The sequence below is a fragment of the Acanthopagrus latus genome, chromosome 3, assembly GCF_904848185.1.
Source record: "Acanthopagrus latus isolate v.2019 chromosome 3, fAcaLat1.1, whole genome shotgun sequence".
NCBI classification, from domain to species: Eukaryota; Metazoa; Chordata; class Actinopteri; order Spariformes; family Sparidae; genus Acanthopagrus; species Acanthopagrus latus.
In genome coordinates, this window is record NC_051041.1 from 11,886,148 (window position 1) to 12,015,358 (window position 129,211).

The following is a 129,211-nucleotide window of genomic DNA, read 5'->3' on the forward strand; positions in this document are numbered from 1 at the left end:
TTTAAGATTCAAGCTCTTTGGTTCATAAAACATTAATAAATGGGCAGTGGATCAACACAGGAAAATTATTTGCCTTAAATTCCAACAATTGGTGTTTTAGCCACTCTACTGTACATGATGGGGATGTCTAGCGGGCTGTTGTACACTAGAGGGAGCCATTTCCAGCTCTATTTCTCCACTGAGTCAAACCAAAGCAGGGAAAGTGTCACAGCTAAAGAGGCCTTCACTGTGCCGTTTGTGCTCAATAAAGACACAGGACGCGCGTTTATTCCAGATATGTCAAGGTTTCATTTTTCTTTTTCAAAGAGGTGCATTTGTACAGTTGTCAAATACATACACCGACAAGGTTTCTCCATTGCTATAGAGGAAAGGGGTGGTGAGACACAGGGACTTGGTGAGTACAATATAGTACAAACAAGTTGGCTGGGAGCTGCTGCGGCCCCCCCTGCAGGCCAGGACTGTCCGTGCAGGTCTGTGCTGATGTCCGCTTCTCTGCCACCGTCGCACGGGCCAAAAAGTTTCATTATCAGTACTTGGTGTCACAGGTTAGCAGAGAAAACATCTAGACCGACTGGTTGCTAGCCTCAGGGCTGAGTGTTCAGAAGAAGAGGGGTGGGGGGGAATCAAATGAGCCACAGCTGACAGATAAGCTCCACCCGTCCGTGGCAGTGGGCAGGGGTCAGAGGTCACGAAGCGTACAGCCTGTCCCCCGCTGAAGTGTTTGCCGCCTTGCACAGAGAGGCAGAGCAAAGACGTTCGGTACACTGAAGAGTAATCCAAGCCATCTCCAGCATAATACACAGAATATCATAATAATAATTCATAGTTAATTGTCAAATAATGACATTTGTTAATCATCTCAAATTATATGTAATACATTTACATATCTTAGAACCCATATGAAACAGCCCACTATGTAAATTGATTGGGGTGACACTAAACTGTTTAGTGGGCCACTACAAGTATTTTTATTTTTTTTTCTTCTTTCTGCCTGAGTTGGTTATCCAGCGCTATGGACATTGACGACGTCATACAAAAAAAAAAAAGAAAAGAAAATGAAAAAAAAAGGAATCCTGATCGAATTCTGTTCACTTTTAAAACACGACAAAGTGCCAAAAACACATCCTTTTTTTTTTTGCAAAATGAAAGTACAAACATCAAGAAACAAAGAGCACACATGCCTTATTTTTTCTGATCGAAAAGTCAAAGCTCACACACCAACATTCATTTTATTTGTAAAATTGTGCAAGCCAATTTAAAAAAAAAAAAAGAAAAAAGACGACATTAGCAGTGTTCCTCCAGTGAGGAAGCTTGTCATAATAAACTCAACAATGACACATTCTCTACATAGTTTGAAGTCCCCTGACATTATATTGAGTGCTACAAGGAGACCAAAAACACAGAAAAAAAAAAAAAAAAAAAAGCTCCTGCACCAAAAAAGGTAATGCAAAATAAAAGCGAAAGGTTTGTACGCACCGTTTTCACACCGCGCCACCACACGGAGCTGCGCCTCGAAAAAAGACTCCTCGCTAACGCTGAATTGGAACTCAAAAAGCTGTGAACGAAACAGGACCTAACAGACGGCACGGCCCGGCTGGTGTGTGGCGGAAAAGATTCCAAACAAACCCATCAAAAGAAGGGATGCATTCCATGAGAGAGAGAAAGAAAAAAAAAAGGTTTTTCCTAGTAGAAAGGAACCAAGGAACCACCTAACACCTCGGCCCGTTGGACCCAAGAACGCGCCGGGCGCCAAGCGAGATGGAGCACAGACAGATAAACACAAGGTTACGGCAAGGTGATGTGCAAAAACTTAAACTGAACCATCTCTCTCTTTTTCATCCTTATTCACCCCCCACCCCCTTTTTTTTTCATCATTCTCATTCTCTCTGTCTGTTTTGAATGAATGTTACCCCCTAGGGAAGGAATCGGTCTGAGACAGAGGGGTTAGACCGAGCCCGTCCTAGGATTAGAAAGTGCTGAAACATTATCAAGTCTTTTACATCTACTTACATGTGCATCTCTGTTGGTTGGTTGTTTTTTTTTTTCCTTTTCTTGTTTTTTTTTTTTTGCTTTTATTTTTTCTTACAAAAAAAGTGGTCCCCACTAGCGATGAGGTTTATTTCTTTTCTTCTGTGGGTCTCACCTTGAACCGTGGAGGGTCAGGGTATACGATCTCACAGACAATTAGAGGAGATTACACTCCGTTACACACACACGCACTTGCCTCACACACTCGAAACACACGACATATGTTTCAAGCACACACACACACACTAGGGAGACATGACGCAGTCTCTCGCACACATTCGAATTGAGGAAGGCTGCAACGACAAAAGGGGAAAGAGACGAACTCTTCGTTGATTTTGTTTCACTCCACAAACATCCTGACTCTGAAGATGTGACACACACACACACACACACCATCGGACAGTAAAATACACAAGCCATTAACAAGGATGAGACACTGGAGTAGGACTATGCTACATTACACTTGGCACAGCGAAGATGTGGGGGGGGCAAAATGTAAGTATTGCACATTGTGGGACATTTAAGGGGATAAAAAGGGGTCGACTTGGGATCATCAGAACAAAATCAAAAACTACACCAAAAGGATGTTACCATGATGTGCCGTTCCCTCTCCTGCATTCACAACGCGTCTACAATTCAGATTGCTTTGTTTCATATAGTCTATAATCGAGCATGCATTTTCCACTTATAGTATAAACACAATGACCTGTATACATCATGAAAAGGAGACCGAATATCAAAAAGTGATGTCTAGAGGATGGGGTGGGGCTGGGGGGGGTCAGGCGGCCCAGGCCAGGCCACACTGAAAGGTAGCTAACGGTTGTCGAGGGTTAATCGATTGCTTCGCCTCAGGAAGAGGTGCTTGTGAGGCTGGCTGGCTATGATTGGGTACCTGAAACGAAGTTAACGAGGTCACTACGGGAGTCGTGGCAACGAGACAGACCCGGACAGACACACCTGCAGCGCGACAACAGAGCTCTGGCCGGCTGGGACAGCGGAGGTTTCGGGGGTTATGTTCAGTTACTGCATATACGAGACGCTTCCCTGAAAAAACTAGCAACTGGCGTTGCGACTGCAATTTCTGTTTAATATGTACTCTATGACAAGGGGAACTGGAGCATAAGCATCTTTAAAAAACATTTTCCAGTGAGTCTTTTTTTTTTTTTTTTCTCCGTGGGAAGAAAGGAGGAGTTGTTTTGGTTGCGGTGCTAGAGGAATATTATTCAATGTTTTATTGCAGAGAGCTTGAGTGGAATGACTCTGTGCGTGTGTTCCACTCACACACGAGCAGAGTGCCTGAATATTGTCAAACTATTGCTTTCTAAGTTTAACCGAGGCGACAAAAGTGTCACCTGGCTTTGGCTATAAATGTTTGTTGTTTTTTTTTGTTTTTTTTTGACATTAACCTGACGACCAGATGTTGTCGTTCTAATTTTTTTCATCCGTTGGGAAAGGGGGTTGGGGGGGAAAAAAAAGTAGACATTTACAAAACACACAGCCGCGAAACACACGGATTGCAAAACATGCGTGCCCACACACACACACACACACACACACACACACACACAGACCACTATTCCTACTACTGACATTGATGATGTTTCAATAGGAAAAGGAAGAAATGAAAATAAACGACTGTGGCGGCCTTGATCTCAGGAACCCTGTTTTATTATAAAAAAATAAAGCATTTTCAAATCTCATGTTGGGTCTAGTCATCCGCTCGCCATCACTGTCCCATCTGCCCAACTCTCCATCCATTCCTCACGCACGTGAGCACACATCCATCCCACCATCACCCTGGTAAACCCTCACCACCTGAAACAGCGTCCCGTGAAAATATGACTGAACCACTCCTTCTTCTTCTAGAGGCAACTGACGATGCTGCTGACCGAAAACACACTCCTGCCATATAACCCAGCACCTGAATACAGAGGCGGAGTAGAAAGCTCAACAGATATGCCTGCGTGACGCCACCTCCTCTCCACCCTCTCGACAGCACGACCGTGCCGGTAACCTGCGAGATGCTCATCTCACTGCTGTCCGTGCTCACACTGTGAAAACGTCTTCGCTGAGTGGCACCGGAAACATAATGAATCCCAGACCATGTGTGTCCACCGTCACCGATAAGATTTAAAGGTCCCACCCCGCAAGAAGTTTGAATTTCATGTCTTTTCGTATCATAAAGTGGGTCGAGGCGAATGATTGAACCTTCAGGGCCTCTGTAAGGTTGTGATGTCACAACTATACAGATACTGTATAAAATCTATACAGATTGTTCATGCCTACACCAACTAAATAAGTAAACTCTCCTTGTTTTCATGCCTAAATAAACTGAATAAACAAATTGACTGTTTTTCCTGCGTGTATATCTGGTGGAACCTGCCACCTTTTTTTGTAGGTTCAATCAGTGTTCTGAGGACTTATAGGAGATGTTATGAGATAAACAAATCCTTCTGACTCATTGCAAATCCTAAAATTCTGAATTTGAATTTCCCCTACAAAGCTTCACAGTGCCCCTTTAAAGCGAATTTTTATGTTTTTGAACATTAAAGCCTTTTAAAAAAAAAAAAAAAAAAAAAAAAAATTCTAACAGACACCCAAAACAAAAAGTGTGAACCTGAGAATGAGCGCGACATGGAACCTTTTAAAAACTGCCGATTTTCAATTACCCTTTCCTCGTATGTAAAAACTGAGAAATATCAGTGTATTTCAGTTCTATTTCTGGATCTTTTTTTTTTTTATATGCAGTGTCATCCAATAATCATCAGGTGGTACACACGACATTACACCTAAAAAAAAAAAAAACAAGCTGAGAAAAAAACAAGAACAGAGCTTTCATATGCAAGTAAAGAGCCTGTGAGAAGCTTTGCATACAGAGCTCTAATCATCGGGACAACCAAGCAAGCACATCTGTTGAGGTATCTGCTACATCTTAGCTGAACCCTAGTCCCTACACCCCCAGTTTCAAGGGCAGTAAAAGTGGACCAAATAAAGTCTCAATCATCTTCTTCATACAACTACAACCGGTATATCTTTAATTAAAGTCAGTAAATTCAGTAGGCAGGCACATGTTAAAATTCTGTTTTACAGCTGTGGTTATGTTCGTAAAAAAAAAAAAGAAAAAAGAAAAACTCAAATGTGATTTGACCTTAACTGCGCTGATGTAAAAACTTTTTTCCTCTAGTGCCTGTTGAGGAACAACAACCCTGGTCTCCTCCAGTGTGTCACGTGGTCTGGGGCTCGTGTCAGGACAGGGCCGTTAAATATTACGTCTCCACCTTTTTTTCCTCCCTCCTCCCGATGTGCAAATTGCAAGATTAACTCTTAAGTAGAAACACTGGACATTTAGCACTGTCTATATATCAAATGAGTACATCCTTTTCCTATACACAGTATACATACAATCATACACAGACTCACACGCGTACACAAACACGCCGCCAGAGCACTTGCCGTGCAACTGTACTGCTCTCAGTGTGCATTCACTTACTGAAAATGTCAGTCAACTAGTGTCTTTCCAGGAGGGACAATACGCACCAAAATCATTCATCTGCTCATCGACAAATACAGTACATATTACAGGTCATTGAGTTTCAGGGAAGGTCTGTACTGTTTTGTGTTTGTGTAAGCGTGTGTGTGTGTGTGTGTGTTTGTGTTTGTGTTTGTGTGTGTGTATGGACAGGACACAGACCGGCATCATGCACACTCTAGCACACGCACACTTACATTACAAATATATGACACCCTTCAAAACATTGTTGGGATATTTCAAAGCCTTTTTTTTCTTCCTTGTTACTTCTCATGCCAGATCTCAAAACTTTCAAAACACATTCCAATACTTTTCCCCTAACTTGTTGCATGGTTCGCTGGCTATACAAGTGCACATGCTTAAAACCCATTACATTTTCTAATTCCTTTTGTCGCCGTTATTTGTCCATTTATTTATTTTTTAATCTCTAACCATCTACTGACTGGAATTTCTCTCCACAACAACCATCCCTTTCTTTGTGATCCCATGGCACATCCCCTACCACGACCCCCCTTTCACTTTCCCAAAAGCTTCACCTCTTCCAAAGTGCTGCTGCTACTTTCCACCCTCGTCTAAATTTAAAAAGTCTAAAAAGAAACATACAGTACGGCTTAAAAACAGAGACAACAATTCTTTTTTTTTTTTCTTTGTTGGCTGTATGGTGAGTGTGACAGGTGTGTTAAGTGCTTTGAAACATCCTGACCCTCTCAGAACTGACATGCAAGACTCTCTCGGTTCCTCTCACACAGCCTCTCTCTGTAAAAAAATATAAAGAAATTCATTGAAAAACGATTGTATTCATTGTATGAAGTCTTCCTCTTAACATTTCGTTTTAAAGTGAAGTTTGCCAACCCAGTGTGTTTGCACTTGTATGTGTTAGGTTAGGGTATCTCACATTTATACATTAACATTGACCCACCGAGGTTTCGATCTAGGACTAAATTACCCCTGATTAAGGTTTTTGACAATCATTGAAAACAACTATCCAATGAGATAGAAGACGTGGGGTTCAAAAACAGAAAAAAAAGAAAGAAAAAAAGAAAATTTAAATGCTGAAGATGAAAGTAAAGACTCCACGGTCATCAAACTGAACAGAGTACGTTTTGTTCCCTCTCTATATTGTGTGGCCCACTGGCACTGCCAGTGACGTATATGAAGATGGACGATGCTGCTCTCCTTCATCCCACTGTAAGAAAAAAAAAGAAGACATCTGAAACCAGGGGACTGTGCAGTACTGACTGGCCGGTAGAGCCGTCACCACCTTTTTATGCCATGAATTGGCGAATTAAAAAGGAAACATTGGAGCCTTTGTTGTCACTCACTTGGCGTGATAAACATTTATCTGACACATACTTTGAGTTTTTAGTTTGGCCCTTGTCCATTCAGTTAACATGGAGAGGTCGCCTGTATTGCAGCTGGCCACCAGGGGGCGCTCATGATATTTTAGCAACACCTTTGGTGAGCTATCAGCAGCTGTTTTCTAGGTTGCAAGTCTTACAAACTTTGGAAATCTTACAAATGATCATTACACTGCTTCATGATTGATCAGCAACAGAAAAGGTGACAATCTGGAGAGACGTCAGGCCATATTTCAAGGTAAAACAACACATTCTTTCGCCTGTTAGTTAACGATAGCATTCAACCATTTCCTGGCTATTGTATTGTTATTAAAACAGTGTAGTTCGCGAGGAGGTTGCTTAATAATGCTAACCTTAGCTAACAGAAGCTAACATCAATGAGTTATCAAATGTTTTTGTAACTTGTAATATGGCCCCATGTTCCTCCAGATCCACAGTCTATTGTCATGTCAGCTGCTGAATAATCAGGAGGCAATAAATGATTACAACTGGTCAGATTCCTGACAAAAATGGCAGCATCCCATCTGAGCTTCCCACCCTGAGTGTGACATCAGAGGAAAATGGCTGCAGTGTGAATATGGTCTATGTCGTCCATCTTTATAGACAGTCAACTGGCACCACTTAATGACATCACTGGTCGGGCCTGGCACACCCTGACGACACTATGAATAGCACATAGCACGTTTTAAAATAAAGAGGTTTTCCAACTCCAATTCTGATTCCACTGATGAAACATTTCAGGATTTAGCCACAAACCCTCCATGCTCAGGATCAGCTGATGTTCTACCGCACCTGTGGCTCATTGTGGGAAAACCAGTGGCTCAGCAAGAGTTGGTGAGAAAAAAGCGTTTTCATCTAGACAGCCTCTCTTTCAGAGCACAGGGGGGCAGAGTCACTGTCAAGAAGCTAACTGCAAGCTAATTCGATTTAAAATTTACATAATGCGCACTGCCAGCCAAGTGGAGCCATCAAGCACTGCTACCGTGGGCCACACAGCCACCAGTTAACATTTAGCACACTCCACAAATCCCTCACCATAAGTCATCTTGTGAAAAACCACCAAAACGGCACCGATTGCTTGTGTGATATCAAATCCATCGATAAAAAAAAAAAAAAAAAAAAAAAAAGTGTTATAAACTACATGGACTTAATGTAAGATGAAACCATGTAGGGTAAGTTTACCTCTACAGTACAGTATTCAAGATAGAAAAATAAAAACAGAAACAAAACTTTAAAATCAAGACAAATGAAACATTAATGTGGGCATTCGTGTTTTTTTTTTTTGTAGAATCCTTTTATGTTTTTTGCTTCCAGATCCCAATGGTTATTTAACAATCCTGCTAGCCTTCACTTGCCAATATTCGACCTTCCCTCAATACTGACTTTCACCTCATGAGGGATGAAGGAGGGTTTGGGCAGGGTCAAGGGCGGCTCCTCCTCTGATTTTTCTACTTTCCGACCTTCGGGGGCAGACCATCTCCTCTTTCTACCCCCAGATGGCTTACTGGAGCCGGCTTCGGCGCTGTTGACCACCTGACCTTTAGAAACTCTTTCCCCAAACATGAGATCTCCATTTTCCACATTGTTGCCCCTTCCACTCCCGTTCCCACTTCCACCCTCCCCTCGCTGGCCGATGCCGTTTTCCCGCTCGCCGTGCCTGGAGCCTCCTCCACTGCAGCTTTGGGGAGCATCAGAGACAGCTCTGTGGGGTTTGAGGTGGCCGGAGGCTGGGACAGACGCAGGGGTGGCAAGCTCCAGGGGCTGAGTCTTCTTAAGAGAGCCATTCCGCAGGTTCTTGAGGGTGAGTGAAATACAAACATCACCCACAGAAAGCTTGGTGCAAGGCAGCTCCAGGAGCTGGGTGGTCCGGTCAGGGCAGCATGAAGACCAGCCTTGGCCAAAGACGAAGAAGGGGTACTCAACCAACACCTCCACACTCACCTGAAGGAGAGGGAATGATAGGAAAGACATATCAGCACAAAGACACATCTGTACTCTAACGAACCTAAACAGATTAAAAAATAACCCTCAAAAACTTCAGCTTATCTGCGTCGTCAGGACTGTGGTTAGATCACATTTGGTTGAAGGTCACAACTTGAAAACGTAAGAAGTAGGACGTACAGCTATTTGTGTTAAAAGTAGGGAGCAAAAGTAAAAATCAGAAAAATAAATACTCGAGTACTTTAACAAAGTATTTCCAAAGTGAGTATAGTTAATTACTTCCCATCTCTGCACTGAAGCCCATTCTTCCACAGAATAACACGCAGACGTCTCTCATGTCATATACTCAGAACTGTTCCAACTTATGAAGCGTGTGTTCATGTTCATGCACAAGCACAGAGAGATGGCTGCGTCAAAAGCGACAAGGATGTTATTTTTTTTTTTTTTGTCTAAATTTAGCCGAATGAAAAGACATTTTGTAACATCCTTAAAATCAGCGTGACAATTATGTAATAACTCTGATGGGGTTGTTAGAGGCACAGCTGGATATTTGTGGCATAGCTTTTTTGGAGAGGAAATACAATTCCCCCTTGGAAGAAATGCCTTAGTGACAAAAAGGGGCAATAACCTACAAATTCAGCCTTGTGATCCATTACAGAAAATCAGTGAAGATCCAGGTATAAATTCTTCTGCCTGAATTGCGTATTCAATTCTGCACTGTAACCTGCATTATCATTTGTATGTATGACAGAATAAAGAGATGCCTAGGTGAATGTTATGAGATATGACTGGCTGGAAAGAAACAAACCTGAAGAGAGAGAAGATGAAGTGAGGGAATAACTGAAATATTGCTGAGAGAATGAGAAGGTGGGAGTGGAGGAAGTTACTGACATGGAGATGAAAAGGCGAGATTACAAAGGGAGGGTGGGTTGAACAAGAGGAGGAGTGAGGAAGTGAGTGTGAAAGAGAACAATGTCAAGAACGATGCGAAGTGTAAGATGTATCAAACACCCTCTCAAAGCAAACGTCAGGCAATATTTTCCCTCCAGTATTATATAATTTTTGACTTCTCCGAGTAAGTCCTCCGAGTGTGGACTCAAAGCTGCTACCACCTCTCAGGATGGGAAAAAAAAAAAAGTAAGAAGAGCCACTGATGGAGTACAAGTGAGAAAGATAAGTCTTTGAAAGATTGTCAGCTTTTGTGGGGTACAGTATCAAAGAGCAGCCGGGGGCGGGAGAGATGGTTAGAGATGCGCTGTGTGGGTGGACGAGTCACAGCGTGGACAGATGAAATAGATTAACTGGCTTTAACGCGCACCCTCAAAGACAGTGAGAAGGCTGCGTGTGTGCATGTGTGAGTGAGCGCAAGCGTGTTTGAAGGAGTTCGGCGGAACCAGAGGCAGAAAATAGAAGGATAAATTGTAGCACGGTATTAGATGCTCGGAGATTACAGAGAGATCGAAGTTTGAAGAGGGAGGGTTCAATGTCAGAGTACAAAACATTATCTGGGGGCTTGTAACCTGAGTCTTATTCTAAATCGGCACATCAGGTATTTTACAGGAAATCAACAAACACTTCAAAGTATATCATATGGCAGTAGAAACGTGGTACCGTATCAGTGCGCTAATGTTCCTGGCTTGAAAGAAAACCTGATGAGTCGACTTCCAACAGTCGAATCTTTGAACTTTCAATACCAGAACACGCCAACGTGACATACAGATGATCATGACAACCATCCAAGTACATTGAACTAAATCACAGAGGGAATAGCAGAGTCCTGTGAGATTCATAATTATAGAGTCATTAATAAGGGAGCAGCTCAACACTTGCCATTCAACATTAATAACACCAGCTATAGTGTGTGCATGAAAGCCTTCTTAGGGAACTCGCTTGGCATTGCATTGTTCTTACGGTTTTAGGATGGAGTTTTAAAAGACTGAAAACATACAGTAAAAACAAGTTGAAAAAACTTGATAGAGGAGTTAAACAATTAACCATTAATGAAAGATTGTTGTCACTTAAACTTTTGCTGTCCAGCTAATCTTTTTAATTGGCAAAATTTATAATAGGTCCTGATATAAGCTACCAAGACAAAAATGTATTATCTTTGCAAAATCAAACTAAGAAAAGGCATTCAAAAAATAGTTTGACTTTCTTATACTCTACTGTCAGTTATAATAGAAACAATTAATAGCAACCCCATGTCTGTGCATTAACAATAGATGTTGCACTGGCAATCAATTTGCTCAGCATGAAGCCTGCTAGCGAGAGGAAACGACAACTTGCATGTATAAGTTTAACAATTAACATGTATCTCTAATCTGTGAAAGAAAACATAACAGGTTCTTCAGGAAGTCGATGCACACCTGTTATACCACATTTTGTACTTTTAATGTTGTTCTGCCTTCTTGTTAATATATGTCTAACTGTTCAGCTGAATTTAGAGTAACGATGTGCCCCCTTTTATAATGTTTTATTGATAACTAATGTAGCTGCGGGGAAGGTGATTAGTACTGTGACTCAGCATTTTCTGTTTCTTTTACCTTAAATTGTGTCTGTGCTAGGTTCAGTTTCCTGTCTGCCATTTGTACTGTTGATGCAGTAAAAAGTAATTCTAGAAAGTTACCCTTGTGTTTACTGAAGGACTTGACATTGTTAGCTAACGGCTACTCATTGCAATGTCAGTACGAACACTTCGATTTGGGTAAGGATCGAACAAACATGATTAAATCCTTTTTAAAGCAAGCTAGTAGACATGTTTTCCAACTTTGAACAGAGCCAGGCGCCGCTGTTCATGCTAAACTAAGCTGTTTGCCGATTAGGTACACTGTTAATGCACAGACACGAGTGTGATACCACTCTACGTTGTCCTTGTCTCTCACCTGTGCACGATGTTCACCAACAGAAAACTGAACCACAGCGAAGTTCGGTGAGGTGTGGCTCCCTTCAATGCGCTCCACTGTGGACGAGTCGATCTTCAGCTCGCTGCTGATCTCAGCACTCTGGATGAAGTCCTCTGTCTTCAGGTCCTCCACGCGTTTCAGCTCCCCATCAGCCAGCTGGATGATGGAGCCCTTGATGAAATATGGGGGGAGTGATGGGGGCGCCACAGTGCTGGATTGAGGAGAAGGAGCGGAAGGAGCGACCAGCCCCGGTGGAGCAGGAACAATGGGCAGATGAAGCTGGGCTTGGACCACTGCACCTGAAGTGGCCTGGTGATACGAGCCAGTGGAGGTTTCCAGAGTCTCTCCTTTGGGGGCAGTGGCAGCGATGTATGTGTGTGGGAGTGTGGTAGGAAACGTTGTTGCATGGGTGGATGAAGTTATGTTGGAGGTTACAGGTTCCAATGTCGTTACTCCACCTCCACTTACAGGGATAATGACCGGTTGGGCGCCAGGAATGAGTAAGTGTTGCTGTAAGCTGGTGTGGTAGCTGATTGGCGTATGCTGGCTCCCATTGCCCCCCGCGATGTAACCAATGATAGGCGGCTGTGGGTAGATACTGGTGGAGGGAAGCCCCATTGACAGCGACTCTGTAGCGTTGTGGGTGGTCTGGATAACGGTCTGGGGTGACAGTGTGCTGACAGCAGCTTTCAGGCTGTTGACACTTAAAGGGGGTGGAAAATTGAAAGAGGAGGTGGTGTTGGAGCAGGAGGATGTGCGATTGACAGGCTTGCCCAGGATGATGCCACCCTTCTCCAGGTGTGTGGGGGCAGACGTTGTCAGCTTCTCAGGGCTGGCTCTAGGTGGAACCATCTGGTGGTCTCCATGACTGTTGGGCATAAGCATGACAGAGGTTCTCAGCCCTGAGGGATCATGAGTAGAGTACTCTGATGGCATAACCAGCTGGCGGGCCTCGTAGGAGGACAAAGAAGAAGTGATGTCTCGTGATTTGCCCCCATGCTTAGAGAGGTTGGACTCCGGGGACACCCCAAACCGCCGGCCCCTTTCCAGCTCTCCATTGTGGAGCTCTCTGGGTCTGGAGTTGACTTCCTCTTTCCTGGTGTGTCCGTCCGAATACTGCACCACAACCTGGGACATCCCATGTCCCAAAGCGTGGTGGTGGTGCAGCGAATGGGGAGGAAGGTGAGTGCCTCCTTGGTGATGAGGTGACGGCACAGTCCGTGGGGAGGTTGACATTTGAACATGGTGTGGAGCGAGATCTGTTGGGGGTGGAGGCATGGAGGTACGCTCTATGGACGCTCTCTGCTGGTCATGTTTGGAGGCATGTGAAGGAGCACAGACTGTCTCTGTGTGTGAGGGTCTCTGTGCGGCCAAAGAGGAGGAGGAGAGGGGTGGAGGTGGAGGAGGGGGTGGAAGCAGTTGAGGGGAGATGTAGCCTGTGTATGGGGCAGTGTAGGGTGAGGCTATAAACTGCAGGTTGGGTGGCAGTTGGGTGTAATGGACAGTTCCTCCAACTGTGGACTGTGACAGGGGGGACGTATACACTGTGGGAAGAGATGAGACTAGCCTCAGTGAGGAGGAGGAGGAGGAGGAGGATGAAGGGTCTGATGTGGAGAAGATGGATTTGTACTGGGGCCCATCAGACTGACTGGAGCTACGATGGCCGCCCACGCCACTCTCATTCCCACCGGCCACACTGGCGAGCCAGGCCATGTTCTCTGTGCGCTGGCTGTCAGAGGCCGGTGGCATGATGGGTGTGCGGTTTTCTGATGGTAACGTGCATGAGGGGATCTCCCTCTTCTTTGGGGGCAGACATTCATTACTGCGTTCCTGGTTGGACTTCATGCTGACTTCGCCTCACGTCCCTCAACTGTACTTGCGTTACTTTAACTGGACTTCAATAGCTCTACCTTTCCTTTTGTTCACTCTCTCTCTCTGACTTTCTATCTCACTTTCTTTTCTCTTTTTCTCACTTTTGATGAGCTGTCCCTTGTCTATCTTTAATTAGCTACAAATTAACTTTCCCAATCTTTTCACTTTCTGTCCAGTTCACCCAAGGCCGCTGAATCAGGTCTTTGTCTTGATTGCAATGCAAATCCAGGCCCTAACAAGCAGGTGAGGAAGGATTTAAGATGGAGATGAAGATATGGAGGGGTGGTTAGAGGGGAGGGGGTAGGGCGATCTGTTTGGTCCAGGGGTCTTTAGCGCCTGAAGGGTGAGCTCAGTGTGGTGGGGGAGAATGTCACGACGTCACACCTGCTGCTGCCGCCGAGGACGACGGGGGGCCGAGTGCGTCGCACTTCATGTGGAATCATTTCCCTGCAAAAGCAAGCCTGCTGACACCCAGCACAATCCTGCGGAAGAGAGAGATAGGCAGACTGTTAGGAGAAGGTGTAAATCTCACACAGATGATTAGATAAATACTCACAAATTTAAGGCCATTTATATTTCCCAGCACTGCACGAGTGCATCAGCTATTTGTTTTTCAATTAAAAAATTAAATAACCTGACACATCAAGTTACCCAGTGCACCTCATCATACAGCAAGTATGACTGGTCTGGGTTACAGTGCCACAAAGGCACTCTCAAGCACAACAAAATAATAGAAAAAATACTTGCTGATCATTGGTTATCATAAAGTGTTTTTTCTATTGTTTTATTCAAAGGGGCACCATTTAACAATTTGTAGTAATATATATGTATTAATCTCTTTTTTATTGCCCATATCAGAGTGGATTACAATGTGATATGAAACATTAGACCCTCCTAATCTTTCTCCCATACAAGCCTGTGGATATTTTGCTGAAGTTGTTTAATGCTTCTGGACTGTGCATTTCTTTGTAAAGGACTTGGGTCAGATTTCCTTCAACAGTCCAAAGGATGTGCCTTGTCTGAGTGCCTCTCTCTGCTCCCCAGCAGTAGCTAACAGAGAGCGACAGTGGCTAACATTTTAATTAATCACAATATACCAACTAGAAGTAGCCTAGATCAGGTTTTGTAACCTGTTTTGGTACTAGGACTGTGTGATATGGACAAAAACATGGAAACCACAAGACACGTAAATGAAAAATGAGGCATTTGGGCGCCAAAGATGTACCAAGATATTCAGGAGCACAATCAAAGACAGGAAACTATGGAGCTATACATTCATTGCCAGCAAGGTCGGCAAACAGACCATGAGCCAGCAAACTGCAGACACTCTGCAACAAAATACTGAGGAGAGCAAATATGTGTACAAGACCTGTGTTTAAAGGGAATTCAAGCTGTTTGAAAGATGATTAGAGGCCATGAGCTGATGAAATGGTGCCCTCCAGCAACAGACTCAGGAGGTGAACTTATAATCTGCAGTATCTCCTTGTAGGTGGGCTGATTAACCAGCCGTTATGTAAAAATGTGCATTACATTTCGTTATGAATTAATTCATGGATAAAAAAAGTTATTAAATATGCCATACATACTCAAAGATGAAATGAAATAATAATGAAATTCCATACAGGAATTTCTATTTTGCATGAGTTACTGGTGACTGAGCTGTCAGTAGAAGTAATATAAAAAACAAAAACTTGACGAATGATCAAATTCAAAGTCTTGGGTCTCCAGAGCGTATATTAAAATTAGTTGTTGTTGTGCCACCATGCAGCTATTTGATGTGATTTTTGGTGCCTCAACAGTGGGTAAGCAAAATAATTGAAGCGGAATATCAATAATCCAAATAGTTCCTGTGGGTTTCCAGAAGCTTGCACCACCACTAATAATAGTAGAAGAAGTTTCCAGCACCTGATGTACTTGGACTTCTGATAACAAGCCTGTACTGTATTCAATAAAGTATGTGTGAGTGCGCACCACATGTGTGTGTGCCATCTGTTAGCAAGGACCCCCTGCTGCAAAAGATAGAAAGCTTGGTGTGAATCTCATAAATAATGTACAAGCATGTCAGGCACATGTACCCACCCATCCACCCCCCCACCCCCACCACACACACACACACACACACACACACACACACACACACACACAGGCACAGACCATCTTGCTTACTCAAACACTGACACCTGGGCATATTCAATTATGCTGACACATGTTCTTTTCCTGACACACAGCACAACTTCACCCACAAACACACACTCTCTTTTCCAAACCAGTGTGCAAAGGCAGCACACACACACACACACACACACACACACACACACACACACACACACACACACACACACCAGCTCAAGTGTACGTGCAACTTCAAGACTTAAAGACATTTGCACATTTGAGAGAGGGCAGAGTATCAGTTGACCAATGCACCACAAACAAAAAATGTGCAGCTAGCAAAGCTGTTGTTACAGCAACAACTGGCCAACTGCAATACAAAGTGTGTCACTGAGTGTGTTCTATGCAAGAACTACCGCAATAAGACCAAATGAACCGAAAGGAAAAATGGGAATATTTAGCATAAATTACAGCAAAATGAATACATGAATAAGCCGAGTCAACTAAAAAGCCAACCACGAAAATATAGGCTGTTCACATTTGGTATTACCATCCGTCCAGAGTGATAAGATCATAAGTTGACAGCTATAAGCCTGTCAATCCACGACACAATCTGTCAATGGCATTAAATTTGTCTTGAAAATAAACACATCGCTGGAACAAACGGATGCAACATCTTTTACACAACGAAAGAAGTATCTGCAGTATCTGAACACGGAGGCCAATAATGTGTTGAAGACAGCCTTTCACAATTTTTATAATGTTTTTCCAAATGCAACAAGTCTCAAAATTGAGCGTTTTTTTTGAAGGGAGTCTAGGGACTTTACCAACGGACAACAAAAAAAGCAGGCTATTAGATACTGTTCACTGTATTTGTGAAATTTGACATGTTTACCATCATCAAAATGTGCAAATGGTGAAAACACTTCAGACATGAAACGGACAGGCTCGTACAGCGATGCCTCAAGATACTGACATTTATATGGGAGAAGAAACAACTAAATGTATTACATTTAATGCTGAATTTACAAGAAGGCTTGCATAATCTGAAAAATCATCTAAGTTTAGTTTTGCAAAGTCTGTTAAGTTCCTCCTCGTACAACAACTCTTAAAATCGTGCAATTTGAAAAGGAGTCTCAGGATGTTGTGGTTAGTTGTTCAACGGTTGGCTGAAACAATCATTGTTGCTAAGATGGGCAGGTTAACAAAGCTCAAGTACAGAAATGAGACAGGGAGTAGTACCTTATGCCTGCTTTTGCTTGTTGTTTCTTGGAGGATGTAAGTTGAGTATAGGCAGTCCTTCAGTGTGGCCCAAAGTGGCCACATGCAGGACCGATCACCTATGTGTCTTGGGAGTGCGATCAGATCACTCAGGACGCATGTTGGCACCAATGTGAACAGGGCCTTCGAACATCTGAAAGGTATTCAGTCACCTATAACATGTGAAGTCCCAGACTATAGTTTCTATTCTGAACTTAATATAGAAGGCATACCTAAACATCATCCAGATGTACAATGTTGGACTGAACAATGTGGAAATTCACCTTCATCCAGGTTTATTTCATGATATTTTTTATCTGTTAAAGAAGAAGAAATGGAACTGTGCTTGATGTGGCCTCCACCTTCGCTCTCTCTAGCCGGCAAGTCATCTTCAAACTTGACATAATGAAAACCTCTTGCGTGACATCATTGCACTAGATTGAAGCACTTATTATTGGACATTTGGAAATACAGGGAGTCTGTAGACTTGGCGCAGAATGGAACACTTTGGTTTGGTAACATCATTGAATGTAAAACTGCAATTGTTGCTGACTGAACTCATGCTAGACTTCATAACACTGCCTCTTTTGGAGACGACTCCGACCCTCTGATCTCTGTAGATGCAAAGCCACAAAAGATTTAATCCTTCAACCAGAATGATGGGGTCAACCTCCGAAGGCTCATTCAATAATTCCTGCAGAGAGACACTAAGTGCACCCACAGTGTGTTAGTGTGTGTGTGTTCTGTAGGACGAGGGACATCTTGCATCTCACGCACATTCCCGTGATTTAAGAAGTGTCGCAGTGCTACTATACACAACTGCAGAGACAGGCGTAGGAGTAAACACACATGCAAATTCACATGCACATATAGTACAAGAGTCCCCCGTGCGCGCTCACACACAAATACACACACACACAGTGTGTTATGGTAGTGAGCGCACGCGCACACATTCTCAAGCGCGCACCATCTGTTCAATCAAGCAGGAATGACTCAGAGGTGTGCTGAGAGGTACTGTTGATCGGTGAGGTTTTAGCACTGAGATGCAATCTTCTCCGCCTCTCCCTCCTCTACCTCCACTCCACTCCTCTCCTCTCCTGCCTCAGCCGGCCCACTTCTCCTTCTTCATAACTTTGTTCTCAATTATCATTCTTCCATCTAATGGTTTTATGTTCCTAATCGTCTGTCTACTAATGTCTCTGCCTCTTGTCTCACATTAATCTCCTCCGTGTCTCTCTACTGTACCACATCTCAATAGCTGTACTGTCTGCGCCGTGGCATATAACAGTATGGACGGATATTCAACAAGCCCTCGCTCAAACGAAAAACTTCGAGATAAGAGGAGCATTATGTGTCTGAGAGCTCTCAGATTAGAGACATTTCATATCAGCTGTCACATCAAACACTGACAGTGTACATTCTGCGGCAGATCTCTTCATGCTGCCATCCATGAGGGCTTTTATCTTCAGAGCGTCACTTGTATAACTCTGGCTTGTGAAAAAGGTTTCTGAGAGCACCAGGAGGAATACTCTCCCGGTACACATACTATATGCAATTGTGCAATGGGATGCAATGTACCACTGTGACAGACAGAATGCGTAGGAAGCGTGGTAAGGCAAGCAACATATCATATCATATCATATATACTGTAGCCTATGGTGTAGTGTCACCTTCATGATCAAAGTGATGAGTAGAAACGTAGAGTTGGTGGGAGATCAAGAGGTTCCCAGAGACACACTGCTGCCTCTATAATTATCTCACTAATCGTATTACTATAATATTTCTATAGTCATTGTGCTGTTGTCATTGTGTCAATGTGCTGCTGAAAATACACACAAGAACAAAGTCATCCTTGTAACACAATATCTCAGAGGAAACAGTTGTAGCTTTTATAACCATCACCAAATAAAAATGAACAAATCACCTACTGACAACTGCTAGAATAAAAGTGTTTTGTCATCTTGCTTGGCTGGTGATCTATAAGACGGGGACCTCAAATGATACAATATATAGGAACTTGAGCCTTAGAGCAACATTATATTGGCAGTTTGTGCGATTTGGCGCCCTCCACAGTTTCTCAGTGCAACACCACTCTCGTACATGTCTGTGACAGTCTGTCAGACGTAATGTAGGTGCCAACAAACAACAAAACCCACCAATGTTACATGCTTAAGTAGGCAAGTATACAACACTGTGATCCTATGCCTTACAGTAAGTAAGTGATAAAGACAGAGTCACCATTCACCCTTTCACCACACCAAATCCTGAAGGAAATATCTGACTTTTTTTTTTTTTTGTGGCTCATTTTTCTGCCAGCTGTTTGGTGCTGGGCAGTCAGCTACAGTGGGATTTTAGAACAGCTGTGTGCTGTGAATGGAGGCAACACTGATAAGGAAAAAAGTGAAAGAGGCAAACATTCTCCGATAATTACCTCCATCAAGGAGGATATGTTGGTTCGTTTGGTTGGCCGGTTTGTCATCAGGATTTCACATAAACTATTGAATGGATTTGCAAAGAACTCGCATGGAGGATGGGTCCTGGCACTGAAGAGAACCCTTTTACTTTTGGTGCAGATCCAAATCGATCATTTTCTTTAACGTTGCAGTGTTGAACGTTTTTTTGTCATTTCTCAGGGAATAAAGCATAAATCTTGACGAGATAAATCCGGTGTACTTAGGTGGCTGGCATCTATGACTCAGTGCGATTTGATGCAGACCCAAATAAAACTCTGGATCTAGCAGATTTAAATATGTTTTATTTGATATTGGATTAGGCCTGAACGAATTAAAGGCTGTTGGGCCTGAGTTATGCATCCCACTGAGTACTGAGTCTACTGAGTTTACTGAGTCATTAGAGCAGATTTAACACAAATAAAGGGGAGATACATACATACAATTATTGAGTTTGGCTTGGGTCCCTTTTCTTCTACTTTGAGCTGAAGTGTCAGAGAGTAAAAAAGAAAGAAAGAAGTGAAAAAGACTCAATCTCACTCTAAACCCCTCCGCTGAGACTCCACTACATTCCCTCCTTATTAACCCCTTCCGGCACACAGGCTGGGAAACTTCAGTATTTCGAAGAATAGAACAGCAGCAGCAACAATTAGCGCAGAGGAGAATTGACAAAGGGACTTGAGGGAGGGATACAGAGGGGCCGGACAGTGAGGAAGAAGGGAGAATGGAGGTTTGAGAGTGAGGAGAAAGTCACATGGGAGAGAGAGAAAGAGAGGCGAGCTCAACTGACCTACATTGCAAAAAGAGAGAGAGCATTGCTTCACTGAAACTGACACTCAAACACACATTCACTAAAAAGCTGTCACCTGAATCGTGCTGAGTTTGCAGCGTGTACGTGCCTCTGTGTGTGTGTGTGTGTGTGTGTGTGTGTGTGAATGTGTGTGTGTGTGTGAGCGAGTGAGTGAATGTGAGTGGATATCAGATGACCTGTAACCCAAGCCGTCTGTCCTCCATGTGTTTTAGTCTCACACACACACACCCACACACACATTCACAAACACAATGATCCGCCTCACCAAGTCTGTGTGTGTGTGTGTGTGTGAGTCAGTAACCTGAATCATTCACTCACGCACTATACTATTGTCCTTCTACGGTCAAAACAGAGAGTGTGTGTGTGGGCTATGTCACCCTTTTATTCCTTTCACACACGCCCACACACAGGTACATATAGTAGACTTATTTTTCTTTCTTTCGCACGATAAATGCGAAATACTCACAGTGATGTTTAAAACCCTGCAGGGAGATTTAACTGATCTTTCATGTATCAATTATGTATATAAAAAAACAACATGTTACAGTAATACACATCAAAACCACATACACTCTAATTGCTTCGTTTAAATTATATGTCAATCTATAATTTATAAATCCTTTTAGTTTACTCAAGCGGCAGTGGAGTGCTTTGTGGTCATAGGTGCAAGTGCTACAATAGTATGGCTAACAATATTGTCGTTATGGTTGTTTCCAACAGTTGTCAGATAAAAATGTCAAAATGTCAGATATCAGTTCCTTTTCAAATTCATGAACATTTTTTTGTATCTGCCCCAAGGACCTTCATAAGACATATTCTTAGCACAGTGGTCTGTTGCTGTCTGTCTAAGTTCATTAAGAGCAACAAAAAACTGTAAAAATTGCTACATTGCTAGTGTGTGTTTGCATGCTTGGCCCATAAAGAACACGAGGAAGCTACATGGACACTTGACACACGTTCAACCCGGCAGCAGAAAAGATCTCTGCAATCGCCAAAGTTTAAAGGTGGACCAGTTCAGTATCCGCCCAAAGTATCTGGCCAGAGTTTCTGCCGAACGTCATGATGTCCCTTTGACCTTTGACCTTTTGGATATAAAATGTTGTCACCTATTAAGTGTTTGTGTGAGTTATGGCCAAAACTCTTTTTTTTTTTCCCCGAGAGTCACAGCTACCTTGACCTTTGACCACCAAAATCTAATCAGTCCATCCAAGATGAGGTGTGCGCCAAATTTAAAGAAATTCCCTCGAGGCGTTTCTTGAGATATCGCGCTCACGAGAACGGTAAGGACAGCCTGAAAACATAATGCCTCTGGCCGCGGCTGTCACTGTCGCTGGGGGGCATAGAAATGGATGTGTGTGGGCTACATATGTCTGTTGTATTTGAGTGTGTCTGTGTGAGTGTGTGTGTGTGTGTGAGTGTGTGTGTGTGTGTGTGTGTGTGTGTGTGTGTGTGTGTGTGTGGGACTGTGTGTGCGTGATTGCCCAGTCATAATCATAATCATGATCAAAGGGATAAGTCCAACGTGATGTGTTATCTCACTGCTAAATATAGTCCAGCTGGAAAGTACAGTGTTGCTGCAGGCTTGTACTTCTCTGTCTCTCTCCACTTCTCTATTTCTTCCTCTACGTCCCCTCTGTAGCTCTCCGCCTATGTGCTTCTTCATTAGTGTGGGTGTGTGTTTGCATATGTGCGCACACGCGCGTGCACGTCACGGGGCCCTTCGCCAGACTGGGAACTCTGACAAGGCTGCCACTCTCCACTAGTGATTACACACAAACAACAACAAACACACACACACACACAGGAGTATGGTCAGATAGTGAGGGAGTAATGGAGGACAGATGGAGACAGAGAGTTGGAGAAGCAAGGGGAAGGGAAGAGGGAGGGAGGGAGGGAGGGAGGGCAAAGGAAGGAAAAGAGAAGCAAGAGCTAAGAGTTACACAAACAAAGAGAGACGGCGATGGAGAGACACAAACGACTGTGAGAAAAAAAGAGAGAGTCTCTTTCAGAAAACAAACACTTAAGCAGCGTTGCATGACTTGCACTTTCTCACCCCTCGACAACCCTGAGGTTGGGGCGGGCGGAGGGGGAAGAGGGGTGGGGGGGTAGACACACAGACACACAGTCAGGGAGAGCCTGAGAAAGAAAGGAGCCAATGGGAAGCAAGGAATGAGAGAAATGTGTGAGGAGAGGAGAGAGCGAAGAGGCAGAGAGGGGGATACACTTCAGGAGGAACGGGAGAAACAAGTGACGACGATTGTACAGGAAAAACTAGGGCAGACGCAGTACGCACTAACAAACGACATACTGTGATACAACAAGAAAAGCGTTCGGGACACACACACACACGCACACACACACACACACGCCGACTCCCTCTCTCTCTCATCTCCGCACACACACTTCATTCAGGACGAGCGCAAAACTGCGTGAAGTGTACTTACCAGGGTAGCAGGAGTAGCCCACTTCTGCAGCATGCTCCCTCTCCCCCTCTCATTCCTCTCCTCCCTTAACTTCTCCTCCTCTCTCTCTCTTCTGCCGTGTCCCTTGTACGGCACCCTGAGTCTCTCTCTCTCTCTCTTTCTCTCTCTCTCCCTCTCTCTCTGTCTCTCTCCCTCTCTCCCTCTCTCTCTGTCTCTCTCCCTCTCTCTGTCTGTCTCTTTCTCTCCTCCTCGGGCTGAAAATCCCGAACAGATTCAGGGTACTTGTGCTACAAACTGCTCCCTGCCTTTCTCACTCCCCCCCCCCACCACACACACACACACACACACACACACACACACACACACACACAAACACACACAGCCAAAAGTCCTCTCCTAAATCTTGACAGCGAGGCAGGAAGCTCCCTCACTACCGCTGATGCACAGCACTCAGGTGATCTCACACACACACACACAATACACACACACAACCACACACGAAATTGGTAGCACACACTTGCACACGCCCACAGGGAGGGAGTCCCGCATGCAGAGCTCCAACGTGTATTATGCAAGGGGCTGAACGCGAGCCAGAGCTCTCACACTGTCTGCCCTACACACACACACGCACACACACACACACACAGGGCCCCTCCCACGGTTCGCTCGGCCAACTTCATCAGGTATTCATTCAAAAAACACACACACGCCAGCTGGCTGCACGCCCAGAGACCGCTTACAAGCAGCGAAAGAGAACGAGAGAGAGGAGAGGGAGGGAGAGGGTGGGAGGTTGTTTCAGTGAGAAGGGCAGAGAGGGGGAGTGTGGGAGAGATAAAGAGGGAGGGAGGGAGTGAGTGAGGAGTAGAGATTAGAGCGAGAGAGAGAGAGAGTACATGAAAGGGTGACACATGGGCAACTCCAGTACACACACAGATATGCATGTGTTTCGAGGGCTGGGACGACAACTAATCTGTCGCTTTTTATCTCAATTTATCGATCAATCGGGATCTATAAGACGTCAGCCACAGTTTCCCTGAGGCACAAGGCGACGTTACTCAACTTGTTTGTTTTATCTTACCGACAGTCTCAAAGAAAAGATGGTCAATTCAAAAATGTTACAAAACATCAGAAAAAGGCAGCAAATCCTCACACTTGAGAAGCCGGAAACACAGAGTGTCTGGCATCTTTTTTTGGTAAATGTAACACAAATCATGTCAGGATTACATGGATCATTGTTACACATGTCCATACATAAAGTCAGACATACCCCAATTCCTATAAATACACTAACTGTATATGATATGCAAACAAAAGCAACATCAGAACCACAACCTACTGTATGCTCCCCCCCTTTTTTGGAGATATAGTACTGTACAGTAGGTGTCACGCTCAGGCTGCATGTCCCATTTTCCACCACTAGATGTCACAACTGATCCCCTCACTGACAGTGTACAGCAGTCTATTTCCGTTAGTTAGCTGACCTAGTTAAAAGACCATTTGAAAGTAAATATAGATGAAATGTGCTCCTCAATGCTAAGAGATGTAGCACGCACAGGGAAGAAGTGAGCACTCGCTCGTGAGATGTTAACACACACACGCACATACACACACACACGCGCGCGCGCATGTGCGGTCTTGTAATGATTCCCACAGGACTCAAACGTTCTAAACATGCACCAAAACGCACATCCTGTTTGTGTTAGTCGGCCTTCCTGTCAGCACGATATCAGCCCTGGCTGTTCAACATTGGATATTCATGGAGAGTTTAACTATTGCGAGGCAGGAGGCCTTTTGCAAAAGTTTGCTTTCGATGTGGTGAAGAGGACGAAAAGAACATACAGAAGGAGCCCGGAGAGGCTCGGCCGGGTAAGAGGATTAAAAAGTGGTAATCTGAGAGTTCTTTTCTGCACATTTTTTAAATTTTATTTTGGGAGGCATTTTTGGTGATAAGCACCCTGCAGCTCTGGCATTTTTGAATGTGTAAATCAGGTAGTGTACAGTGTACGATGCTGATGATGATTCCCATCTCAAACACCATGTTGGTGTCCTTTTCTGCGCACTTATTTCCGAAACTGTTCTGATGTTGCTTGTTATTGTTGTTGTTGAAGATATAGTTCCTGATTTGTCATAGCGCTGTGCCCCAAAAAATCACAACATTTCCTTCCTGTTTGGAAATGCAACCACCTACTTTTGGAAATTATAACATTACCCAAGCGTGTCTCTTCTCACCAGTTTGTCTTGTACATATTGCAAACAAACCTTTGCTTCACTCTTCAACGCAGAGTTAGAAAAGAAAGTGATCTGATTCAAAAGAAAACTTTATTGCAGTCAGCGGAGACTGAGAGAAAAACCAGACGAGACTCAGCTGTTTCACAGTTGCTTCTGTTTTGTCTGGTGACCTCAACGGCGCAGAGAGAAAAACCTCACCTGTTGCCTTGGCAGCTAATTGGAGCCCCTCAGAATTTAATCATAATTCATTTGTGTGGGTTTGTTTACAATCTGCCGCCGAGTGAAAGCAGTGTGAGAGCGAGAAAAAGAAAAAAAAAAAAAGGAAGAAAGTGGGCGTAAAGAACAAGCACAAAGAGTCGAGAAAAGAGGAAAATCAATCGTGAGAGACTGCACATATTTTTTGAATGGTTATTTTAGTTTTTGTCTCCACGAATGTCTTTGTTCGCCTGGCCCGTCTCTGTTTCTCTCGATCGTTTTCTGAAAACACACAAACTTCCACCTTCCAACAACAAACCCATACCTTCGACCCGCATAAATATCACATTTTCTCCGCTGTATAACCACTTCAACCCAGGACCCTGTTTTGGTTGGAGGGTAACAGAAATAGAAACTATGAAAATATCTCAAATGTCACCACTTGATCATAACTTGCCAATATCAAGTGTCACTCCTACTGCAAAATCCTTATTTTATTGTTCCAATGCTTAATAATCTCTGCATAAACTTGTCACCTCCTCATAATTTACACCTCTACTCTATGACTGATGGAATTTATGTGAAATAGACGAAAGCACAGAGTCTCTTAGTTACTTAATACAGCTGGAGAAGAACATGGACATGCTTGTTTTTTTTCCCTTATATGTATACTGTTGTATGTAAAAACATATTGAGTATCTGTATGAGATAAACACCAGCCACTGAAAACAAATCCTCACCTTACCTTAGTGCAGAAAATCATTATTATTATGCTTATAATTTAGCGATGGCCCACTAAGCAGATGCAGACGTAAATACAATGCCACAGCACTTAGTCAACAGCTCGTGTCATGTGTAAATAATCAAAGTGCCATCTGAACGGCCACCATCATAGATGTACTCTAGCCCTAATCTTTTGGGATAATTTTGTTTATCATCGCCTCCACCTGGTTTCCTTCTGGGGTCTGTGTTGCTCCCTGCTTATTATATATTTTCACATTTTCGCTTGTGCCTCTTACTCATCAGGAGGCGAGAGAAAGGGTGAGAAGTGGTGAGTACTAAGAGAACTCCACACGATGCTCCCTTTAGGACAGCGGTACGGGCTGCAGAGCAATTGCGACTGCAATTTTAACTGCAATGACTATTTGTAGATGGCCACAGATGGCAGTGCCATGGACAGGCTGTTTGAGGAGCAGAACAAAAATGAATGAATGAATGAATGGATGAAAGAAAATTGATGAATAGGGTTAGTTCACGCCAAAGGAGTGAATTATTCTATAGGCCTATTCTTTCCTGAGAATTTACAGTACAATTAAGAGCATTTAACAGAAAAATGCCCTTGTACTTCACTCCTAATGTTGTTATGCTCTTTCTTTGAAAGTCATCAGAATGCTGGAAACAAAGTCTTAGAAAGTAATTTTTTTTCTCACGCTGGTTTCTGAATCCTCCCTATTTTTGAGGTCTTGACCCAATGCTTATATCGAATTTGAACTCCTTTATCATTCAATACACTTGACTGATATCATCATGTCTATTTGAATTTGCCAGGATCGATTAAGTGAAATTCATTAACTCATTAACTAACTCATGGTACATATCCACAGGAGTGTTTTTAGACAGGAGGGCTCAAACACACACACTTGCTGCCTGCACCTGATCAAATGCCACTCGTGGGCTGTCGGCTTTGGGATTTTCAAATCAGACCTACATGGCGGCCCATCTGGAAACTTTCTCTTATAGTACAAAAAATAAAATAGTTGAAATAAAATGCTTTTTTGGCAAAAATAAGCCACTGACTCGGGCACCACCTGTCGATGGCTTGACCTGCTCAGTCGACTGTGATGTAGTTGTACCTTTTTTCATGTTAAGGGATTTTCTTTTTTCCAATATGACACGTTTATCTTCACTCGAGATCGAGGGTCTAAGGACAGAGGATGTTGTTCACGTTGCAGATTGTGAAGCCCACGGAGGTAATATGATTGTGATTTTTTTGGCTACACAAAAACAACTGAGATGATTTTACTTTACCGTGAATGGGAAGCGTAGAAATGTCGGCTCCTGTGAAGACGTACAATTAGTCAATAGTACAATATTCCTCATCAAACACGGCTCTACTCTCCTCTCCTTTCATTTCTTCTGTCTTCTGGCGGAGTGGAGAACACTCGCAGCCAGCGCCAGTCACTAAGGAAACTGATGAAAGGCTTCTATATATACACACACACACACTTATATACATATCACAGACTTTTCTTCCCTCTCACCCACACATACAGCAGACTCTCTCACTCGCCCCCGCAAACTTCACACACACTGTGGTTATGACAACAGTAACCCTCCACCCCCCTCACCTCCACCACCAGCCAGCTCCACCTCCACCCCTTCCCCTACACTCTCTTTACCCATCCGTCCCATCTTTCTTCTCTGACGGCGAAAGTCTCGGCTCTCTTGTTTATCTGTGTCCTTCCATCTGTCTCTGTGTGTGAGTGTGACTTTGTGTGTGTGTGTGTGTGTGTGTGTGTGTGTGTGTGTGTGTGTGTGTGTGCATGCGGGAGATTGTGAGACAGCAGGTGCAGAGCCATCTAATGGTCACACACCGAACACACCCATGCAAACGATCACTGCGAGGCTGGCTTTCACGAAAGGCACGCCCTTATCCCAACATCTTAATCACATCATACCCATGTTCTGCTCTTAATCTATTATTCGTAACCTTTTGTAATCATTACGTAATCGTGTAAACAGTGCCCTCTGAACCGCAAGGCATTCACACACACACAAACACAAACACACACACACACACACACATTCTCTCCACAAATATCTTCCACTTCCCGTCCGTATCCTTCATCTTTTCTCACAAACCCTCTGCCAGAGTTGTGTTAACTTGCTGGCAGTGTAGTGCACTACTTCAGCCCAAGCCACATCCCATTCACAAACCTAACTAATCCACACACACTATTAGATCCCTGCTAGTCACACACACAAAGAAGTATGCATGTGTGTGTGAGTGCAGGATTAGGGAGGGACTGGAATGGATGGGCAAATCACTGCTAAGCTCCTCTATTGCTGTATAATCCTACTGAGTACACACACACACACACACACACACACACACACACACACACACACACACACACTCACATGCAGACGCACAAATGCGTAAATATAAAACATGCCTTCAGACGTGCACATGTGCAAACACCAGCCGATGCTGTCTCGCTCTTTCAATTTCACACAAGTCCAAGAATGCACACACCCACACACACACACGCACACAAACAAAAGCAGTCATCACAGACATTCAGACGCACAAATATGCAGGCAAATGTCCAACACACTCATTCAAGGGCAAACACAGACATAAACACCCCAAATATTATTTCAAAGACAATATATAATCCTGTTCGGAGAATGTGTGCTGCTGCTGCAGCACAAAAGGGAGTAAGAGAGAAATGTGGGAGGGGAAGCAGCCGCTGAGAGAAAAGAGAAAAGTAAAAAAGGCAGAAAAGAGGATTGAGAGAAAAAGGGGGACAGATGAACGTAATTCAAACCCCATTCATCGTTACACCATCCGCTCATTCATTCATCCCACACAACTATCACCGCTTTGTCCGGTGCTCCAGCATGAGAGCTTGACAAAATGAAAAGAAATTGGAAAAGTGGCATATGGAGATGTTGCAAGTCGGTTTTCATTAGTAACGATGATAGATCAATTAGCATTTATGGGCGCGGAAAATAGGCCACTACCCTAATGTGGCTTTTTGATTGGTTATTTCAAGTGAATGTAAAAAAAAACTACAACAATGCTCTCCTCCAAACAGGAAGTTTAGTATCTTAAAGAGATTTCATATTTTGCACAGGCAAACTTAAGTTTTAGGCTCTAGCATTTTTAAGCAATGGTTCTAGTAGCTTCCTGAGCTAAATCAAGCTAAATCGACACAGATTTGGGTCTTGCAAACTACTATTCTGAAAAAAGTTGTGCGGTGCACCTTTAAACCAGAACCAATGACAATATGTTTGATTTTTGTGTGAATATAGCTTCATTTTATTATTCAAACGGAATATTTTGTCTGAGGTAAAGTTAGGTATCTTTGCTTTCAACTTTTAACAGCTATATTTCTTGTTCTTGTCGGGATTTTTTTTATAGTTTTACATCTCATACCTTTAATGAGCAAAGTATGACCCCCACTGTAAAATGATGTCCATAAAGAAGCTTTAGAATGCAATTCGCCCGTACACTAGCTTGTCAGATACTGATAGAACAAGCTATTCTTTTAAATGGATTTTTCATCCATTTCTTGCTGATTTAAAACAAAAATTCTTTAATGTCTGTCACACCTCATCTCCGTGCTCCCGTGATCTTTTAACTTGAGTGGGCCATGGTGAGAAATACAAGCAGCCAATCGGACTGTAAGCGCGATCATTTCTGTGGCTGAGGACGGACAGACAAGTGTGGGATGTGCGACTCTCAGGGGCGGCAGGGAGCACGGCGCTAAACAGGCCTGTGCACGCCTGTGGAGACAAATATATAACGCACACAACTGTGGATGAATTCTGCTGCATTTACCTGCACATTAGAATGGAAGAAAAAGAACAAACACTGTTTTTTTTTTTTCCCCCCACTTGATGGATCCTGCACGTGGCCACATCTAGGACATGGAACCCTACTTTGGTGTGCGCTGAAGGTGAACTGCCCTGGCTGTAATGGACATAGGCAGGCAGACTGGCACTAATTGGCATGAACGGCCACGGCGGTGGGCATTGTGTGCGTGAAGGAGGGGTGTGTGACTGCTCGGCGTGTGTCCTTGTCGGTGAATAATGTGTTCCACCTTTTCAGAGGACAAAAATGTCACACAGGCAGCAGCACTGGTTGAGCAGCACGCAGACACTCACAGATCATCAAAGGCCTCCACTGCTCTACACAAACACACATCGCAACCCCCCCCCCCGAGACTCGACAGGACACAAGCGCACACACACTCTGCACACACCGCAAGCTATACAGAACTCAGCCGTCATCCAAACAAACAAATTCCACAGCCACACGCCCACACGCATAACACACACTCCACAGGTGTCTGCATGCTGCCCCAGCAGTGTCTTCTCCAGAGGACAGGAGCTGCATGCTGTACACGACAATAAGCTTTGAATAAAAAAAACACACACAAACTCATGCATGTCCATTCACTCTAGACAATATTAAAATATATAATCATGTTGATTGCTGCCTGACTCCCAGAGGGGAAAATGGCTCTGGTCAATTGGGCAATTTCTACAGAATGAAGCCTGCGCTGTCTAAGCTCTGTTAGCAAAGGGACGATGTTTACAACACAAAATAAACAAGGGAATAAATCATTTTACATCTGCACACATGCTTAATTATTCTTTTCTTTCGTCTATAGGCCTTTTCACACTGCAGTGCAGAGACTTGCCATCTCCATTAATTTCAGTGAGGGACGGGTGGCAGAAGAGAAGTGATTTTGAGGTTTCGTGGCAGTAGGACTAAGAAAGCAGTAGCCTATTATCGCTAGCCTATTCATTTGGTGTTTGGTTGATTGATATTCACGTTTTTTACTTTTTACTCCCCACTATCAGTTTCTGTACCCCCGCCCCCCCCAAAAAAAGAAAGAAGCCTTTGAAGAAGACTTTCATACACATGTTTCTCAAATTGTGTCTTAATTACACAGTTCTGTAACAAAATGTATGATTTTCATTCAATATAGACTTCCCAGTGTCTCCTAAATTAACTAATCTGCTTGCATTTGGAGGCCACGGTTAAAATATTCACATGCACACTCTGAGTGTCCGTGATGGAGTCAAGGGAGAGCAGCTTCACTGATTCGGAGGGAGACTTTTGCAGGGAGACAGACTGACTAACAGCACAGGCGTCTCAACGCTGGTCCGACTACTCTTTCACTTCGTTTCAACATCATTATTTTCTGCCCTTTTTTATGCACACACACACACACACACACACACACACACACACACACACACACACACACACACACACACACACACACACACACACATGCGCACACACACACACACAAATATACACACAAACACAGATGAAAGGAAATTCCATCTCAGTGACATTTTCTGGGTGGGCCTGTTTCGAACTAAGGAAAGACCAGTGAGTGTGTGTGTGTGTGTGTGTGTGTGTGTGTGTGTGTGTGTGTGTGTGTGTGTGCGTGCGTATGTGTGTTCCGTTACCCCCCCCCCCCCCCCCCAAAAAAAAAAAAAAACGAACACTTTTTGAGCTCAAAACTCTTTCGACATGCATGCAGCTGTCTCATGGACAGAAAATAACATGTTTTAGAAGATGTGGCAATCTCAGTCGCACAAACACACACACACAGGGCTGTCTTGGTTGTATGCATTCTTACAAAACACAAAACCCTTTGACCCTGACACAATTTCAACACCCAATTTTAGCCTGGAAGACCATGCGCATGATGATATTTTGACAGCGGTTATGTAAGGATTTGCGGTGGATGGGAGACAGAGAGAGGGGAACTGTGCGAGGAACAAAGTAGGGAAGGAGGGGCAGATGAAAAGAGCAGAGTAGGAGACAGGGAGAGAGAGAGAGGGGGAGAGCAGGATAAATTAACAAGAAAATGATGGAGGAGCAGGATAAAGATGGAGAGAGACAGTGATGTCACCTTCTAGTGGCACTGCAGTGAGAGGGACAAAGAAAAAGAGAGGGAGAGCAAAACGAGTGAGACATGGAGAAAGAGACGCACAAGATCTATTAGCTGATAGAAGTCATGCAGACAACCTCCCACTCCTTAGGCAATTGATTTGAGGATATTGTGGTACTGTACGTGTGTGTCTGTGTGTGTGTGTGTGTGTGTGTGTGTGTGTGTGTGTGTGTGTGTGTGTGTGTGTGTGTGTGCGTGTGTGTGTGTGTGCGAGAGAGAGAGTGAGTGACAACTAAACTCTGGCTTTGGGCCTGGAGGCATAATGTAGTACTACCAGAACTCCCTCTTTTGAGACTGCACTTAGTCTTACTCCTGTCAGGATGTGTGTGTGTGTGTGTGTGTGTGTGTGTGTGTGTGTGTGTGTGTGTGTGTGTGTGTGTGTGTGTGTGTGTGTGTGTGTGAGAGAGAGAGAAGAGAGAGTAAGCACGCGTGTGTATGTGTGCTGCTGTGTGTATGCAGGCCTGATTGTGCATATGTGAGTTTGTGTGAAAGAGACAGATCAGCAGAGAGAGAGAATGAAACGCTAAAGAAGCATGTAAACGTGAGCTTTAGTCCCTCTAGTGTGTGTTCTTGCAAATGCTGTATTGTGAGAACATTTAGAAAAGTGAGGACATTTTGGCTGGTCGCTGCATTATGGACTGGGTCATTATTAGGTTAAAGGTGCAATAGTTAAGAATCTTAGCAAAAAAAAAATTGAAAAAGAATAATTTATCAGCAAAATGTGACAAAATAACCATTTTGATGTTATGATGTCTGTGTATTGCCCTGTAAAAATATCTACTGAAGTTAGCATGCTAACAAGCTATCACGGTTTCATCCCGGCCCAAAGTTCCTGTGCTAGAAGGGTAAATGCCAACATACACCCGGCGATCCGAGCTCCTAATCCTGACAGCTCGCTGCGCGGCTAACTGATATGCTATGTGATATACTGCCCCCTATTTGTTTTGACTATGAATTTGACAAGAGTCCTGTTCTCATGTATTGCAGCTCCAAGGATAGAGAAAGGGGCAAGATAATGCATTATGTCTGTTAAGGTAGCAGGCACAAGTGGCAGGAAAGTGGAGATGCACAACCCTCAGCTACGGTCATGACTGTAGGTAGTGAACCAAAGAACGAGGTCACGGACACAAGTGGCCAAAATGAGCTTCCTCCGTGGGTTGGCAGGGCTCAGCCTTAAAGATAAAGCGAGAAGCTCCGACATCCAGACATGCTCAGAGAAGAGCTGCTGCTCTAAATGAGGCAGTTGAGGAAGTTCGAGCATCTCATTTGGATGCCTCCTGGGTGCCTCCCTTTGGAGGTTTTCTGGGCACGAACAACTGGGAGGAGATCCTGGAGCAGACCCTGAAGTCACTGTAGGGATTATATGTCTCATCTGGCCTGGGAATGCCTCAGGATCCCCCCCCAGGAGGAGCTGGAAAGCATTGCTGAGAAGAGGGACGTCTGGAATACCCTGCTAAGCTTGCTGCCATCGTGACCCAACCCCAGATAAGGGAAAGAAGATGGATGGATAGGTCCCAAATAAGGGTCATCTATAGAAGGTTTAGAATTTGTGTGTGTGTGTCTTCTAACATAAGTCAGAGTGGGTTCTGCTCACACAAAGCAAACCATTAAATCTGAGGGTACAATCTTGATATCCGGTTATTTTAAGGGTTAGCTTTAGCATGCAGCGGTTATGGTTAAGCCCTCCAAAGTGACAGAAACAAGTTTGTGTATTTGCCTCTGTGTGTGAGTGTTTCAAGAGGACAGCATAAAGGAATGCCTCGGTTCAAGACTTGCCAAGAGCACTTTTCCCATACGCCAGAGAGCCAAGACTTCCCCAACCAGCCAAGAATAGCACCGTCTCTCTCTCTCTCTCTCTCTCTCTCTCTCTCTCTTTCAATCTATCTATCTATCACCCCCCCACACCCACACAAGCGCTCACACTTTTTACTCTTTGGATTAAATAAGAAAGAGTGTGATAGTGTGAAGAAGGGAAGTACAGCTTCACACACTTCAATCGGCAAGAGAAACAGAAGGAGGTACATTTTCTGAATCATTATACTTGGATTCCAAACCCCGGAAGACACTGAAAGACAGGAGTCTGAGTATCAGATATGAGCTCTGGCGACATGTTTTTGATCGAAATGTCACGCTCATAAAACTTCAGAGTTGAACTGAAATGAACTCGGAGGCAGACAGAAGGAGCGAAAGAGAGAAAGCGAGCGACAGAGGAAGGCACGGAGAAAGAAAGAGAGACGGGGGGAGTGCAGCATTCAACAACATACAGACAGAGATTCCAGCAGAGTAACTGCAGCTTTCTCTAAACTGTCTGCTCCCTGTGGGGTAAATGAGAGTGCTCTCTGCCTGTGAATGTGTGTGTGTGTGCGTGTGTGTCTGTGTCTGTGTGTGTGTGTACACTTAAACAAGCAAGTCTGTTTAAGACGAGGACCAGAGTGCACTGCCTGCTCCCACTGGCACCAAATGTTGAGGCAACAGAACAACAGGCAGCAACATTGTTTCTACTCCAAAAGCACAGAAATACTGTACGAGAAAAACAAAACCATCATTCACAAGAGTGAGGAAGTCAGGAAGTTTTTCTTAAAAAAAAAAAAAAATGACTGAAATATGAATGACTTATCTCTGCATCTTTAATGACTTCAAACCAGCAAAGGATGCACATATATTGTCAAGAAAAACTAATCATCTTGCAGCTCGCTCAGAAAACTCACTCACTGTTAGTGCCTGCGCTGTGCAATAATGAAATGTTTTTAATTAGTTTGTGAGGCATATTATTAGCTCATATCTGGACAGATCAGTGCTGCCTCGAGACTTAACCTGCCAATTAGCATCCTGACACTCTTGTAAATTCAAACATTTGTTTTCTCCTCTTGGTAGAGGTAAGGTGGGTGTTTGTTATTGCATTTCAATGTCTACTGTTAAATGCTCTCAACAGCAATAAACAGACATGCAAGTGGAAAATAACCTCGACTGTGGGAGAGAGCTTGCAGAACTTTGTTTAAATGTTTGTTCTTGTGAGATGAGAGACGTTCCATCAACCAGGAGGTCTGAGTTCAAGTCCTTGACCTCAAGCTGAAATGTCTGCGAGCCAGATAATCGCCAGCAGCTCCAAAGGTGCAATTCTGCAGCTGACCCTGTGGTCTTACTTCCCCGCAGAAGGGGAGAAAGTGAAAAGAGAATTTTTCCTCTGGGGATTGATATTACCACAAGAAAAGACCACATTCATGCTGCGAATAATCCCAAAGAAAAACTTAAGGAGTTGTAGCTCACGGTTTGCTGGTAATATGAAGAGTTGTGCATTTTTTTTTATGTAGAGATTCATCAATGAACAATTAGATACCCAAACACACACACACACACACACACACACACACACACACACACACACGTAATAAGCATAAACAAAGCAATAGAATACAATACTCCCCCTTCCTTGGGCCTCGCAGGAACATTATTTATAGGGTGTTTGTTCGCGCTCTCAGCACTGCCAATAAGGCCTCCTTTCTCGCAGGAAGACCCCTCACTAACTTGTTCCTGAAGGTGTTATGCAAGAAAATATATGGCAGCTCCAACAGAGAGCTCAAATGCAGGCTCATAAACAAACACACTGTCACTAGGCAGACTTACCCTTAACCTAAAAATGCCTCTCCTCCAAACACAACAAAGGCATGAAACTGACTTTTTATGCCTTTGACTGTTGTTTAACCTGAATACAGAGGAGTCGTCTCTCACATTAGTTCAGTGCATTCATTATATTGCATTTCAGAGGAGGAGGGTTATGAGCGCAAGTCACAAATTTGAAGCAAGTCATACAGTCATGACGTGCCGCGGCTCCAGGCCACAGAGAGGAGAACCCCGGTTCTTTCCCTGCGAGCTGCCACGTCACTCGCATTAAAAATCAAACGCACTTTACTTAACGTGCATCTGTGCTGCGACCACGGCTGACAGGTCTATCAGCAGAACAAGGCTCTTGGCTATGTAGAAAACACAGGGCAGAGAAGTCCTTGATGCCAGAACCAATTACATCAACTCAAACATGACAGCCAGAGTAGCAGCTTTTCAGGCCGGATACAGTGAACCCCGATCAGAAGATACGGACCCCCCCTCTTGATCAACAAGACTAGCTTACGCATCAAAAGACAGCTGCGTTAATTCAAGTGTGATGATGCGTACATGGCACATGTAAACAGCAGGGGCAACCTCACCTCATTCAACACAGCTCCTCCGGACCCCCCTGGTTTGTCAGCAGGTGGTACAGCCCATGGAGAGGATTCCAGACTATCCCAGAATGCAGTGTGTCGACTCAGGCACTCAGCACTCCCTGGTGGATGGAAACAAGTTGAAAACTAAAGTATGGAAAGGACTTTGACACATAATCATCAATATGGGATTTTAACATCTTGCCTCAGGGAAGTTGGGGCTACAGTAGCTCTGACTACATGGACAATATTTCTTTTTCTTCTCTATCAATCTGACTGCAATAATTCTTATTAGAGATTCCACCTGAACCATTTATATGCACAGCACACAGAGAAATGGGAAAATTTAATGTATTCATGGGTGACAATATTTGCATGTCCAGATTCGTTCTTCTTATCAAACACTTGTTTGATTAACTTGTTTTGAGCCTTCTGACCATTGAGGCGTTCAGCAATCTTTAAATCTTTTACAATCGCCAACAAAAATGTCGTATCAGCCACAGACTAGTACTGTTTTATTACTGTCCTTTTTATTTATCCACAATATCTTTACTTTAACTCAAGTGTGTTATATTTACTCAAACAGTTTGTGTTCTTTTTACAATACTAGTCTTTCACATGCCAACATTCTCACAGGAAACCAAAATATGAGTGATTTTTAATGGTGATGAGAATGATGCTGGTGCATCTTAGTGACCTTATGAGAAAAAAAGAGTAGACCTTACTGCATAAATAAATGCACAAATTTTGAAAAAATGTATCCAAAAACTATAACTGCACATGAACACAGACAAATGGGTCTCAGTCTGGGTACACACTGCTTTGAAATATTAAGTCGAAAGACATAAATACCCAACATTCCCGCCCCTTGTTCCTGTTGAATGTTTCTTTCCAGCCCTTTAAACTTTTCTCTCTGTAGCTTTCATTTGCTACCGGATACAAAGTGCTTCGTTATTTTAAAAATCTGACATACAAATGCAGGTCATTATTATAAACAAGGTCCTGTCATATTCATAGGGGGGAGAAAAAAAAAATCTTTTAAAAGACACGAAATGGGCGACGAGCTGACTTAAGCCGACACCCACACACACCGGCGTGAGAGACAGACTGGCTGATTGTCGACAGCGTGCACACACTCTGTGGGACTAATTAGGCAGGTTGTGGTGGAATGATGGGGATGTTACGGGGATGCGAGAGACATGTTCCCTGCTGTTAGTCAGCTGCAGTGTGTGTGCGTGTGTGTGTGTGTGTGCGTGCGCGCGCGCAAAGGTGTGTGGGATGTCAAACATCCTACTGACCCACTTCTTACATGTCTAAATATGAGGAAAGAGGTGGGTTTATGTGAGCGTGTGTGTCGCTGTCTAGATTTGGGAACATGTTTTATTGCAGCTCGAGGAAGAAAAGAAAGGGAAGTTACATTATGTTGCTGGTGGCTGTTTGTGTGTTACATTATTAATAGTAAAATATATCACTCCATGCAGCGTTTCTGTTCTGCTCGGTGACTCTAATCTGCGGGGAATTGAGAGCTACGGTGGAAATGAGACACGATAATGGTTCAGCGAGGCTGATGCGTAACGAGAGAAAGGATCTGAGGAATGTCTGGTATGGCAGACATGGGAATATCAATAGGCTTTCAGAGTGCGCCATAGTATAGTAAGTCTGTATGGAGACTGGCTGCATGCAGATGCACTAAAGATGTTTGTAAGGCAGAAACAGAGGAAGAAAATATAGTCGTGTACTGAGGCCATGGGTTAGCAGACACCAACTGGCAAACAAATCCATCATATGGCATGAAAAAAAGGCAACAGAGGAAGAGGGATGGAGGTAACAGAAGACAGAAGAGACGGCAACAAGGACTGAGAAATAGCAAAAGTTGAAAAAAAAAAGAGAAAAAGTAGAAGCGATCCAGAGGCGGCAGGAAGGAAGACAGATGGAGAGAATAGAAAGGGATGGCGAGGTAAAGCAGACAGAGAGAAAAAAAAAAGAGAGAGAGGCGATAGGAAGGCAGAGAGGGAGAGGGACAAAGAGAGAAAACAGATGGCGGTGAAGAAGAGGGAGATAGAAACTCGCTGGGAGGACAACACTGGCACAGCCAGCGAGGCACAGCGGGGAGGATGGAAAGCTGAAAAATGTCAGCGGAAAAAGGGAGGAGGAGGATGGTGTGAGAGGGGAGGACAGAGCAGGGCGGAGAGAGAGAGAGAGGCTCTGAGTCCAAAACTCTAACAACTTTTAGGGAAAATACGAGGACACCTGTCTTTGGAGATGTCAAGTTGGAACATGACACCTGTTAGGAAAATACAGAACATGCCCGGGTTGAATATGTAGGAAAAGTCCCGGCACTTCTTCTGTGGAGCAGTTTGATTTCATTATGAACGCAATCCACAGTAAACATGAACTTCTCAGTGCTGATATAGTAAATGCAATATAAATGCTTTTGAGCGTGATTAAGGCCTTCTCCGTGCATCAGACACATACCAGCTCCCAGTGCACACTCTCTGGACACACACACACACACGACTAAGGACACTTTGTCTCCGTCCATCACGGCCACTCCAGAAATCAGGCAGGCTAAATTAGTCAGGAATGCTTCTGTGTAAACCACATTAAGTGATCAGCTGATTGAATTGCGCAGCCCAGCGGAGCAGCCCGGAACTGACATGAACTGTGTGTGTGTGCGCTGTATGTGTAAGTAATTAAGCAAGTAAGTAAATAAGTGAGCAATTAAATAAGGTCTGACTATACACGGACAACCATTCTGCCCTCCGCATCGTTCCATTTATTCCTGATAATGGATACCTCAAACAAGCCCGTACAACGCACTGGGGCCAAACAAATCAGACGATCATAATTTGATACACTCAGTCCGATAACATTTGCAAAGTCTGGAAGAGCTGGATTATTCAAATCATTTCTCATCCACATTCAAGTTAGCTGGGAGCTAACCCGGAAATTCAGGCCCCACAATGTGGAAGACTCAGATAATCTTATAACTGGGAAGTCAAACTTTTTTAGCTTCATGCACCAAAGGAATAAACTCTAAATATGGTCAACTGTCAAATATAGAAATTAAGATTAAGAATTCATTCATTCATTCTCATTTTACTAACAGCCTGAACAAACGTTACCCTCCAAAAAGGTCCTTGACAGAAAAATTGTTTGTTCCTAAATAGGACAAACCCTTTGGCTCAGCTGTAAGCCGGACAGCTAACATTAAGCTGGCAAGTGTGTATCATTGCGTACGGTTGCCAAGCTGTTTGTACAATTTGACGATATGTTTAACAAGAAAACTAGCTAGCTGGCCACCACCACTGTCCCTGAATTAACATCAAGATTACACAGACAAATGACAGTCCATGCGTGGTGTCGGCCAGAGCCTGAAACAGCGAGATAAACAGTGAATAGGATGTGGAATGATTGCTTATGTGATACGAATCATTAGTAAGGTCAGAGGAATAGGGTGAGAGCGAGGCAGTGACAGATGCTATGGTTACTCACTGTAGACATTGGCTGACACTATGTAGCCAGAGAGTTTCCCTGGAACTACCAAGTCAATTATCAGGAATTAGAGGAAACCCCCGTCACCAAATCAGAATCGAGTTTTCACAGCTTAATTCACCCTCCAAACCAACAAGTGAGAGCACGTTTGATGCTACAGCACACGTGAATGTGTTGCCAAGTCTGCCTCACTGAGTGAACCTGAACCTGAAAAAGGGAGAGAAAAAAAAAAAAAAAGGTACAGTCTTTTGTGTCCACGTCCTTAAACAAATGCGCACGGTGATTTAGATGGAAAGGCGACAACACTCAACATGTCTGACAAGCGGTCTTTGTGCGAGTGTTTTTTCTGTACTTGACTGCACGCTGGCGTGATTACACCGTGATTTCGTCCGTCCACCCGCTCACTCTCCATCACCGTTTCAGTTCGGAGTGCTTGCATTCTTCCCATTCTCTCATTCGGCCAAGAGTAGTAAAAAAAAGAAAAAAAAAAGAAAAAGAAAATTGTCCACCCGCAAAACCTTTGCCGACTGTACATGTTATGCCAAGCAGTGCACTCTTTAAAAAAAAAAAAAACTGGCTGTATGCTTTGGAACCACAAGTACAGGGTTTAAAGGCTAACATAAGCAAAATATTCCCCCAACAAAGCCTCCGAAGGTTGCATTAAATACAGAGCTCCAACTCTGAGTGTAAGGTTAGTGTTGACAGATGACGGAAACATGACAATGAATGAATGCCTGTCTCATCGAAACGCGTGACACGTGTACGGAGAGATGTGTGGGAACATTTCACGAACCTGCTCCTGTAGTACACACCTCATCATTTACCATAAATATGACAATCACACTCGCAGGAACACACACATGCGTAGACAAAATACTTTTGGAGCTGACGTAGTGTCTGACAGCTGTTTGGTTGGTTGAGGCAGAAGAATGCTTTGTGTGCACAGATGTGTGTTAGTGTTAGTGTTAGTGTGTGTGTGTGTGTGTGTGTGTGTGTGTGTGTGTGTGTGTGTGTGTGTGTGTGTGTGTGTGTGTGTGGACCGGATGACTGTCCAGCACTGTAATGTAAGGGAAATGCCTTCCTCAACCACAGGCCCATTTTCCTAGACTCCAACATATCTGCCATACCACAAGCTGAGGAGTCAGCCCTGTGGAGGTTCAAGGTGCTCAAAGCTTGGGAGGAATGTTATCTCGGGTGCGCACATGTCTCGGAAAAGACCAGTGTCCCTCTCTTATCGCCATCTTTTATCTGCCGTTCCACGCTCTCTTGATGTGCCGTTTGGAAGTGTGTACGTGGCAGCTGTGCTAGGTTCGGTGCCATAACAGAAATTCCTGCAAACTGACCTGAAACTATTTTTAATAGCCAGTTTTATAAGGGAGGTGGTTGGAATGGAAGGAAAAAAGACGGAGAGATCACAAGCCAGGAAGCGAAACACAAATCATTCGGCAAAGACAAACATAAAAGAAAGGTCAGCGTTTCCAGGTTTACAAAACCCTCTCGCTCTCCCTTTCTCATTCCACCTCCCAGCTCTTCCAAATCGAATGCCATTTATAGCCTGCTCCGCGAACCCTCACGCGGGTGACAATCGGCCAAAATTGCGATCAGTCCGCACCGCAGCAAAGAATGTTGCTACCACGGTACAAGCTAGCTGAGAGTGATCAACAACCCAGTGGTGCACTTCATATATATTAGTAGTAGTACTGAATATTACTGAATGGGTATAGATTTTTTTTTTACTTCTCATCCAACCTCTTCACATCAAAAAACACATACGCTGACATCGATATATCTGTAACAGGCCAACATCGGTCAATAGGCCAACATCGGTCAATAGTAGTAACTTGGATGTGGATAAAGAAATGATGAACCATTAAATCCAATGAGGGAGAAGGAAATGTTTTTCTGCCGTCAAAACAAAAGTAAGGAGAAGCTAGCCCCACGCTGCTCTTCAGTGAGAACCACGTATCCACAAAGCTGGCGAGTACCTAGCTTGGAAGGATTAAATGTTCAAAATAAAGCTCGATAAAAGATTTAAACATACATTACATTAGATCATCTGAAAATGCACCAAGCTGACAAACAGAGCTGTTTTATCTTAAGATGTTACGATGACCTCAGGCCCATTCGGCTCATGTTCAGTGTTTCACGTCTGCAGCACGGCAAGTGATTGCCTCATCCTGCGCTAACTTAATTGATCGTGAGACATAATCCAGCTCGGTTTGGGTGACAGTCAGTGATCGATCACGTCCCATGTTTGTTTGTTTTACTGTGATTCAATTGTGACGCATCTCAACCTTTCAGAGTTTTTACTAGTTCAGTAGAGTCAATCTGCTCAAGAAGTTGGCTGTAGCACCTTCTTCGCCCATTATCAATAAAAAGTAAATAATTGGCCTGGACCCTAATGTCTGATCAACTCAAGGAAGCAGCTGCTGCCTTAAAAGGCTCTATGACACATTTTCTGTTTTCACTTGATCCACTCATTCAGAGACTCCGTCAACACCCTTCATGACAATGTTTAATCATAAGAAAGCAGGCAGGTTGTAGTGTCCCGTCTGAGGTTACACAACTCCACTTGTGGGTGGAGAGCACACACGCACGTATGCCTGCGCACACACAAAGGACACACATTCATTTGTCCCAAATAAAGACAATGGGGTAAGACAAATCCAAGGCTGCGTGTGTGTGTTTGTGTGTGTGTGTGTACGCTTGTGCGTTAAGAGGGCATGCTGAGAGAATAGGAAGCGTGTTTTCTGTGCCAACCCTCTCCTTGGCAGTCAAACAAGGACACACGCACACACACGCAAACACACACACACACACACACACACACACACAGTGCTGAGCGTTTTTAATTGGCCACTGATTTGCCAGTTAGTGTTCTTGCCACTCTCTTCACCTCACTGTGCTGGCCCCCTGCCCTACAGCCTGGCAGAGACACAGCTGGACGCGGAGAATGTGAGTGTGTGGTAGTGTGTGTGTGTGTGTGTGTGTGTGTGTGTGTGTGTGTGTGTGTGAGTGAGAGACATCCTGAAGCAATTTGTTTCACAAGAGTGAGTGTGTCTCTGCATGTGTGTAGGTGTCATTTCAAACAAATACGCTTCGTGTTTTGCTTATGTTCGTGTGTGTGTAATTGAAAGAGGTTCGGTTTCACGGTAGACTCCTCAAACACTCTCGGGCTCTATGAAGTCACACATTGGAAAGATCTCAAGGGCCGTGACCTGGTCTTATGCGGCTGATACTGACTTTTTTCCTCTCGTCAGTGATTTTACACCAAGGCCGAAACATTACCTCAATGATTGTGCTGCAGAGCATCTTGATTTGAACAACAATAATAACAATAGTTCAGTCACAGTTGAAAAACGTGTTCGGGACTTCATGAGGGGCATATAGTCTGTGCAACAGGCTGTGTGTATGTGTCATCACGAGATTGCATCCTCTCCTACTTTATTTTGCAAGGCAATGACAATCAGCACTCTGCACACAGACACACACACACATACACACACACACACACACACACACTCAGACAAGCACAGACACACAGCTTTGAGCAACCCAAGGTCAAAACAAAGAGGATGAGATAAGAGCTTGTGCATGCATGTATATGTGTGTGTGTGTGTGTGTGTGTGTGTGTGTGTGTGTGTGTGTGTGTGTGTGTGTGTGTGTGTGTGGTGACATCATTACTAGAGCAGAGCACTCGATAGCTGATTGATGGAGAGAGGGGTTGTTATGGTCGACTGCCGTGAGCTCATTGCCCAGCAACCAGACAATTGGTCCTTGCCACTGTGTGTGTGTGTGTGTGTGTTTTATCTCAGTCACAGCTCACAGGACGTACGGGTCAGCCTGCCTGTCTCACACACACACACACACACACACACACACACACGCGCACACACACACACACTCTCTCTCATGCATACACACGTGTCAAAGTACTGTACTGCATACTGTATACATGTCCCATACTGTGCCGCTTTACTGATTATCAAAGAGCAGATTGCTTTTCATGTACTCAAGCACATGCACACACTCACAAACACGCACACACACACACACACACACACACACACACACACACACACACACACTAGTAACTACAAACTCTTGTTCTCATCTTGACTGCTAAGCAGCAGGCACTGCTGTGTAATTGCTGCTTCTATTTCTGCAACAAAGTTGACTAGTATACATTTGGCATTAGAACAGTGATTATCTACAGTGTATGATTATCACACAATGTGTGTGTTGTGTGAAGTACTGAAAGGAGAGACTCATTCATCATATTTCTTGAGGCATTTCTGGCTGAAGATTTCTCGGATTTTCCTCTCATCTCCGTCTCAAATTCAAATTTGCTTCATTTGCATGAATGCGAATGAACCAGTGATGCAAAAGCAATGAGGGTAATAATGTTAAGTGACAATTAAAGATAACAGTGATAGGTCAAATGGAAAATATCCAGTGACCATGCATACCCAGCTCATGGAAATGCACATGCAGTACTGTACAAATATACTACTATACATACAATAAAAGCATCCACAATACATTCTGAGATACAAGCTGTGTGCTGGATACAGTTGTTTCTGTTTTCTCTTGGAACCGATGGTGGGCAGAAGTATAAATACATGTTTCTCTTTCTCTACATGACTCTTTGTTCCTGTGTTGTCTGCAGCTATGGTTTCCTGGCAGCCAGTTCCTATAGCCAGTGTGTCATAAAATCATAAAACGGTTTATTGTGGGTGTTGATTTCTTTGGGGTTTTGGACTGTGGGTGATGAAAGGGGGCTTCAGCTGGATGTTAGGGAGCCAGCTGCTGGAGCAAAAAAACCTTTTATTGGCAGGAGTTTGGATCACTTTGGACCAAGTTGATTCAGAGTTTCACAGCTTAGTAAGTAACAAATGTGTAACTATAAGCATAATATGCCTAGCTTCTCAAAGGAAGAATCTAATTATACATACAGCTAGTTTTATCAACTGAAGAAGGCCTTGGCTTTCACCTTACGCATATTACCCTGCTACTTGTCTTGTCTTATTGCTAAGTTTGCATTTATGATTACATCCTTTTCCTTCAAGAATTTTCTAATTAAATCCCTTAATTTAATGAATAAGAAAACATGTACTAAATACTAAACATCTCAATGTGCTTACAGTTGTCAATTATTTACCAATGCTTTTGTTATTTTCTTTTAAGTAGCTCTGCCGTTGTTTTCACCTGAATTCTCTGTACATATTTCATGTTCTCGATGAAGAGGAGGAAGGAATCACAGCTCTCTTTTCGACTTGGAGTACAACTGCTTCTTCCGCCGTGTCATGTTTCTCTGAGGAGTATTAACACTGGGGTGGAGAGCGAAGAAAATACTCCAGTGCATCCTCTTTCTCATTTCAGTAGTACAGAAACTTTGACTGATGTGTAAGGACAGTCTGTTTTCGACCTCACACACACACACACACACACACACACACACGCCATATCGGTTTACCAATCACACACATGCACACTCGACACGCTTCTCAGGTGACCCCCCTCATTGAGAAGCAAACTGAGGAGCCACAGTACTAGCGTCGCGTCATGGTTCCGCCTGCTCTGATGTCACCCGAGCGTCCGAAACTCACCAGGCTCCTCAGCAGTAATGAGCAATGAATGAGCGAGAGCACAACTGTGATATTTTCGAGCGCTTTGACTAAAAACAAAACAAAGAAAAGCATCAGGGAAATTTCCCATTGTATCCCAACTGCAAACATCTGTTCTATAAAATCTATAATTATTTCCTCACGCGTGTCATCCGGCTTCATGCAAGCGGAAGAGTCACGTACATTATTTGAGTCCCTGGAGGATGGATTTGGAGCCAGATTTATAATGCGAGATATATGAACTGGGAAGCACTCCCGCATAGCTGGAGGCCCGCTCATACCAAAGCTCTACTGTATTAGAAATACTGTAAACACGCGCTCGATCTGGTGGGCTTTCCAAACCGATTTACCACATAAACTCTCCGTCTTTACTTGTGTCTTTGAAGAACGGCTAAAACAAGAGGGCTGCTCCGATGGTGGCGACAAGGATTTGCTGGTTAGATGCATGTGGCTGAAATAAAAGCTGCGATGGTGAGCTTCTGCTGTGAAAATGATAGATGTCTAAAGCGGTGTGCCTCAGGAAGTCACTGTAAAGCTCAATGAATAAAACATTTCAAAGCCAAGGTTAGGGGGATTTTTTTTTTTATTCCCAATGAGATCACACATTACAAGATGAAAAATTGAGTAGGTAATAGTACGAAATCTCCTGCTGATTGTGGCCTAATTTATAAATGGGGCAGCGGTGCAGCCTCATGGTTAGACTGACCGTCTCACGAGGGAAGGTCACAGGTTAATGCGTCCTTCAGCGAAAGAGCACTGCCCCATTAAGACGAATCACTGTCTCTTTCTTTGCCTTCTACATAAACGCATCGGAAGAAATGTAGATGAGGGTTACCGTTTGTGTGCTGGGTCACGTTTTATCAATGAGTATCTAATAATGTGGAAGGTAACCCACCTCGCCTGCATAAAGCGAGCAGTTAAACCCAGACTCAAAACAAGCTTCACGGCCGCACAGCGAAAACAAGACTGCTCTTTGAACCCGAGACAGATCAAAAAAAAAAAAAAAAAAGGGAGACAGAAATAAGAAAAAAAAAATGCAGAGGCAGATGAGGGGTGGGGTGATAACACAGAGAATGAATAAAAGACAGAGACGAAACACAAAAGACGAAACCGCGTTGAGGCTGAGTATAATAAAAAGAAAAAGGAACTTGTCTGCGTGTGTGTGGCGCGCTCTCTTTCATTCTGAAATGTTCAAAGACTAAAGCAACACTCCTGAGACACTGCTACCAACACTGGTGGGACACACACACATGCACGCACGCGCGTACACACACACCCACATAAGTTCATCCTGCTGGGAGACAATCTCTGTGCAACCCTCCTCTGAACCAAAGTAATGATACGCTAGAAACTCAGACAGACAGATGAAGGGAGAGAAAGAGGCTGAGTAAGAGAGGGAAAAAAACCCAGATGACGAAGAAGGAGAGAGGAAGAAATTAGAGAGAGTGTACTAAAGATGTGTGTTTGGGAGACCAGCTACAGGGACAAATCTAGTTTACACTACTCTTATGTACGTGCATTCAGCAAAAATCAAAGCAGATAAAAGCAGAAAAACAAAAACTCTTATGTCTCTAATTTACCTACCATATCATCAAGATAATAATGAAAGCTGAACTGTAGAACTACGTATTCCCACCAGGAGTTGTTTTCGACCAAAATAGAGCTAAGAGAGATTGAATATTGGCCTTAGCATATCAGGCGCATACATTTATTTTTTGGTGTCTCCAAAACAGCCCAGTCTGCCCTGATTGGTCACTTCTCACAGGCCTGAGCAGGCACCGTGTTTCTGCACCACTTCTGCAGATGTTGTTACAGTTGGGACTTTACAATGACACAAAGTCTTGACTGTCTACAGGCATAGTTTCTAAATACTGGCTCTGTAATTTTCCTGCATTTTATAAAACACCTAATCTGCTATACAGAAACCTTTTAAGCAGCTGTCAGTGATTTTTATTCAAATTATGTCATCTTGCCTTCCTCATCTGCCATCACTTTTATTATCAAAATACTTGCTGTTAGTCTGTTGATGAAACAATACAGAAATAAAAGCAATGCAATAAAGAAACCCGCCTTCTACAGACAGCTGACACACGCTGCTGTTTTCTCTCCACCTCTGCCCTCAGGGAGAACTCACAACCTCACACAACATCACTGTATATCCCCTCACAGCTTATAGGATGAGTCTTCCTCGACGGCGTGAAAATGTGTGCCGTACGCGGCTTTATCGCCAATCTGCACGGCTGATAAAGTCGGACTCATCATTTGCCGTGGTTGTTACTGGGGCGGCTTGGTCTGGGGAAATAATATTCTTGCACGCCTTGTTAACTCCGTTTCTCTTCGGTTCTTTCACCCGCCCTCATTTTCTATTGTGTCTCCCGTCTTTCTCTCCGCAAACCTCCTAATTCTCTCGTCTCCCTCGCCCGCCTTTTTTCATTGTTGCCTTTCAATTTGTTGTCTTTCACGTCGTCTCTTACCGTGGGCTGTCGGCTGTGCATGCATCTCGTCTCTTCCTCATTTGACCTTCCTGCTGCTGCTCTCTCTCTTTCGCCCCGCCACGCGACACACATGCGAGTTGAACAGCGATGTGGCCCTTCGAGTCAGCTTTACTCATGTGTGGCCTATTGCAGACTGTACACACTCATCAGAGGAGCACTCGGAGGATGTTTTACACACAGCTCAATTCCACGCTCAATTGGTTAACTGACAGAGCGCTTTTGCTGAAAACCAGCAAGTTGTGACAGTGCTCTAAGTTACAGCACAAACACAAGAACTCCTTCAGCTTACTGTATTCTAGTATCTGTGCGAACCAGAAAGTACAAACAGCACTGAAAGAAACCTGTCTGCTGAAGTCTATGTAACTTTTTCAGTGAAAAGTGGGTGAAATTCAAAAGGAAAAAAAAAAAGAGGAGATGAAGCCCGAGAGAAAGAAATGCAGGGACGGATGTGATCACAAGCCAGCATAGAAAAGTTTGTTTTGTAACTTACTGTAACTCCACAGAAGTGAGCACCTGACTGTCGTCGCACTTTGCAGTCAGTGTTGAATACAGAATACAGAATGCGCAGGCACGTTATTGGGCGTCATATTCCTTTAAGAGTGTGGGTTCTTTTCAGCAGTCACACACTGAGCCACATCTATTAATAACCCTGCTGTTTTTGAGGACTCTGCTACATTTACATGGGGCTGTGCACACACACAAATACACATTCATGAATAGATGTCCACATATGCATTGCCCATATTTGCATACGGGTACACATTAACTGTGTGATGCTAAAAATGCTTTTCCTGCTTTATGTGGTTGTGAGCGTGGTTTGACATCACTCTGACAGTAAATGTATGGTGTCTCTCGACATTACAGGGCTGTTCAGCCGCGTGGTGTTTGCTCAGAGCTGTGTGAGCACGTCTGTGTTCAAGTTGAGTGACAGCTAAGAGTGATATGGTTTTTAGATGACGTTTAGGTACATACTTGCGTTAGCTGGAATGAATCTGCATCACTTACGTAAACTCGCTTTACATAAGTAACGTGGCTGAAAAGTATGACCTGTTCCTGAACCTAACCGAGTCATTTTGGTGCCTCAACGCAACTGCGATCGTTTCACAACGGTAACAAAAGACCATTTATGTCATGTTTGTCCAGAAGTCTTATCGGACAAGTTGTCACGTGGAGACATTTCCACGCAAAGTTGCCGCTTAAGGGGTCAGCAGAGCGTCGTCATTTGAAGTTGACAAGCAGCTGTATTTGACAAGTTGAGACCGAGTCATTAATCGAATGAATCATGGCTCCATTACATTTAATATCCCTTATCGAATTGTGCTAGTGAGAAAGCATGTACAATAGGAATACACTTGCCATGGTCGCAACAGTACAGGTGTTACTAATAACATTAACGATGGCTCAGATCGTACATCCAAGTGAGTCATGGCACCGTGAGAGTGAGCCAACGTGCACAGTGCCAGCACCCCGAAACTAAAGCAGCTAAATGGAATTCAGCCATCATTCAATTTTATGAATTTCACCAGAGATTTTCCTCCTCTTGCAGGTCAAAATGCCTCCATTTTTTTTAAAAGAGTGCATGTTCAATGTGTACTTCTATGTGTTCAGGAGTGTGATACTGCTACGATTTAATCACGGGGTTAACAAGTCTTTACCACTTGTCATGTAGAGCGAGAGACAGCACGCACTTCATCAGCTTATACAGCGGCTGAGAATTAATTCGCCCATCCACACAGATGTACTGTTTCCTAGTTCTTTTCCTCCCATCACGAATCAAAATGTCTGGTGTGAAAAAGACTTATTTGTGTCTACATGCGCCATCCTTGGCATATGTACACGTCAAAACCGTCTGAAGCCACGTTCATAGCGCGTGACTTCAATTACAAAAAAATGACCTTGCGAGACCTCTCAGCAAAGATGCTCGCGGGATGTTAATCCCTTGTTTATCAAATGATAGCGCGTGGTTGTTTTGAAGGTCTGGGAAGTGCTTTGAAAGAATTAAGTAATATGCGTAATGCGTTTGTGTGCGTGTGTGTCTGTGTGTATGAGAGAGAGGATGACATCATTACTACCACTGGGCGCTGGCCGGTGGAAGGTCATTATGGCTTGCTGCCATGAGCTCTTAGTTTGTGGACGTGTGTGAGCGTGAACACCACTCTCTCTGTCCCTCTGTGTGTGTGTGTGTGTGTGTGTGTGTGTGTGTGTGTGTGTGTGTGCGTGTGTATATGAAAGGATATTATATGGAGTTCATAAACACAATTTACAACCGCAGTCCCTCTCTCTCTCGGCCCCTATAAAATTGTTTCTTCTTCTATCCGTCCTTTCTTCTCTGTCATTCTCACTCTCCATCCATCCCCCCTTTCTATTTTACTTTACGCAGCAACTGGCATATGGCGATGTCCACAGTATCACATCGCGATGGAGGATTACATTGCTGTTGGGTTGTTCATTAGCACTGCTAATGAGTCACTGCCGTTTCCTCTCCGTGGCTCTGATGGCTACCTACAACTGGCGCACCCAGCCAAGACAGTCACCAGTGAAGACAGCCGGAGCAACTCTCACATTCCTGACTGGCAGCGACGAGGAGACGTATAGTAATGTTAGCGCATCGCATCGACAACTTTCTTTCCAGCTCCCGCCTTACCGCAGCCTCTGAGGAAACGCTACTTTTTCGTGCTCTCTGGTGAGGGGCCCTTTAAATCAGGATGACACTATGGAACAGAGCTCAGCCCAGTGCTAATTCCATCCCTTTCTTGCTTACTTGCAACCTACATGACATTCATCCCTCTGAAAGTTGATATCAACCTCTCAGATTAGTAATAATTTACCAAGTAAACCAAATGTGATTAGAGTCAGATACAGAGAGAATCACAGTCACCATCTCATCTCTTCATCGTTCACTCCCTCCATGGAACTCCCGCTGCGCTCAAATCTAAATTTTTCCTCTCTCTCATCTCACTTTCAGCATAAATATCTCCCTCCACCCTCCTCCTCTCCCTCCATTCACTCCCCTTCAATGTCATGCTTGTCTTTCTTCCCACTTTTTCATCCCTCCCTTCCCTCCCTCCCCTCCCTCCCATCTGCTCACTGTCCTTCACCTCCCTGCGTCTGCTCCGCGCACCTTCCATCCGCCCAGGCTTCCTTCACTGCCTGTTGTTCAGTAGTTGGGTGAGGTAATACCCAGTTACACTCGTAAAGTCTCCCCGTACACACATAGACGCTCTGCTCGAGGCATAAAACAGTGCGACCATAAAGCCTGACACTGCTGTCATTCAGACTTATAGCACCAGGGAGAAACACACCCAGAGAAACAGCGGAGGGTGTGGGGGGGTGGTGGTGGTGGTGTGGAGGCTACAGCACACAGAGGGGAGCCACTACAACAATTTACTGCAGTAAATCCAATGAAGAGAAAACTCAGTGTTTGACTGGAGGGACTTTCCTATATGCTCCATTCACTCTTAGTATAACAACCTCACCGTGTGTGTGTGTGTGTGTGTGTGTGGGTGGGTGTGTGAGTCTGTGTGAGTAGGGGAATCCGCAGTTTGCTCCGCTCAGTTTCTCATTACATCATCACATGGCGCTCTGGGCTCACTCTCTCTCACACACACACACACACACACACACAAAAAGACACACACTGTAGACACACACACACACTGATATACACACAGGCAAAAATACAGACAGAGATAAAAAAAAAAATGAATTAAAAAAAAGGGTGTTAACTATATCTGCATGTGCGTTAAGTGTCAGCGTGGATATACTGTAATGAAGTCATATGATTGCAGGGGCACGCTCGTTGACTCTCAAAGAGCTTTTATGATTCCTTTTCAATATGACAGCGTACAAAGAGAGAGAGATGAGGAGCAGCTGAAAGGAGACGAGAGGAGAGAAGGATGGAGATTGATAAGAGAGGTAAGGCAAATTGAGCTCGTAAAAGAGAGCGACAGAGAGGATGAGAAAATACAGCCAAAGTACTCCATCACCAAGTAACATAGAGGAAAGAAAGAAAGAAAGAAAGAAAGAAAGAAAGAAAGAAAGAAAGAAAGAAAGAAAGAAAGAAAGAAAGAGCAACACATAGTGACTCAAAGACACAAGAGACACAGACAAACAGAGAGTAAACAAAGCGAAGCTGAGATAAAACAGCCTGTGAACCCGAGTCAAAGACAGAAAAGCAGACAAAAGCGACACAAAGTCAACTCACACCATGTTCCTTCCATTTCTTTGTCTGCTGATGTCATACAAACTGACAAAAACATACAACACTATAGGACTGACAGGGTTGAACACTTGGGTAAAAGTAAAGACATCGTTTTGAAATACTGGTGTGGTAAAAGTCAAAGTCAAAGTCTTAAAGTATCTGGTGTACTTGAAGTGACTCTTTCCCTTTTCTTTAAGTGTTAAATTGCTCTATATTTCAACAGTATACAGTTATACAGCGTTTGGTCAGGGAGGATGTCTCTCCTCCTCCTGCTCATGCAATAAATAATAATAAAAAAATGTTCTGGTATCCCTGCTCACTCAATCCAATCAGGACAGGGAACTGCATAAAGAGGCGGTCCTGTAGGGGAACTGCCAGAGAGCGGGATCCTCCAATTCGCTTACGGATGCGGGAATGACACAACAGGGAAAGCTACCGAATCGAGCGCTCCTGGTGCTGGCTTTATAAGAGCTAAAATTCCAAGTGAAGAAAAACACTTGAAGAAAAGACTGCCCAAGATTGCCAACTGCAAAAACAGACAGGAAGTTAATTAGCTAAGCCAACTGGTTAGTATTTTTCTGCCAATAAATGTAGATATGTATTAAAAGTACAAATAGTCAAAAGTCAAATTATACATATATTAACATAACATGAATGCCAAAAAATAGATTGCAAGTATCTTGTAACTTAGGTTATAAGAATGTAATGGAGTAAAAAGTGCAACATGTAGTCATTTAAAGACTATAGTAGCAGAAAATGGAAATACTCTGGTTAAGTACAAGAACGTTTTCTTGCTTGAGTCAATTTTCCAAGCTACACATCGTCACCGAGAACCATAAAAATTCAATGAATCTGTGGTGATTCCATTATTTTCATGGCTTCTATCATTTAAAGTAATTTTGCGTCAAACGCCACTTTAAACGCCCCAGTGATGCCGATAAATATCAGTGAGATGTCTCTTAATATATTTCAACATAAAAATCAATAAATCTGTCCAGCTAGAGTTCCACACAGCACTGAGTGAGTGAATATGGGTCTGACTGACTGCACAGCTGCTTGAATGGCTGACAGCCTGGTTACCTGAACAGCTGTGTGACTCACTGCACAGCTGCAAGCCTGGCAAGCAGACAAACTGATTATCCGTCTCACTGGCTGGCTGCCTGGTTACTCAGCAGCTGTCTTCCTGACTGATGGGGCTGGCTGACTGGCTGGATGTTTGCTGGGTGAATATGGCAAAAGGACTAGCCCACTGACTACATGCCTGCGTGACCGATGTCGCTGGCTAACACAGAGGGTGCCGTCTAAAGTGAATCTAATAACACACATGTTACGTTACGTTACGTGTTTACCGCCTGTATCTAGCGAGTGAATGACTGGATATGTGTGTGTTGCTTCTCCGTGCACTGGGAGGGGGCCTGTTGCTCTCTGCTGTTATACAATACATATTGTATAACAACTGGCAGTGTGTGGGCGGCTCCCGCCATCTGGAGAGAAGCAACCCCTGCTGTGCCTGAAACTACACACTGCCTGCGTGTGTCTCTGCGCACTTGTGTGCGCGCGTGTGGTTGTGTTTTTTTGTCTACCCTGCAGCTACAAATAGACAACACGTCATCTACAGTAGTTCGGTTCCCGGGTTCATGCACAGAATGAATTAAAGGAAGGTAACCGAGTGCATGTTTTTCTGTGCTCATCCCGACACATACTACTAAAATACAAGTGTATTATTGTAAACATAATAGGGGTTGAGGGGTTCTTCATCACACTAAACGTGGTAATGTGCTCTTGGGGTTTGACGGCTGACAACGGAGAGTGAAGACTTCATTGTGTGGCTTAGCGGGAGCCAAAGTCTTGCCGGTGCTGCTTCACTCCTCGTTCCGGGTTTCCACAGCGATGGGCTCAGCCAAACAAACAACGTCTTGGCGGCTCCCCGTCCACAAATAAACAAAGATGCACTCGGAGGAAGACATGCAACGCGCACGCACACTCACACTTGCACATGCGCGCACACACAGAGTAAATAAGGTGCTGAGAAAATCCACTCCATCAACTCCAAGTCAGTGCTCAACAGCGAACTGTTGCTATGGAGAGGAAAAGCACGGCTTTCCAGGCTATTTTAAGGAAAACCGGTGTTACTTTTTTCCTTTTTTTTTTTTTCACTGCATATATCAGAGTCAAACCAACTGTGATAGGAAGCATTGTCACTACACCGTATGGCAATATGTGAAGTGCTTTTTTTTTTTAATTACCAGACTTCGGTAGGTGTCCTTCTGCTGCTGATCTGTCACTAATTAGTCCCACAAAAAAAATGAAGTTATGTCACTGCAAACAAAGACTGCAAAATGTCCAAATGAGAGTATGTACTACATTATGAATAGCATGCATGAGCAGTTACCGCCTTCATTTAAGTACCAAAGCTTTAATTGATAAGTAATAATATCGCATGCACCGTGCTACCTCAGTATTAGCTCTGTATGTGCGTGTACACAAACGTGTGAATGTTCCTGTGTGTTGTTGCTTCAAGGTAGATGTGTAAGATCCACGCAGCAAGCGAGGTGTTACATTGCCTCTGTTTTTAGCAGATGACTTCACACCTCCAGAGGAAGTCACTGGCGCTCACATCCTGCCTGCTGGATTAGTGAATCCCAGCTTTTCTTTTGCGAGCATCACCTCACTGACTGCTGATAATCAGATCCTGAGTGCAAAAACTTTATTTCACACTGTTGTGTCTGTGTGTGTTCCTGTTGTTCATATGTGCATATGACTGAGATATACTGTGTGTTTCTCCATGATGATTTTTTTTTTTTTATCTCTTCAGTTTTAAACACTGACTAAAACATTGCACAAGGGTTACACTGCTACAAGTTTACACTTAATACACATAATATATTTCAATGAACCCCAAGGTTCAGGTGTTCCTCCAGCTTGTCAGGTAGGAACCACCCATGGTGCTGAAAAGCAGCAAAACTGTGAAATATCTGGACTTAAATAATGAGTCAAAACATCTGCTCTCGTGAGTGGTCTACAAAGAGGAAATGTGTCATCTCGCTACATTTTTTTTTTAACGCCCTCATCTGCTAAAGCGCAAAAACACACATATGAATCACACACCCAAATGCAATGAGCACAGAGAAAAGACAATTCTTAAAACTCCTTAGCTGAAACAACTTATATGGGCACGACACAAGTTAGCTGATACAAGTTAAATGTAGTCGTCTACTTCAGTTGGTCTGTAGGACTCACTAGTATATCTGCAATATGTGCGTAAAAGAAAAAACAGAAAGGGCCAATAACTGTTTTTGTGAAACAGGCCAGAGTGTGACAGTGGTTACTTGACTGATGGCAGCTGAACACATGTTCAGAGTAATGACCATGGAAAATAAACTCTGGGTAACACCCAGACCCGAGCGGAGTACACAGGAAGACCACCACGGTCGTTACGTCATATTTCATCATCACTACTTACCCTTTCTCTTGAGCCCCAAACAGGAAATAGTTCTGGCACAAATCCCTGGGGCCAGTCAGTGTAATGAGGCCTGTACTGTACGTGTACACATGTGTGTGCACACAAAGTGGGTGCGCGCACAAGGCTTGCATGCGTTTCGATCTGCCTCTTGTTTAAGACTTCTGTGCAGACACACACATGGACATACACACACAGGTCTGTAGGGGTTGTGGGAAAGATTCTTTGGCTGCCATTCTAGGAGGGAAGGGAGCAAAAGAGCAAGAGAAGAAAACAAGAGAGAGCAAGAAATAGAGAGCAGACAGGCTGTAAAATATCCATATGTGCACTTTAGCTGAAAATATACCTTTTTTTTTTTTTTTTTTTGTCATAACCGTAGAAAGGGGCAGGCCGAGAATCTGGCTGCTCTGGATTAGATTTGACCAGAGAAGAATTTTACTGTAGAGCCCGAGCCAATGGAAAAATACCAGGGAGGGGCCTCATAAATAACTGGACCAATGACAGCTCATATCAATATTGAAGAGCAGAGAGGACAGAGGAAGCAGTGGCAGAAGAGGGAATGGATGAGAAAAAGGTTGATGGTCTTGACTTTGGTTCATTTTAAAGACACAAATCTTAATTTAATGTCCCGTATATGATTAAGTGTCAATAATATTGATAAATGCAGAGCAGAAATTTTCAGAAGCTGAAGTTTGAAATTACTTACAGTTAAAGATATTGAGCATCTTGCCTAGATGATGAAGAAAAACTGGAATCTTGTGCATCTTTTTATTTCTTATTTTTTGCGTTTTTACTTGAGTTAAGATAAATATTGATGTTAAATGACGATCAAAACTTCTGATTCATTTTGAATCAACAAATTCTGTATGTCTACCTTGACCTACAAAAACAAAAGAAACTAGCTTCATTAGTTTAAGTGATTGGGATATTTACCATGGAGTGAAATTTGGCGTGCTGGACAATACTTGAGTCAGAGGGAGTTAAGAATCTGAGGAAGTCAGAGATAAGGGTCGTCCACACCAACAACGATCGCAATAACGACAACTTTAACGATAATGACGTCAGTATGCCCGCTGATGAAGGATAATGTTCTGTAAACAGTGGCACCAGCTGTGTCTGCAGCTGAGGGAAATAAATACTCATGACCTGTTACTGCAGAATTTTATGACATTCTTCAAAGACAAGAGTTAGGAAAATCCAACATTCTCCTACAAGGTTTATCCTCTTTTGAAGACAAATTCTATTCAGACTTTTGTACGAGTCAACAGCAATTATCCTGGCATTCGTCAAAGAGGACATCAGTGAATTTGGCCTCATGTGTTATCTTAGCTTTTATTAAGTTGCATAAACAACTGAGACTGAGTAATTAGAGGAGACCATCTGAAGCATTCATAAAAGAGGTCGGCTCCAGTTAAAAAGCAATCTAATGAGTAGTCCTGCATTATTTTGTACAAAAATGTCCAAAAAATCAAGGTAATTGATTAATTTTGAAAACCACAGTGATCAGTCTTTAGCCCATTCACCAAGATATGATCTCACCCACAGTCTGAGACCCTTATTTTTAAGGACGCCTGGGGACATTGCCAGATGTTTCTGCAGCATCAAATCAAGGTGTTTATTAAGGAGACCTGCAGACCATTCAAGTTGTTTTTGTGGCAACCAAAAGTGGATATTTGCAATGAAAGGAAGTCAAACTGTCTCTATCCTTGATCATGGCGACCAAAACAGGTATTTTTATCCAAATCGTGATTTAATATTTTTTTTATCCTAACCAAGTATTTTTTGTCCATAAATGTGACACTCTGACAAGAAAGAAATAGAAATTTAACTTCAGCTTACATTTATACTGAAGACTGGGTTGTGTTATTTTTAAATGATGCATTTAAGTTATTGTTTTCGTTATCATTCTTGGTGGGGCAGCTCTATGGTCGGTGATCAAATGATAAATGTTGAGATGTAGCCAGGACTTGCTATCAAATCTGATTTCCATGAACTCACCATTTGTACCGAGGCCCCTACACTCATCTAATCTAAGGAGTAAAGTTAAAAAAAAAAAAAATCATCAAAAAATTATCCATACATCATCTGACAGTGAACCTTCCTTTGTATCCATCCAGGCTGTCATCCCTTTCTTTTTCTTTAAAGCTCGAACATCAGCACAAAAGACACGACTGCTGCTATTTGACAGGCTCAACATCGCATGGGTTCCCCATGGAGCACATTGGTTATTAGTGCACCATTCATCAACTCCTGTCACAATAACAGGATAGAGACCTGTCTCACTGCCAACACTGAACCACAATATACCCACATGAATATCCATTTGAACTGGCACTGACTACTGATACATGACACGAAATCTACACTTTTTTTTTTTTTTTTTTTTAAATTGGCAGGTTTAAAAATCTTTTCTTGTCTAAAAGTGTGGATTGTAGCCTGTAATAGATTTAGACTCAGACTTAGTTGAAGTGTTAACATGTCATTAATTTGTAAACTGCTTTTTCCAAGGTCAACAGTGACATTCACTCTCAACTTTTAAGCCAACACGGACAAGAAGTGCTCCCGAACAGCTGTCCAGTGGACCTTGTGGTGAGATTATTTTGTCACCGGCTGATTTCAAAGTCAGGAAAGAACTTTCAATCTCTTAAAATGCTTAATTGACCTACAAGGACCTTTTAACTGGTCACCAAACAGTTGATGCCGCTAAACGACTGACATAGGCAAACAAGACCATCAAAGAGCAGATTAGCTTTATGTAGTCTATATCTGCTCTAGTTATTTTGAATGCCTATCAGGTTGGATTTTGAAAGTTAAAACTATGTTATGGCAGAGTGCTGAGGATGAATTGAGGAGTCTCACAGTCTGCTCTGTAGTCTGGTAATAAGGGAGTGGATAACACTTTATTATAAATCAGGAGAGTAGACGAGTCTCCAGTTTTAACATCTCCGAACGTTAAAACCTTCTTATGTCTTTCTTGCTAGAGCGCTCATTATCCAGGTCATAATCTTTACAATACAAGGCAGAGGTGCTCATTCCGCTTTAGTCCACAGGGGCCGCCAGAATCAACAAAATTAAAGTTCCATATGGCAGCTTTAAGCAAATGGACTTTTATTTTTAGAATCAGAATCAGAATCAGAAAAAGCTTTATTGCCAAGTACGATGTTACACATACGAGGAATTTGTTGTGGTGATATTGGTGCATGCATCAAATAACTATTAAGTGAAAATATAACAAATTAACAATACAAACTATCTAAAGAACAGAAAACACAACAAATCAACAACATCTTCTTTTTCTTCTGGAAAAACAAAAGAAAGAAAGAAAACAAAAACAGGAAATGCATCTTAGAGGAGTGGCGTAAAAGCTGCAAGATAAGATATCAAGCGTGCTGAAGGTGCACTTTTCTGTTTGAATGATGATGATAGCAGACATTGTTTTGCAGTGATGGAGCAGGCATTCCGCCTCAAGTTTATCTTTAAATCTCAACTCTCCTTCCGTCTCTCTGTATTTGCTGTTGCAGAGCAGGGTGGAGCCTTATGAAAAATAAAAAAAATAAAAACACTAGTGAGGGAGTTGGGACGACGCGCGGCAGTAAATAACGACTGTCTCAATGCACAGGAGACTTCAGACGCAGTAATAGCAGCCTGTGATATGGGCCAAATCTGTCTCCAAGGACAACACTGGATTAACCAACATCACTCAAATCACACTAATGTACACACACACCGGGAATACTGGTTCACAAATAAAGCTGACCCTCCTTCGCACCCATCCAACAGAGGAGACTAAAAGAGGAAAAAAGAAGGACGGAAGGGCCGAGGGAAGATAACAGTGTGCGAGAGAGAAAAATGAGATCTGAGGAGGGAGAGAAGGGAGAAAGAGATGGAGAGGGAGCAGAGAAAGAGGACAGGCGCTTCAATAATTCACAAACTCCTGCTTCATTTAGAATAGAATCAGCGCCCAAACTGGACCCGCGTGTCCTCCACTCATCGTCCACAGCGGTCGGCTCGCTCATAAACCCTGCGCCTTTTTTCTGTGCATGGAGCTCGTGAAAAGGATGAGGGCAGCTCTGCCAGCGAGCAGACATGGATTTCTATTAAAAGGAGCAATGTAGATTCATTAGCAGGGCTGGTGCAGTGGAGGAGAGAAGAAAGGGCCGAGGAACAGGCCGCATTACTCTTTTTCAAGTTTAGTAGTATGTTAAGCACCTGGGTGTTTCAGACCGCACAAAAACACAGACATCAGCCAAAACACTACAACCGACAGTCTAAAAATACTTCCACAAAGCTGGCAACGACATGGCTTCTGTGTGCGTGTGTGTGTGTGTGTCAATAATTCTGCACGTAGAAACAGACAGATGGATCGGATGGAGGTGGTATGTGTCATTGTACGTGTGTTTGTTGCTGCAGCTACGAATCTGGTTTGCATGTTTGTTTATCCTCGTGCGACGGGGCTGATTTGCAAGCACCGTCCCATGCTTGGCACTTTCCAGGAATCATACAGCATCACTCCAAAAAAAAAAAAGTGACAAAGACCCGCCCCCACCCCGCCGTTCGTTCCCTGAAACCCATTACTCGAAAAACATCAAGCAGCTGAGGATAACGAGCAGACGAATCTTACTGTTTTGTGGGTGAAGATTTCATCATGCCGTATAAATAAAAAAACTTCAAAAAATAAAAAGACAGACCAGATGGAAAGACAAAAGAGAAAGGGCAAGAACACTGAAGACATACAAGAAGGTGTGTGTGCGGGTGTGTGCGGGTGTGTGCGCGCGTGCTTTTGTGTGTAGTTACAACACACGTTTGTATTTGTAATGATTTACATGAGTGGCCTGTGTGCGTGTGAATGCTGCTGTCATTCACGGTGACCTGCAGCAGCAGGCATCCCTTATGTAATCTTTGCTGTCAAACGCATTCACACACACCTCCGCGAACGCACACGCGCGCGCACACACACACACACACACACACACACACACACACACACACACCTGCCAGCGCCTTCGCTCAGCTCAGAGGTTATTCTCGAGTCGTGGTGAGAAAACCTTGCGTGCTATCTCAGCACAATCAAGACCGGAGCGCCCATCCCTCCTGCAGCTGGTAAATAACTAACTAGTGTAATTAATGGTTCAAGTCTGAGGTTGTGCTGCTGCCTCAGTTATTTTAGGGATGACAGCCCATCAAAACCCGTTTAAACTCTCTCAGAGTAATGAACAGTACACACACAGACTCATCATCAGGGTGATTTTTCAAGCAAAGGACCCCTCTTTACATTTACGGCAGTCGAGATCAGTTAGTTCGTCACGACCTCTCCTTCTTTTACACATATTTACAAACGTGACATGATGGCAGTTCTTTCCTCCCTGTGTGTGTGTGTGTGTGTGTGTTTATGTAACCTCCCACGCAACAGTCAACACGGCCTACAGTTATGTACAGTGGCAGGCTCACGGCATTGTGCTGCTGGGTGATGTGTGCAGCACGTTCCTCATCTGAGGCTATCACAATACCGTATGAAGTCCCATCAGAGTGTGGCAGCCACAGCGCTGAATTACTGCTTGAGAGGGGCCGTGCTGTACAAATGGATTCATGAAAGAGCCGGGGATTTTCAGTCCAACAAAGGCGTTTTATTTAGAGGAGAAATTATGCCCATATGCGAAGGACGATGAGGAGAGTAATTAAATTAATGTGCGGGTGCTGCATGTGGAGTTTCCTCTGAGGTCATATCATTGATTCGAGCAAATAAACCACAACAGAGAGAGCTGAAGTGATCAGTCTATTAATAGAGCAAGTCGATGAGAGTTCAATTGACATATCGGTCGGCCGATACTATCAACCAATAGTTGCTTATCGAAGATCTATTGTATCGATCCATATCGAAATACTGATGTGAGCCACAATGGGGACTTTTTACTTTCTAGAGAATATAATAAAAACAATGATGGCTGGGGTCATTTGTAACTATGGAACTCCCCGGTGAAGTTTACAGTTTTGTTGCACTGAAGTTATTTTGGACAATACATTTCATTGTTAAGAATAGCTGTCAATATGTTAATATTTTCTCCCCACCTTTTTCACCCTACTGTCGGCATCAAATTTGATTTGTAACCATTTTGGTGGATTTGACTTTGAGTCACTTATCAAGACAACAAACCCAAGCATTTGCTGGTTTCAGCTTCTGTATGGTGATTTTCTTTGGCCATTATGTTATAAATACTATATTACATAGTTGACGTGTATGCCCAAGGACTGTGCCTTATGTATTTACAATGTGTTTTTGTATTGTGTTTGATTATTTAAGCTCAAGCAGCTTATTTGGTCACTTTACCCTTCATGCTTTCTTTCTACATGTTGTACAATGCTCACGTGAAGCCCTTTGTGACTTTTGTGTGTGAAAATAAACTTAAAGGTGTCCCCGGGCTAAAAGCAAACACCTGAACTGTACTGTATTGTAAGTCCCTTAATTGACTGAATTCCTGCACAAAGTGTTGCTCAGATTATGAAAACTAATAAATAACAAGGGTTCCTACATGTTCAAGGAGCATTTTACCTCACAAAAAGGCAAAACAACAACAATATATATGATCATTTTGATTGATTTTTACTTTTTTCAGAACCTTTTTTGCTATAAACATCATTGGACAGCCCTGCACATTACAAATACATTTTATTTATCAATACAATTGATGGATTGTTAGTTGGACAAAACAAGTATTTCTAAGAAGCCACTTTGAGCTCCAACTGTGATCAGTTCTGACATTTAAAAAAAGGATGTAGTGATTATTTGGGGACAGTTAAACAATAATAAAATAAAGAATTAGTTTTTTCTTTTCAGCAGACTGCCAAGCAGTGCTTTCAGATGGAAAGCAACACTTTTACTGCAGGTATTCACAGGTTTTTTGTTTTTTTTTAGGGGTGTACAAAAATACACTGCGACTTTGAAAAATCTCTTGTGTATCCATGTTGAATAATGCCTGCTCACCGTCACCCTGGACTGCTCCATTAAAATCCCCCAACCGAAGCTTATCTGCCATTGTTATACTGTTCACGAAACCACAGGCCTTTACATTAGCCCCGAGTTCACTCCGGTCCCCCATGTGAAGGAAAACTAGTTTAGCTCAATGGGCTATTAGCCCACACCTCTCCGCGCATAAAAGGATTGAGTAAAGGAGCATAAGTGGATAGAATATAGGCATACAGGTAAGTGGCCATCCATCAACGCAGCCATACAGCCAGAGCCGACAATTTGTGTGATGGCAGGCAGGCCTCATACATACAGTACAGTACAACACTAAACAGTAAGAGAATAATGGTGTGATTTTTTTTGGGACAACAAACCAGAATACCACAGCAAAATGTTTGTTTTACCACCGACTAACACATCATGAGAGAAGTTATGCTGATGTGTTTGTGTCGACAGTAAATAACTGCAAAACAGATTGTGTAAGTCAACACTAGCCAGCATAAACCAAATATTAACAGGAAGTTCAACTGTCTCCCAGGCTCCTGTCAGGCCGACCCATCTAGTTTTCTCAAGGTAATTATCACAGAGGGTGGGAGGCTGTGATTGGAGCTAACAGCTCAGGTATCATATCATTAAATCAGGAGTATGAGCAAATCTGCCAATTAGCAACACCACTTAGTGTCTGCTCAGCCACTCCGACCACTCGATGAAAAGGAAATTGACATTAATAGCTTTCAAATCAATGGCTGCTAACTACAGGGCATACAGGTTTTTAAGAGTGAAATTCAAACAATTTAAAGGTACTTGAAGCCATTATCGTCACGTCAAAATTGTTTTAAATGCAATCGTGAAATAAAAAGTTTACAGAATCAATTTGTAGCCACAGCAAATGTATTGTCAGTTTAGAAGTTGTTGTATTAACTTTATACGCTTTGATGGTGATAATTTAATGCTTACTTATTTCAGCACCAGGAGACGACCAACAAAGGTGACGGTGGTGTCTTATAATTTCAAATATCAAATGAGCTTTACATTAATAATTGTGTAGATGATGCACCAAGCCCGTTCCTCAACATAATGGTCATGATCTAGTTTGTGAGAACCCTGTCACTGCAAGAGACGAGAGGCAGGAGCGTGGCAAAGTAAACGGCGGGGAGTTAGAGAGAGCCACGCAGAGAGAAGCAGAAGGGAACTGACAGAAATAAGGACACACAGTGAGATGAGAGGGGGAAAAAATGAAGGGAAAGTTGACAAAAAGAGAACAAGATAACAGAAGAAGAAGGCCACGTACACAGAGTCACACGCAGGGAGACGGAAAAGCAAACGCTGTGTGGGAGAGAGTGGGTGGTCAGAAAGACGGCACTTTATCATAGAGCCTAGTTGTAAAAGCAATAAGCCCTCTATAGGTCTCAGCATAAGGACTTCCCAGGCACCACGAAGGCCATCCCCATTCATCTTACTAAAAGCTGAAGTTGCTGAACCGTGCTCGACGCCTCCGGGGGGGAGGTCTTGTCATCGTAAACTCCTGAGTATTTCAGAACATCGAGGCTAAAAATCCATAAATAAATCCCAGAAAACCCTTTTATTTGTTGCAGGTGAAGGAGCCATCAGCTTTTTTGTGTCATTATTTTAAATCAGAAAATAAACAAAACTACAAGACTCTGAGCTTGACTGAAACAGCTCCTTAATCTTAAGCAGAACTTCTTTATTGTATGTAACTGGTTGTTTTTGTTTCTGCACTGGTAAAGTCAAGTCAGTTAACCGTATTTACACTGTGCAACAATCGCACAGGAATGCAATTGAATCCTTTTCTCATTAACCTAATGTAAATATACATCATATAAAGTTTTATCTTTTTCTAGTTAATTCTTTATTTTTTGCTTTTAAGACCACTCCAGTACAAGATATACACAAGTTCTTCTAACTTGACACAGTTCAATCAACTCATCAAAGAAATATGATCATGCGTCAAGTTTTTCACTCAATTATGTTTGACTGGGAAAGTGTATTTCTTTCACTGCAAAACCACCTCGAATTGTCTTCTCGTGAATGTAAAGGAAAAGATTTGAGCATTAATAGAGCATGAATCATTAATCAGAAAACTATAAAGTTAAAAAAAAAAAAAGAATCACTATTTCAAACAACAAAATCATCAAGTGGAATATACTCTCTGTGTATTCCAACCAACAGTTGGGCTAATGTGTCATTTTCTGCTACTTAATTTGACCAATTTCTCAGCTGAATTAACTTGAACAACAATCTTATTCATTTTTTTAAAGCCATGCAAATCATAACTAAGTAAAAGCTTAAAGGACTTCACTCTAAAAAAGTAAAACAATTCTCCGGGGCATTTCATATCACCAACTCAGCTGATCAGTTAATGTTTCACAGACGCTCCATGACTACCAGCCTTAAAAGCAGCCTCATAAACAAATGAGTAGTTCCATGATTGTACAGTTGACATTTGTACCGGTAACCTAAACAGGTAACTTGACTAATGGGAGAACCTGTAAATTATCTAATGTGCCAGACTTCTCCGTCCTGTCTCCAGGTAATTATCGTCTGATGTGATCACTCCTGCCAGTCGCCACCCACCAGTCCCTCTTCTGTACCTCCTTATACTTCCTCGATTGTCTCGCTCCCTCTCGGTGCACTTATACTGGAGGTGTGATTGCATTAAGCTGCCGAGGGCGAGGGGCATTCCCGTGGCCATGCTAATGCACAGAACAGAATGTACAGCGGGAGTGAGTGTGAAGGAGAGCAGGAGAAAGGGCTGGAGTGGGGGGGGGGCATCCATTACTATAATCAATTTTACCTCACTTGCAAAAGGTGGCTGCAATGAAAGGAAAACGGCGGAGAAGAAAAGAGAGAGATGAGCGGTGGAAAAAGCCTCTCATGGCTGTTAGTAAATCTGAAGCGCAACTTCATTTTTCAACCCTTTATTGCTTTCTCACATGAGCACCCAGAGCACCCACACAATAACCAAACACATTCCGGTGGTATATTATTATCCCCGTAGTGCGTTTGTAATATCCTTAAAGTATCCTGAGACGCGCATGTTGAATGACAGCAATTAACAAGACCAGTCAAAGCTCTGCAACGATAACCACTTTTTAACTTTGCTCGCTGCACGGACCGTAAATCAGAAGGGATGCAAAGCAACCGGCTAAATTCTCACCATAAATACAGCGAGACCTAAACAAAGGCAATATGTTGCTCCATCCAAATAATGAGGGATATCTTTCAAAGCGGGGGCGGAGGACAGGGAATACCCTGAAGGAATAACATCTAATGCAATCAGATCGCTCTGGCCAATTAGTCGGCACTAGCCTAGCCAGAGATGATGTCAGTCATCATTACTCATTGCTTAATGCTATAAAGCAGAAGGGAATCAAGAGCAAACAAAGAAAAGAGCAACAAAAGTGGGTCGGAGTTAGGAAGGATGCTGGATTAATCACGCCAAAAGGCAGACAAGCGCTCTCTTCTGTGAATAATGGCACCCACACGGAGTGGAATTACGCACGAATACACACACTTCTTACCGCAAGTTCTTGAAACGCACACTTTAACCCCCTTAAATACAAATTTAAGAGTAAATGCTGTGATATACTAAGTCAACAAGACACAATACAGACCACAAATAAGCAGACACAGGCATCCACCGTCATTCCCACACACACACACACACACACACACACACACACACACACACACACACACACACACACACGTGCTCGCTCGCAGACCCACACAATGTTCCAGCACATGTATGGCTCATTAGCAATGACCCGCGGCAACATGTTTTTCCATGCTGATGGCTGAATTCCAGTCGATACCCCACAGCTCCGCATGGCATTTCACATTTCACTTACACATGCACTTCAGCATGTTGCGGTTTGTCAACGACTGAAGGCTGTGTCTCTAACGCGCCCACGCACTGTACAGTACACACACACACACACACACACACACACACACACACACACACACAGATGCAGATACTTATAAAAGAAGGTAAATGCATGTTCTCGCGGGGAGTCACTCATGGTGATGTTTATCAGGACAGAGTAATGGAACACAGGGGTTGAAGCTGAGCACACATAAGCATGCTGATTAGCTCCTATGGGGGAAGCCACTGCAACCCCTGTACGGTTATTAAGCCTGACTTCAACATCTCTCCTCTGTAAACAGGCGGCAGCTTTATAGAACATAAAGGAGCCGCTGCAGAAGTTTACTGTAACAGAGTTATTCTACTTCAATTGCTTTTGATTTTGTGGCTCTCAGAACACAAAGAGAAGATTGTTTTACCCCCTGAAACTCCTTTTTTTATAAATTGTGTCAACTGTGCAACAAAAAAAAAAGAAGAAGCTGTTTTTATCAATACTACAACGTAACTGCTTTGTCAGGTGGTATTAGGAAGAGAGACAAATGATGTTTTGTGGAGCGTTACGGCCCTGCAAAAAGGTTTATGCTACAGTTTCTCATTTCTGAGTCTACAGCGTGTATGAAGTCGCTTGACATGGAAACTGGATCATGAGAGATTTCAAATATGATTATTTGACTTAGTTAGATAAATCCAGTTAAAATGAATATAAGATAATAAGTGAAAATGAACTATGCTAGTTTTTAACCTAAAAAAAATCCAGTGTTTTTAACATAGTTGGCTCCTTTTTGCTCGTTGTGAGGTACAAGGTTAGGTGTCAGGTTATTAATTCATATATTAGATACACATTTTTTTTTTTAAACAAACATATCAGTGTTTCCCACACATATACTTTACAACCACCAGCTGTTATGACAATGGAATTGCAAAATCAAAAATGCCTGTGTGTTTTTGGGCCGACTTCATCAAAAGCAAATAATGTTGCTGGTAAAAAGAATGGGAGGCAAGTGTGCCACTGTGTGTGCATTAAGGTGGACGATTAAAGCAAAACGATGTAAGGTAGGCAAAGTGATTCTGAAGAAAGATAGCTGTGCCAAAAGTTCACAGCCGCTCAATGAGAGACACTGCATCTAATTTGTAATAAGTAATATCAGGTTGTAACCGTCCATGTGGAGTGACCTTGATTAGGCATTAACCCTGATAACAAGTCTACTAATCTAATATTTTAGGGGATTTTGTTTGAGGGGATGTACTGAGGGGATGTACTGAAGTCTGGAACAAAATCCCTTGTAATGTAATTTAATGCTGAAACCTCGAACAGCTATCAACGTGTTGTTTAAACGCCCTGAGCAAAGGTTTTTGTCGTAGGGCTGAAACCAAATGACAGCCAGATCACCACGGTCAAAGGCTAAATCAGTGCCTGACCCTGGGACAGTGACATGTGACCGTGTGACAGCCTGGCTTGCCAATTCCAACGCAAGATGCCAATAAAGTCAAGACATCAAAAGCAAATGTCGAGTGCCAAACATATCAAATCGACCACGGGTTTGGCTAACCACCTGAAAGCCATAAGTAACAGCTGAGCCATCTTGCGCTTGAAATGTCTTTATGGCTGACATACTATGGCTTTTGGTCCTGTCCCCACCGCCCGCCACCGAAGCTTTGAAGATTCTCACTGAAGCTTCAGAGCCCTAAAAGTGGTATTCTGGACAGCCCCTCATATAATTTTCATATTCCAACTTAACAGCTCATTAACACACTGAAGATTCCCAAAGAACCACTACATTATCATCTGGGGAGTGTGTAAATGCAGGGATTGTCACGCTTGTGAGTCAGCAACTCAGGCAAAATCCACATGGACTTAGACTTTCAAGAAAATATCCTTACAGATGTCTCAACAAAGGAGTCATGATATGGTTTTTGTGATCCTTTTCATGCTGAAAGGCCTTGGCTGAAACATTAAAATGAAGTGGGTTCAAACACACTCCATTGTGTTCTTTTCTTCCCTCTTGCTAAGAGTTTCTAGTACTGGCACAATAGGCAGTCTGAGGTCAGCTCTTCCAATTGAGAAAGCCTCTCTTTTTTCATTCATTCCATTACTCTTCATTCGTCCGCCTCCTCTCCTCTCTACCTCCCTCTTCTCACCGTAGTTACTTCAGGATGAAACATGGCGAACTGATTGACACCGGGGAGGGTAATTAACTACTCTGCTTATTGTGCAGAGACGACCATAGTACAGTACATGCGACATGACAGGTAGAGGGGGTGAAGACAGCAACAGAGGAGACAAAGCAGGAAGGAGACGGAGGAGGAAACAAAGAGATTCGAAATGAACGTGACTCGTCTGCGGCCGGCACCGTATTAGAAGGGAACGCTTTCATTTTAAGATGCAAATTCTGTCGGTTCATTCCAATAATCCACCCTCCCTCCCTCTTATTAGCTGTCTCTTCTCTCCCTTGTATTCTTTTCTCTCCATCTCCACCTATCCTTGTGTATCTTAGTACTACCCCTCCTCACCCTCCCTTTCTCCCTCTCCTCTCTGTCTCTCTCCCTGCTTCGTTCTGGGGCAGCTGCTGTAGCAGTTGGCAGTCTCAGGTGTGCGACTGACTGTGTGTGTGTGTGTGTGTGTGTGTGTGTGTGTGTGTGTGTGTGTGTGTGTGTGTGTGTGTCTATGTCTGTGTGTCTGTGTGCTCTCCAAACCCAATTCAATCCTACTATGAGAGCGGGGGCCCAGATCAAATAAAGCAGAGCACAGCTATTACAAGAAAACAGAGAAGGGGAAATCCATGCTCACACACAGAGAGCCAGAAGGGGGGACCTCTCCATTTACTTGGGTTGTTTAACCCTCTGAAGGATGCAGTTTGCACTACCTGTAACAGGCGCCTTACCACAGGAAGCTTATGCTAAGTCTTAATTACATTTTCTTTATGCCTGGCATGTAAAATTGTATTAATGCTGACATTTAGCAGGCTAAAATGAACAAGTTATTAGGGACCACATCAACTCTTTTTGCTTGCTCCAGTCTAATGTCAGACAGCAGGAACGGGTTCAGTTTACTTTTTATCGACCACTTGGACTGACTCCTGCCGGCATAGCTGGACATCTTATGGCTGCTCTGGAGCTTTATTATCGAGACCATTGCAGGGTTAATTGGTAATTTGACATCTTCAAGATTACTGTGAGCCGTCGCTGCGGGCTGCATTGAGTCAAACCATGGGAGTGTGGGTGGGAGTTTCAAATGAAAAAGAAAAATCAATCTCTAGAAACATAAAGTTAATACGATGCTGTCAGATTGGCCCTGCAAGACAAGTTTACTCTCTCTATCTCTCAGTGTATAAAATATCACGGCCTGGCAGTGTAATAATGAAATCAAAGCCAAGCATTTATTTTTTTCAGGGTTTTTTATCAACGTGCCCCAGGTGTTATCTCAATTTAAAGTTAAAGCCAACCGATACTGTAAGAGGCTGAATGAGTGGATCAAAGCGATGCTTCCAGTGGAGAGACAGCAGAAAGAGAGTTAATCTTGTTCCTGATTTCTGTGGATTCTGTACAGAGCCACAACCAGTGGAGCCTGAACAGCAGTATTGACAACATTTTATGTCGTATTTTATGGGTCTGTAATTCAATTTTAATAATTTCAAGGAAGTTTCCTGGAAAGAAGCATGTAATTTGGTACTAATTGTGTGGGGAAATCCCACATGAGTATTTATTCCTTATTCAATTATAGTTGTAAGCTTTCCTGTAGACAAGTTTCACATGATTGCATGTTTCGCTGACCTACCGGGCAGCGACTAAAAGACTCACAGGACTTACGCACGCAATTTATTGGAATATGATTAGCAACAAATGATGTTGTTTTTTGCGTGAAACTTTCTGGGAAAATACAAAAAAAAAAAAAAAAAAAAATGACCGAGAATTGGCGGACCTGTAAAGCAAAGTGGTTCCATTCTTTTAAGCTGAATTCTGGCGGCGTCCTGCATGGAAATTCTCAGTCACACGAGAAAGAGGTGTCGCAGAAGTCTGCGAAAATACATGGACACACGGGGGATGCAGTTTTTAATGTGTCCGTATGTTCTGCGTTGTACCACAAATTGACTCTGAGGAGGAATTTAAAAACATTTTTTAAATTTTCTGTCTAAGTCTCCTGTTTGTCTTTGGATATCACTCTAATGTACAAGCCTCATGTGATCAAATGTACCCAGTCCCTATTCTCTGCTTTTTTCTGCAACACTGACGCAGTTCAGAAATGTAGTGTTTCATTCAGTCAAAGAAACGTGGTGCAGGGCCCGAAATATAGCTGTGAAAATCCAAACTGAGTGACCATGTACGCAAAAGTTGTAGACTGTATTTCGTAACGGCCTCAAGATATGCGGTGATGCTGTGTTGGACAATCGCAACAATTAAAAATCGTGATATTCTTTCGATTGAGCAGGAAACAACAGCTCCAGTTTGAGGAGAATGACAATTACAATAATGACATCTGACACTAAGACCCTAAAACTAATAATCAGTATCATATCATCAATCACTGTCTACATTGTTTCTTCTAGCAAGAATAATTAATACAACAGATTTTTAGCACAAAAGAGCCAACCAGAAGCCACATCCACCATCATAATAACTCACATACATACATTTGATACAATTGATGACTTACAATGTTAGCTGTCAGCAGCATATGTTAATGGAACTCTCTGTAAGCCATGCAGGATACAACATAAGGCACATGTCAAACATCTGAACACACATGTCAAGTCTTAAGTGTTTGGATTCTGACTCCACGTCCTCAACAGGCGCCCCTCCCCTATATAGAAGACTGACAGTCTGTATATGGCTCCCCCATTAACAGCCATTTTTTCTGACATGTGTTGATCACCACGACTTGCCGCCCAGCGTCATTGTTTGAGCTTCGAGACTGTCAGCCCTCCATCTGCTCATTTCTGAGGCTTTCTGCTCGGAGAAAGGCGACTGTCAACAGTGAATTTACAAAAGAGAGAGGAAGCAGGGAGCGAAAATGTGTAATTTCCATTCAGCGAGACTGACGGGTGAAGAAAGGAGGAGAGTGGAGAGAGGGAGGGGAAGACGCAGCAGGGAAAGGTTGAAACCAAGCGAGAAAGAAACAGAACTTAAAAGACCACTTTATATTCAGCGTTTTTGTTTAATTATGTACTTTCTTTACATCTCTTTCATTTGCATCTTACCTTTCTTTTAATTTTTTTCCCCTCCGCTCTCAGAAGTTCTTACTTGTCTCACACCTCTCCTCGCTGCTCCTCTCTGAATTGGTACAAAGCTAAATTAATAAACTAATTAGTCTGCACTTCGCAACATATTTGTATACTTATGAAACAAAGTCCCCAAGCACACTGAAGTACCTCACAGCAAAATATAATGATGCTGTTGTTGAGTCAAGTGTAACTGTATATGGCTGAAGGGTAATAAACAAAACAAAAAAAACTGTTGAGTCAAAAGTCAGCGGGTACCCTGCAACTGGGGTGAGGCTCAGAAGACTCTTTTGATTTTTTTCAAACTCATAAAACTCTTTGTAGTTTCACAAAGAAAAATGCTGCAAACAAATCTGTACGTTGGCTCCGTTTGCTTATAATCTTTTCCTCACTTTCTCTCTCGGAAATACATCCTTCTTAATAACAAAGCCCCGTCTGAGACACTCCGGGTACAGCAGGAGGAAGATGAGACGGGATTGGTCACAGCAGCGTCTTAGGACAGAGGAGAGGACAGGAGGAGAGGAGAGAGAGGAGTCAGAGACCAAAGGCAGGGATTGGCTTCCTCACTGTTCTCACTGTAAGCCCTTCTATTCATTCTGCCCTCCCTCATAGGAGAGAATGGGGCTTCGGCACACAGCTGGCGAGACGGAGATAAAGGACTGACGGAGGAGCTTCAATAGATCCAGCGGGCGGAGTGCAGAGAGGAGAGGAGGAAAGAACTGAGATTTTTGGAGACATCAGCGGGAGGGTCAACGTGAAGAATCGAAAGACAGGAGGGCGGAATGGCAAAAAACTCAATAGGCACAAAGAGTTAAACGCCATGCAGGTGCAATATCTGATGCAGGCGTACACTGTCCAAATAAAGTTTCAAGTGAGGAAACCGATGACATCAAAACTACCATGTAAAGTAGACTAATCAAGGAGAGGAAAAAGTAGAGTCTTTTTTCAGTAAGAAGGAAGTCTTTTTCACAACCAAAGACAAACAATCTTTGCCTCTTCATTCTGGTCAATTTTGTGTTCACATTATCTTTACAGCAATGATATGTAAGCATGAGTGTCATCCTGCATCATCACTGTCACATGGGATAGGGTGGGGACATTTCATTCAGGTGACTGAGAGCAGGTCACGCAGCATTTTGCTACATCTCAAGTATTTATCTCATCTGGGCTCACATGAGAGTGCTTATGGCTGAAGTTCACTCTAAGTCATAATTGCAACTTGGGCTGGTGTGTAGTGAGTCTAGAAAACATTCTAAAATAAAGAGGCATACTGTACTGTAATGTTGTGCATAAAATGTTTTAACGACTTGTCACTTTCTGATTGATCGGGAGAAATCCCAGCAGGCGGATGGTTATGTATAGCTGTTGCCATGGTTACCGAATGAGCTTTGCATGAACACAGTCTCCTGTGCTGGCTGATGAGATCAATTTCTTAGTGAAGCCGATCAGCGGATGGATTTGATCATGGTTCAGACTCACGTGCCTTCAAACTCCGAACCCCACATCAGCGCAGTTCGCCTGACTTGTGTCCTACCTGAGAAGAGGAGGCGGAGCTACTTGGGCGGAGTAAGGTGGAGCCTGCTGCTCAGTTGAGAGGCGGTGACCGTCTGGAGCCGCGGTTCCTGGTGTGAAGTGTGGATGGGAGGGAAGCGTTCCGGGTGTCTGCGCCGTCTGTCCACGTCTGTCTGTCTGCAGGTGCTGTCACCATTCCCTATAGGGGGCATGCAGGAAGACGGAGAGAAGGTTAATGCCGTTTCACTCTTATTCTACGCGGCAGCAGGAAATTACATTTCTCCTGATATGATCGTCGCTTGTTCTAGCTCAATTATCGCTGCATAATAACCAAATCACCTGCTATGCAATTACAATCATCAGCTTAACCTTCAGCCGTTTTCCACAAAACGATTTGCCTTCAGCTTGAATGGCATTTGTGCAGAAGAGGAGCAGCAGACGCGCACCGGCTGCTGACTAGTTGCATCAAGAATTATTGATCTTTTTTTTAGTTAGCAGCACTGACTTTGATTTAAAGTAAAAAAAAAAAAAAAAAAGCTAAAATATCATAGAAACATTAAAGCAACATTAAAGCGGTGTTGATAAAAGCATGCAAATGTCACAAAGGCAACCTGTTGACATAACGACATTCATGCATGCGACCCTCCCACTCAAGATACATCCATGCTAGTTCCTTCATCAGATCCTAATTTGCACAATCCATGATCATGCAAACCATGTTCATCTGTTAAAGTGTGTGCTTGAGAATCAACACTGGCTATCACCCTGCTATTCCCTCTGTCTCCGTCTCCTCTCTCTCTCTCTCTCTCTCTCTCTCTCTCTCTCTCTGGAGTATTCAGAACAAACACACATGCTATTTATACACCGACGCCCCATCGGCATGGCAACCACGCTTTGTTTACCCGCATGAGACACTGGTTTGAGGCGTGTGTCCTCCCTTCCTTTTTTGTTGAAATTAAAACATAGTTATTTGGAGGCATTTAGGTCTCTTTCATGAGCTCGGCTCGCTCCTCAGCCGACAATCTTTCACTTTGTCCGAATGCCTCCGGTAAACCGAGAGCTATTATGATGAAATGGAAACCGGGGATGAAACGAGCGGTTCTGTGAGACCAGAATTTACTTTGTTTGTTGGTTTTCTTGTTGTTTGGGTCACAGGCCGACAGAGCTGCTGTTGAAATGTTAAAATAATTTCACGCTACAAATGGCTATGTGAATAAATACACACCGATTGAATGCAGTTTCATGAAGCTCTCTCACGCAAACTCATGCCTAACACCGTAATAAACATAACTGCGCGTCCTGCAGCATTACTGAGAGTATCACACTTTACATAAGTGATACTTTCTTTGTTTATTTCTTTCTATCCTCATTAGCTTTCACAGCCTGGTCACTAATCTCCCCAGGGTCCTTGAGAAAAGCATTTATTTAGAGCACTAAATGCTGTTCTGAGGTCCCATAGGTGGAAGACTTACAGATCCAGCTCTGCCAAAACTTCTGTCAGCAACTACAGGGCAGAGCACTTTATCTCAAATTACCACAGTGGCACTGCACAAAAGCCTATAGAGAAGTAGACTGTGGTGTCATGTACCAGCCAGGTGTGAATCCAACTTTATTAAAGTGTTGCAGAGTGTCCCCTAAAATGCGTTAATCCCCCCCCCCCAGGGAAAGTAAATGTGGTAAAAGTGCCTCATTTGATGCACACGCACAGAGAGAAATGCTCAGCGCACCCATCCGGCTCACTCGTCTCATTTACAGTAACCCCGGAGGCTGTAACCATGGCGACAAAGACATGTCCCAAGGTCACGGGGCGGAGCATGAACCCTGAAACAAGGCATCGCCTCTGCAACACATAACCAGGTCGGTTGATCGTGTGACAAACAGGCCCCTCGGGAGAGAAACTGATACTTGTTCGTACTGAGTTGACACAAACTCAACAAACATACAAACACAGAAGCATGCAGGCATGTGAAACCTGTAGAACACCTCGTGCAGGCATACACAGTTTACAGTCACGTACACGCACTTGCAATACTTGTACAAGACACCAACAATGGGTCCACAGTGACAAAATGGAAATTAAAGTTTTAGCGACAGATAACATGTCTGACTTGAGTTTATGCCCAGTAAGCTGAGTCTTGTTGTCTGATGCACATCATCTTCTTTAACTAAATATTCTAAAATTTTGATTTAAATCAGAAAGTACCTGAAGAATAAATGAGTGAACCTTGCAAACATGACCAGATATTCAATGCAACAATCAACAGTTCTCGTACTTGGTACAGTACTTGGTGCTACAGACGGTACCAAAACAATACTGGCTCTGTTTACACTGTGGCTTTAAGACCTTTAACTGTAGTGACTGTATATCTGTATTATCGCTGGAGATTATCATCTTAATTCACAAATTAAACACAGCTCTTTACCATCAGCGCCGTGAAACTGTAACCGGCCCATTAACTACTTTACTTCTTTCTTGGTAGAGTCATTCAGGAAGTCATTACCTGCATTAAAAAAAAAATTACAACCACCAAGAAAATCATCTCTCTCTCTTTCCGCAATGTATTTCAGTTGTATCAATGTGTAAAACTGTCCTCCCCATGAATCAATATCTATCTTTGATTGATTTCAGAGTTGGAATCAGCACAGGGGCAGAGCTTTCACCTGAATTCACCTTGTTAATGGAACAGCGTGGTCCAAATATGGTGCTCTCTCTCTCTCTCTCTCTCTCTCTCTCTCTCTCATCTCTCTCTCTCACACACACACACACACACACACACAAATGTTTTTTTTTCCCTCCAACTCAGCAGGCTAGGATTCAGTTCCCTGTCTGTCGCAAAACACACTCAGTAATACTGGCAGCCCTGTCTGTGTGTGTGTATGTGTGTGTGCGTGCATATGTGTGTGTGTGCGTGTGCGTGTGTGTGTGTGTGTGTGTGTGTGTGTGTGTGTGTGTGCGCGCGCGCATCTCCATGTGCACCAATGAAACCATGCCCTCCCCCTTTCACTCTGCTTTTCTATTGGTCCCCTGCCTGCTGTCCCTCTGCCACACACAGGGCTGGACACGCCGTGCACACACCCACACACGCATCACTCGCGCACTCTCAGAGACACAGCAAGCACAGCTGTCAACGAAGAGCACAGAGCCATAGGTGGGGTGTGCGTGAGTGCGTGCATGCGCATGTGTGTGTATGTGTGTGTGTGCGTATGGGGAGCAGTGCAGTATCTCTTGCAGGATTACACCCTGACCTAGCTTGTCTGGCTAATGCTTCTGTTACCATCGACAACATCTACACCTCTAAGAAACAAGAAACTCGACTCCACGGCTGCCAAGAGCACGTTCTAGTATGATTTTTCTTTTCTTCATTTGGATTTAGAGTTCAACCTATACATCTCTGTCTCAAATTTCATGTCACATCAGCTTCACACATTATTTGTTGTTGGTACTTCTACTTGTGTGTTAAATTAATATAAAATCATACCTAGCAGATGAGGAGGGCCAATCCATGCTCCCTCAAGGGCTTGCTTGGCTCCATAAGCATGTCCCTCTTTATGCCGCCTTTGTTCTTTATTTGTAACTTTGTATGCGGATGAAAAGGAAAAAGAAAAAAGAAGAATAAACCCTCGCATAAAAGGAAAGGACCAAATGCACCAGAAGGCAACTGTCCTCGGACGGGAATTCCACTGAAGCTGACTTTTACTTGGCTACTCTGCAAAAGATAGACTGCAACAAACAAGCTGTTTTTCTGGTTTAAAATGCGTCATAAGTGTTGGCATCCAAGGACCGAGGAAAGTGCAGCATTGCAAAGTTCTTGGACTGCACCGCAGGCTCTGGGTTCACTGGCTGAACACACAACAACACAAGCAACGAACTGGCCAATAATAGGTGGTTAAGTTGAACACATCCCAATCGGCACCAGCCCACGGAGGTATAATTATTACCCAAATTATCGGGGATGTTTTGCACAGATCATTGGAGCAACTCTTTTAAAAATAACTACTGGGTTTGTAGGAAAAGGCTCAGTTCATTGAGACTCTTCATGGAGCACCAGGTAAACTAGTCATACTGCATTAGATTACGTGGGAACATTTCACACAAGCGAGTCAGACATAAACACATATGTCACATCCATAAACAACGCAGACATTGTGAAATGCAGAAAAAAAAAAACATCTACTCAACTAGCTTAGCTTGCAAGGCTCACTCAGTGTTATGACATATAAACTGCTTGCAATGATTCTCAACTATTCCTGTTTTACCAACTTCATCTGTTTCTTCAGTTTTGTCGCGGAGACATTCAAACATAAACCAGGCATCACTATTATCTAGATTAAATGGCCAACACCGGCAATGCTGCTTGTGAGATATTGTACCAGTGCAGCTTAATGACATTACATTTAGAAAAAAAAAAAAAAAAAAAAGCAGTGAGAGGGGAAGAGAGGGAGAAAGAGAGGGCCGGCACACGCAGACACAAAGGGAAAAATGAACTGCCTCACGGTTGTGCAACTCACTGCCTCGCTAACCCTCAGCGCTATCACTGAGGGGTCAAAGTTCAGCACTCTTAAAAGCTGCTCAAATGTGCTTCTGTGTACCTGATGATCATGCTTTTTCCTGCTGATAAACACACACACACACACACACACACACACACACGTCTCCTCTACCATTCATAAGTAGGGTTATGTAGCACAGATACTGCCGCAGCTAAAATAGACAACAGGCACTCTGACACTTTGTGTACAATTAAGATAAGGCAGGCTAATGTACAGAGATAAATAAAGATAAAAACACAGTATTGAGACGAGACGAAAAACGTAGCACAGGTTCAGACTGAAAGCGCACGCTCAGTCTTTGACTCCCATCTGTTAACAGGTGGGAATGTTAATTGACCATCTCCTGATGTCATTAAACTTTTTTTTTATGGTATAATAACAGCTGTCTAATGCCACTCTGTGACTGCATTAGTTCACACAGGAATTTACAAAGTCATGTCGATGACAAACTATCAAGGTTGAGTTGGTCCTGTCGCAAAAGGCTTTGAGAGTGATAGTAAATCAAATCTAACATCATCTTTTCTCATTGCTGCTTCTTCTTCTCTCTCTCCCAGTCTCCCTTTCCTCTCTCCCCAAGGTCTCACATCTCTACTCTCCTCTTTTCATTTCCTCATCCGTCCTCTCTAACACGAGTACTCTCCCGGGCAACGCATCACAGCATAACAACATCACCGTGACACGTGACGGAGACGTGAGCGAGGGGGGAATAAAACAAAGAGCAGAGCTCACACACACACACACGTTCCACACGGTAGATAAGAAAAGTTTGTGGAGCTTGTGGAGGAGGTGGACGATGAAAAAAATGAATGTGTGAATGCATGTACAGCACTTTAACCTGAGCGTGTGTTTGAGGAGCCAACATGTGTCAGTGAGACCGTTGGAGGTCTCGAACACTGAACGTCAGCACAAGCTGCCACCTGAGGGAATTACTCAGCATTCCTCAGTCGAGCCGCGTTAGCACAGAGGGCCTGGAGACGCAGGAGTCGCGGGGAGCCCGGCTTTGATCGGCCCCCTAAGATCCCAGCGCTGGGATAAGGGGAGTATGCTGGGAGGGGGGCCTGCAGGGAACAAACGCACGCACACACACACACACACACACACACACACACACACACACACACACAAACACACACACAGACTCACACAAACACGCACACAATCACATCTTCAAGGGTGAAAACATGCACACACGCAAACTTCTTTTTCCAAACATTCAAAAGACATATATGCTGCCCACGCATGCATAGTAATGATGTACTGTTTTTGATCCTTTCTCAAGTCTTCTTCCTCCCTCCCTCTCACACACACACACACACACACACAATCTAAAAGCATTAGTAAGAAGAGCTCTCAATGTCAACAGTACGCAAAGTCAACAAACTCTCCTTCACTTCAAAACCCACACTTTCAGGCCAACCAACATAAACATGGTGAGCGGCAAACCAAAACGACGGGAAGTAAACAGTCCAATTAAAAAACAAGCATTGAAATGTTTCAAAAAATGTAGTGTACAAAATGAGTAAACAGTGTTGATGCAACCAGCTTGCTCTCCAGCAGTAATCTGACAGTAAAGCAGACAGCAGGTTCTGTATAATGGCGGGATTATAGAAATGCTACCGCCGCCTCACAGCGAGGTGAGCTGCCGCCGTACGATCCTGTTTCGCGAGGACTCATTCGACTCCTTGACACAAACTCTGAGTCTCACTCGCCCCCACAATTTTCGTTCCTGCCAGGGCGTGCTGAATGACGTGTCAAATCTGCACTCGTTTTCATGTCGGCCGTGCTTTTCACTGCGGCAAGGGAGCCGTTTCTTTTTGATGGCTTGAATGCTTATAGAAATCAAAGTTCACCGATCGAGGACAGAGAATGTTCCGCAATCACGGTGGAAAACTTTGATGCGGCAACTCCCAGAAAAGTGAAACCAATGTAAAAACCAAAGGGGTGCCACGTAAAAATATAGCAATCAGCACCACAAATTACATTTATGCAATCATATTCGGTACACTACTAGCCTTATATGAATCTGTATCAATCATGTATCTGTAATGCACCAAATACCTTAACACCCCTCTCTGGACATAGATGCGAGTTGACTTTAAGAGGATAGTAGTTATTATGGGGCTCACAGCATGACCTTAGGAAGTCACCAACATACGTCATGAAGCACCACGGCTGTGGCAGGTTCCTGCTGGCAGCACAGGTGCTCACATGCACACACTAAACACACACGCTGATATACAGACACTTGGCCAGAGCACTGCAGGTCTCCCCCTCCCAACCCCACTGATGTACATAACCACACATATAAAGATGCACACACACACACACACACACACACACACACAGTGCAGGTGCTCACACTGCCCCACCAGCTGTCCCTTGAGATCCTGCTACAAGGTCTGATGACCAAGACAGAGAGGACGAAGGAACAGAGTCTCTACAAGAAAAAGGACTGAGCAGACGCCAACACTGACAGGTGTGTGTGTGTGTGTGTGTGTGTGTGTGTGTGTGTGTGTGTGTGTGTGTGTGTGTGTGTGTGTGCGTGTGTGTGTGTGTGTGTGTCAGGCTCACTTCCAACATGCTGCACTGCCCTCAACCCAAATAAAGTCCAGTTATCTTTGTTTAACCTTGACTGCTGGTGCTGTGTGTGCATTTATGTGCATGTGTGTACAGTATGTGTGTGTGTGTGTGTGTGTGTGTGTGTGTGTGTGTGTGTGTGTGTGTGTGTGTGTGTGTGTGTGTGTACTGTGCCCTTAGTGGCCTTTGACAAAGTATAAAGTTGCTCATTTAAATCAGCAAAATCATCAAAACGAGTCGAGGGAGACTTACACCTGAAACTCAATAACGTAACAGTAATGTTACACCTCAGGTCAGCGTAGTTGGTTCTTTTGACTTCATGTTACGTCACTGTTTGTTATCTCTCAGGCCTGAGACTGACAATCAGTTATATAGCCGAGGTCACAGGGTCAGAGCAGCTAACACAGCGGCGCCACGCCCGGCTGTTAGCATTCCATGGTGAGATACACTGTCAATACTTGACAGGTTGGAGATGTACAGCGCTGCTGTCCTGGCTTCAGAGGCCAGGCTCAAACATGTCTAGTGTGACCTTCTCTCTCCTGCAGTTAAACACAAAAAAGAACCATGAGAATCTGCAAATTACCCCAGGAAGACTGTAAAAGGTAACAAATAGTCACTGGTGGAAGACATATAACAAGGAGTGTTATGTTATGTTATGTTATGTTATGTTATGTTATGTTATGTACCTTTTTTTTACTTGCATGTAAAAATCTTGCATTCAATACTTAGTTAGTAGTAAATAAAAGCTCCAGTTTCAGCAGAAGCTCTAAAACTAATGTTACTGATTTTTCAGAATGGACCATTTCAAATGAAGTTATGTTAGATTACTGGATTGTGCTTTTTGATGCATAAATGCTAGCATCACTTTAATACTGCAGCTGACAGAGGTTGATCCAAAACCTCATTCTGACCAAATCAGGCATTGTGGTGAAAATGCCAGTCCTCTGACTCATTTGATTGAGGGCAGAGTGTCTGGTCTGTAGTAGTGCAGACCACAGAAGGTGGTGGGGAAAAAAAAAAAAAAGGCAGCTTGGTTCTTGGCAAAAAAGTTAAAAACAGAATCAATTCGAGCTGGCAGACAGACTGGAAGACTGTCAGCATGACTAGCAATGACAGCAGCATAAATTACCAAAAAACACAATGCTGTGTTATGTTAAGTTTCATGTGTAGTCACTCAATTTGGCCTTGAGCAACAGTTTAAATCACACTGTAATTGGAGGCTTGGCATCGTGGTTAATTAATGAAAGCAAATGTGTTTTTTTTCCTATTTGTCAAATATTGCTATCGGACCACCATGCTAATCCTACTATAGCGAAGGTATGACCCTTAGATCAGAAGCAGAGTGGGACACGTCAGTAAAGCTCGCTACGGTACGTCACACAAACAAGCCCGTGGAAGAACACTCCGATGGTGCTGCACAACCCTGCAGCCAGTTCTGTCTGAATGTTTACCTGGATTCTGAATGAGGCCTAATGTTGTGGATAATACTGCTGGGTAATCTAAAGCTAACAGAAAGCCCACTATACCCAACAGGTGGTATTAAATCAATTTATTGCAGAAAAGAAATACCGAAATCTGCAAATGACTAGGAACTAAAGTTGTCAAAATAATAAATAATCAAATCATAAATAAATAATTTTGTTTCCAAAATGTAATGGCACAGATACACATATATATAAAAAAGCATGGATGCTCCAAAGTAAAATACAAAGTGCAGCAATTGAGTAACACATCTAATTGTTAAAAAAAAAAACAATTTAAACTAGGTTGAAAAAAACTGGTCCATAGTAATTTCTTTTTCACTTAAAATGAGGACAGATGCTTTGTTTATAATGTAAACAAAGGAAGAAATAGTACAAGCGAGACCCCCCTGAGACAGACCACACAGCATTTTCTATACTTCCAAGCGTAAACGTTAAAATCCTGCTCTATTTCCTAAAGAAGATCGCTACCTTCAAGTGACAGTGGTTACCACTGAGACACGGCATCACGCTTAATGATGCTATCAATTCAAAATATGTCGTTACACATCCATACATCACTAAATAAAAATACTACTGCTCCACACTAAGGGGGGGGGGGGGGGGGGGGGGTATGCTGAAGCTTGCCGCAAAGCTACACTGTATATTGTGTTCTTTTTCAAGTACATTAGCGCAGCATGCTTGAGGCAGCATGTTAGACTGGGTGTTAGTCACAGGGATGGGCACCGCGGGACTACAAACCGCTACAAGGTCATACTGAGATCGCGGTGTTGGACGGTCCGACAAATAAAAATGTGCACTCACACAAACACAGACACGCACAATGTCAAATAAAGACTGTAGGTAGCTGTTGATTTTTCCACAACATTTACATTTCAAACTGTAAATATCATATGAAGCAGGATGTTGAATTTCAGACTTTTCTCATCCACACTATCTGAAAGCAGTTAGTGTGGCTGTATTTATGTATCAGGCATGAGATTTTGTTCATATCCTGAAAATTCCCATAATTCAATGTGATATATAACAAGTATTATATTTAGCCGTTATATTTTTTGCCTCAACATGTCAGAAAATAAATGTAAAGTTCACAGAGCTCGAACTGAGGAATCACTGCCAACAGAGCTTGTTGACTCTCAAAAGTTCAAATGAGGACATCAATTCTGCCTTTCTGTGAAAAAGAAAATGCACATGCATTATGAATGACACACACACGCACACACACACACACACGCACGCACACATACACACACACACCAAGCACACATGCACGCAGGGTCTCCAGTCAAGGAGTTTTAAGTGCAGTCTCTTCTGACACATACTGTACCAAGACCCTCACTCACACTCACGGATTAACATGACTACAGTACACACACACAGGCACACACATACACACACACACACAGACGCACACAGGAGTGCCCCGAGTGTCTATACATGATTAAAAGACTGAAAGTGGGGCAAGTGCACAATTTTGGCTCTAGTGAAATTACTGCAGTTCCTTTCAGCCACACACACACACATACACACCCACACACCCAAACACACACATTGAACTCGCTCTATGTCCAGAAAACGTGCACAGCTACACGTGCACAGCTACACGCACACCGCGTTGGTGTGATAATCGAGCGATTCTCCCGATGAAGCAGCAGCCGAGAGGGAGCGTAAGAGCCGAGGATAACACTTTTTAAATATCAGTCCCTCGCTTCCATTCATCAGCCTGCTGAGTTAATGTTTTCCTGCTGTTCTGAACTTGACAGGACGGTGCATTAGCATTCTGTAACACCCTAAACATTAGATATTACACTCCTCGCCGTGGGCTGACTGGGGGTCCGCAAACCCTCTTCATGTTGCAAAAAGATGTGAATAGGATCTATAAAATCTGCGTGAATTGCATTTGTTGCAGCTTTTAATGTAAAGCAATTAGCTGTGAATGGAATATAGTATTAGATATTTTCAAAAGTAGCTTACACAAAGCTTCTCAGCTCAGCGCAAATGAAAGGATCAATTTAAAGGATTAAAAAAATATCCCAGGGAATTGAAAGGCCTCATTAGAGTCAAAACAGTGCTCATGATGCTCGCCTTGCTGTTGGTGCACAACGCTGCATCACTACGAGGATGAGCGCTGCGTCACGCAACACGAAATGAGAGAAACTGATCAGCTTCAAATCAATCAATAATCTAACTGACATACTCTGGAACACTACACTTTAATTAACTTCAGGCTTTTTTCTCCCTACTAAAAAAAAAAAAACAAACAAACTTGGACCTCGGATCTCTCTTAAAAGACAGTCAGAGATGAACATATTGCAGCCAGGTCCTGCTCACGCTGAGTCACACGCAAATGTTGAGAATCAGGCTGGAAATCTTCCATGACTCACAGCACTTTGGTCTGCAGGACATGGCTGAAATTACTGTTCGGTTAAATGGGTCTACAGAGGAGGTGTTGCATGATTTTGCCCAAATGCTTCATTTCATATAAACCATACGATGAAAACACAAACTAGGGAAGAAAACGTGTTCACCGTAGTTGTCAATTTACCCAAAAACGAAGGCTTTTAGTGACCCACCATCTTAGCGCTGTAAAAAGAGCAACAATGGTGCACGTTACAAATCTTTCACTGCGTGCGCGGCTGAAGGTAATTCTCAGAGCAAACTAGACGGTCTGAGCTGAAACCACATCTGGTCAAAACCTTTCTTTTCACGTCTCATGGGGCTTACAAACAGAGAGACCGTATAAATGAGCACAGGACACAAGCTTACTACTTTTACGAGGCATTATGAAACTGTGCCTCAGTTTTAAAAGATTAGAAGTAAACAACAACAATATAAACCCTCCAAATCTCCCCTCCAAAGCTCAACCAAGAGGGGCCTGAGTAGTAATGCTATTGGTGGACTATAATCATGTGTTGCGCTTGGCAAACACACTTAGGACGGAGAAAAACCCTTGCAAAAAGTTCAAATGGAAGCCTGCAAATCCCGCAGCTTCTTAGCAGCCTTGTGCAAGGTCTCCGAGAATCCAATCCCTGGGTGTTTGCGGGAGAGAGGGGACTTGAGTTTCCCTGTTGTGATTTGGGGACTGAAAGAAATCTTTTGCAATGTGAATCTTTGAACTCATGGTTGGTCATGTTGATCGATCATTCAGCTGAAAAAAGGGGTGCGCCTGTTTCAACATCGCCACCGAATCAACAGAAAAAAAAAAAAGAAAAAAAAAAAAGAGGTGATCACTTCCAAGAGAAGCTTTTATGAAACACAGATAGCCTGTAGGTCATGGTGATAAAGCTCAGACTTGTTGCAAGTCAGCAGACAGGAAGTGAAACGCAGTCACACTTGCATACATGCACGCACATTTTAACATGCTTGTGAATGACTACATTGACTACAACTCATGCACTGGCGTACCTAGCGAGCGAAGCAAACTCTGACACTGCATTTTGTCATGTCTCTAGTGCATTTAGCCCTAATGAAATGCACGGATGCAGATGAAATGCAGCAATCTTTCCGAAGAAGGCGACTGACGCAGAGAGTATTTTGCAAGCCTTTTTCCTGAGGTATCCATGACATCTGTGAACAACCAAATATAAACACAGGGAGTCAGCACTAACAACCGAGCTGCCGGCTAGACAGCAGCAAGTGGCTCATACCAGTGAGCAGCAAAACTCAAATGTAAAGAACAACCTCCAAAAACAAACGCCTGCCTTGTGCTCATGTGCAGTGGCAATATGAAGTATCAACAGCACAGTCACCGTTATAAAATGCGAGCAGTTAAAATTTCTGCGAGACCCTGATACTTTAAAAATGGTCATTGTCATAGGCCTTTGTACCATAATTACATTTGCGCAATACGTGTCAGATTCACATCTCGTGTTCATGAAATTACTGTCATGTAGAGGGGACGGTGTGGCACCGAGCAAGAAGGCTGTCAACGCAGTGACCGCATTTTGAGACTGCATTTCAACATTTGCAAGTGTGAAACCACTGGATATCTTAAAGGAAACCTCAGACAATTTCCATCTGCGTTCATGGTGACAAAAACAAGGGTCTTGAACACGCAACCTCTCAACATCTCCAACTGCGTTTGTGGCAACAAAGCGGGTATTTTAAGACGAATGATCATTCAAATCCCAGCCATGTGGTTTTTGCACCTAAACCTAACCAGACCATGAGCACAGCAACTGTCACAATATAAAACAGAAAAGAGCTGTAAGGTCTGAAACACACAACGGTTTCTAGCATGTCAACAAGGCTGTCATGTCTTGCTATATAAAGCGGAAAGGCGTTAGGCGAGGATCATGGGAAGGATCTGTATCCTGGCAGCATAGCTGTTGAAAATCTCATAACATACCAAATGATCAGCAGCAGTAAGTTCAAACCAGTCTGCAATTTCTTCAGCGGTTAATCCACTAGGAGGGTATTAGCAGATGCTAGCTGATGTTCAGTGTCACAGTGAATCACTGTATCCCTCACATGAGTTCAGGGTCACTCGAGCTCTGAGGAAAAGGCCACAGAGTTCAGGTCAGTTTGACCAAACTGAAAAAAAAAAAATAAAAAAAATCCAGCAGTGTGAGTCTGTAAATTTCTGCATCTGTGTGTGTGTGTGTGTGAGATAGAGAGAGCATGTTGCTGCCGGGTTTTCATCAAAAGCCCAGAAAATCTGGCTTACCCTTTTCTACATAGAGACCTTGGGTTGTCTGATGTCCAAGAACAGATAGGTTGAAGCAAGTTGCCTGAATGTTTTACCATCATCGTTCAATGAATGTGACAGCGCTGTATGTCAGCGGCAAATCAGGTCTCACTATAATGTAGAGTGTTAGATAATATCTCTAGAGGAATGAATATTTGAGCCAAAGTACGGACAAAACAGGCAGAACAACTAATTCATTTTACCTTACCTGGAATTTATGAAGGTGAATGGAAAACAGAGAAAATATGTTGGATATTAAACAAGGCAATCTACTGAATGGGATCTAAGTGCATCAACACCAGTGGTATTGAACCATCAATCAGGTCCAACCAAGAGCTGAACTCAAAAATATTGAAGCGAGTTAAAAATATGTCAACTTGAGGTTTTCTTTACCCAGCCGAGGACAGTTGATGTGGCAGACAGGTATACTGAATACCTTTTGAAACACTTGCAGATAATAGTAAATTCCAGACTTTTATCTGATCTGGACTGTTGGCAACCGCCACAATTGTTTAGTCTCTGGCAGAAAGTAGCACATTAACAGTCTTTCACCTTCAAATCGGATAATTCAAAAGAAGTCTTCCCACCAGTGACCCAATCGAGTTGGGATCCATGTTTTTAACACTTATAAAACCCAAGTAGCACACAGGAGACCTGGCCGTGATCAGACTCATCTCCTCAATGTGCTTTTGTTGTTACAGTTTGAAAGGGCCAAATAATCAAAGATCTCTTTAGTATTCCAGATGCAACAACTGTGCAAAGCTGGTTCAAAACAAGTCCAACTCATTTCTGATTACTACATTTTGAGGCCTTTTGAATCACAACAATCACATAATCAGCGGTTGGGTGCCGTGATTCGGCATCTAAATGATGTAGTTTGCCTCGAAAAAACATACCTGAAAAAGTCCACATGTGCTACATAAGCGATGGCAGTTTTGACAGGTGCATTTTGTCCAGGTTCGATGTCCTGAAACAACATGAATTTTAAATGTTCTTACTCATTAATGACCCTCACCCCTGACCTACATTCACACACTTTTTCCCCTCACCACACGACAGCCCTCTTGCTTTGAGTAAGTGTAAATGGTGTCCATGAAGTGCCTCCTAAAAGGGTTATGCTACCTCTGTACTCTCACCCACCGCACACACACACACACACACACACACACACACACACACACACACACACACCTCTACCCTCACCCTTTCAGCAGCAGCCTACAGTGTCCTGTGAGGTTGCAAATGCACTCAGCTATCCATCTCAGGCAGCCACGCTAGAGGTAGTGTGGGGGCAAAATCGCTAGCAGAGCTAATGGCACGTTATGTAGGATTAAACCAAGCTGACTGGGCGCTCGCCTCAAAAACAAAAGCACTGGGCTGAAAGAGGAAGGGGGGGGCGAAAGCATCTCCTCACTCAAAAAGATTGTCTGTTGTTGGGTTTTGAGGCTAATTGGCAGTGAGAGGCTTGATAGGAGGTTAGTGGTTAAAGCTTCACATCTGACAAGCAGGCGTAGTAGGAGCCCATTCAGAATGTGCCTTGATGGAGGATGTCTTAAAGTGCTGTGGGAAATATTGTGCCAACATTTTCAGAACGCATTACCAATCACACAGTGTAGCAAAGGCGGTGCGGAAACTCACAATTTTCTTTTTATCTGTGTCGCACTCCTGTGACATTTATGGGGCAAGCTACAGTATCAGAGGAACACAGCGAAGAGCACAGAAGCAACAACTGGCAATATAAAGTCACTTTATTTGTATGGCCCTGAATCATTACTGTGGTCTTACAGCACATCACTACAACCACAATAGTAAATGGACAATTCACCCCAAAATCAAAAATACACAGATTTTTCCTTGTACTTGTAGCATTAACAATCAATCTATATTGTTTTAGTGTGAGGAGCTGAGACTTGGAGTCGCATAGTTTGTTCTTTTGTCCTGTTAATGGCAAAGATGACTTGTAGCCTCATTCAAATCCCTTGGCTTGCCATTTTCTACCACCTCAACTCCAAAGCTGGCATTCATCTTAGAAACAGAGACCGCCATATCTTTTTGTTCAAACGCTGTGTGCCTCCCAGATATAGATGCGTGTTGACCCTGAAGCCAGCAAATGCCATAACATCTGTTATCAACATTCGATATCATGAAAAACACTGCATTTCACACATATTTAATAATGTCTAATATTGACCCAAGCCTAGTTCAAACGTGCAAATGCTGGAACTAAGGTCTCTGGATCATCTAAAGAAATCGGGTCCTGATACCTAGAAAGACATTGGCATTTTAAGCACCACAGAGCCGTCTAGTTCCATTATATCTAAGAGAAGGCAGTTATCTTTATTGCCAATATCTCTAAAATGCAGCAACTCACACCAAAGCAATCTACGGGGATAAATGGCACTAAAGCGAAGAGAAAATAAGAAAAAAATATGTCTCCTAACAAATGGAAACAACATCTGACAACCGACAACCTTCCACCAAGGATAACATCTGAATTAAAACCTCATGCTGAAGAAGACGTCTTTAGACACTTTTAAAAGGGATCTACCTACTCTGGTGGTTTGGATGAATAAGGGATCCACATCAAAAGTAGCAGAGTTACTTACACATGTTTTTATCACAAATGTAATGTTTTTGACATTGCTGGCGGCAACAGCCATTGCAGGCCTGTGCGTTTTCACAAATTACACCTCCGATTTCTCCTGAGGTGAGCCATACGTATGAAAGACACCTATGTGTTCTATGACGATGATGAATCCAAAACCACCTGATATTCAAAACTGTGGCTGGCTGAACTCTGAAGTTTTAAAGTTCCCGTAAGCGCTATTAAGGTTATGGAATGTACAAATTATTTTTGGTCTGATGAGGATGCCTTGTGATTTCCCATTAGGTCAACTTTCTTCTCCTACCGCAGGTATTTTCCCTGGGCAAACCCCTCCAAAGGATGTGTACCCTAGCACAGGCACAGCTGCATCAGGTTTCTGTGTTGTATGTCCAGACAAATACGTGCCACGAATGTCTTTACATTATGCAAGTCACGTTTGAGATTGATGTGAAACGTGCAATTCTGCATGGAGTGTGGAGTGTATGCATGAGTGTGTACTATTGTGGCTCATGCAATCGGGGTATGACACATTTTTCAGCCAAGTCACCTCTCCCACTGTGGCCGTTGATAGTAGATGACAGTGTCAGGAAAGCCAGACCACAGTGAAACCTCACATTAACCTCATGTATCTGTGTTGTAGCTTGTCGCCTGACTCTCACACACTTGGTGTTCCAGTGGAAAAAACACTAATCTGATCAGACCAGGGCTGTTGAAAAGAATTTCTGGAGTTAAATTATCATTCAAATGTGTATTTTTTGTTCATTGGTAGGTTAAGGGCCAATGTCCACACTGTTTTTCGTAGAGCCAATGGCATTTTTCGATTATTTCCAATGGGCAGCCAGCACAGAGAAAAAAAGGGCTGCTCCCGACGTCTTCTTTCAGAGCACTTCTAGTTGAAAATCTCTCAACTTTTCAAAAAAGTCATTGGTCGCAGCACCAGTTAAGTATTCAAGATTTGAATAGAGGGGTGCGCGGGGATTGATCAGATGGTAGAGTGTGCACCTGTCCTCGCTGAAGCTGCCCAGGGTTCAAATCTGACCTGTGGCTCAAGACTGCATTCCTCCACCACTCTCCCATCCCCACTTCATGTCACACTTCAAGTAATAACATTATCATAATATCATAAATTTATCAGGAATGGTATTCGAATGGGAATACAGAGGAAGACTGACAGCACTAGATCACACACACTAAAATACCGAACACTTTACAGCAATCTTATGCAACCAGTGAAATGTGTGAAATAGCATTCCACCTTTTCACCTTTTGTTAAAGTGTAACAGCTGGAAGATATTGGATTTCTCTTTAAGTTATCGGTGCAGTACTATGCACAAAACCACAAAAATGAATACCATTAACTATGTACAGACATATTTGTCTTGCACTGTGCCTTTGTCACTACACTCAGAGCAGGAGTAATGTCACCATCTTAGAATGCGTCTGTGTAATTTATAGCACCAATTAAGTTGCCTCTCCTCAGCCGACAATGTGCGCGATACTGTTACTTTCAGGGGACGCTTTAGTGCTTCGTCAAGCAGTAGTAGCAGGCCACTTGAGAAACTTAGCAAAGATAAAAAAAAAACTATCACAGATTCATGAAAGACAAACTGAAAAAGGGGACACTCTCTAAAGAGGTGCTGATCCTGTAATTGGTGATGGACTCCAGGGTCTTGTGGGCAGGCAGGGAACATCTTGGCTCACTCGGTCTTATCTCTGTCATCAGTGTTTAAGCACACCTCCCTGACCGTCATAGCCAAATGTCCCTGTTCCAATGTCATGAGCTTACCACACAGCTAAAGGAAGGCCCAGAAATAATAGCCAGTCAGTCAGTCAGGCAGCCAGCAAGTCAGTCAGCCAGACGGGTATCCAGAAAGCTTGTCAGCCTGCAGCCAAGCATCCAGTCAAATGTCCGGCCAGATGAGGCTGATCCGCGGCCATCCAAGCCTTCCAGCCATCCAGTAAAATAGATGGACTGGCCAAGCCGCAACTACCAGTCACGCAGCCAGCCAGATAGACAGACGAACAGAAGAAATCCAGCAACTTGCTCTGTTCAAACCACACCACAGCTCCGCTGGAGAGGAAATAGTTTCAGCCTTACAGACACCGTTTTAAATATTGCCTGTGGTTTGGTTGCACAGGCTTGTCTCAACCTGTCCTCCGGTGCCCACCCATGTGTGCCCCTGAACATATGGTGACCCAAGTCCAATGTTTTTCATCCAGAGGGGGGACGGTGACAACAACTGGCTGTGGACAGACTGGAATTCAGGACTTCGCTGCACATGCCACATCGTGAACCATCAATGAAATGAGATGTTTGGGGATGCATTGTGCTTGACATCAGCAATCTCTAGGAGTAAACGGTAGTAATGGAAAGCGAGCTTGTGCCAAGAACAACACTGGTGAAGGGTGGGTTTTGGTATTCCAGGGATTGTTTCTATCACTGGCCATTTTCCTGTTATTGAATTCCTCTCTCTAAATGCATATCCTCCTGGCTCAGAGTTAAGTCATTGTTGATACCCACAAACACACACACCCACCTTGCAGATGAGGGTCTAGAGGCTTCACTCCCAACCAATGAGGTAGAGGTACCACAAAAGGCAAGCACATGAGGTCATTTTTTAACTTAAATGTACGTGTTCTTCAGGCACATGAATGATCCTCCTCAGCCCCAGGCAAATATTTTGATCTAGGGCTGGGCGATAGCGACTGAGCTGGCGTATGATGATCCCAGTCGATGTGGCAAAGTTTCCCATCGTCGCTCGGACACAATGGTCTCAATCACCGATGATTGGCCACTTTTATCGGGATTGTCTCACTTTTGGAGCCAGCCTAAAGTAGCCATTCGAGAAACTGTAGTTCTTGGTTCTTCTGCATTAGCTTCAATTCTCAGGTCTGGTCTCAGCTAGTCAACAAAACTGTCTCTCGTCACCACTGACACACATCTCCATAACATTTAAAAAGAGTTGTCATCTCTGCATCACATATACGTAAAATAGCCCTGTCCAGCCTCAGAGGGGCGAAACTAATTTAGCTGAGAAAGCGAAGGTAAGGAGACTCAAACAACAACGGCATGAATAAAAGAAACAAACCAATAGCAGTCCACAGAAAAGAAACACAGCTGCCAACAATGCAAGCGAGTGTCTTGGATTCACCTAACTGAGCAGGTGATGATGCCTTTTCATAATCACAAGGTCATGATGGCGTGAAGAATTTAGAGGGCAGAAGTTGAAGACTTCAGCCATAAGTGAAGGAACAAACTGCAAGAAAACTTTGTAGCCTGTCTGGCAGGACAGAGTAAGTTTCAAAGTAAGTTTTGAATATGTAAAAGTTATCCTAATGTTTACAAAGACAATACCCGTGAGTGTGATGCTTATGTTCGAGTAATACAAATAATTTCATTTGGGCTTCGATATATGAAGATGACCCCGATTCCAAGCATTCTTCTTTCATCTCTCCTCTTCATCACTATCTATCTGGCTTTGTCCCAGGTTGTCAGCTTATCCCTGTCCCAGGCCTGGAGCTCTATGGGGAAGAGAAGCGTCTGCAGGAGCTGTCTGACTGCCAGTCAGTGTCAGCTCCCCACTGTAATCCTCTCCTGCCTCAGATAAGGATAAGGCAGAGATGACTGGGCCAGCAGGAAGAAGAGAAGAGAAGAGAAGAGAAGAGAAGAGAAGAGAAGAGAAGAGAAGAGAAGAGAAGAGAAGAGAAGAGAAGAGAAGAGAAGAGAAGACGTGGGCAACTAACTGTTTTTGAAGAAGGGAGACGAGTAGAAAAAAAACATTTTAGAGAAGGGAGTTGGAGAATAATCATTAAAGAAACAAAAAAGGCGTAGTTGAAAGAGCTTAGAGACGTTGCGCCGTGATGCACTCTATAATACTATCAAACGTAGAGAAATAACTCCAGCCACATTTGGACATCCTATAAAGAATGAGCCGTTATCAGTCTCCCTCATTTAACTTGGCCCTCAAAAGGCCAAAGCTTAAAACCATTTCCACTCACCCCGGCTTTGCTTGGAGTATGATCAAATATGAATCAAGGCAGAGACATCAAAGGGGCAGCGTACTGAATCAACCATTGCATGATGACTTACATGAGGCATCATATTTCATGTACAGCTCAGGCACAGCAACTGTCTTTCGAGGGAGAGTTTACGAAACAGTTTGGGCGATTTTAGCCAATTTTAGTTGCAGGGACCCACACTGCTGCGCGTTTGTAGCTTGTATTTTTGCCTACAGGAGATACTACTACTTTCAGACATTATACAGTCCGGAGTTCAGTCCAGTTTAGCCTTTTTACAGCAACTTGCCTGGCATATAGACAACTGTATATCATGTCAGCAACACTGACAGCCATTACAGAGCCAAAGCCAACACACGGCCGAACTAAGTCCCAAAGCCAGCTTCCCTTTTTCACATGGTTATTGAGCCGTGCAGTGGCTTATCGACCCGACAGCGTAACACAAGTTTGTAGGATGGCTTCAGTCCTCTCTGCCTCTGTGTGTGTGTGTCTCTCTCTCTCTCATTCAAACACTGGGATTACCTCAGCCATTCAGAAGATTGGTATTGATTAGATTGCCGCCTCAAAACAAAAACGGCACGCACAGAAACAGGGTCACAAAGACTGCAGAATTACACACGCACTTTGACACATAAAGCGTACTTTGACAAAGAGTACTGTAAAGCACCCTTTGAAGTGCTCTGAATGTTACAATGTATACTTTTGATCCCATCATCATCTAGAAATGACTAAAGGGACTTCGAGTGCTCTCATTGACCTCTTTATAACCACTGACATGTTTTCACTCTTTATAGCCTCCACGAATTGCAGATTTAAGTGCTTGCCGCGGCACCTCAATTGAATTGCTTTTCGCTGCTCATACAGACGGCAGTCTAAGAAACACAAGACCGTGCACTAAGCAATAAAGCCACACACGATCACAAACGGTGGAATGTTCTTTCACACAAAATACAAAAAACTCTCATTGATCCCCTTCTAAAAGCAGTATTCTGTGTGTGAGAGTGTGTCCTTTCTCTGGTGTGCAATGCACGTGCACTCGTGAATAGAGGAGGATGAAAGGAAAAGCTGAAAAGGTCTGAGCGCGCCGCATGGTTCAACCAGACAGCTCAATCTCTTGATCTGCCCCCACCCACACCCACCACCGCTCTTTATGTTTTCAAAAATCATTTTTCTCACACACTGCCATTTTTTTTATTTTTTTTTTTAAATCCTGTTTCAGCACCTTACTACCTTCGTTGCTTTTTCCTCTTCCCTGTGTGGCTCGTGCAGCTTCTTCGTGTAAAAGTTGGTGACTGGGGAATAACCTGTGACAGCAGTGTGGAGTGGATGTAACAACACTGCAGCTGACTTATTTTTTATGATCCCGTATGAAACAAAGCGTGTACATGTGAAAGTCAACATAGCCAAGAGATATTGAGGAGGAAAGCAATGGGGGAAACAGGAGAGCAATTTCTGATCAATATGCTGAACATTGTTGCAAAGGCCAGAAAAAACTTTGGTTGTACATATGAGCTTATAGTTCCTTTTTAATGTGGTATTGTGTTAAATAGACTTTTATCTGACGCAGCATGATTAACATACGTTTCTACTGCACATCTCAGTGCAGTGTAAGGTTTTCACTTTTACCTGCAATCACGATGACATCACGATCTAGCAGAGGACAATGCATGCCAAAACAGCAGGATGTGGCAGGGTATGGATTAATGCTGTTTCAGGTGGTGTTTACCCTTCATCTTACCTCCACCCGCAGTGTGTAATCTGCCAAAGTGATTCTGTAAGTTGAGAGAAAGGTACTTTTGTCCCAACTAATTTCTCCTCAAATACACACAGACACCTGTTTCAGCCATTGGTCGGCCCATTTGCCCCACCCACCCATCAGACACTCTGCCTGTATTAGCAGGTTGGAGCATAGAGCCATTTCTGTCATTTATTCATTCAGCCGTGAAAACCTCCGCCCAATCATTACCTGGAAATCTCTCGCTGTCTCTTTCAAGCACACGCCCGCTAACACACAATTTTCCTCTTTTCCCTTACATAAGTAGACAAAGACAAGAACTGTGGCATGATCTAGCAGATGTGTGTATTCATGTGTGTTTGAGCGTGTGGGTCTGTGTGCGCATATGGCTCTGACAAATGAGCCAAGCTCAGTTAAATGGCTTGTGATTAGGACACATTGGCTTCTAATTGCCTCTCATTACCATTTGAAAGTGAGTGGCGGCTGGAATCAAAGGCTATGGTGGCAGTGGTAAGCGTGTGAGTGTGTGTGTGCGTGTGTGTGTTAGTGCGAGTGTGAGTGGTACGTGGGTGGAACAGCACCCCTGATTCACAGCGGCATCTGCATAATAGAGCACTACAGTTTGGTGTTTCCCTACCACAAAGCCTCCACACTCACCATCAAAACTCAGACAAAGCCACAGCTTTTACAAACCTGGAGAATAATAAACCTGGTACTCTGTTGGACACAATCAAATCCCTCTCTGCTCCAATCTGAAATTACTTGACTTCCAACTGTTGACCAACCACAACTACTATCTCTACAGTTTAACAGACAAAATAGATTTTAGCATTTCCACATGTCAGTTTTGGACCACCTTGGCACCTGGTTGGTCTTTATCCTCCTACCTAAATCTCTAGCAGTCCCTCTGTTTACCTATGAGGGGTGTCATGAGTCTCCAAATCCAAGATTGGATTTTGCTTTTGGACTTAAGGTCAAGATCTGATTCGATTTTCAATTCGAACATTTCAAATTTGGCAATTCATTTTGAGGTCACATCTGGATTTGGTAAGATCAACAGATGGTTTCATGCCCAGAGAAACTGTCATTTACATTTTCACAAACTGTATAAAAAAAAGAAAAAAAAAAAAGATAGTGGTATCATACAAAAACAGCTTAAGTTGATCCTGGTGGCTCTCTGCAGGTTCAGGTTCAAATATTATTCACAAGAAGTAACAAGAAAACACCACCCGTCAGGGATTCAACGATAAATAACACAAGACAGAGTATGAGTTTGTTGCAAAGTTTGGTTTCTCAAACCTGTCTGGAGTAAACCCTCTTCCCAAACAAATCAATAAAGGATCTCTGAGAAAGAAAACAAACCCAGTATCTGTAACACTGTCAGTTACCTCATGTATCAGTCAGCTGATTTTCTTTAAACCACGCAGGATAAGCATCTGGAGTGTGCAAGCAGGCGCGGGTGGAGAGAAAAAAAATACTGGCTGAATCACTGATCCTGCTTTTGATTTTTATAATCAAAATTGAATGATCATTTCAGTCAATTTTCATGTAGAAGCTTGTCAGCTTCACGCTCCACCCTTTGTATTATCATCAAGTCTTGGTCGTTAAACCCCGTCCTGACAGACCTGGCTCTGGAACAACTGAGTTTAACTGTTGTTCCATTTATCCAACTTTTATAAAAATCAATCCTGAAGTGTCCTGTGTTGCTTTTACTAAATACTGCGAAAAATTACAACACCAGAAGTGCCCTATTCAATGCACAGTACAGCTGACCCACACACTTTCTCCACTCTTCTTGTCAACAGATGCTGTACATCTTTGCTTGTTCTCTTGAGAACAACAGTTTGTCTGTATTTAGACCATGACCTCAGAGACCTCCACATGGTATTCCACAGGGGATAATACTGGGCCTCCTTCGCTTTAACACCTTCTCCTCGAGTCATCCCCTGTTACAGAGCTGATGCTAAGTGATTTGTTTCCATTTCATCCCCGATAGCTAGCTCACTCCGTCTCCAGCCTGCTGACTCTACAATTAAGAGAACAGGATGAGCAAAATTCTCAACTCAAATTCCTCAAAGTCATTTAAGCACCATTAATACATTTTCAATGAAATTCGCAAAATGTCATACTGATATACTGAAATATATATATTTTCCAATGCTGATAAAGTAGAATTCAACAAAACAGACGAGCAAATGTATATGATATGATAACAGTAGCAATACTGAAGTTTTTTTTAATATACTCAAATATAACTTAACAATAGCTCAGTCGCTCACAGTTCTCTTTCTGCTTGCCTCGCCCAGGTGATCATAAAAATACTCAACAACTGTCACCTTCCAGACTTTACAATGGAGATATAAAGACTATATACCCTTAACCACTTCTTATTATTGTTGGTGACACTATGGTATTTAATACTACACGACAAATTCTACACCGGGGTTACTAGACTATGTAGATATTGAAGAGCAAAGGCAGAATCAAGTATTTTTTCTTGATTTTTTGGTGTGTTTCAGCATTTATGAATTCACAGCCATGGCCATTCTTTAGCTCCCAGACTATTTGTGTTGTCACAAATCATGCTCTTAGGCCCACCTCTTTAAAATTCAATTTTCAATGGGCCCAGACAAACTTTCCACATTCAGCGATAAATATCAGCCTTCTCGTGTCTAGCTCTGCACTTTCATCGTTATACACAATGACGCTCAAACATTCAGCTGTAAGAACAAGAAGAGAGACATGTTTCTGAGTAGAGGCGAGACTTTAAAAGGCCGCTTCAGTCTGATCAGTGAAAGATCATTCATCGCCATGTTCTAAATGAAATTATTCATAAAAATACTTTCACATTTTTTTTCAACTCGTACAAAAATTACACACCCACTATATCCCTTTCACTATTCAGGAAGCTGTGCAATGTCAGTGTGGGCATTTCAGCAAGATCTATGAGCACCACACATGAGATCATTTCTCATTTAGTATCTATGAGACAGCATCTGTCTGCAATCGGTGAGAGCCACTTGTATCAATTACTGTATATTTTATAAACGTCGAACCGAATCTGTGTGCTCGCTAGGTCTCAAATACTGTACATAAATGTTTACTGAAAGTCTGCTATGTAAACAGATATGGCTGGTCAGCAGAGAGGCTGCAGGGTGCCGAAAGTGTTTGAATGCACTATTTTGGAAAGAAACCACATGGTTTTGAGGCACAATGTGCTCACAAGCACACCTTGAAAAATGTAATTATGCTCCATAGAAATATTGCAAAGTCTGTATCAACTTTATGGATGTTAACCAGCAAACTTTTCAGTGCATCAGATACAAAAGTATCAGTCAAACCTTTTCATTTTAACAGTCAACCCAACTCTTGCAGTTAAACATTTACTTATTGATTGTTGAGCTAATGATCTTAATATATTCAGATGTACTGCAACTGGGCTTGTAACAGGATTGTGTAATTACGATACAAAAGATGTAACTGTAAAAAGATGTAATTGGATTACAGATAGTAAAAAAAAACAAAAAAACAATGGGATTACTAACAGGATTACATTTTCAAAATAAAGAATGACATACTTGTCTGTCACCATGCACATGTGCACACATGACAGCGCTCTGTGAAACCAAATGCACTCAATATTAAGATTAAATAAAAGTCATCTTAGTCGTCCTTATTTGCATGGATTTGATATTGAGGTAATTCAAAAAGTGACAGCAATCAAGTTGCATTACCCTAACACTGTGATGCTTGGATTGCATGACTGAGTGCATCCTCCCAACCAGGATCACCACAACATGCTGTCATAAACACAGTATCTGCAGCTTCTCATCAGGTGTTTGTACAGTAGCAGCTCTCTTAAGGACGACTAGCTCGCTCATTGCCTCAGGGAAGGGAGCAAAAAACACATAATCAACAAGTAAATCCGACTTCTTCTGTTGAAATTGAAAATAATTACACGACAAGGAGGGGGGGACACACTTGGATGCAGCTGATGGGGGGGGAGATAAATGCGGGTTGTCATCTTCATCACACAGCCTACATCTGTCCGTCCGCTCGATCCTCATCTCTGGATGCCATATTAAATTCATAATGTGAGTGGAAGCATAGGCTACCGCTCGGGACGCAGAGACTACCCTGAGTGCAACTCCGAGGTGTAAACAGTGTAAAAATAGCCCGCTATCACAGGCTTCCCTACAGTCCCGTTATATAATGGTCCAAGCTAGGATGAATGACATCACGGGCAGTCCAGCAATCACAAACCCTATGTCCTTTACAACCAGCTGGCGATGTACAAGCACCGTGGAGTAACATGTTACATGGCGCTCACACCTTTTAATACAAAAAAACGACCACAACGTGCATAAAATAAAATAAGATAAAATAATGCATTCACAACTACGCCTCGAGACACATTATGTTGTCTGTGCTTCAGTTTGTTTCTACGTCTCTTTTCGTGCGGAGAAAACACTTCCGCGATGGTGAAACGTAGATTTAAAAAAAAAAAAACAAGAAAGAAAAGAAAACATTTAATGACAGTCCTGCTCCGCGAGAAAAGAGTTGAGAAGAAGACACACGCGTCTCGAAACGACGTTGCGAGACGTGTTAGAAACTGACAAACAGTCTGCAGAGAAAAAAAAAAAGAAAGAAAAGCGAAATGTTGGAGCCGAGGTCGAGTGGCGCAGTTAGTGGAAGTGCAGCGCCTGCCCGACGCCGGCTCGCCCCGGCGAACGCGCTCCTCGGCTCGGTCACAATCCGAGCCGAGCCTCCGCTGCCTCTCGTCCCCTCTCCGTCACTTAAAAACACTACTTCGCGCGGACGCCCCGAAATGACAAGTGTACACGCGAAAAAGCCCGCTCGACCCCCGGCTGTTTGCTCACTTAGAAATAGGTCAGAGGGCGAAGTAAACATTTCCCAAGGCTTTGAAGTAAACCGGAGCGTCAGCGCCACCCTACCCAGTTCTTCCAGCCATTTTCTCTCTCTCCGCGGCTCCAGAAGAAGAGAAAAGTGGCACGGCGGAGGCGATGACAGGTCGCCGAAACGAGCACTGAAGGAGCAGGGTTTTTTTTTTTTTTTTTTTTGTCGTGGGACTTACTGTCGGTGTGTAGCGGGCTGCTGAGTTTGTGTCTCCTCGTTGTTGCCAGGGCTCCCCTCTGCCCTGCTCCGGCGCTGACGGTGGAAAGCGTCTCCCCTCCTAATGATGTTTGCAGCGCACAGCTAATAGCTCTCTGCCCCCACCTCCAGAGAGAGAGGGAGAGAGACACACACACACAGGCGGAGAGAGGGAGAGAGGGAGAGAAGTTCAAAAATGGAGCAGTTTGTGAGCTACTCATGCAAAAATATGAGGGAGCAGAACACACACACACACAGAAATACAAGGGGAGTTCAGTGACAGTACTGGGGCGTGTGGATGCGCAGCAGACATATGTCAGAATCAGATCAAGTGTATATGGATAGAGCGTGTGTGCGCGCGCGCGCGTGCATGCGTGTCTTTGTGTGACAGAGACATTTTTTTTCTGCAAAAGCCAAATATAATGTACAGCTTCCCTAACCCAGCGTCACTTGAAAGCAAGTTGCAGTGATATTAGGATTTTCCTCAGGTGAACTGAGGCACCTGCAAACCCCAACATGACACGAGATCAAGTAGTGCTTAAGACTGCTTTTTCCACTTCTATTTTAGAGGTCATTATTGCATTTAAAAAAAAAAATTAAAAAAAAACAGAATTTGAATGTATCTCTCTCTCTCTCTCTCTCTTTTACATTCTGAGGCTGCTGAGCCGGAGTTACAGGATTCCCTCATCGCTCCAAGCAGCAAGTCTGTGGAGACTCGAGTCGCCCTGGGGTCACTAGCTGCATGGCTAACTGAGCTAACTAGCTAATGGCAGCTGGCAACTATGGCCATAGATGTCTACAGAAAAATAGTGTAGTTAGAAACAGTTCCTCCAATGATAGGCTACTCCCTGTTTGTATGTAGTGACTTTCAACAGGTGGTTAATTCTTACATATTGCCCCTTTAATAATGAAAAATTACACTTGTTGCACAGTTGCACGTGGTATTTGCAACCCTAGTAACAGCGTGTAGTAAACAAAATATACTTATTCTGCCATTGCAGAGTGTTAAATGTATTATAATACAATGCAGTATGTATTCTATGTAAAAATATTTGTATGTTATTTGGAAAATGAATAAGAAGGATATATTTGTGAGATAAGTAGTGCAAAGCAGCTCTAATGTTGAAGTGGTGGGTTATGACAGAGACAGTATGATTCCATTCATGTGATCTGATCCACTGTGATACTTTCAGCCACCCAGCAGTATATGTAAGTACTGTAGGGGCGGCTGTGGCTCAGGTGGTAGAGCAGGTCGTCCACTAATTGGAAGTTCAGCGGTTCAATCCCCAGACCCCCCCCCCCGATGAGGGTTTCCACAGGTAAGTAACCCTCTGGCAAGATGCTGCTCCCAGTGTCTGTTCCACTGGTGTGAGTGAATGGCTGAGCATAGAAACAATGCTGGGTGCGATTTGGATAGGCTGCCATCTGCAAGCGGCGCAGGAATACATGTATGAATGGGGGAGTGCGACAAGTGTTGGAAAGTCATTTGAATAGTCAGCAGACTACAAGTACAATTATTATTTAAAGATAGCCTACCTTTACCATCTACAGCAATAAAATGATCTTTCTATGTGATTATAATGATTCTCACTTATTAGTATTTGTCAATATCATGCAGTTTATAATAATCTGAACTATGCTTTTGAATGTGTCACTGTCAGCTGCTCAATTGAGTACTTTTACTTATACATTAGTTCTCAATACTAGTTTCATTGCTGCATAAGATATCAATCAGAAATCTAGAAAAAATCTAAGAACATAAAGATTATGATAATTTTTATAATACATGTACTATACACAATATTAGGCATAAAAAATGAATATCATATGCCCATAAAACATCTACCATAAATTTTATCGGGGCTCTATTTCTGTCACAATTATAAAGCGCTTGCTGATCGTGAAAAACAAAGCTGTCTCTGTGACACGCACAAAACGGATACAGTCCGCATCTGATGCGTATTTGATAATGCAATTTCAGAAACACTGCTGGCTTTTGTTTATTTCACGAGTTCAGCCCTATGTTTGATGTCACACGGTGGGGGTCACTGCGCCATCTTTACATTGATTTCCAGTGTTGAACCTCAGAACTTTCCTTTTCTCAGAGAGCTGCTGTCAGCAGGCCAGAAGGTCGTGGCAGGCGTTCGACGTGGAGAGCTCGAGATCTCCGAGAGGATCGGCAACGGCTAGCGGCGATGGCTAGATAGTCAGCTGACAGTGACAAGGTGGAAAATCTTTTCACACACAGACACACACACTCTCAACTGGAAAGATACACACACAGACACACACATGCAGCAGCACTAGAGAACATGCTCATTATGTTTATTTACTCATGACATGATTCAGTTAAGTTGGCTAATTCACTTTAAGCCGCTCAATTCAAGTGGCTCCTGGACAAATTTCCCCTTTTAAAAAGAAAAAAAAAACCTGGGAGGTTAAATCGCATTGCAAACAGCGATGAGAGTTCATATCTGGAGCATATGAGGGAATCAACAATCATTCAGAGTGGTGCGCAGAGAATAACCTGCTGCTCAACTTCAGTAAACGCCAAGGAGCTGATTGTTGATCTTAGTGCCAAGTTCTCGAGCATGTCCCAGGAAAGTAAGGCTCCGCGAAGGGGGGGGGGGGGGGGGGGGTGATTAAAACTGCCCAGAACATCATTGGTACCCATCTACAAAGAATCAGTTATATTGGTGAAGTGAGTTGTCTCCCACAGTCTGTTCTCCCTGCTGCCATCTGCCAAAACGTATAGAAATATCTGCTGCTGTGCCTCCAGACTTGCGGAGCAGCTTCCTCAGGCTGTGAGACTCCTGACTCCTCACCACTCCACCACGATGAGATTTTTTTTCACGGGCAGCTTAAAGTGACTCCTGCCCTGAATGTGTACCCGCATGAACCAAAAATCCGAGAAAGTCAACCGGGATACTGCTGCCGAAAAAGTATTTAAATCAGCTGTTGAGTTGTAAAAATGTGCATTGACCTCTGGAAACCCCTCCGCTCTGTTTCCACTGTATCTACCATCTCGACCTCTCTGACCTGTCCCAGATTTCCAAAATGGCAGCCATTCGCCTTTCGCCGCTCTGTCACAGGAGGGTGCAATCCGACACTGACCACGGGCTGCAGGGTGCACGAGGCCGCAGAGTGACACACGATCTGGGATGTATCCCACTCCCTGCCAGTCACTCAATAAGTGGCCTATTGTCCGTCACTCTATTGTGCCCTTGTCACATGTATACCAAACAAAGAGACAGAGAGGTAGACTGCCCTGTGTGCCAGGAGGCTAGCATTACATTCATGGCCTGGATGCATAGAAATGAAGAGACAGCGTCTGGTGGTGAATGGACTTTGATATATGAATGGAACGAGGGGTTTCAGTTTCATCAACCATTTGTTATGCAGACCGTATGTTTGCTGTGCATCCCATGGAGTCGCTTTTAATTCAGACTTTATGATTCAGTAACAGGGTTGAAAAGTTCAAGAGGAAGCGCACGCTTGCTGTCATTTGCATGCTCACAAGCATGCACTCGTACCACGCGTTTCTCTCTCCCTCTTTTGTCTCTGCGTGTACTTACAGGCACAAACCTACTCACACTTACAGCAAGTTGATGAATGGCTGCACTCGCGAAAAAAAAAAAAAAAAAAAAGCTCCAGGTTAGACTTTTTTTTCAGCAGAAAACCATACAGGGGGTTACTGTCATTTAGGCAGTCGCCTGTCTTTCAGGGCCGTCGACTTTCACCACACGGAGCGCAGGGAGAATATAGTCGCGTATGGGTGTGCATGTGTGCAGCACAGGGCCGTGGCGTGCTTGAGGAATAATAAAGAACTGCTCCCAGAGGAGGAGCGGATTCTTTGAGGGTTGGGTTACTCCTTGGAGATGTACCTGTGTTCTTCGTAGTAGGTGTGAACCGTGTACACTCAGAAACAATGCAGGATACCAGGTGTGGCCTGCACGGGAAGAGCCCTGAGAAATGGAGGCTGGCTGTTAAAACCTGCATACCTGTGCGGCTATTTTGTGAGATTAAACTGACTCACGTCTTAAATGCCAATTCAATTTTTTTTTTTTTCACCACAGTGATTAAAAAAGCTCTCTTTTACCAGGAAAGGACGCCAGTTTAATGACAGGAATAAAACAAGATGTATCTCTGTGCAGCCTTTTTATGAAATATGTCCCCGTCAGAAAAGAAATAAATAAAAATGCTAATCCAATTACTAGTTGGTTTTTTGACCCTTTTCTGACTTGAAAATCGAGGACATTCGACAGAAAAAGATACGCCCACTTGACTGAAAAGCATACACAAACAAGGGATTTAACTCTTCACCTGGGATATGAATAAATAACACACTGAACTTAAAACACACACGAAGGGCGGATGAATAATTAACCATCAACAACCTTTCAAAGCAGCTCTTAAGGGATTTTGAAAGATTTTAATGGCCATGGACATCTCTCTTTGTCTATCGGAAAGAGTGTGTGTCTGAAGTGCCTGCCACTTAACATAATACACTGACTCAGCCGTTGAGCACCCCGGCTCTTCAGGCAATTGTACGCGAATCTTATCCTTTACGTGTTCAGCTGGTGGGAAAATACAAGCGGGCCGCTGCATCCACATGTCAGCCCTTCAAAAAAATCCGATAAAGACCCTCGCAGTGGAGGCTGAACGCTCATCCTGAATGCTTTGAAAGCAGCTGTCACTTCAGATTTCAGGGCTACAGTGTCTTGCTCAAGTTCTCTCTCTTGTGCACAGGAGACGGTGTGTGTTTTACAGCCGCTCACTGCTCCCCCTTTTGCTCAAATGGGGAAGTGTCTACAGGTCATCAGCCGGATGGGCCTACAGGACAGCATCGTACTGAACACATAAGTACGAATACATGTTTATTATCTTATTTTATACACACTTACAAAAACATAAAAACATAACCAGCCACGTCTGTACTTTTATATAGACAAGGTGATCACCTTTGAAATAACATTGTTTTATATACAGTGGATTATCACAGTGGTTGCCAGACCTTGTTGTCAGATGTACCTGTACAGCCCTGCCACATGAATACAGTTCTCATGACCATTTATTCGTTTTAGCTCACTTTTTTAACCATTTATCACACAAATCTTAGCTGTCATTTCAACTACTTACCCATTACTTTAAGCTAACTATCCCAACTGCTTGCCTGTTACTGTTGTTCTGTTTTAACTGTTCATCCATCACCTTAATATATTTATCCAGTGACCTAACTGAAGCCATTTAACCATTATTATGTTTCTCTCTAGCTATTCACTGTTCATACGTTACTAGGGTAACTGTCCTTTAGGCCTTATTATAGGGAATGGGGTTTGCAGAGCATTCTGGGGCAGTGGCTCCATCTGTTTTCCGAGTATAGCTAGCTAGTGGTCATTTGTCATCTGTCATTTTTTTAATCATCAAAAATGTACAAAGTATGCTTAAAAGACAAAAGCTCATATGCCTAGCAGAGCACCCTACGGAGATAATGGAGCCACATTTTAGGAAATTTAAGTTACTTAACAATAATGTCAGGGGTTAGCAAATTTCATGTTAACTGGATGCTACCAAATGTTCGATTATCACGTATAATAAATGTACCACAAACTATATCCAGCTAAAAGAAACACATAATGTGAGCCCAATATGCTGATGATGACATCATGTTCCCATTAACCATTTACCAATTGCTATAAGATAGCAAGCATAGCCTCCCTTAAACATTTACCCATCATTAGCCTCTCCTACTAGCTGGCTGTTGCTTTTTGTAATCTATCAATTTATCCATGGATATTAGCTATAGGCTACAAACAAAAATGTGGTTGTTTAATGATAGAGTCAAGGTTAGCAATTTTTTTTGCTAAGTGAATGATACCAAAATGCTGACTAATCATGCATATTCAATCCAGCACTATCTAGCAAAATGAAACACATTATGTTTGCCCAGTGTGCTTTGTGATGATGTAATAGCCACCATTTAGCTACCCATGGCTATATGATAGCTACCTAGCCTCTCCTAACCGATTACCCATCATTAGCCTCACAGCTAACTGTCCTTTTAGACTATTTATCCATTGCTATTAGCTAGCTTTTTCTTTTTCACATTTGCACATGACTTTAGCTATCTTTTCAAACCATTTATCCATACATTTGAGATATCCATGAATCCATTAGCTATAATAAATGGTTTTAACATCTGCTGACTTAGCCTACTAGTTTTTACACACACTTTGAACACATCGTGTTTTTTTAAAAAACTCTAAATCATGGTATATTTTTGAGAAGACAATCCATAAGCAACTGCAAATGCTTCATCACTTAATAAAATATATATAATATAATATCGATGCTGTACAGTAGCCTATATTTTGCCAACTACCATAAAGACTTCTGAATGCACTGCAATCTATTTGTGTTTGTATTTGTAATCTTGTCCAAAACTGAAGAAGAAACCAAGAAATTGGACGAGCACCCAATTGCTTCCAATTCCTTCCCCCCCTATTTTTCCTACTGCAGGCTGTGCTGTAGCAATATTGAAGCGCCTTATCCACATGTGACGTCTTCATTGAATTCTAAGCACACACACACACACAAAAAAAAACCCTCAAATCCGGCCTCGGCAGCACTGTAATCGCTGTGTAACAATCGCGAGCTCTCTTATAAACCATCACTTTCACACCACCTCTCTAACAACCAAATTACAAAGGCTTAAAGTTGCCCTTGTGTAATCCTACGGTGAATGCCTGCTATCGGCTAACCTGTTCTCACACACCTTCCCCATTCCGCGACAAGGGAGAACGAGGCGAGGAGGATTAGGATGCAAAGAGAGTTCCCTAATCTGTGTATTAACAGCAGCCAATTGAATCAGGCTGTCTTGGGCCGGCAGATTTTGGGAGGTAATCTGGAGTGCATTAATGTGATGTGTTAAAACAAAAAAAAAAAGTTCCAGACTCTAATTGGACGGAAGAAATACACGGTCAGATTTCCCAGTTGAAGATGTGCACGATACATACTCAGACGTGACGAAACTTGTCATCCTCACACTCACTGTCTCTTACACATGTAGCTGCAGAGAGAAATCAGCAGGTCTTCATGTTGAACTGTTGCTTTTGATGAAACTTAAAGAAGAGTGGGAAAGGGAGGTGTGAAAATGTGTGTGTGTGTGTGTGTGTGTGTGTGTGTGTGTGTGTGTGTGTGTGTGTGTGTGTGTGTGTGTGTGTGTGCGCGCACATGTTTTACAGCTGAGTTCCCTCTGTGCGAAAAAATAATTGGCTCTTAGCTCCGGACCACAAACTTATTATTAGGCTGCTGCCTTTAGATGAGGCTGCAATATTACTCTTAACGCAGAATGTTTTTTGTTTTTTTTCCACCCATTACTCTGTTGCTTTACCTTCTGCACTCCCTGTTTTAACTGCAAGTCATCCTGGCGCTAATGTTTAATTCCACTTTCGCCCTCCTTGTAAGTCTCTCCGCGCTGGTGTCAGCTCCACTTTGAATGTGACGTCTCTGTTCCGCCCTCCGTCCCCGGCAAAAAAAATAAAAACACCGGCCCCCTCATGTATCATAAATGAGGATGGTTCCTCAGCCATCTTTTCTGGCTTAATAAGGGGTGAAAGGAAAAAAAAAATATGGCTGACATGCCCGAGCCGCTCTCCCCCCATTAACCAGTCACTTTAATTCTTGACCAATTCTTGCATTCACACTAACACCCCGGCGCCCGCGCACACAAACAGCGGCGAGCGATATCGGGGACAGCTTTTTTACAGTAAGCAGTCACCAGCGCGGGGGTCAGCGAGGAGTCAGCTGGATAATGGATGAGCTGGGAAGAGGCAGCTGACAAATCTGTAGCACTCGCCCTACACCCTGCCTGTCTGCCCGCGTGCCTGATTCTTCTTTTCTGTGTGTGACAGTGTGCGACTGTGTTAGGGGAGCAGAGAGAGGAGCTGCCAGTCTGAGGAGACACATTTTAGCAACACCAAGCGAGGGGGGGGGGACGACAGAGACGGAGGCAAAGGAAGGGGATGAGGGGAGAGAGTAGCAGAGCGCCCCGTCGGCCCATCATGGATATTGTGTGAGCGTGCATTGCAAAAAAAAATAAATAAATAATTAGATGAGAATATGTTCACCAGGGTTTGTCCTGTTTGATTCAAACACGACGATCTTGATGAAGAGATTAGTATTCATCATTCTGGACACAATTCATCGACTCATCGATTAGTTCGTTGACAGGCTCGATCGCAACAGTTCTGATGACGCAGGGTCTCGAGTACACAAAAAGGGCACTGGCTGTATGCAGTGGGGCGCCAGTGCACAGTAACTATGACATGATTTGTGGTGAGAAGAGGGCACTTTGGCATTTTGTCCAGTGGAAGGGCACCCTAGATGGCACTGTGTCGGGTTTCATCTACCATAGGGGCACCAAGAGGGCGCTTCTGCAGTGTTTTTCAAATAAGGGTGGCAGGGGGGCAAACATGTTTCTTAGGGCTCAATTTTGATTTTCATACAGTGACAAAACTGCTTGAGGCACTCTTAATTGGCAATCTTACTAGGAAACGATCATGTTTTGGCCTGTCTGGTTTCTGTTGCTACAAACATGGCTGCCAATTGCCCCAATGCCTCGTTGAAAATGTCCAGTGGGTTTTCCCCATCTCGAACAGGGTGGGTAGCCGTCTTGCCCAGCTGGCACGCCACCAACACCCCCTCCGCCTTCCAACGTGAGCGTCAGGTCATGTACATATAAGGTGCATGTGATATGACAGTTATTAACAGAGGTACGTCCTGTAGAAATATGAGCATTTCCCTGCTTCTCAAAATGTTCCGTTAATCATCTGTTGAAGGGAGAAAGGATCAAATGGATCTAAAATCTTCTGATCTGATATCTCATGGAGTCAATCTAATTCAAAAACAGATCATCAGCAGACCCTCAGTCGGAACCCCGCTTATTATTGCAAACATCCTTAGAGGACAAGCGGAGCGTGGGGACAGCAGACTGTTGCAAACGCCCTGTCTTACCACACGCATTGATTACAATGCGTCGTAGTCGCGGGTCGATACTGCTTCTGCGGCTTCACCCTCTGTCCGCCATCATTAGCACCTTCCGCTGTGACCCACCTCCGTGTCCCCAGTGCCACCTCTACCTGTCGTTGCCTCTCTCCTCCCATGCCGCCGCTCCACATTCTGAACGCCGACGTCAATTCTGCCTCTTCACAGCTCTCACTGAGATGTCTGTCGCTTGGCCGGCCTTTTTTTTTGGTACTCGAGGAACAGCTTTAATATTGTAGAAGCATGCATTTTTATGACTTTGGAGGGGGGGAGCACAGTCCATATGATATAAGGAATCCGATTCATTCCAGAACTTGGATTATTATTGTGTCAATGTGAAGAAAGTGAAGATACCATGACGAGGCGACATTGTACACATTTATGGCGCACTTCTACAGTTTCAGCGTCTGTGATGTAAAGTTGTTAAAAGAAATGAGCCACTGTATCTGTTATGTAATCTCCCTCAGCCTTTCATTCCGCCATGAAAGCTATCCGACCGCTGCTCTCTTCCTCGAGCGCAATTGGACATAAACATCCGCCCCGGCCAAATCGTCTAGACGCTCGATTTCAAAGGCCTTTTAAAGAACTCCAATCAATAAACCCCTCTGTCTCATCAACGCGCCGCTTCCCCAGACGGCGGGCCACAAGAGGGCCCGATAACATTGTGCTCGTACACACTCGGCAACGTCGTCAATTAATCTTTATCATCCCTCCCCCTTGCGTGTGCAGTCGCTGTCATAAGCGGTGGAGAGCCCTCACAGTGAGGGGGGGTCCGGGTACTAGGCGGCTGTGTGTTTATGCCGTGAACACCGATGTTTTGCATGTGATTATTTCCGCTTATGTGCTATACCTGCGCCAGGGGGGAGCGTTGGAAAATGTTTCCAGTCATTTCTGTTGTGATAATCATCTCCCAAGTTTGTAAATGTACACATCTTACTGACTCGCCGTGGAAGTGCTCCCCTGGATGCCACCATGGTAGGTGTACCACAATGAAGTGACGTTACTGATGCTGGCGTCCCTCTGCATATAGCTGGCGCCCTTTTAAATGTTGTCCACTCCTCGCCTTCAAACACCCTGAGAACGCCACTGATTCTAGTCACGTTTGTGGCAACCAGAAGAGGTGTTTTAAGCCACAACGCGATGTTTTCCTAACCCCAGCCAAGAGGTTCGTGTGCCTAAACCTAACCAAATTTTAAAACTGAACCCAAAGAAACGTTAAGTGTGAAGTCATCTGTGGTTTTGCAGAAAAAGTACTTTCTGGTGATTGGGGTGCTAAATTTGCTGTACAGCACGCGCAGAAGCCTGTAACTGCTGAACAGTGAATATTTACATACAGCGCACCTTTGCGTCGAGATCCGCTATAAACTGAGATCTGTGTGTAACACGGCACTGCTGAAAGATCAAATCTGCAGGAATTGGAACCCAAAGCTACAACATAGCGATTATCCAGAGGACTCGTCCTCACAGTGAAGCAAAAACCATTGCCTCCTTAACAATAATGGCAAAAAAAAAAACAACACAATTTCTCCACATTTAACGTCACACGACTTGCTTGCTTGATCGTCGACGTACCGTAGCCCCGGATGAATGAATTAATGAACTATGAAAGGATTTCTTCATGCAGGGGTACGGAGTTAATTAATACACACGGATGATATTTGTAGGGGAACAGTTGTACAGGGAAATATTTCAAAGCGATATAAGAAAAGAAAGAAGCTGCCTCAGAAAAAAAAAAATCCAAGAGGGTTGGCTCTTTTGGCAGTGTGTTTTTCTGTCTGCTCTCTTCTTCTATTCAAACAACCTTTAATCTTATTTATAGATCACTTCCTCTTTAATTGCTCGGTTCCCAGTTTTTCAATTATACAGACTCTTTTAAGTACACTAGCTGCAGTTGTGTAACGCATCTCGGGCCTGACCGTGGATCATTAGCGGGATTCAGTTAGTGGTTACGGGCTTTTATTTGATATGGGGCTGCAAGTACAACAAAACAGGCCACACTCTGTCCTGCAAATGCCCCCAAAACTTTTCACAGAAACTAACAGTCGCTGGCTTGCCAAACGGCATGCGTACTTGAGTCAAATCCTCCTCTAAGTGTGTGTGTATAAGTGTGTGTGTGTGTGTGTTTGAGTGTGCTGGGGCATGCTGGATGACTCATTTACAGTGGAAAAGGAAGGGTTTTCCAAATACTATAAATACCTTCAGCAGTGTGCTCCATGCGCGTTGCGTGCTAACACAGCTAGATTATCGCATGTCACGACAGAAGTTCACCACACGCCCAGCATCTTCCTTGTTCAACAGCTGATTATGAAACCATCTCTTCAACTTGTGGATTGTGAAGCCTCCCCTCAGTGTTGTATAAGATGTGGCCCAAAATAAATTACGTGCGAAGCCGAAAGTCTGGTTGACAGAACGCTCATCTTTATCAGTGAAAAGGGAACTGCCGCAACACGGAGGGGAGGATAGACTCCTGCGCAAAGAGCAAACAGGAAATGGTGACTTATAATGTGGCTGTAGTGAGAATATCAGCTCGGATAGAGAGAGGTGTGTGGTGGGAACGGGCCGGGCGACAAGGTGAGGTTGATCAAACCGGCTAGAGATGATGAAGAGCAGAGTTAATTCAGATGGAAGTGATCCGACGCACGCTGCCTTCCAATGGCGAAGCAACTCTTCCATCAAGGACAACCCCCTGAAAGCCTGCACACACGTTTCATTTGTCACCATCAATGTTCCCAGCTCTGTGGCTTTTACTGACAGCTGATATGCTAGTGTTACTTTGCCACTTTGCCGTTGGACGTCTCCTCGTGTTCACTATATGCCACTTTTAAGAAGGGATCCGGAGCAATTCCGCGACCTGTTAACTAGATTGAGCAAAAAAAATGAATAATTATCCTGTGCAGTGTGCTCAGTTGTCTATGTGTGCATGTGTCATGTCTGTGTGTGTGTGTGTGTGCGTGTGTGTGTGTGTGTGTGTGTGTCTGTGCCCGTGTCCTCGCCTTCCGTTCTATTAATAGCAGACCTCCAGTAGCTGACCCTGCTATAACACATGTTGTCAGTCAGCAGGCCAGATTATGACCCATCAGTTTGTTACGCTGCCATCTGGGGCAGGATTTCTCGGACTCACACACGCAGACATGAAAACACAACATGCGGGACTGCACATTACAATTGAAGCATGACATATGAGGAGAAGAAGGCTTTTAAACACGTGTGTGTTTATATCCTCTGTCTAAAATGCTCTGTTTTAGCTCCTGTCTCTTTAAGGCCCCTCCTCCTGAATGCCGAGTCTGCTCTAATTGGTCAGCTCATACAGGCCTGAGCCCAACACCGCTCACCGTGTCTCCAGTCGGCTCTGTCATGTTTTTAACTTCCAGTTGGCATCACTTCTACCACGAATACAGGCATAAATCATGCAAATGTGTGACACGGTGACACAGTGTTGTGTCAAGAAGTCACGGAATTAAAGGCGGGACTACTGATTCAGGAGCTGTTTCAGGAGCAGTGTTTTCTGTCGGAGAGAGCGGTCGGACTTTGACCTTTTTAACTTTCAAGACATTTTACATGCCCAGGTATTGATACAACACACTGAAAGGAAGGAAATAAAATGTTTTGAAAACACACAAATTGCTCTCATTTTAAAAAGTCAAGTCACACGTCTTTAACCTCCACGTCGAGCCTGGAGATATTTATAGGTCAATCTGCCAGTCATCGAAACAGCTAGTCCAGTTGACTGGAGTCAAAAAGTCAAAAATGACAAATTCTAAAACCCCCACCTCCGTTGTCCCCATGCATTCTTTTACACCTCTACAAATCATGAAACACATACACAATCACACACACTATCTCTCTGCTGACTTACACATCTACACATATGGACATACAGCACGCCTACACCAGCAGCCTCTCAAGGATTATTTTCGTGCTGTGTCTGTGAGGCTCACTGGCATACAGTACATACCTCCACCAGGGGGACCCAGTTGGTGAGTCTGCTGAGACCCCCCCCCGCAGGACAGGCACTAATCCTGGGTCACTGCTAGGCTGCCGGATCCCGGAGCCTGAAACTTCTGTGTCAAGTATGTAACCTGCTGCCGTGCGTCAACACAGGCTCACAGAGGACACAAATGCTCCGGAGAGTCAGACAGCCGAGGGATTAAATGCACTCAGGACTGTATGTTCAGAATGCTCACACACACACACACACACACACACACACTAGCACATGTTTATAACGAGGAATGCTTGGTGTAATTGCTCACGAGTGTATCTGCACAGAACTTGTGCAACAGAGTACATGTGAGGGAGAGGCACAGGAGGGTGGGGCGCTTTTATGGCTGTTTGGCGACTTGGAAACAGCTGTCAGCGCTTCTTTTGCACACACACACATGCACGCACATTGACACACAGCACAATAAGGCCGCTGCTCCGTCATCCAGTGCTCACCACTTCCTCCTCCGCTCCGCTCGTCTCCTCCCTCTATCCACATATAGTATAGTACTACATGCTCCAGTTGACAGCTCATGCCGAGCCAGCACATTCCACATTATTACTACTTCAGATGTTTGTGGCCCAGAAGCGCGCCGATTGGCTGAGCCGCCTCCGACACTGGGGCTTTTGAGAGCCAATGAGCGGCCTGCTCTGGGGAGCCGAGGAGACAAGACAGTGGATTCAAAGGGAACTCCCTCTGCTGGGTAATACAGAGAACGCCTGAGTTAGTCTAAACACAGACACAACTGCCTGTTAATGGAATGTAATCTGATATTCGCTTCACGGGGGAGGCTACGCTTGTTTCCTATTTGCTCGTACTCCTGTTAGATCTGTTGTATATGCTCTCCTCCTCGCCGTGTTACCTTCCCCAGCTCCCCCCTCCTCTCCTCTCTCCATGCCGTCTCCTCATTTTTAATCCATTTTTCGCCTCCCTTATCTGAATGTATGCACAGGCAATCTTCCTTCTTTACTCCTTCGCTCAGCGGCTCCATCGCTCCACTCAATTCCACTTGTTCTCTCCCACTATCAGAGAGCGGCCCCGCAGCAAAAAAGAAAGCGTCTGGTTTCAGGCATAGCTGACCTGCTGTTGCTGCGCCCTGTGCGGTCTAGGAGAGCATCCAAAGGGCCTGGAATGAGGTTCTGTGAAGTATCAGAGGGAGTGTCTCCCTCTATAAAAACCCTTGTGAAATCTATTGAGTCAGATGGAAAGTCCAGTTTTGACAGGGCTGTAGATGGTGAGTCACAAACTTTAATCTACTGATTTTTATTTTTTTCCTTAAACGGTCCTAGTTTTTTGCTCCCTGGTATAATACTATGTGTACTATATAGACTATATAGTTAGTGAAGGAGTCTGGTCAAATAGCTCTGACCAGAGCGATAAAACACTGATAACACACTCTCATCAAACATTTATACTATTATTAAGTCAGATGTTTGTTATTACACTTTATTGTAAAGGGTTTGATTGTTAAAAGTTAGTACAAGTTAAAAGATATGATATATTATTATGCGATACGAAACAAAACAAAATGCTGCAATAAGAAACGAAACAATATAAAACCAGACTGATACTGATACGATATGATACAAAATGATACGATATGATACAAAATGATACGATATGATAAGAAATGATGCGATACGATGTGAAATTAAACTATACCATACGGAACGACACAATACGATAGGAAACGATGCGATACAAAAAGATACGAAAAGATACTATATGAAATGAAACCACACGACACGATACGATATGATACGTTACCATATCATACCATGCCATATGATACGATACAATACGAAACAATACGATACGATATGATATGATACATTATGATGCGGGCTCAGTGTAGCTTCATTTAGACACTCCCAACTGACACCCATTTCCAGACATGGGCAGCTATTTTCAGCGGAAAAGCCAATGAATCCACTCTACAACAGCCGACACAATTATCAACAACATAACTTGCTCCACAAGTCTGCCAACACCATTACAACCTCAGAAAATATGACATTGTTGGGTTTGCTGCCTCTTAGTGGCTAAAAATCTGACGGGGCAGCTTTAGTTCTCAAGACAAACCAATACTCACCTTGAACAACAAATGTGTCAAATGGTAATGTGACAATGTGAAAAGCCCTGCTTTTAGGAATGAACCGGCAGAATTATCACCCGAATCTGCAGCTCCCCTAAAACTTCAAAGCTTCCCACGTCAGTCCAGCGATTCACCATTTTGCTGCACTGTGGTTATCGATGCAGCAGGCCTCTTTCAGTGGAAAAGCTCTAAAAAAAAACCCAACTCTGTACACCACCAGCTCAGCACCCAACAGCTGACAGACACAGTTAGCGACTTAGCTGATGAGCACAGTTGAGCATTTAGCCGCTAACGAGCCAGACGTTTCCCTCAGAAGTCGGAGGAGTCAACCAGGGAGCTGAAAGAGAGGCAATATTGGACTTTAATTCCACAGACATGACTCCAGCTTGAGTGGGAAAAAATGGCCAAAAAACATCTCTGAAATTATGAATCACATCAATAAGAAAAACAGACCAAGTCAATTCTAAATTGAGACGAACATTTTGGCGTTTGAGTGGAGTGAATATGTTGAGGTTCAGGTTCAGGGCCAAAATGATCAGACCCAGAAGATATAATAAAGATAGAGAATTCTGTGCGCAGAGGAGCATGTGTTGCAAATGCCTCACATCCAATGGTGAGCTAACCTATGAAGGAATTGATTTGACGTAAGGTCAAAGGCCAGGATGCTGTGAATAGAGTTCATTCATTTTGGAGCTGACTTCGAGGTGAGATATCTCCACACTTCTGCAGTGAAACAGAACCAGATGTGTTCCAGGCGACGGAGCGTGAAGAGATGTCACAGTGAGAATGAGTCGAACACTCTGAATCGGACTGGGAAATTCAATAAATCTCAACATTTCAATATTTAGATGGAGCTCACAGCCAACAATGTCACTAACCCTCAAAGCCGGTCACGTGTGTCACAAGTGCTGCTCACTAAGAACCCGGGCCTGCATACCTGCATACATTCAACGGGTTCCGTTCTGGCGTGTCATATATATTTCGCAGCATGTAAACTGTGCTAAGTGACGTTCAAAAGCGTCGTCCACAAGTTTCCCTCTTTGTTGCGTCAGCGAGACAACTTTTTACGCGTGTCCGATGGGAGCGCATGCGTCTGTTTGCCTTGAGCACGCGTGTCCATGTGCTGCATGTGTTGCATGCGACAGAGAGCAAACAGAGAAAGCTGAGCTGTGCAGGGGCATCTCTTGTATAATAACCGAGCGCTTTAGCGAAAGGCTGGATGAATTTTAATGGAGTTCTGCGGGGTATTCCATCGCCTCTGGTCCCACGGCTCAAAGATCAGAGAGAATTTTCAAGCATGGTGTCCCTCAGCCTCTCGTGCTCGCTCGCTCGCTCTCGCTCTCCCTCCTCTCCCCTCTTTTTCCCCTCTACTTCTCCCCTCCATTTTTGAACTCCATTTTTCCAATCCTTTCCCCCTTCCTCTCGGGCTTTTGTCTCTCTCTTAATCCCTCCCTGCGTCTCTCGCACTTTTCTGTTGGTTTCTCTCTCCACTCGGCCTCCCTGTGAAATTTGTATTAGAGCCACTCGAGGCGTAATTATTGCTAAGCCCTCTCTCAGTTCCCTGGCACGGAGAACAACTCATGACTCTCAGCACACAAAAAAGACTCGCTACTCAAGGACGAAATGCTGTGATGAACTTTTAAAAATCGGGTACAATGAGCTGACAAAATGTTTGGATAGCTTCCTCCACGCACAGAGAGAGATTATACAACAGAAAGCTCATTTTCTCTCTGCCCCAGAGCCATTTAAAGAGTTTTGTACTTACACATTTATAATTCAGACGCCGCATTTGCATGTTCGCACCACCGCTCGTTCAGATCAGGCCACACGTGGGTGAAGACGCGAGACGATGTGGACTACTAGCGAGAGGGGAGACGCGAAACCCAAAGCAAAACCAGTGGCAAAAAAAAAAAAAAACCTTGAATGGCGGCTATGATCCGTGCACACGTTGGAGTGAGAAAGTTGGTGAAGAAGTCTGGTGATAATTACTAATGCATGAGGATTAATGGCTGCTATTTAAAAACCCACCGTTCTGGGGAGAGCTGAGCGAACATTGTGTCTTCCTGCCGGGACCTTAAGACAAAATATGCCCCTGGCCAATCTTACAGGAACACGGCTCATGAAAATTCAACTCCGCAGCTCTTTGGCGCCAGAAATTTTGTAAAGAAATCCAAACCGAAGTTATGCTCTAGTTTGTGTCGCCTAAATCAACCGGGGCATAAAGGACACACGAATAACTTTATTGATGATCTTAGATCTTTAATCAAACACAAAACCCGTGGGAGGAGTTGGTACAGTCGGGGTTTACCATTTAAAAATGAAATGTAAGGTCAGTTGTTACTAACATCAACCTATGTCTGAAGGTGCTGAAAGGCTGTAGCTGTAGATAACTTCAGGGCGTTTGGCCTCTCAGCATAGACAATAAGACTCAATAGTTCAATTGTCCAATGATACTGTGGCATCGTGGAAAAAAACTGTGCTACCATACATTACCATATACAATAATATTTCCTAAGAACCCAGCCTGTCGGGTTTAGTGGCATCTCTTTGAGACTGCCAGCGTAGAAGTGAAAAACGCCCCGTCGCCAGGATGCAATGTTTACATTTCCGCAAACCACAGCAATGTCAGCAGTCTACGCGTGTACCAAACGTGGCATATCAGGTTTGCAGCAGGAGGCGGAGAGGAAGGCGGCGGCGTTGTTACAAGCCAACAAGGCCGCCAAACAGCAGATGCAAGTTGGCCCTGGGACATTTCCAACTGTTTTAGTGGCATCAAAACCAGGTGTTTTTTCCTTGAGGAGAAATTTCCAGCTGCTTTCGCCGAGCCCAAAACTGGCTGGTTTGTTTGTTTGTTTGTTTGTTTGTTTTTTTACAGGAGACCTGACCATCTTCATTCATGAGCGCGGCGACAAAAAAACAGTAATTTAAACCAAACCGTGACGCTTTCCCCGTCCCGACTAAGTAGTTTTTGTGCCTAAACCTAAACAGAGCGTAAGGACAACGTTGTGACAAAATACAAAATGTCGCATTCAAAGGCAACAAAAACACAACAATTCTTATTTTCCTGTAATTAATGATTATTGATATAGTGTTACAAACGCACCATTTTCCACGGAAGTTAGAACAGTATTGGTTTCTCTCGCTGGTTTCAAATGGGCGAGACTTCGTACGAAAAAACTTGCGTCAACCAAAATCATTTCAAGCCAAAGCCAGTTGGTTGCGGGTGGGATTTTTGGGTCTCTATCAAATAGAATCTGACTCTGATTTTGATCGCCTTAATGATGAGGGATGTTTTGGTCTCTTCTTAAAGTTTGATGCCACTGAAGTCATCATGAAACATTTATACTAAAAATGCTGCGATGGTACCCGAGCTCAAGTGCGAAATCAACTTTCCCAAATGTCTCGAGGCGCACGCGGCAACAGCGAGCGCTTCATTTGTGCACCTCAACCCCACTGCAAGCCCTCAACAGTCCCCACAGTGCCTGTTAATATAAAGCAAAATGCTCACACCGGTCAGGCACTGTTGCATCATTGTTTATCCAGCAGGGCTACCTCGCATGGCCCATGGCCCTTAAGATTTCTAACGCACTGATACTTGTTTGCTTCGGCGGAGGGAGAAGCTTGCGGATGTCAGCAGCCTCGGCGATGGCTGGAGAGATGTCAGCGATGGAAGACAAGCGCCGTCTGAAAATTAAGGAGGAAGTCTGTCAGCGATGTTTGAGCACAGTGTGTTCGCATCATTAACCGCTCGGACCAGAGCGTGAGGTGCAACTGACAGCAGTTGCAGGTGAAAGGGCAGAAAGGCAGGTGCAAGCAGGATTTTTATTAATTTTTTTATTTTATTGCATGTCAGCATGAGGTTCTTCAGCTTTAATCAGGGTTATTGCTTTTTTTTTTTGCCACTCCGGAAAAGATTGTGTGCAAGAAATAATGCCAACATCCAGAAATCTACAGTCTATTTCCATCGACTGTATCTGGGCCACAGCGCGCGCTGACCTGTGTTGTGTAACGTCGCCCCCGTGTGGCGATACATGCTGTAGCAACTCGTGGTAGTCTCTTTGTGAGCTGTGAACTCAACATTATCCCTGCTGTAGGTTTGATGACACCTTGACTCTAGTGTTGGGATGAAGGAGCTGGAAGTTGTTCTGTACTTAAGTTTAAGGAGCCAAATACTGACATTAAGGTGCGCGCCACATGCCCGTCGTACCAGAGCGTGTAATGTCCTTTACGGGTCTTCAAGTAAAAAAAAAAAAAGATAATCCCATTTAATCCTGTACTCCTATAGCACAGTGGCTCCATCAGCCACATTCTCGGGCAAGAGACAAAGACAATTGATTTCTTAATGTATTCTGGAGAGCCCGTCAATCATGTTCGCTCACTCTTGGTTTGGCTGAATCAGCTCTTTAGTTGCCGTCTGAACTTTTGTCCCCACAGGTAATAACAGGCCCCTTCGCTTATACCTGCTTTAAAACTTAACGTGTCAACACAACTCTCTAACGCGTCCATGCTGCATTCAAGTGCCCCCTCCGCACTCAGCTGCAGGACTTCACTCCCCCCCCCCAAAAGAGCTGTAAGGAACCAGGCAGCTAGTCATTTCAGTTCAGTGTTAGCAATGTGCCGTCTCTGTAAAAACAAACCATTTGTTTCAACTAGGAAAAAGTTGAGTGTCCGAGCAGCTTGAAGTTTCCGAGTTGATTGAATCTGAGGTCATTCTGTAACTATTCAAAATAACTCAGCTGTTCAGCTCATGTGACTTTGATAATAAATCAGTTGTACGCAACTCTGTTCCGTCAACACACATCTTTCCATTCCTTTCCAAGTGGAATTCCAAATATCTGCGTAAAATATCCAGCTTTATGACCGTAAGCATCAGGAGCAGCCGCCACTATTGGAGATACTCTGTTGCGGCGTAGATACGAAGGTTAAAGCACTACAGGATGACAATGTTTTCATTATCGTGAAAGCAACCAGCCATGATTTATCTTTAAAAGTGTTTCTCATCGCACGTTTCCTTCAAATTATTTTTAAAAAAAGAAGGGTCTCTGGAGAGTTTTAACTCCCCAACACTGCACGCTGGGATGTGTGCTAATAAGCTGATTAGGTTTCTTCAGAATCTTGTTTTCATGTGTCGTGTGTTCAACGAACCTGGACGGAAAAAGATAGAACTCATGCTTATCAGTTCTGAAGCAGCCTGAAAATAAAAACTAAGACATTTTAAATTAGGTAATCGTCTTTATAGAATTCAAACACAAATATTTAGTTGATTCCACTAAATTACTGCGACTTTTTGTGCGATCATGTGCGAGACACGCAAGCCGGTCAGCTTCATCTATATTAATGAATTTGTTCTTCTGTCATATGTGAAGACAGATTTTTTGAGAGCATGAGTCAAATGTGATTGCATCTTTACCATTTTGGTTTCATCATATAAAAAGGCATGACACCAAATCAAATGGTCATGTTAAATCACCTAAAACTGCTTTTGAAATACTCGTGTGGCGTTCAACATGCCCGCACTTGTAAAGACAACGGCACTGGTTAGTATCTTACCAAAAAACTGCTGAACCACCAAGTGTGTTAATAAACCATTCATCATCTTTAATACCAGCAGCATTTCACACTCAGCGGCTCTGCCCTGAGTCAAAAGAAGCACAAGTCTGAAGACAGAAAATATGAACAAAACAGGATTTCTTGGGTTTGACACCTGGGAAGGAAAGTCATTGTTACATTTCACTGTGACAGAAAGATAATAAAACAAAAACGTCTTCATTAAAATATCCAGAGGCACAGAGAAAAGTTACAAATAAGCCAGGTGTTATTCTTCCTCAGTCTGAGTGGTCACAAACATTTGGTTCACCATTATTACCTTGAAGAACAGAACAATGCGTAGAAAAAGGAGCATGAAGTCAATAAGTTGATGATGTTAAATCCTGATTTACAGCCCATCTCTGGCAAAATCATTCCAAAAATGCTTGATAATTAGACAATAATGGTGAAACCTGGTGGGCTACTTGGGTTTTTTTCCTGGTCCGGCCACTGGTGGTCACTATAAATCCCACACATACAGGATTTTAGATTTCAGGAAAATAAATTAAAAAATATATTAAGCGATAGCAAGCGAATTAAGATCACATGAAGAAAATTCTTGCACTCTTCTTTGCGTTTCTCAAACGTCACAATACTTCAGAGGGTTTCCTGATAGCTTATTTGTTGACTCAATAGTTAAAAACAACCTTGCACCAATAAAAATGTATGGCTGGATTCTTCTGTTTCCAACGTACCAGGTCCGATCCGGTAGGCATCCAGTGCAGTTTGGGTCCTTCTTTGACCCACTGAGGAGATTGGACTCGCTTTTTTTTTTCCCCCAGCACACAGCGGTCCTGAAGCACTTCTGTCGAGTCTATCAGAGTCTGTTACCGGAGGCGAGGCTATCTGCCCCCTCTGCGCTGGACCACGATGGTCCCCGCCACGATGTCGTACACAGTCCTGTTGTGCTGGAAGAAGAGGAGGGTGATGAAGACGGGAAAGAGGAAGGCGATGGAGAAGTTCTTATTGAGCGCCCGCACCGTGGAGCTGTGAGAGAGGAAGGGGACAAAACAAAACAGAGGTTGGATTAAGAGTTAATACCAACCCAACATATCAATTCTGAATATTTGGAACAGTTTTCATACTCATTTGTCAGCTGCTCCTCCACCCAGTCTTCTGACTACAGTCCAAAATGAATTATGTTGTGTTATATTTTCCCTGTGGTATCTATTATGTTATAGAGAAATATGAGTATTTTTTAAGGTATTGCCTGAAAGTCAGAAATTTCCATACTGTGACAAAACTTGTATCGACTCATGCAAAAGTAATCCCCTCTCAGTCATTATAGATTAGAATTGTGTCTGTGCATTACTCTGCGGAGACTCTGCCTATATTTCTTCCCTTATTTTGCAGTGGTCGGTGCGTTTCTGAGCGTCAGCCTTAAGGCAGTGGGTATGTTGTGACCGTCTCCCTATTTTCCATTCTGTTCTATCAAAATGTGATGTATCCAGTCTGTGATCACTCACGCCGAGAGGGAGACGTTAGACGCAGGGACGACGAGGACCCGGTTGGGCCGGACCAGAGTGGACGTGTCGCAGGTCACCACTTGCAGGCCGAGCAGGAACTTCCCCGGCGTGGCACCACCAGCGCCCCAAATACAGATCGTCTGATTGGACAAACAAGGAGACAAAAACGTGCACACAGTTTGTCGCTGAATCCAATTTCCTTTTGCCCAACGTGAGATGCACGTCGCTCATAACCCTGTGGGCTTCTGACCATGCTGATGAGATGCAACATTTATTTATTTTTTTGGCAAGAAATTAATTTTCAGGTTCACACAAACAAGGTCAAACACTTGGACGTGAGCAAACATGCCAGGAGGCGTTAGTCTAAGAGGAGGAGCCTGAGCGTCTCTGCGCTGCCTCCCACCTGGGAGAACAAGCCACCGGTGCACAGGTCGAGCGACAGAGACGTGGTGCATGACTTCACCTCGAGCAACTACGAGCGCAACGTTGCATCACTGTCCTCTGTGGGAAATAATGCTGTGTTGTGGAAGTGACTCCTCTCATTAAGCGGGAGCATGTGGCGGTGAGGTACCACATGTGAGAGGGACACAACGGGGGAGTATTGTTGAACTATGTAAAACAAATGGTGTGCTGAAAAGAGAAAAACTGGAAAAACCTGTGCGCAGTGTGACGTTAACTGGGAAAACACTGGTTTTAAACACTCAAGTAACATTAAGCAGACGATTTAAGCGCAAACACAACACAGTACAAACCCCACTAGTGAGTTTAACGTTCACTCAGCCAAAGGTAACCACGCATTGTAAGCCAATAAGCATGATATTCTCAACTTAACATGCAATTTTAATGAATAGCTTGGACGGGAGACCCACCTCGTAGACGCACACCAGCACCCTGTAGACCAGAGCCACGGCCATCATCTTCTGCAGGTCCTCCATGGACGTGTTCTCGTCGATCTCCTCCACAATGAAGTGGGTAATGAATTTGGCAATGTCCCTTTACAGAGGAGAGACAGGTGCATGTGTGAGAATGCTCAAACAGCTTTAGATATGGTCAAAGAACTCAACTCTTTGCTCATGGAGATGTGTTGTATGCAGTGTTGCATTTGTGAATTCAGTTTAGGTTCTGCTTCATGTGTCTTCATTTATTTCTTTTAATCCATCTGTTTATTCAATAGTTTCACTCACTTCATCCCGCTCAGGTGCATGATCCACAGCACGATGGTGGCCTTCACACAAAACAGGATGAAGAAGTCCACCGTCTCGGCCAGGAACCTCTGGAGGGGAGAGGGGATGGTGTACTCCCGTCCTGTGAGAGGCGGATGAGAGGACAGGTGCACCGAGAATGACGACGGTCAAATGAATCGGCCTGGGTCGCTGACTGCACGCAGCTGCTGTAGGTTAACGGAGCACTACGCCTCTAAGCGCATAAGCCTGTTTTCTTCACTTAAGCCCGCTTTCCTCCACACTCGTGACCCAGCTTACCCAAAATGAAACCCCACACACGCTGCTGAAGAGAAAGCATCGTGGTTCCCACTGTCAAACCTGAGAGCCCCTACCTGCCTGAGCTGGATTCCCGTTCTGCTGCTGCTGCTGCTGCTGCTGCTGCTGCTGCTGCTGGGCCGGTCGGGTATCAGCTGCTGAGGCTGGCGCGGCGGCTGAGCTGTGCTCCGTCTGCGCAGGGTGAGGGGAGGATGCCGGGAAACCGAGCGGATACGGGTAGCTGTACCAGTTCCCCGTGTCGAATCCCTGCTGCCCGCCGCCGCCGGAGGTCGAGGCGGGTGTCCCCGGTGCGTGAGCGCCTGCCCCCGGCGGAGGGAACCCGCACGGCGGCGGGAAGGCTGACAGAGCCAGCCAGCTCTGCCAGCTGGCATAACCCCAGTAATACTGCCACATCCACTGCTGCAACTTTGCGCAGTATTCCGTCGTTGCGGCGGGGTGAGGCGGCTTGGCGTCGCCTACAGGGCCCGCGCGGCGGTCGTCGCTGGCCGTGGTCGCAAACATGTCCGACCCACCTCACAGGCTCGCCTTACTGACCATGGAAATCCTTTAAAACGTCTTAAATGTTCGCTTTGCTCAGTTCATTAGCCCTCTGAAGGGGACAGCCACCGCTACTTAAGCTAAAACTGTGTTTGTAAATACAGGGATATCCGGAACCGCTCAGCGCTAGACGTGACTCCCCAGACCGGTGTCATTGTGTAATATTTCGGTACGTAAATGAAACAACAATGTGTATATTAGAATTACAATGGCCATTTTAAATGTGGAGCAGATATGAGCGGAACGCGATCATTTTTGGAAATAGCTAATGCCGCCGTCCCCCCCGCTGTCAAAAATGGTATGAGCCATTTAAAGGAGCTTTTTCCTCATTTTCAGTAGCACCACCATCAGACACTCACCTCACTTTCTAATAGGAGTTTGGAGTGATAAAGTCTATTTATGTACAACGAGTAAAGAAAAAATAAATAAAAATAAAAATAATTAACCTTTTATGAAGAGAGAAATTAAGCTGTTATTGCCTTCTTTGTGGCAGCCCTAAATATAAGCCAGGGCTATTTTTATTCAGATTTGAAAAAAAAAAAGTACAGTGTCAGAGAGCTAAAATTTTACATTCCTTATGTCTGACATGTAAATCTTGAAATAAAAAAAGTGTAATAAAAACAATGCACTTTTTTTCTCTGCCATGTTTATGAGTTTTAATCTTAGCAGGAAGGTTGTCAAGTTGATTCTCACAAATTCCATCCACTTATAGAGTCTGGGCTAAAGCATTTCAATGAAGTAATAGTTGCTTGTGCTTAGCAACAGAAAGAGCTAATGAATGGGATAATTAGCCTACTAACAAAATCACCAAAGGGCCCGAATGAGGTTGGTAAGAGCGGCATTAGGCCCAAAGGTCACCAGTTGAATAGGCCTGACATAAGCTTTACTCACCACGACCCCTCATTTCACCCTGACCCAAATGTCTCATGTCTGATTTCAATAATGCTATACCTTAAAATGTTTCACCTACATCATTGTGACCTGCATAATTCGTGAACAGCAATGTACCAGCTGTCACAGATTTTACAGGTTCTGTATCATATGAATACGAGCTTATTCACCTTGGCTAAATGCACAAAAGTGCCTGTTATCGACATGTTTCACTAACAAGAATTTTATTGTGAGTATTTTTGTTCCTCGATGTGTGTCAAAGCCAAAGTATTTTTGTTTTATCACTAATCAGATAAAGGGACCCACCTTGATAATCTGAAAATGTTAATGATCAGATATATAATAAATAATCAGTCAACTCATTGTACACAGTGTATACATGCATGTGTAAATATGTCTAATTCTTTGATAATTAAGTATATTTATTGCTAAAAAAAAAAATATTTTATCAGACACTGCAATGTTTAGGACTTGGCCACATGTTGAATTTATGCTAAAAAAAAAAACAAACAAAAACAAAACAAAAAAACAAAAACAAATGTGGGGCAGCCTATCACCAGAGTAACTGCTAAATGCTGACAACAGCTTGTTAGCTCAGTTAGCCTTCCAGCTAGCAGCCCTGACTGGGATCTTGGAGCACCAAAGAAAGTGTTAGCACAGGACCTTGGACTGGGATGGGGCTAGTTGCTTAGCATGCTAAACACACTTTGTTTTCTCAACCGAAATCCTTACATGTTGCACCATTAAAGATTTACTCAAGTAATATTATTTTGAAGTGATTTCTTAACGCGATATCTGCACTTTTATTCAAGTAGGGCTTTTTGGGTGCTTTTACAACACTGAATATATCCAGCATCACGAAGATAAATGGTCTTCCTCTTGGACCTCGCTGAAAGAAACAATGTTACAGAAGCACCACAAGAGAGCAGCAGAGGCCAACTGATACATATCATACCAACATACTGCCATTTCTACTAACAATACACATGTTAAACAGTGGTGTCATGTCATGTAAGTAAATGCGAAAACCTTCTACAGCTGCATGTTGTGTGTATGCATGTATCTTCAAGCAGATGATACATTTTTTCTTTTTTCTTTTTTTTTTTTGCACTTGACATTTCTTGCCTATTTAGATGTGTGTCCCAGGTTATACAGGGTGAAAGGAGGGTGGGGATTTTCGACCTGCAGCCACGTTTAGGGACCCCAAACATCCGAGTTTTCAGTGACAAATCAGCAGCCTGCCACGGGGGGCATCGGGGTCAAAACCTCCAAGCTGTGTAAAAGCTGCTGCGGAAACGGCTTTGATTCGAGAGAGTGGCTGGCCAGTCAGCTGATGAAAAGCGATGTTTTACTCTCCATCCCTTTCACACATGCACGCACACACACACACATACACACATACACACAGTCTCTGTTTTTCTCTGTGCTGCTCCAACAACCCAATATATGCAGGAGTTGCTCACTCATGTCTCCCACTCTCTCCTCCGTCCCACCTCTACCTTTTTTCTCAGCCGTTTTCTGTGTCTAACTTTTTCTATCATTTGACTCCCCTTCTCTCTGATTGCTAAAAAGGGTGAGGGGGGCGGGGTGGGGATGGGGATGGGGGATGGAGGGGGGGGGGGGGGTTTGTATTTGCTGACTGGGCTGGCCCGGCTCTGTGGGTTAGGTGTTAGGTCTGCCGGTTCTAAATGATTGTGCCTGGCCCAGTGAATGGAGCCAGTGAGGCGGACGCCAATCCGGCCCCAATGCGCGTTATCCCTGTCGACAGAGGCCATACGATGACTGTGCCCAAAAGTAATCGGGCCCAAATAAAAGCTGCGTCCGGCAAACGCTGACCCCCATAGAACCCAGCAACCTGGTGGGATTAATGTGCGGGAGGTGTGTGTTTGTGTGTCTGAAGAGGGGGTGTACTCGCTGTGAGAGGTGTGAGGGAACAGGGTGAGTTAGGGTGAGCGGAGGGTAGCCGAGTACATGTACTCTAAGTTCTGCGGCGCGGTTTTAGAGCAGCAGCCAGTTTGTTTCATTTCGAAGGATTCGTCACTTTTGCATTACATCCACTTTTGAGCAGCAGTGATCTACTTTTTATTTTCAGTTCCGGTCCGATGCCATTACAAATGCAGCGCGACCTCCAGTCTTCAGATGGTTGAGCCTTGTACGCACATTATAAGTTTCAACATGGCTTTTCTTTGTTTCAAGACTGAAAGTGAGGAAAGTGAGGAAAGTGAGGACACGATGACTTAGCCTACTCGTTTACTCAGGTGCAGACGTTAAGGTGTGTTCACCGTTCAGCGTCCAGCTCATAGAACTCGGCGTTCCATCTGAACTGAGAGGTCAGAATTTCAGAGTTTTACGTCGGCAGTGTCAGCTGGAACGCCCACAACATTTTGGCCGTGTGCTTAAAACTGCATTATTACACACAGCTCACTACATACACATCCATCTGTGATAGTTCCACCATTAGTTAACTGAACCAACAGTGTTGAACAGCGTGAATTCAATTGTTGTTCAACTCACATTTCAGTTTTTGATCTATATGCTGAAAATTGTTACGCTGTAGTTGAATTCAAGCTTGCAAACGTTAGCAAATGAGAGCTGTAGTGGGTCAATATTAGACACCAAATCCCCGCGAGATAAGGCTATCTTCAGCAAACACCGAGCGTGCTGCCGCATATCAACAGAGCTCACAGTGTGTACCATATTGGTCGAAATCATAACTTATATAATCCATCTTTGCTGTTGCTCTCTTGAGATAAACCCAGGTGATTCCCAGGAGAAGCACTGGCGGTGCCCTGAGAGCAACACTTTGAAACTTGGATTTGTTTGCATGCTCTTGCGCTTCGTTTTAACTCACAGCGTGCGTGGAAGACAGGCCTGTCCTTTGATTTGTCGGATGATTTTTGCTCTCGGAAAGTCTCTGCACACCGCCGAGCGTGAGACGGACGCGACAGGGGTTCACACAGTTCGCACGGCTCTTGTGGAAAAAAAAAAAAAAAGGTTTGCTGTGTCTGTACAGGATGTGTACCATGCTCCCAGACATACACTATGGGGACAAGGTCACCAAATAATTGCTCGGGAAAGACAGTTTGAGAACTCAGTCTTTTCTGTGTTGGCTTTAAGGTTCGCTTGTTACGAGTTCTTACATCAGAGTTGAGGCCTTGAACGAAAAGTTGCGCTTGATTTTTAATTTTTTTTTTACAAGGGATGAGCGCAGGTGGATCCGCCGAGGAGGCGAGCAGACACGACCTTGAGTACTGTAAGAGGCGCCAATCAAACGACTTGTGATAAAGGAACATTTCAGTTTATGAGTATGACACCAGATTCATACGGACAGAGACTTTGTGCGAGAGGAGACAAACCACTCAAAGGGTTCGAACAGAAAAGCCTAAAGGTGGCGGTTGCGTGACACATATCCCGCCCTATTCCACCCAAAAGCAAATAGCTTGCTTAAATGACAGCCATACAACATCACAGCAGTTTCAACCAATACACATTTAGCAGACACTTGTACAAAGCGACATACTGTAATTCATACATCGATGGCGGTGGCTGCCATGCAAGGTGCCGACCAGCACATCAGGAGCGGTTTGGGGTTCAGTATCTTACCCACAGACACTTCGGCATACAGACGAGGGGAATCGAACTAGCAACCTTCAGATGACAAGACGCTGGCTCTACCCCTGAGCCACAGCCTCCTCAGATTGGTGCCGCTGCAGACGGACTTCTAATAGGCATGGAATATGAGGATTTCACACTGAGGCATAGGATCACCAAGAAAGATGATGTTATTCAAACATGTGGTATTAAAAAGTTGATGGATGACGTTGAAAAGTTCTGGCTCTCTCCCCGTTCATTTTATATATGGATCTTGTTAGCCCCGAGGAACTGCCCTGGGGCATTGCCAAGATGGCCTAAAGGGATCTCTCCTGCCAGTATGCTAAATACGTCAGCAGGCAGTTAAATTAGCTTAGAATAAAGATTGTAAATCGGGGGGGGGAGAGCTTCGTTGGTTTCCTTCAGCCTCACAAAAATGACAAGTATCCAGGAAGATGTCTTACGATCATAGCCTAGCGTAGACGGGCTTAGTAGGCCCACTGTTTCCCCCTATTTCCAGTCCTTATGCTAAGCAAAGCAAACTGGAGAGTGGCATCAGTGTTATTCACCTCACTCTCTGCAAAAAAAGTGAAGAAGGATATTTTCCTAGAATGTAAAATCAGGCTGCTAGCAACCTGAGGAATGTGAGACGTTACTTAGGGAAATAGATCTTTTTGAGTGGGCTGCCTTGCACTTTAAACAACTGGAATTGTAAAACGGAGTGGCATCTGTTTGCCTCTTAGCAGGCTCACTATCAGTCCTGTCCATTTGCAGTGACTCCCCCAGTTGTGCGCTACAGTAAATCGCAGATAACGGCACATCGCAGCTCTTGGCCAACAGGGATTTGGCGCTCTCTCCAAACAAAGAAAAAAAAAAAAAACACGCAGTGA

The 129,211-nt window shown here is 43.6% G+C and overlaps 2 protein-coding genes across 4 annotated transcripts; both read right to left on the reverse strand.

Moving 5' to 3' along the window:
* Window positions 1-264: 264 nt before the first annotated feature.
* On the reverse strand, window positions 265-99,777 carry atxn1a (ataxin 1a). 3 transcript variants are annotated; one of them, XM_037093333.1, is made up of 6 exons: window positions 99,613-99,777; window positions 76,344-76,439; window positions 72,887-73,063; window positions 36,015-36,130; window positions 11,739-14,113; window positions 265-8,856 (listed from the first exon to the last, which is right to left on the reverse strand). In XM_037093333.1, the coding sequence occupies exons 5-6, from the start codon at window positions 13,602-13,604 to the stop codon at window positions 8,263-8,265; spliced, it is 2,460 nt and encodes an 819-aa protein (XP_036949228.1). In that variant the 5' UTR covers window positions 13,605-14,113; window positions 36,015-36,130; window positions 72,887-73,063; window positions 76,344-76,439; window positions 99,613-99,777; the 3' UTR covers window positions 265-8,262. The 3 variants fall into 3 exon arrangements, with proteins under 3 accessions (XP_036949228.1, XP_036949227.1, XP_036949229.1); XM_037093332.1 differs by lacking the exon at window positions 76,344-76,439; XM_037093334.1 differs by lacking the exons at window positions 36,015-36,130; window positions 72,887-73,063; window positions 76,344-76,439; window positions 99,613-99,777 and adding an exon at window positions 22,706-23,102.
* A 20,547-nt stretch (window positions 99,778-120,324) lies between these two features.
* fam8a1a (family with sequence similarity 8 member A1a) lies at window positions 120,325-124,194 on the reverse strand. The gene is made up of 5 exons (XM_037094070.1): window positions 123,359-124,194; window positions 122,988-123,108; window positions 122,673-122,796; window positions 121,804-121,943; window positions 120,325-121,324 (listed from the first exon to the last, which is right to left on the reverse strand). Exons 1-5 carry the CDS (start codon window positions 123,801-123,803, stop codon window positions 121,180-121,182), a joined length of 975 nt encoding a protein of 324 aa, XP_036949965.1. The 5' UTR covers window positions 123,804-124,194; the 3' UTR covers window positions 120,325-121,179.
* Window positions 124,195-129,211: the final 5,017 nt, after the last annotated feature.

Coding starts and splice junctions, on each gene's coding strand:
- atxn1a (XM_037093332.1), bottom strand. CDS start 13,604: ATGAAGTCCAACCAGGAACGCAGTAATGAATGTCTGCCCCCAAAGAAG. Junction 8,857..11,738: donor TTGGTGAACATCGTGCACAG/GTGAGAGACAAG, acceptor CCTCTCCTTCAG/GTGAGTGTGGAGGTGTTGGT.
- fam8a1a (XM_037094070.1), bottom strand. CDS start 123,803: ATGTTTGCGACCACGGCCAGCGACGACCGCCGCGCGGGCCCTGTAGGC. Junction 123,109..123,358: donor CGGGAATCCAGCTCAGGCAG/GTAGGGGCTCTC, acceptor CGCCTCTCACAG/GACGGGAGTACACCATCCCC. Junction 121,944..122,672: donor TGCTGGTGTGCGTCTACGAG/GTGGGTCTCCCG, acceptor TTGTCCAATCAG/ACGATCTGTATTTGGGGCGC.